The sequence below is a fragment of the Electrophorus electricus genome, chromosome 1 (assembly GCF_013358815.1).
Source record: "Electrophorus electricus isolate fEleEle1 chromosome 1, fEleEle1.pri, whole genome shotgun sequence".
Lineage (NCBI taxonomy): Eukaryota > Metazoa > Chordata > Actinopteri > Gymnotiformes > Gymnotidae > Electrophorus > Electrophorus electricus.
Window position 1 is genome coordinate 27,638,406 of NC_049535.1, and position 144,179 is coordinate 27,782,584.

The following is a 144,179-nucleotide window of genomic DNA, read 5'->3' on the forward strand; positions in this document are numbered from 1 at the left end:
GGGGTTTGAATTTTTACTTTTACATTTTTTTTTTAAATAGTGAACATCTTATTGGAATATGGGTAGGTATTCAATGTAGAACAAACCAAAGCTCTAGGTTATCCATGATCAGGGGAAATCCCATTTTCCTGCCAGATAGAATATGAAGGTTGTTACTACTTCTGATGTTGTAACATGTTATGTAGCCAGTGAGGTCACCAACCTGACGATGCGTCAGTTGACATCAACATCAAAGCAAAACACTATGGACCATTCTGAGCCAGAGATGTAAGAAGACATTTACAGCTGACACAGCACTGTCTAACAGGGCAAGCTAAAAGATGTGTGGACTGCTACTGCTAAAACCTCACTGTTGGATTGGATATAAATCATATATGGAACAATCAAGCCAGAGCAGGTGTGCAACGGCTGGTAATACAGCCTGGCCGAGGGATGTGCGACAAGAGGCGTTAATAAAATAAAACTTACTAAGGGTTTCAGTGAATTAAACCAGTGTCTTAAAATACACTGACAGCTAGAAATGTAGTATAATGCCATTTGGGTTGGTTTTGTACTCATAATGAGAGAAAAAGAGACATCATGAGGGACTCTTTTATACTGCGGAAGGTGAGAGCAGAATATGTGGAACAATTCCTCAGGATTTCTGTGATATTTATTTGTCTCCATTTTTATGTTACAATTCTGATATATGGTTTGATCCCCTGACCTTTAAGCCTCAGCTAAGAGCATGGTGGTGGTTTGTATGAGGAAGCTGCTTCACATATTGCTGTGCATATAAGAAAGAAAAGTGAAAGGTAAAAGATAATGTATCTCAGTAGCTCAGCCTTTAACTAAAGCATGGGTCAACAGAATTCAAAAGAGTAGAATAGAATAGAATAGAAGAGAATAGAATAGAAGATTTGCACACAGAGCAAAGGACATTTACAACTGCTGTGGTGACCCTGGGAGATAGATTGTCATAAATAATGCATGGCTGATGGCAGTGCCGCAACCACACTATACCCTGCCTGAGAGTTATGTTCTGCCCAGAGCTATTTGCAGTAAGTCAATTATTTTTATGCATGGCCCCCAAAAGCTGGAGAAATGATCAATGCAAGCATTTAAAAAAATACTCGTTGAACTTATGGGCTAGGCATGAAAAGGCAGAGCAATAGTTCAGGGGCTCAATGGCAGAGAGCTGCATCAAGCAGGCTGAGTTGTCGGATTCAGCATTATTTCGTCTTTTATCCCTGTGTAGGAACAGTCTACCTGCTGAGGACTAACTTAAGCTAAAGAATGTGTGTTTGTCAGTGTAGGATGAAGTGAGGGATTTATAGCCAGTTTCACTGGAAATGCTGCAGCCTTCTGAGAAGGCAATTCTATTGCACTATTCAAATCACTTACTACCCAGGGTGCAGGAGTGTCAGTGCTTTTATTATTGGTGATGCTTGTATGGTACACTTAATTTCAATCTGATACAGTAGCAGTCTAATCCTCAGTGAGGTAGTGTTAACATGTCTGTGGACAACCAAAGATGAGCCATTGTCAGCATTTGTGAGAGTGAAAATGTCACCCTCATTCTCATATCGCAGCCTTGTCACAGAGCATGGCAACACTATTCTTCAAATGTTAATCAATTCCAAATAGCTTTTGAAAGAGCACAATGCATCCTGGTTGAAGAGGAGTGGATGAACATCATATGAAATTTAAAGACTACAAAACACGTCACTGAGTACCCAATCAGAGGTAAATGATCTCATCCCTTCTACAAAATGAAAACTTCATTTGAATGTTAAATGACTCATACAATATAAAACAACAAAAAGAAAGATAATATTATAATCATCATTATGACCTCCAACAATGATAAATCCTTAATGAAAGGCCTCTCATAATATTAGATGCTAACCTGAAAATAAAAGAAACTTTTAACGGCACTGACCTACATCAAACAATGGTGCTGTGGTTTATCCAATTTTCATAAGAGAGCAATAGTCATAAATTATAGCCACAGAAGGCAAAAGAAGCATAATGTGGCATATGTTTTAAAGAAGTATTTTTTTGGCTTTGTTTTCTCATCTGGCTCATGAAGAAGCCGCTTGTCGATGCAGGACGGTGCAAGTGTGCATGGTGCTATTACATATCCTCATGCCTAAATACCTACAATTAATATACTTCTTGAAGGCCCTTAATTTAATTACCAAAAATCACAGAATTATTTTAGTGCCATCATCTACTGACACCACTGCAAATACATGAAGATGTTAATGATTAGGAATTGGAAGCAAATTATGAAAGAATGAGGTAAACAGTTCTCGCTGACAAACAGTAATAAAGTTTCCTTTTGAGAGCAGTCCATGGGAGTTATTTGTATATTTGTATATTTGTACACTGCCTTAAAGGGATATTCTATTTTTCCTTCACTCTAATTTGGAACAACTCCTGTACCATTTGAACAGCTTTTGTATTCTTATTTTGGTCATATATACTTCACAGAGAAGTAATACCGCATATGGGAACAATGCTACAAATATTTTACTATTCCTCTAAAACTACTGTAAGTACAGAGGGTCCACCAAGAGAAGGGGCCAAAAAGATATCAAAATGAGCATCAAATATTCAGATATTCATGTGTAGTTTTTTCATCTTGTGTACATGACCCAAGACATGACAAAGTTGACGTAGGTGAGAGAAATCACCTCCATTATTACAAATAATCAACACTTAAATACATACTTAAATACATATGTACATTTAATACTTAAATACATATATATACAAATGTATACAAGGAAACACATGTATTACAAGGAAAGTACAAGGAAACACTGCTTTAATTTGACTACCTTAGTGCTTTTTAAGATATTCATAACATAAATAGTAGATTTGTAAGCCATATACAGAGGTCTTTGAAACGTATGGAGACAATCCAAGGTAGAGTAATATCAGGTTAGTTCTAAGATATACCAACATGGGGTATGTCTACACTATTTTGTTTTTGCCAAGAATCTTTTTATTAAGATGTAAAGTATTTAATTTCAAACTGAAGTGTTGGCATAATCCAAATGAAAGTAAGTCAGATAAGAGAGATAACATAACACTTGATATATTTCTGGAAGGATATAATTTAAAGAAAAAACACAAAATAAATAAATACAAGTAAATACAAATAAGTACAAAATTAAAACAAATAAATACAAATAAGTACAAGAGTAAACACACTGTTGTACACACAAGATACAGGAATAAAAACACTGTACATATAGCACTGTACACTCCTAGCATCCCTCTTTCCATGGTTTTCCTGTCTCGTGTCTTTGTTTTGCTTTACTACCTTGTTGTGGTTCCTTAGTTTCATTTTCTGAGCCCGCTCATGAGTTGCACCTGTGTCTAGTGCTCATTAGCCCATGGATTTAATCCCTGTGTTTGCAAAGTCTTGTTACTGGTCATTGTTAATCCAAGCCTCCGTGTGTGAATCCTCGCCTTTGTTAGTAATTCCTAGTTGTTCGTGATTCCTAGTGGGTTAATTCTAGCCTTTGTTTATCCTAGCCTCTATGTTATAGCTAACTAGTTTTGTTTCATTTAATTAGTCATGTATTCCTGGACTCTAAGTGTTGGATCTATGACCCTGGACTGTTCAAACGATTACGACTCTGGATTTGCCCATAATAAATCTCGTTCTTCTGCACACATGCGTCCGCCTCCTATCCACTCATCATTACATATAGATAGACTTATACTGAGAACCCTGATATAGAGGCTAAGTCATGCTCAGATGACTGTGCCAAAATTTGCAAACAGAACTGCGAATTTACCACAGTAGTGCAGATATACAGAAATATCATAGGTGCAGTGACACTTGTGCTGTAACAGGCAGAAGGAATACTATTCTTAGCTCAAAAACACTGTATTAAGACAGACAGTAGAAAGGAGGGTGTTGGACAGTCTTCTGGGAGGAAAGACCAGGGAAAGTACTACCTCCTCCTGTACTGAGGCAGGAGAAGCCTGGCTACTGTCCACTGGGCATTGAGGCTATGTGCAGCACCGAGCCTGCCTTCCTGATGACCTTATTGAGTCTTGATGTGTCCTTCACAGCACACAGCCACCAAGAAAAGAAGCCACCTTGTAAATGTCTGTAGTGAAATGCCACAAACACCAAAAGATGTCCTTTGATGTGTATCAAGTGCCTCTGCATAAACAATAGGTATAAACTGCATGGTTATGCATGTATATCTTAGATCTGTATGCCAAGTATGTGCTGCAAGCCCAGGCTGAGACCTATAAAATAATCAGAATCAGAATTACAATCAGGCATTGTTGGCCAAGTACATTTGCACATGCAAGAAATTTGTCTAGGTTACATGTATTTCTATTCTTCTCTATTCACATGGGAATGCAAACATCCTTGTCTACATCCATGTATACATTCAAATATATACATTTATATATACATATTTATAATGTAACATAAGTATAGAAAATATGTGTATGCAAATAAAATTGAAAAGGCTGCTGAATAACAGAGCCAGATAAGAAACAGATGAGGAATTAAAAATAGCAGTACAGATAAGCAGTATCATAAAAACGTATTATTTTTTCATGAGTTTAATGGCACAAGGGAAGAAAGGTTTCTGTAATCTAGTAGTTTTGACCCTCCAGAGAGAAATTGGAAAAGGTGATGTCCCTGGTGTTTGGATTTTCTCTGCTTACTTTCTAGTTCTATGAACTCATAAAGGCTGAAGCTAGTTTGGTAAACAGGTCATAAAGACTGGGCTAGTTTGCATCTATAATCTTTTCTGCAGTTCCAATGCTGCACTGTATGTTGTGTAGTTCATGACTTGTGGCAGAGCTGTACAAGACTGTTATGGAGGTGGTGATGACTGACTGTATGAACACTGTGTATAATTGGACCATCATCTAGGAGGAGGATGAACTTTTTATGTTGAATTAAGTACATCCTCTGCTGGAATTTTTCCTCAGTGGAGTGAAGAGTGATGAAATATTACTGTTTTCAGAGCACTCAGGACAAGCGGGTTAACTGCCTGCTGTTATGCAGACTCATCCTCATTTAGGATGAGACCAGTAACTGTAGTGTCATCTGCAAACATCAGGACTTTGACCATTGGATGCAGTTGTTATTGTAGAGCAGAGGAAAAGGACACAAACTTGGAGATCATCTGTGGTGTCCTACCTGTAAAGAAGTAATCCACTGGCAGGTGGACAGATGGGCACTGAGATTAGCAAGTTTATTTTAGAACATTTCTTGGGTTGCTGTTTAGTGTTCTTTGCTGGGCATTTATCAACTCATGGAGCAGGTGGGAGCAGTTGCTCATGATGACTGACAACTTGGCAAGCATTCTCTATCAACCAGCATCTCTGATATTTTAAGGCCATTTGCATTTGCTCATAGCGAAAAATATGACAACATGCCAACAAGAACAGCTGCTGGTTCACCACGAGGCATACCTAGCCATCCCAAAAAAGTGCCTACAAGCCTTTCTGTAAGCCTTCATGCCAAACAGACTTCGCACTGCAGCCCCCACCACTTTGAGACAAATGCTAATTTCTGTTGTTATCACAACTATTCTGTGTGGAGGTAAGTGATAAGGAACCAGTTCTTAGTAGACCACACTGAGAGCAGTGAGACTATAAGCAAATAATGCCCACTTCTAAGATTGAATTGCCAGCAGTGTGGAAAAAAGAGACACAGAATACAATACTACTGAGAGCCATTCCATGAGGGGCTTTGATGTGAGTGAAGCAGTCCCTTGCAAACCTACTTGCACTCTGCTTGAACCAACTTTTATTGTGGGCAGCCTGGGTTACTCATGCAGCCTTCACCTCTTCCACTGAAGGGGATTATTATGAAGCACCAAGGCTGTGGGAGGTAGGGGTGTGGAGGGTGGAAGAGCACCCTCTAACGGATGGTATAGGACCTTCATGTCCACACCTATACATTTGAAAATTCCCCACAGCACCCCCTACTTGAAATATGTTCCCACAGCTATTTGAAGCACTCTTGGAACCCAGGCCTGTCATTTCCTTCATTCAAGTGCAGCTGCATGGCAATGATTGTCGAGCATTAAGAGGAGTCAGCGAGACCATTCAGCTGTAAGAAAGCAATTATTAAGGACACTGTATGAAACTTAGACCCCACAGCCACTGAGTTTTGTACTTGGATGATCTATTTGTACACCTTGACAGAAGACACCTTCTAATATGTAGGTTTCCATCTGTATCTTGGCATATTTATCAGACATATTGTCATGTATGCCTGAAGCTGAATCCAAGCAAGATTGAGCTGCTATAAATCCTGGTGTCACGCCACCTGCTACACCCTCCAATACACTCCACCAATCAGCCTCACTCACAGTCAGCTTCTCTATTAGCAACTGGCCACAATCCTGTCATTGTACACCTGTGGACTATTATCACAAATTTCACACACTCTTTAAAGCTACAATCACAAACACCTCTATACCAAGTCTCTTGAGCTGTTGCTGAGATTCTAAGCAAGCCCACTGTTAGTTATTACCTGTTTGTTATATTTTCTTATTTTTAGATCTTGATTTTTGCTTGTCCTTTTTGCTCCTGTTCTGCCTGGTAACTTTAGACTATTCAACTCTGCCTTTGGATTTGTAACTCTGAGTGACAAGAGGCAGGAGGCTTCTTCAATCTCTTGTCATGTCCATACTACAACTTACCTCTGGCAGGTCTTGCAATGCATGTCATCAGGTCCTTGCAACTGATCCTGCAGTTGCAGCAGGGCAGGTGTTCACCATATTCCCAAATCCACTACTGCGTTCACTTGACTGGCTTCCTGTAGCTGCCTGTATCAGATTTACAACTTACTCTTGCCACTTTTCCATCAACAAAGTTGCTTGAGCTGGTAATGGTTCCTGTGATCAAGCAAATCTATTAAACATGGATTTCCATTGGTTTGAGAGCCCAACGATTGTGTGCCTGGATGTAGGCATTCCATAATCCAGTAATAAAAATCATATAAATATGCTCCTCTTTTGCAAATTTTGCTTCTTTCTTTTAGGGCATATCTTACCATCCAAGACCATCTTTTTCAGATTTTTCAGAACCACTGTTGATTCATTGCTGTTTTTGCCGTGGTTCTTGTGCTTTTAGTTGTAAATGGCAGAAAAGCAGGTAAACAGCTTTACATGGTGATGCCATGGCCCAGCCGTTCTACTGCTTGCATCATATGTTCATTGTTTTCAGTCCAACAGGATCCTGGGACAAGAATGGCAACAATTTTGCTGGTCAAGATCCCTTGTTTTGCGGTGGAAATGTGCAGAAGCATTTGAGATTTTGGCACCAGCACCATGCCAGTGGAAAAGTGCTATCTACTGAACCAACATTTGACCCATTAACCTTGAAGTTGATGCCTGCAGTATTACATCATACACAGAGAAGATCAGCAATGTATGTGACTAGCCCACATTTCAGAGTATGGGTGTCAGTTGTTTACCAAGACAAAAGGACACCTACATTGAGCCCCTTAAGCTCAGACTACTTTGACTAGCCATCCTTCAAGATTCATGGAAAGCCAGCATCAGAACTTCTCTTCTTTCCTCTTCACCAAACCAAACTACCAGGCTAGTCAAAACAGCCTTCCAGCAGCTGTCTTCCATTACTGACTTAAGACTCATCTGTTTAGGTTTCTTCCAAGTAGTTTTCAATCATGCACTTATAGAATGATTTTATATTTGCACTGGAACTGCCTTGTTTTCGCAATTGCACTTTTACTGTCTCATTTTTATAGAATTGAATTATATTGTATTATATGTCTCAATCTCAATCGCCAGACTATGGTTTCTGGTGATATCTTGAGTTAAGGGTATTTTTGGACTGGTATTTTTGGATTTTTGTACAAGCTATCTATTTCTTTTCTGAATAGACAACTTAACATTTTTGTAAGTCTTTCTGGATAAGAGATTTTGCTAAATCTAAATGTAAAATAACAGTGTGTGAGGGGCCACCATCAGACTTACTGGAATAAAGCTGAGCCAAACCAAATGAAGATTCCAATGGCAACTAAAGCTCCTAAGGCATGTAGCTGGCACCTACAGCATTGCAACACACCTGGAGAAGATCAGCATGTGACTTGCCTGCTTTGCAGAGTGTAGGTCACCTACAGAGTTTTATGCATCTAGCTTCATACAATTGACCTCTTCACCCCCTGACCAGCAAAAGAGCAGAGTGACAATGGTTTCCTGAGTGCGATGAAGCCTTCCAGCAGTGAAACAAAGCCCTCATCATTGCTCCTGTGCTGGGCTCTGTGATTCAGCATTGTCATTCACTTCAAAAACTGATGCCAGAGAGGACTTTTTTCTAGCCTTCTGTATTTATGGATTGTAAATATACAGTGGTGTGAAAAGGTGTTTGCCCCCTTCCTGATATCTTTTTTTTTTGCATGTTTGTCACACTTAAATGTTTCAGATCATCAAGCAAATGAAAATATTAGATAAAGATAGCACAAGTAAACACAAAATGCAGTTTTTAAATTAAGGTTTTTATTATTAAGGGAAAAAATCCAAACCTACATGGCCCTGTGTGAAAAAGTGATTGCCCCTTAAACCTAATAACTGGTTGGGCCACACTTAGCAGCAACAACTACAATCAAGCATTTGCAATAACTGGTAATGAGTCTTTTACAGCACTGTGGAGGAATTTTGGCCCACCCATCTTTGCAGAATTGTTGTAATTCGGCCACATTGGAGGGTTATCCGCTTTTTCACACCACTGTATATTATCGCATACCTCTATATATCACAGAGATGTTACTTGTCAGTCCAGCTGTTGCAGGACATTTTACACAATGAGTTATAGATGATAACTTGCTTCTCAACTGCTTTGCTTGCTGGGTAACAATTTACATTACATTGGTAATATTTCAGTGTAACTATGCAGTGTAACTATAATATTGCAGTGTAATATACTGAGCAAAAATGTTTAAAAATACACTGATACTCTGCACTTATAGAATGGGGAAAAAAAGAGTATTAGTGTGCAAAAAATACAGTGGGTGTACAGAGTATCATACTGTTGTTACACAGTGTTAATCAGTATACTATACTGCAGTTAATAGCATAGTTACACTGTACCAATGGATATGTAATGTAATACTAAATTAGTCAGGCGTGTGAGTGTGTGATAAAGCATCCTTGAATTTGAGAAAGGCGCTTAATAAATGTAACTAATAATAATAATAATAATAATAATAATAATAATAATAATAATACCTTTTGGTGTTTTATGTACTGTATTTTTAGATAACATGCTAGTCATTTTTTGCACACATATACTGTAAGATAATACAGAATTATGTCCAAGGTCTTTGGAAAATGATGACAACTCAGTGAGGATTCATGAAAAATCCCTAAATGACTCCACACTGTAATTTATCCAAATATACAGAAACCCAGTTAGCAACATCTTAAACTGTCTGATTTACAGTACATTTAAAAATATGTACATATAGGACAGGTTAAGGGCTTTGCTGGTTGTTATACAGTATAACTGAATGTATCTAAAATAACAGATAGTTTAAAAGATTATTTGGAATCTCATTTCCATTTTTACCTTACAATGAGATGAAGAAATAACTGTGTCTCTCCAAAGTGCTTAACACAGTAGTTGTAATAATCAATTAATGCTTGTGATTAATATTTGTGTCTAACTACAGTTTAACTACAGTTGATGCAACATGGAGTTCTCACTTGTTTGATTGTCTGCGTAATGCAAATGTTCTCTCTCAGTGTCTACTTAAAAGAAGAACAGCAGTGACATTTGGGGGTGTAAAAATTGATAGAATGACTGTAGTGGGAAGTAGTGTGAAAGTGATTTTGTACATGATGTGACAATGAAAGTTTGTTTGGCAGCTAAAGCTTTTTAATGAACCAAGTAGTGTATCTTACACAGTGAGTTACCTCAGGTGTGGTTTCCAAACTTTACCATATGTCCTGGTCCTGAAGGACATTGTTGTTACTGTGTTGTTCTATAATGTATCTGTCATGGCACTGCCCCCGTCTCCTCGACTCCTCCCCATGTCCGAGCATCTTGTTGGTGTTTGTGTGTTAGCATGTGTATGTACAGTGTGTACTGTTTTTCAGCTGCCATGCTGTGTTTAGAGTTTATTATTCGCTTATCACATTTTGTCTTGTTTTTGCTCAGTGTTGTACTTTGTGTTTTTCTTTTGTTTCTGTAATGTGTCAAAATAAACATCTGTTTCTGTTTGAATGAGAGTTTGCTTCTGCATCCTGCCTCACCTCCTAACCTCACAGTAGCTGTACTTTCTAGTTTCAAGTCATACTGAATTTTAGTATTTATTCAATGTGTAATCACCACTAGTGAACCAAGATTTACAGAAAACCTTCTCACAAAACATTTAAAACATTTAGAGGTAGATTGAGCATTCTGCACAAACAATATATTTATAATCAAACCATCAAATATTTTTATACATTTGACTGCCCCCCCCCCCCCGAAGCAGTAATAATTATAAACTGTACAAAAAGATCTTGCTGAGTGTTATTTTAATGACTAAATATCTCAGAGAAATAAACTGAACTCAAGAATGCAACATATACAAGACATCAGACACAGACTTGAAAGTAATACATTTTATCTTTTAGTGTCAGAATGTACAGTAGGACATGAACTATAGGATGGCCATGAAACAGATGAGTCTATAATGTCCATGGCCTTCCAAATGAATTGAGAGTGGACTGAATCTTTCATTTCCTGATTGGTGAGATTTTTCCTGCTCTGTTAAGAGCATGGTTCCTATGAGCAATGAGCAAGAAGATGGGAAGGAATATTCACAGCTGATGGCAGCACACTGCACTTCTGCACATTGTCCATTAAACTTGTCAGCCATAGCATACATTGTAAGATCAAGGACAAGCTTTCCTTTGAAAATGTACTACACTGCCAGTTTCCTTTTCTGATTAAACTGTAGGCGATATATTTCTGCCATCTCAGGAACCTAATCTGGTCATTCTGCATTCAGTAATGATATTGAAGAAAAAAAATGCAAGAGAAAAGTTTTTGAATTTGATTTTGATTTTGTTTTGATTTTTTTTTGTTTTTATTTGCCTTTATGCTCTTTGATTTGACCTTTTTGTATTCCATATTTTTTCGAGGTATCTATAACCTTAATACTTTCATAATTTGTTGAGAAAGATCTTTACACAAAATGCAAAGTGTGAATGTAGAGAAGGCAGGGAGTAGTGTGATGGAGACCATGTTCTGGCTGGTGCTTTGTTCTGGTGGTCAGCGTTCACATTGTCACCAGGAAGACTGGAGTTTGAAGCCAGGTATGGTAACTACCATCTGAAGAAAAAATAGTAAAGAAGTTTTTGTCTGCCTTAGTTATAGTGAGATAATACTAAACGAATTGCACAACTGTGACTGTCAAACTTATTCAAACAAGTGCAACTTACTACACACATGTGAAATGTGAGTTGAACAAGCTTGCTCCGCATTAAAGTGTAAAGTGAGCACATTCATGTAGTGCATGTACAGTGGCAGGACCTTGGGATTCTAAGTTGGATGGCTGTTCAAGTTTTAAACCCAGGCTTTTTGCCATTTTCTGCCTGAGAGTACATGAATTGAGGAGATCACATTTTAAGCTTCCAATGACCATGACTGCAAACATGTCCTGTAGCAATTCATTCACCAAGTGCTATTTCCTCAGATAATGCTCAATTCAGGGTTAAACAGAAAGTCTAGGCTTCATTTCTGTCTAAGAGATCAAGAGATCTGTCTAAGAGGCTCCTGGATGCAAGAGCTGTAAGTTTGGACACTCAGCAAACTGGCTTCACTTAAATACTTTATAAATTAAAGGTTTTCAGGAGTCACAGAATACAAATCACAGATAATGATTATTTGCAGAAATTAGAATATCACTCTTGACTCATAAGCATTGTAACTAGAGTATATTTATTGAATAAACGGAAATAGGAGAACATGCATAAAAACAATAAATTAAAATTCTATTAATAACCAGAAGTACTAAAATCACTATAGTGTAACATATGTAGCAGACAAAGTAACCTAACAAATTAACACAAACTAGATTCGTGGATGGCCAAAGTAGGTACCTAATAAAAGAAAGGAAAGAATGAAAGGAAAACTGTTTAAATGACCTGTGAGAACGATTAATGGTCAGTCTACTTATCGAACCAAATAACAAAGAAAACTTATTAACCAAATGAGATTAGATGTGAGATGTGAGAAGGCATGACAAAAAGCATAACAGGAAAACTTAGGAAAGAAGGAGAAACTTGTGAAACAGCGGGAGGGAGAACTAATTATAGGATTGAGGAGGCTGCATCGCAGACAGCAGGAAAGAATTACAATTCTAAGTTATAAACAGTAGCATTACTATTGATACCAACTGGTAATGTAAAAGGGCAAATGCCTGTCCTTACGGCATGTGGGGCTCAATCATGTCAAACTGTCTAAGGGTACTGAGGGAGAGTGTTTCCCATCAAACCATCTGGGTGGCAGAGAGAGAGTGTCCATTTTCCATCACATTGCTAGCTTGACCTGGCACGATTGATGTAGGGTGATGACGATAAGATGACTAGGCTTCTTGATCTGCGGGATTGGATTTTCAGAGCTGGCTCGGTTAGAGAGTCCTAGGCATTTGCAGGTAGACCCTTCCGAAGTAGGAATTTTGGGTACTGGTGGTCAAGCGTCCCATCCTTGCATTTAATGACGATTCTGAAATGGTTTATCGGTGGCCGTGCAATGAAACTTCAGTCTCAACCAACATAGCAAGGTGAGTTTGCTTGATATAAGCTGTGATGAACGAATTCCAATGAACATGAACTAAAATCTAAGAAATTAAGCAGAATCAACAAATGAGAAAATATAATTGATAATAAAATAGGGTAACATGATATTCAAGTCTTTTGTAACTGCTTAGCGACAAGCTATTGTCTTAGTTTTTAAAAAAATCTTATCTTCTTTGCTAAAAAAATAAAAACAAAAATGGGGGAGGGGGGCGGGGCGGGCATGTCTTCTGCACCTTCCTACTTCACACTCAGACTGCATAGGGGGTCAAACTTTCCAGGTGTATGTTGGGGAAAGGACATGCCTTGGTTTGTGCATATTCAATAGCCTTGGTTTTCACAATGGGGGAAGCAAATGGATAGTCAATTTAATTCCTTTCTTATTTTCTTGAAGTTACAAACTAGACTTTAATATAATTTGTCTAATTGATTCATATAAGATTTATAGTAAACACAGTTAGTAGTAGTTAACAATTTGTTTACAATAAACATGAGGAAAGCAACATACAAATGAGTTGATCAGGATGAATAATGCAAATTAATCCAAAACAAGTAATTAAATAATGAAACAATGGACACTTATCAAATGATAGAAGCAAACATCACAAAATAGCCATGCATTACTAGCTGATTACCATTTGACATCATAGTAGTAGTGCTAAAAGGCTATATGAATCTGTAGGAAAGCATATGTATCTGTGAATATATCTCTGTTGGATGAGACAGAGATATGCCTTCCCTGTTTAGACAAACTAAAATCTTGGTAGCAGTAAATTACACCCTTCTGCTGTCAGTAAGACATCATCAGATTTACAATGCACTGCTGCAATTCTAGAAAGGCAGTTTCATAGGAGAATAACATACCAGTGGATTTGTTCACCATAAAAAGATCTAACCAGGAAACAGTAAGGACAGTGGTGACATTTACAACTGTCACAGCCTTGTTAGGTTTCACCATGCCTATGCATACAGGCTTTCTCCCTCTGCATGCTGTTCACTGTGTGTAATGACTGCCACTTATATCTTGTTGCTGTGTGTGTGTGTGTGTGTGTGTGTGTGTGTGTGTGTGTGTGTGTGTGTGTGTGTGTGTGTGTGTGTGTTACGTAACATGGGTCAGTCGACAAGGCCAACTGGAATGTGACACCCACACATAATACATATAAGGGAAGAATATATTTATTGATATATAGAAAGCATTCATTGAAGAGATTTAATGTTAGGAAGACATTTTCCTCAATCAAGCAAGTATAGACGTCTTCTCAAAAATAACAGGCCTGGAAACTGGAGACTAGGATTTGACCTGTGGCTTGTTCAGAGAATGAAACCAATGAACCGCATGCCAGGTTTCCAGCCATCAGACAGAGATAAATCTAAAACAGGAGATTTTGATTGATGAGCTGTGTCAGACTTCTACATGTGCATCACATCATATGTCAAAAGAAAACAAAAGTTAAATCTTTTTTAAGTTTCAGGTGACTGCAAGATTACCCAGACAGCATGATAGTGGATTCACTGCCACAGACACTAAGCTGCTAACACAAAATGATACTGTCACTGTTAATAATAAAATCCCATAATATCTCAAATTATATCAACTTTCCTTTAAATAACTTGTTAAAACCAGGTATCAGCAAATGCTAATCATGTCCTGAGTGTCCAATATATGCTAACATTAAATAATGTTAAACAAATCCAAATCCAAAATCCTTTGTGAAGGTAACCTAGAATGTGCTCAGGAGAGGGACGTGAAGACAGGTTAACTTTTCTGAGCAAGTAAGGTAAGTTACATTGTTGACATCTGCAGCTACAGATTCTCAGTAAGGTGCTTTCACAATAAACTTGCATTTTTGCTATGATCATGAGGGATTTTATTGAGAAATCTACAAAATATCTAGCATGTAATAATTACTCACAATTGCTTTGATGGTCAACATCACCGAGTGAAAAATTAAGCTCTGAGGTGAATCTTAACTGGCAGCAGTGTCACATGGCTGAACACTAAAGGTTCTTAACTGGCCTTCAGTGAAGGCTCACAGCGCTTAATAAAACATCTAAACTGCTTCTACAGCCTGTGTTGGCTTGTTTTTGGACAGTGACTCGATTTGTTGTTTTTGACTTCACATTTGTTTGCCAGTCCTTTGCAATCTGTGATTGCCTGAAGTCTTTGAAACCGGTATGCTCTGTATCTTCCAATGTGATGCTCCAACGAATTATTTACCACTGCAGGTGCCCTTTAACGCTGATCTGAAACTAAATTACAAACCCAAAATCAAACTTTAATAACTGTAAGAGAAATTGGCCTCAGCTCTGAATAATGGACAGACTGAGGCCTTTAAGCTTTTTCTCAGACTATTGCCTATTGACATGACCAGTCAGAGAATTATTTCCTCTCAGATTGGATATCAAGCCCTTGGCTTCCCACTGGGCCTTGCATGATGGCAAGGTCTAGGTATTCTGGACTAACTATTTCCCTATTTAAAAATATTAATTCATGAAGCATATGTGCCCTGTAAAATGCCTTGTAAAACAGATGCCGTTTTGCCTATATGGAATTCAGCACTGCACAGTGTTGGCATTCTAATACATGGAAATAATTCTGCATTCAGCAATGCATGCTCCTATCTCCAGTGTCTTTTGAATATGTATAAACATTTAAAGTTTTTTGTCAAAGGAATGTGATCTACATAGATCGAAGGTCCCGTCCGCTTATTCTCTTCTTATTCCTCCTATAAGTAAGTCCTCTTATTTTCTTCCCATTGTTTTTGCGCCCTCATCAGCTCTCCTCCTAATTTAAAGGAGATTTTGCCTGATAGCCTCTAAGCATGCAGAGCATTGAACAAAATCATTGGCTTGCAATAATAGTTTGGAAATATCAGTCTGTAATACATGGGGAACAGCACAAAGACAATGCATGTGGGTGTGGGATAGAAACTGTGTGTGTGAGAAAGAGAGAGAGAGAGTCCTAGCCTACATTAGAATGGTGACTTGTCTAATCTGCCTCACAGTTAATGGATTTAAACCAATATGGGTCAACTGTTTCACGTTATTAGAGTAGCAACAACATGGCCCTGGTCAATGATAGAATGTGGAGACAGGATTACACACCAGCTGGTTGCCCTATAGACATCAACCATGACAGAGAGTATGTTTCCAGAAAACCTTAGAGAATGGCAGCATATCAGGTAATGAAAAAGAAGAGCCCCAAAATAGTGCTATCCCATATCCCTGGCCTGTCTGAAATGGTTACTATACACCGTGGCATTCAGAAGTTAAGCTTTATCACAACTAATGTGATAAAGGCTTTTTTGCATCTACTCTCAGGTGAGTCTGAATAATTAATAGTAAAGTTGAAAGATCAGATGTATATAACAGTTTCATAGTCCCAAAATGCAGAGTGTGAGATAATTCTAATGATGAAATAATTAGCCTTTATTAGAGCCTTCGCAATACTGATGTTTTAGTGTCACCTTAGCTAAGAACATCACGGGAGTCACAGTCCATAGGAAACACTGAATACAGTGCCAGTGGCTCTGCTGCTGTTTTTTTTTTTTTTTTTACACTGGTTTATAGTAATGGTGTACTGCTCTCCATTTCTGGCTTTAGAGAACTGGGAACACATTCCTCCTATTAGATGCAAGTCTTTTTTTAAGTGACTTTCTAACAACCATTTTCAGGACTGCATTCAATGCATTGGCCTGCAGAGCATTGCAACAATCCTTCACAAGATAATTATTAAACTATTGTAATTAAAAAATTTAATATCTGCAAGACTCTGGGCTATACATTTTATACAAAATTGACACTAATTGCAGGTGTTTCTAAGTTCTTCAATTGGCCAAAATACAAATTTACCCCCATTATGCCTTACTGACAGTTTGAACTGATCGTTCAACTGGATTGTTCAACCTGGATTGTTCCAACCTCAGACAGGTGCTAAGTTAGTTTTGTTTGTGAAGCGTTCCCAGGTTACAGTAAAAAAAAATCCTTTAGAATTGATTTATGCAACAATGAATAAATAACCATTAATGGAAAGAAGATTGGGTATTCCTAAAACAATTATATCTTTATTTAAAAGCCTGATCATGAAAATTCTATCTCAACAGAATTATTTATTAAATGGAAATCACATATTACCAAGGTCAACGATATATTATTGTTGTTGCTATGCTGGCATATAAAGCTGATACCAACAGGTAAAACTAGGTAAGACATCCTTGATATGAGAGCAGTAGTAATACAATAACAATTTATTAAGTGACTGAGCAAGAAAAAATCTAACAAAAAGGCAAAATGACCAGACAAAAGACATAGAGAAATTATCTAAGGAAGCTGAGCTCAGTAAAAGACAACAGAGTAAGCAATAAACTAGTTAGCAGGCTAATGTAAAGTGCTAAAAAAATTAATGAACCTATGGGTGACAGGTATATGTGATGAGTGGTAAGCAATATTGTGGGAAAGGCGAGTGGTGAAGTGTTCATGAGGTGTGTTGTGAACTGTGGCTGTGATTGATGCTGGCATGGGAGTGTTGACACTGCCATATATCTGGCTGGGAGGAGGCAGTAGCTATCGTACACTTGCCATTAGCTATAGCTTGTGTTAGCTTGTTAACAAATATTAGCATCAGGAATATGTAAATATACAACGAAAAAATAAATGATCACCTGCCTCATTACAAAATACACATGCATCATTCACAAAAATACCAATAGAGATAAACACTGAGAAGGGATGACCATCTTTGCTAGCTAACTAGAAGCATGCTAGTTACTCCTTGAGTGCAGTTAATCCAGCTAATCCACTAGCACCACACTGGGTAGAGGACTTGGTCCTCTGTGCTCCTATAAGGATGATGTCAGAGGGGACAGATGTGTTGGGGGGCGGGGGGACTGGATGTGTCTTTACATTGGCATGACTCTCTTTGTTCATGCTCTGGGGCAGTGGTAGCCTATTACATAGGACCTTGGGCTAACAATTGTAAGGCTGTGGGTTTGAATCTTGTCTCTTCCATGCATCCACTCTTGGCCCATAGCCTTCTGGCTTCGTATAATGGCTGACCTTGCGCTCAACCTCCAAAGTAGCTTGGTTATGTGAAAAAAAAGCACAATTGTAAGGGACATGTATATGACAAATAAAGGCATTCCATCTGGCCTAGATCATCTTCTCAAAACTCAAATGCGTAGCCTTAGAGACAATAAAATGTCTTCATCCAGACGTCAGTGGAACACTGGAGGAAACACTAGAAGCCAACTCAAAGACCATTACCCAGGCCACCATAGTGTGGTATAAACCAAGGAGATACACTGTCATCAATCCTGTTCTGTATAGTCCTAAACCTCTCAGCCAGATCATCAACATGAGTGGGTGTAGGTACAGATTCAGGAGTGGAACTACTGTCAGCTACCTCTTGTACCTAGATGACATTAAGCTGTACACCAAGTTGGAAAATGTTCCATCTGACTGGGATCTATAACAAAGATATATAAGGAATAAAGAATGTCATTCCCCCCCCCCCCCCCCCCCCCCGACCAGAGTAAGGCAAATCCTTAAGAATCAGTTGAATAGGAACAATAAGGTCAAATCCATAAATACATAACCCCTGCCAGTCATCAGATACCCAGCAGGCACAATAAGATGGCCAAGAGATGCAACGGAAGAGGAAGGAGGCTACAAAGTGTAAAATCTACTCTCTACTCTCCAGAATAAGATCAAAACACATCTGAAGATGTGCTTCAGTCAGATGGGAGAAGTAGTCATAAGCCCCTCCATGGAATGTACCACTGACAGATGGCAAAAGGTGGCTGATAAGTCAATTGCTGGAAAAAGCAAGACTGAAGGACAGCACAGAGTTTCTAGTCATGGCAGCACAAGATCAAGCACTATGCTCTAAGCTGATTGAAGCATGGGTGTATCACACCAGAGAGGACCCAAGATGCAGATTGTACAAAGGAAGTCTCTGAGAGAATCCAGTAGCTAGTGGCAGAATGTAAGATCCTGGCATGAAAAGCATATGCTGAGACACACAACCAAGTAGCAGGGATCATATGTAAAGCATCTGAGCTGGACACCCCAAAGTCAAAATGGGAGAAACCACAAAAAGTGGTGGAAAACCACAAGGTTAAGATCCTGTGGGACCATCAGAGCCAGACAGATAAACAAATAGTGGTGAACCAAACAAACATGTTGATATTGGACAAGATGCACAAAACAGCAGTGGAGATAGATGTAGCAGACACAATTGGTGGAAACTTTCAAAGGAAGGATTATGAAATGTTGGAAAAATATAAGGGACTGAAAGAAAGAAATAGTGAGACTGTGGAAGGTTAACACCAAGGTTGTCCCAGTGGTGATAGGGGCACTTGTAAACTAGAGGAATGATATCAATCTCAGTCCAGAAGAGTCAAATCCTAGGAATAGCAAAATCTTTGCTCATGCCTTTGTTCATGCTCTCATCGCCATCACTCTGAGTTTGTTACGGTATACAGTTGTCAACCTCACCAGAATGGTGATTCTGAGACAATCTAGCCCCAGCATGTCATTGGTCACTGATTGTCCTGTCGATACCTATTGTGTGTGTTTGTATTTATATGCCTCCTCTTCAAATAGTTCCCTACAGTATCTGAGATCAAATTTCATTATGATCGTGAAACTCTGCTCACTATACAATCTGCTATGGATGTATATGAATGGTGGAGAGCATTTTTTTTCATCCCCAGTTTTCCATGGTGACATCAGTGTGTATTCTCTGCATTTCCTCCTGCCTCATGCAAAAAGAGGAGCACCAGAGAAAATGAGGAAAGTGAGCCGGAATGAGAGTGAAGATGCACCATTTTTCATATGCACAAAACCACGCTTTCATATATGAAAGGTAGAAATGCCAGGCACTTACCCTGGAAAATAGATGGCAGCAGCAGTGAGGAGACTAGCAGGATACCAAGAGGTGAGATATGTGTGACGTGGGTCCTGGCAAATTCTCTGATAATGAGTGCTTCTGTTATAGCAGATTTTCTTAGGTTCCTTTTATAGAAATTCAGGGTTTGAATATAGGATTCCTGGAATGAAACAAGGAGCATATGTTTCTTTTCTGTTTCTAGTTAGTCAGTTCTTATAGACATTTTAAAAATTAAAATACAATTATATACTTATTAATGTATTAAAATAAATCTATTTTAATAAGCCTAACCTTAAGAGATTCCATGATATGGAATAACTAGATAAGTAGGCTCAATATAGTTTGCATGCTAAATATAGTATGCTTTTCCCCCCCTCCATCTCAATTTATAATTATAAATCTTAAGCATTTTTTAACTCCAGATATACAGGAATGAGATTAAACACATTCAACACATTTAGAACTGTGATGTGACCATGTGGATCATTCATTTGTACATGCTGTGCACTTATGGTACTTATGGTACGAATTAGGCACAAGTTCCCAGCATCACTTCACTCAAATCCTCTTGAGAATTACACACACAAAGAATCCTAGCCTCTGTCCTCAAGCTCAGGAACAGAAGGTCGCACACTATACAAACAGTGCCCTTGGTCTAAGATAGAAGTCTGGAGATTCCACTGTGGAAGGACATAGAGAGTGATTGAAGAGGGCCATTGGCTTTTTTCAACATTCTTCTCATTCAGCAATTCTTACATGCTTCAGGGATGTGAATCTGAATGTCCAGGAATGACATGAAATGCATCACAAGGATTAAGCATGTTGTCACCCTAAAGTGGGATCAAGGGGCTTTCCAATCAATATTTATATCTTTTAAAAAATAGATAAATCAATCATTAACCCTTTCAGGTCTGTACAGAAGATGTTAGAAACTGATAGGGTTGTGCGGGCTTGCATACAATTAATTAAATACAAAAAAGAAAAATATATAATTTCTTATGTACCTACCCCTTGTTTTCAAGTGTCCTCTTTCCCCATAGAACTTAGTTACAGGGGATAGTGGTTGGAATCTTCCCCTACAAGAAGGGACAATGCTTCCAGAACCAATACGTCTCCACTAGTCCTCAATGGCTTTTACATAAACAAACTCAACATGTTTTGCCAGACATTTCCAATATGCAGTCATCAGCTGTGGTGATCTCTGTTGCCTGGGCTATAGACATCCTTTTGCGGTTGTCTGCAGTTGTCGTTCACAACTTCAATTTCATGCATCAATAGTTCACCAAATAAAAAAGAACACTTATTCATTAGCAGGCTACTAGTGGTGCTCTGTAGGCAACCCTGCCAGTCTGCATTGATTAGCAGAGTAGTAAAGTTCAGCAACAAGAAAATATGTCAGAACAAAATGTGTGGATTGTCATGGACAAATCAGCTATAACGATGTTTAAAAAAAAAGCAAGCAATAACAATGTAAGGATACTATTAGTGAATTTTTGTGCTTGTTATGAAGAAAATGACTATAATACTTTGAAACTACTTTAGACTAAGATAATATAATGATCATTGTAACTTTTATATTTTTATGAACTTAAAAATACTTACATTTGTGGGTTTCTTAGGTCTCTTGCACATCCATTTTGCTGGTGAGTCCCAAGGCATTTTGAGAAATTTCTCACAGCATTCAGAGGCGTGTGCCTCTGAAAAACCCTAACATTTTACCCTACTCTTGTATCCCCACAAAAATTGGGACACCTTTAGGCTTGAACGCACAAAACAGAGGGGTAAGGTTAGCGGAAAGGTGAAGGGGTGAAATGTGATTGGGCCTAATTAAAAAGTAAGCATATATATATATATATATATATATATATATATATATATATATATATATATATATATATATATATATAGCGCCTATGAGAGAGAGAGAGAGAGAGAGAGAGAGAGAGAGAGAGAGAGAGAGAGTGTCCCTGCCGCCACATGCACCAGTACACAAGATTTCCAAAGAAAAACATTTTGGACAGAAATCCTTCATCAGGTCCGTCTGAAGACCTAGGAGGTGAATTGCTTTAGATCCATAAACACGATGTTACAAAGCAAAACTCTTGGAAGGTCCTTAGGCTGCTTACTTGCTGAAATGCAGTTTAATGAAATGGAGTGTACTTCGTCAGTGTTACTAATATGTCATACTGTGTATGAACAACACTTGTTCCTTTTTTCATGCTTACAGTGAACCTCGTACGCAGAGCCGGGCGTACGAAAGCGTAAAACAAACATAATTTGATGTGTCTGCTCAACATTTTTCCGTTAGCGCTGGAAGAAAAGTATGTTTGTGCTCCAAGAAACACGGCTTCACTTTTGCTGCGGTATTAATAAGATCACTCCGTGTGACACATATCGCACGGTGCCTTTGCGCCAAGAATAGGCAAACAAATCGCATGGCTCGAAAGCCAAAGGGGCGCAGACCAAGTGCCAATCATAGTGAGCTGCACCGGATAAGAGAACTACAATTCTGCAATAAATCTAAGATATTAAACAAACGTGCTGTGTGGATGATATTTAGCCATCGAGAAGGTTAATTCCTCATATCTGAAATAGTGTTGTAACTCGTTTTTCAAAAAGAAAATAAGATAAGAAAATAAGATAACGTTTTGTTGATCTGCGTGCGATTGCATTGTACTGTAACTCGTGGTTACAGAAGCGGAATATAGAACGGCGCGTAAATCTGCTCAGTGTAGTTGTAGCCGGAGTGCGCAAGACAGTTTAACCGATTGGTCTAGGAAGCCGGCGCACATACAGTTAGACCGCACTGCTGCACTTTATTTCCTAGTGGAAGTTCTTTACTTCATTTTTATCCCTCATTTTGTCGTATCTCAGTTTGCCATGGCCTGCGACATTTATCCCTGCAGTGACGCGTCGCTAATCAAGTACATATTAATGAAATGCATGCTCTTCTAATTCAGGAGACTGACGCTGCACAAAGAAGTCTGTACCTGAAGAACACGCAGAGGCGAGTAGCCAGAAGCTTGTTATGCCAACAAATAATTGGATGAAGAGAGCCTGAATAGTGGTTATACAAGACGTGGTCTACTAAAAGTTCTATCCGCAGGGTGTAAGGAGCAGGTCAAAAACACCTATCGCTTATCATTCCTTTGTGGGGGACCAGCGGGAGCAGGACACCTTCGGAAGGACAGAGCTTGGTCCAGTACAAGCCAGTCTCCGGAGACCTGGCGGAATTAAGATATCACTTACCTACTACGGATTTTAATTGCTGAAGGCTTCTCAAAACCAGGAATTAACAGTACGCGATTTCAGCATAGCAAGATGTAAGATAACTACCTCACAGGCTGGGTCAACTACTTGAGGGGCACAAGATGAACGCTCTTTTTTAACTGCCACTCCACTTCACTTTTTCCGCGTAGAGAGGAAAATGTGGAACTGACTAGGTGGCCAAAGGTGAGGAGAAATCTCCTGTCCTTTTGGGATAGTTTGCTACCCAGGCTACTCTCAAAAGCGTTGCGGATCCACACTGCCGAAGTGTCGCTGCTAGTGGCGTGACAGCAGTGCGATTAAGACTCTTTAGAGTTCGGATATTTCTGCAGAACAAGCTGTGCGACAATGTATCGCATTCTGCATCCTCAAGTAAGTTTGAATTTCAGATACATTTATTTTTAAGTATTTTTTCAGAACAATGTCACAAACTTTCATCGCAACTTTATAAATCGCATATATGTATAATTCATCGGAAGGTCATGAACGATATTATCAATTAATTAATCAGTTGAGCTTCTATCAAAATTTACCAGAGAAATGTCTTCGATCACTGAATAATTCACACGTTAAACGTTACGGCAGGCATGTTTTGCTCCATCTACTTTACAACATTTCTGGTGTTTAGCCAATTGTAAACTAATATTATGTTTTGCTAATATAAAACATGAAATACAGTTTACCTTAAAACCAGATCGAAGCCCACCTTGTTTTTAAATGAGCCAACTAGTGCACTAACGGAGTAGTATGTTATAGGGATTCTTGAAAAATCGAATTTGGCGATGGAATATGACGGAAAGTGTCAGTGGTAATTACTTAACGATTATCGTGAGGGGGTGGGGGAATTGCCAATGACTCAGCAGCGTGTGGGTGTGCAATTGAATTCTCATGACGATACATAGGCAGAAACTGGACTCAACCCACCGGTGTTTATCATGCCCTGCGCTTATTATAGCGCCTTGGCACTTCCATACAAACAACATTTCATAGACCAAAGGCGATGATTGTCATCATTTAGTACTTGAAACACATAATAGAAGAACCGTGATTGCTTGACAATATGAGGACACTGAACGAATCACTGCAGGCTAATTAAGTTATAAGACTTCAAATCACGAACAAGATAAACTTTTTATGAGGTTGATCAGAACAGCATCATCAGATTAGTGCTGAATAATAGTGGACTAATGGCTTGCTAAAAATATGCCAAAATATAACAGAACAAAATATTATGCTGCACAGCATCCTTCAAATTATTATTTTTAATCAATTTTATGAACTTATAAACACATTAACCAGACAGGGCATTACAGTAAATCTAAAGCAAATTATGTCTGTCCATCCTCTATTTGTTATCCTGTAACATACAAGATCATTTCTCAATTTTGAAAGAGTTAAAGGATTTCATAAAACTTCAGAGAGAGAGAGAGAGAGAGAGAGAGAAAGAGAGAGAGAGAGAGAGAGAGAGAGAGAGAGAGAGAGAGAGAGAGAGAGAGAGAGAGCAGTAGAGAGTCATTAGCTACTTCACTCTTTTCCTTCTTAACTGGGAATAAGACCTATGCATAACTAGCACTCTGTCATGACAACATGTCTATCACAGGGATGGGATATTGGCAGAGAGCTAGATGTTATCTTTCTCATTTGTGAAAAAGATGATGTTTTCCTCTGTCCCTCCTCTCAAATTAGACCATTATTTGCTCTTGTGTTGTAAAACTATGCTGTAAATACAATGTAGGTCTTGGTAAACTCCTAATAATGGAGGGCCGTCATCAGTCCTAGTTCCTTGGCTAGGATTTCAGGGAAACTGGCCCTAAGAATTGTTCCTGGTTTGGATGACCTTGGCGCAGGTCCAAGCCTTGTCAACTTAGAGCAGGCTCTTTTGTGTGTTTCTGATGGGTGCAAACGTGTTTTTGCCACACTGTTCCACACCTGTCCAGATGACATGGACCTATCTCAACCCCACTCCTCAGTCTGCCAAGCATCTGACAGGTCCTGTGCAATTAAAGTCAATCCATCACCGCTCGGTGAGTGCACTGATCTCATTAACTAATCACAGAGCACTCAGGTACAGGGGCATCTCACTGGATCTCTACAGGCTCAACACACTAGGGATGCTAATAGGGCTGACGGGTAGAGAGGGCTGCTTTGTAGGGGAGCATCTGCAAGGCAGCAGCTTGCTAGCTAGCAGTAGATTGTAAGCACACTCAAAACCCCCACAGGAAGTTGGAAAAGAGAATATGAGCTTTTTGCTGATATCTATCCAGGTATGTATTTGATTTTATTTTTGTTCTTTAGGTAGTCATCTGAGGCATCAGAACATTACTTTTACTTTAGTTTTAAACATTTGAATATTTTTCCATATATACAATTAATTTATATATGACATATATAAGTATATATACTACTTTATTCTTAATATATTTTTCTTTTCTTTTTCATATTTAAGTGGTTGCAGTAGCACCCCCATAACGTCAACAGTTTTTATCCAGTCCTCAACATTAATGATTAATGATTTAATGATTGATCCATCTATTTTTTAAAGAAGTGAATATTGATTGGAAAGATCATTGCTCCCATTAAATATAATTTTTTAAAAAAATGAAAAATTGCAATAAAATATAACCCTTCATCAAACAGTTTTATTCAGAACTTTAGTCCCTAAAAGTGCTCAGCATATATGAGAATTTCTTCAAGACTCATAGAAAAGCATCATAGGCAGCTTTGTCATGAAAGAATATTATGAATATTATGGTGGTGTTTACACTTTATGGTGTTTACACTTTATCTCTTTGGAGGGTCTTTTGTAAACCCAGCCAAAGATTTAGGCAGCCCATGTGTGTAGTTGGTATTATACTATAAAATGGTTCTTCATATCCCTGTGGCCAGGTGGTGAGAGGACTAAGCTGTTAATTATTAGAACATTACTCAATGTCATTTCCTCACAAGTAGTCAAATATGCTCCATCTGTCAAACCATAGATGTGGAAAGCATAAATGATGCCTTTTCCTTGAGCTCTACTGTCACATGAGGTATTCAGTACTGGTCACAACCTATTCCAAAGGAATCAAATAAGACTATTATAGAACCTTCTTGTTCTGTAATTGGCCAATTTATTCAAACTAGAGGTTTTTCTGAAGTGATATTCTGAAGACTTGAAAGCTTGGCATAAATGGTCTGCTCTAAAGTTAGACCTGCTACAGAGACACAGAAATGAGCAAACAGAAGTCAAAGTCACTGGAAAGATGGAGCACAGGGTTTCACTGACAGCATAACCATGCTTCTGGGGGCTCTGTAATGAGACCCCAGTATAGTGCAGGGTTCCCCTGAGTTGCCACTGTTGAAACATGCTTCCACTAACCACTGTAAAGTGGTTTTCATTCAGTGAATGTTCCATCAGTCCAGTCCAACATTAGGTTTGATACATGGTACAAATGCAGTGCAAATAGAAAAATAAATAATTGCTGGATAAAATACTTTCCATCATGGGATTTATTGCTGTAATTCAGTCAGATTATAGGTATATATGTCATATATTTCATAATATTTCTGGTAGTTATTCTTGAGGTATAAAGCAATGGAAGTTTTACTTGTTGTCACTGTGGCCAGATTGGTTTCCACACAATAAGAATAAAAATATAAATTTCTCTTCCCAACTTAGAGTGAGTCCAGTTTTCTCTGCTCTTTACTCCACCATATATATAGAAAACTGGTATCTTGAAGGTTGGAAAGAAGGAGTATGAAAAGTATTTCTACATGTTGTACACAGATAAAGAGAGGGAAAAAAGGCTGGAGCTGCCAGTAGACATTCCACTGTTTGGAGACAAAGGCAGTTAGCCCTGCAAGGTGGAAAGAAGCGCAAGATGTTCATGCACATGGTTCTTATGCACTGGGGACTAGTGAGGTCCCTTTCAACTCTATAAAAGTGCACCTGACATCCTAAAGTTGATTGTTCATTGTAGTAGTGTGGATGAAAGGATTTATCCTAAAGGGGTGGTCAAGAACAGGGGGAATTCTAATGCCAAAAAGAAAGATGCAGTGAGTACAGTTTAGACTAATAAGCCCTATTAATGTGGAGGGGAAGATCTTTTTAGTGTGGTTGTGCAGAGGCTGACTGAATACTTGAAAGCTAATAGTGTAATCAACACATCAGTGCAAAAGTCAGGGATCCTAGGCTTTTCAGGATGTTTATAACATAGTAGTGTGATCTAGCATCAGAATCAGTGAGCAAAGAAGGAGGGCAGGGATCTACATGTAGTATTTTTGGATCTTGCTAATGCCTTTGACTCAGTACCACAAAGTCCCGTGGAAGGCATTTGAGTTTTTCAGGTGCCAGATAGTACTACTAGGCTGGTCGGAGCCTGTTTTAAAGATATTTGGTTTTGCTTTAATACAGATAAATATACTACATTTGATATGCACCAAATATACAGCATCTGGAAGTGGGCATAATTACAGGGTGTGCAATTTCACCATTGGCATTTACAATGGCATTGGAAGTGATAATCATAGCTTCCAAGTGCGTTGGTGGAGAGATGTTGCAGGATGGCACTCAATGCCCTCCTATTAGAGAATTTACTGTTAATATGACAACACTTTTGACTACTCTTCCATGTGATCAAAGGTTGCTTGACAAGTTGAATGATAATCTTAAGTGGAAAAGGTTAAAGGTTAAACTTTATCAATCCAAAAGTCTATCTACTGTTAGGGGAATGCTCATGCAAGAAAACCTTTTTTACTAATGGTACTCGAGAAGCCTGTGCAACAATTTGATAGATGCTATAATGCCACTCTTAATGATATAGAGCAAGTTGTGGTCCTGAGAAAATATATGGTGAAGGATATTAATAATATCAATGAGTTCCTTTTGCCAGGTAAGATAAAACTTTTTGTGTCTCCAATCTGTATTATTTCTTCAGATGTGGTGACGTCTGACAGCCTATGAAGGTGCTGTAAGACAAGTGGAGAAATAAAAAAAGATTATGCATAAGACCATAAGGAAGTGGTAAGGTATGCCTCTTGTCTAATTAGTGTAGGTTGGTACAGAAAAGGGATGCTAGAGCTGCCAATGTTTAGTAGAGAAATTTAAATGTGCTAAAATAAGTCTCGAGATTACTTAGTTGAGTTCTAAAGAGGTGGCAGGCTCCTGTTGTTAAAACAGGAAGGAAGTGGGATTCACAAGAGGCAGTCCAGTAAGCTCAGAGAGCTCTGGAAGACAGAAATGTCATACAGCATGTACAAAATGAAAGAGCAGTGTTTGGGTTAGGTGATTCATGGAAGGCATTCAAAAAGACAGCACTACCAGAGAGGAGGTGGATGATTACTAACTTTATTCAAGAGCAGGAAGAGGAGGGCAGGCATGCAGCAGCAGTCAATCAAGGAAAACAGAGTCAGTGGCTAAAGTGGGAATATGTTGAGAGACGAAAGATAGGTTGGTGAGCTTATGGGCTATGAGTCCAAGTCGCATCAAATGAATCCTTGCAGCTGTCCTGATATCCTTCTAACCCAAAACCTTGGTCGGTGTACGGGAAGACATGCACTGTAAACTATGTTTAAGTTAATTCTATGAGGCACATTTTATCAGGTAGCAAAGTTAGTCTTTCACATGGAGATTATACTTCAGATGCTTAAATACCTGGCATGTTTATTGGACGGTAAGCACATAGATGTTAATTCTTATTTAGGCAGCAATTCTTATCTGGAAACAGCTTTATTAAGTTTTGAAGGAAGGGCAGAGTGTCAGTGGTCAGACACAAGTTAGAAAAGAGTTTTCAGAAGTGGTTGAAAAGGCTAGTCAGTGGCTGTGGTTCAGAAGGCTCACTAAGATGTCAGTGGGGTTTAATACAGCCTTAGTCACAGGATAGGGCACAATAGTCAATCAGTTGTTGAAAAATGTTATTACAAAATGGGCTTGGAAGGGGGTGAGTCTGGGATAACAGGTCTCATTGTTTAGCCATTTGGAGGTGCTGTAGGCTTAATTCAATGAGACACTGGAGAAAGGGGATGCCTACTTGACAGACCTAATGAAAAACCTGTCATTTGATGGCCTCGAAGGTGGTTTATCCATTGTTGGGCAATTACAGTAAATGGGAGGGGGAAGTTGAACTAGGCCTTTATATAATCCCTAATGTCTTGGCATATGTAAAGAACATCTTAACATGTGTATAATTGTATTAGACAAATGGAGCCTTGTGTGACTCATTTCACAGTATTGTAATTATATAATACAACACATGGCTAACTGACTTGGCACAGATGCTGTACAATAGCTGTACATGCCACAAGTCCCAGTGGCCCGTAGTTTTTTTGCAAAATACAAATAGCTGGTACCTGGGTGCTGAGAAGCTCAGGCAGAAGAACTACAGCCACCGTTACTCTGTGTGTTTCTGACTCGTCATCAGCATTGTTCTCACGTGTCTCTCCTCATGCACAACTTGCATGTGAACCATTTCTGCATCCTGCTTAGAACAAACATGTACATCAACGGTCTTATCAGTTCCTAGGAGATGTTTCTTCCTCTGGATTTGTTTTGACTGAGCTGCTCTGTAGCTGCAGCTGTTTATTTCTGTTTATTTGAATTGTAATTTGGATATTGACAAATTCTATGAGATGCAGCTACAAAGCAAATCATAATCACAAAAATTAGCAAAGGAGGTTCCCTTTTTCTCTGATTCAAGCAGGAGATTCCCCTTTTCTACAGGAAGGCAACATTTTTACTATGCTAATATTTTACATTATTATGAATGCAAAGCTAATGTTGTAATAATCAATGCAACAGAAATGCTGGCTAAAAGTTTCACTCCAATGAACAGATTTGGAAATAAATGTACATTGTATTTCTCTCTCCCTGTCTCTCTCTTTTCCTTCTCTGGCACCGAGTTCAATTTTATAATGCCTTTTCCCTTGCCTCCCTGATGCATGAACAAAATATTAAACAGAGGACAGAATAAAACAATATTCTAAATCAGGATCAGCACTTTGCATTTGAGATATTTTAAATGGGCAAGTGCATTGTTTTACTGTACATTAGGGCTTACCACAAACAGACAGAAATCCAGTGCTGAATGTGTATGGAGGTAAAGTACTCCATGAGTGCCAGTGTAAAGGGTGCCTGTAGCGTCCACATAAACAATCTCTGCCCTCCCAAGCCATAAACACAAGCCAGCTGCCAAATAGAGGCGTATTTACAAGAGCAAATTTTTCATCACTGGTCAAGCAAGAGGCACTAATGGGTTGTAGTCAAGTGGTGGCACTTGACCCCATTTTGTTGCTACAGCAGGTCTAAGGAGGGAAGTTTGTTATGTCCAGGGTGGATCATGCCAATCTCACGGAAAGAGTCATTAACAAGGACACCGACATTCCCGAAGGATTCTGCTATGGGAAATGTGCTCTTTTTCTAGAATCCTAGAAACTTGTGTGTGTGTCATATAGTTGTGGTATGACAAAAGGTTTATGAACCCTAGATATCTGGATATCTGATTATCTAGACTTATCTAGATATCCAGCTTAGTTTTTGTTTTCTTTTTCTTTAATCATAATAGTTAAGGACAGTCATATTTAACAAAAAACTCACATTTAATATTGCCAAGTCTTTAATGCTCAAAATCATAGCTTACATTCAGTAATTGTACCTGATTTGCAGTAACCTCAACTAAATACTTTCTCTTGATGCTGACTAGCCCCAGCACAGTGACTATGAAGTGTTTTGCCCATTCATTAATACTAATCTGTTTGATTTCAGCAGACATGTTTGAGATGTTTTGCTTGGATGGCCCGCTTCAGATCACACTTCAGCTTCCTATCAAATCCTTCTCAGATCTATCCCAGGGTCCCACTGTTATGCACAGTTTAATGCTTCCTCTGTATAAGAATAAACTCACACAATCAAATACATATCAATACCTTCATAAGATGAGAAGGGTAAGCACTAGAGTGGACTGGTTGGATTATGGAAAAGATCTATTTAGCCAGCCTTGTGATATACTGTTATTACTAGACAGTATTGATGTGCCTCCATTAACCAAAGATCTTACTTAAAACTATTATTACTCTAATGGAATATGTTCATATTTAATGGCATTTTAACTAATATAAAATGTATTAATTAATCACAAGATTTACAAATCCATCAGTATTGCCACAGTACAATGAATGACAATAACATGATTTTCTGTCAACAAATGAAATCTTTCTGAGAAATAAGTAATAATATGTTTTATATTTGTGAAAGATACAGTGAGATAGATAGATACAGTGATAGCTCTGGGTTTGTGGTTCTGTCTCTTAAAGCCTATGTGTGCAGACCACAAGATGAACACCAGGCTAGCATCCTGCACTTTTAGTCATAATAACACCGTCACAGGGGGCAGAGTTGAATGTCTTTTTTCTTACCCTAAATTTAAGTTCAATACTAGATGGATACTGTACATTCTTTAATTTTGTCTTCATGTTGCCATTTGTCACAGTTCAATAGCCTGGCGAACATGGCTGTTATGTAAGGCTTATTAGTAAATGGATTGAAAAAGTAATTGTATTTAGTTTTTAATGCATTATGTATCTAGGGTAATGTAAATTGGTACTAATTCCTGATATATAATTTCTTCACAATATGTGTATAGATTCACACATACTCACACTTAGAGTGCAGTAAGATTAAAAACACATTGAGGGACAAGCCCTCTATTACTCTGTTACTCCCACACCAAGTATTGCTTAATCCATCCTCCCACACACATATACACAAACATCCATATCATCCACAAATTTACTCAGAATCCTTATTAATTATCTCTGCTGAACTCTGCTGCAAGTCCTAACATAAAATATATCGACTTCCTGCGCTACCTTTACAGCTCGTGTCATCCCCATTTATCACAATTATCAACCCCACAGCTAAAACGTGTACGTGGAAGCACAAGCTCAAGGTTAAGTTTGCAGTGGTGAGCTCAAAGACCACAAACGTCAAGCTAAACAGGACTTATTTAAAGCTGTTTTACACATCACAAAACATAGAATGTATGTGCATGTGTTAAGCATGAACCTACCTTGACGAAACATGGCACCATTTCAGATTCCATTTATAAACTCACCAACAGATTTCCTCTTTCTTTATGTTAGCTCACACACACTGCAACTATACCTCCTGCACTCAGTGGCCCCATGCTGCCTACTTGTACACACAAGTTTTTGCATCCTACAGCTGTATCACTTTTCTGACCTACTCATTTCTTCACACGGATGGAAATTTACACATTACAGCAGCACCAAAAGTTATTTTAAAATGGAAAAAAAAAACTTAAAAGCAAATAAACAGCTAATAAACAGTATAAACAATTAGTATGCGTTGTAAAAAAAAATATATAAAGAATGTAGTCTTTTACATGCATTGTAAAAAATAAATATTGAGATATATAAACAGAATAACTATGCAAATGAGGACAAAGTCTAAAGAGTAATATGAAAATGAAGGATATGAGTAACTGTATTAGGGTATATTGTCAACATCCACAGAATAATCATAAGAATGAAAGTAGAATGTCTTGTGAGGTGGATATAAATACAGGGCTAGAGTGGCTAGAGTGGACATAAAGTGTCTCAGCACACTGTAAATTATCCTTATACAATGCACACATTTAAGGCAATGTTGAACAAGTAGAATTGTAAAGGACAGTGCATGTGGATATGAGTAGACCCAGTGAGAATCACTGAGCCTGTTCAGTGAGAAGCTCAGTGCACAATAATTGTCTGGTACAGTGAAGAACTGTTGTACAATGTGATTGGAACAAATGAACTCCTGTAATGTTCCTTGCCACAGCAGTGCTGAATGAGACTGTTAATAAAGGTGCTCCACTGTTTGGTCAGTAGGTTGTGTTGGGGTTGTGAGGTACTGCCCAAAATAGGGCAGTGGTAGCTCAGTGGTTAAGGTACTAGTAACCAGAAGGTTTCCAGTTCAATTCCCACCACTGCCAAGTTACCATTGTTGGGCCTCTGTGCAAGACCCTTAACCCTCAAATGCATTCAGTCATAAATGTAAGTCAGCTACATGCTGTAAGTTTAAGTGTCCTCCTTTCCACCACCATATTAAAACCATTCAGAGAGCAGCCCACAACCAAGCCAACCTTGATATGTTTGTTGAACCTACTTGCATCTATAGTCCTGATGCTGCCTCTCCAGCAAACTACTTCAAAGAGTGCAACACTTGCAACAGCAGACTGGTAAAAGATCTCCAACATTTCAGAGAGACAAGGCAATCAAGCCTCTGCATATGGCCACTCCTAGAGGAAGCACATTATTAAAATTTATTAAAAATGTGAAATAAGTGGGTGGAGGACTGTAGTCTGAACACATCTCTCATTAATTTCCCTCTGTTTCTCATCTCTTTTTCCCTGTTTCTCATCTCAGTTACCATGGCATCCCTGCTACCAGGCCACTGTCCAACATTAGTCACCAGCAGAGATTGGCATGATAAGAGATCAAGCTGATCAAGTTTTTAAGTGTGCCATGTTACAGGTCCTGTTACATGGAGTACATAGACTCTGACCCCAATCCTATGTTCAAGTTCTCCCACAGCAAGCTATAGCCACTATACCAGCTGTATACTCAGGACCCTCTTGTATATATCAGCTGTAAACTCAGGACCCTCTTGCCCTCTGCATAACCACAGAGCCCTAAGCAGGCAACTGGGTACGAAAATGCCAGGGTTCAGATTTCAAATGCCATGAACGGGTAAACCCGTGCCATAGGTACGGGTCCACCCTCAGGGATCAGCCTTCAAGCTGAGGACAGAGTGACCTACGTATCAGGGGCTTCAGATCCTTGTGTACAGTACACAGTGTTTTAGAAGCAGAAGAGACTGCTTGCGCCAGATGGTTTCCCAGCATGGCCTCTGAACCTTGCGAGAGGTGCACTCATTGTTACTCCCTAGCTTGCTCCAGGTCGCGACTGAGCACTACGCTACAAGTCTGGAGGCACACTGCAGGACACATGTTATTCGCTGCTATTCTACAATGCAAATCTCTTATGCTATCCCTTAATTCACTCTCTGTTTGTGTTGTGCTAGGAACAGAATGAGCCAGAATGAAGACAAAACCTCATCCCTACCATGACAGACCCAGGGGACTGAAAGTCAGATTTAATGACTCTACACACTAGCTGTATTATTTTCTCCTTAATTTATGGGGCTTTCTTTTATTTTCTGATTCTCCCAGAACCTCATTCTTGTGAGTTCGTTAACTCTGATGAAAGCCTAACCTGTGTTCAACTCTGGAAAGTATTTTAATACTCACATGCAGCATGGTTGTTGCATAGGGCCTTTTTGGCCTGAGGTCCTGTTGCCTGGCTGGCTTTATTAAGTTAGAGTGGCCACAAAGGAGCCCCAGAGGAATGTGTTTACCTCTCAGAGGTTGCTTAAGGTTGGATTAAATGTGGTTGTGTGCTGGTTGTACAAACTCCAATGTCAGTCTGGACAAAGAGTACAGCTATTGAAACCTGTAGGGACACAAGGGGACACAAACCTGTGCTTTCTCACATACCCACCAAAGCCCAATAGCCGTTGCTACAGAGTGCACAACAGCTACTGCCATGCTTATAAGCTGTTTAATGGGGAAAGGAGCAAACATTTACCCTTAGTTCATAGGTCAACCCTTTATTGATTACTCAACCCTATTTATTGCTAGTGTTAAACCCAGAAAAAGAGCTGATAAGCAGGACTGGAGAGCCCTTTTTAGAAGAAATGATGAAATGAACACACATAGTCTTGCATTGGCCAAGGAATAACACACTACTCACCCTGAATCTGCCCAAGTCCTCTCATAATGTGAAATTACTTTTGACTCCCATTTCTTTGAACTTTCAGAAACAATTTGAGGGCAGTTAAAAATTGATCCCCTGTCTGTCAACACCTTGTTCCAAATTAAGGTGCTGGGGCCAAGGAAAAGTTTCCAGGAGTGTATGGAGCATTCACTTCTGGTACCTCATTCCCCCATGAGGTCACCTTTCTGTTCTCCCTGGCCATTAAGTTGCCTCTGGTCAAATAATCAACTCTTTCTATGCACTGCCACTGGACAGAGTGAGATGAAGAAAGCAGAAATACAGAGCAGAAGTGGTGTCTTGCTGGATGGCTCATGTCAACCCCACATCGGCTGGGCAGACTATCATACTCCAGGGCCGGATGGCTCATGTCAACGCCACATTAGCTGGGCAGGTTTTTGTACTCTGGGGCCGGATAGCTCGCATCAACCCCACTTTGGCTTTACAGGCCTTCGTACTCCTTGATTAGCGTACCCAGTGGCTAAATCTGGACAAGCCTGCTCCCTGCTGATAACTGAGCTCAGGAGAGTAGAGCTGAACAGCAGTTCCTGCAGTGCCTTGCTCCCAGGCCTTCTTCTCATCTGCCCTAAGCTGGGTTTCAGCTAATATTAACACCCAGTGGACCTTTCATATAACAGCTCAGTGCTATTTTGGTCCCGCTCTTATGCTGCCAATATATTTTTACTTTATGAGTATCAGCAATTCAAGGGTAACCCTGCGGCTGACCACCTGCGATATATGAGCTACCACACTGACTTGAGTGAAACCAGGTGAACCAATTTGCCATAAATGGTTTTCCCGTTAAAACCAAGTGAACACACAAGAAATTATACACATACATCTAGTCAAACCTTCACAATTATTAAAAGAAAAAATTTCTATTGATTAATAATTTGTCAAGGCTAGGCACATCACTAAATTGATTCATTAATTTGCTTGATGTTGGGAAAGTTTAATCTGTCCCCACTGAGAGATCATTTATTTCTGCTGCTGGTGATGTTGGGGAGGATGATGAATCTGAGCACCCTGGTGCACCCTTTAACAGATTCACACAGCATGTGCATGTGCATGTGAGCAAGAGCAGTCTTTAAAAACAAATATGCATGTGCTTTGCACACAAATTGCCATATATGCGTATGCACATGCACGCAGAAACATAAATACTAATGCACATATACAAATGCATATACTCTTGTACACATGCACTCACACACACACACACACAGGCACATTTACAAATGCACACAGCATACATACTTACATACATATGGACACTCTAGAAATATAATATAGAAATAACTATATATTTAGGCATTACAGATGAATATTGTGTTAAAAATCATTCAGACCAGAAAAGAATGTCCTCACAAAGTCAGAAGGATTTCATCATGGAAAGATATTTTTGTGGAAGAGTAGTGTCTCACTCATGATTAATTCTAGACCAAAGACAAGAGGAAGCATGTATTGCACAGCTAACATTAGGAAGTAAGCATTTACCATTATTTACTGCCGAGATGACAGATAGGTTTTCTAACAGCTTCATTTCATGTGTTTGAGTGGCTTTGCTTGAAGTATTGTATCTAATTAGCTAGGTTATATGAAAGAACTGGTGCATGGAAGTGTTTGTAGCTATACTGCCTGTATTTATCTCTGCCATTATGCTATTTATCTAATATTGCTATATATTAGTAAGTGTGTGTTCTTCTCTTACCCATAGCTATGTCTAGATGAGGGTGGACCAAAGCAAAACAAAACCACATGGAGAAAATTGCCATTGATTAACAAAGATCCCTGGTATCGCTAACTGTTTTCAAGCTAATGTTATTTAAGTTGAAATGTTGTTGTTTAGATTCTTTGTGTATGTGACTCAGTCAGTCAGCATGCAAAAAAAGGCCTCTTCTAGGCAAAGCTTGACAGCGGAGTTTGACGAACACATTCATGCCACAGTACATATTCGCACCACTTCCCTTTGCAATGATATGTCAAGCAAGGACACACAAACACATGATAACATAACTTTAGCTAACTGAACATTCCCTCCCATCTATGCTGTGGACACCTTTGATTGCTTTATGGCGGGTTGCACTCCTTGCAAATGCATGTTTCAACAAAGTGTGTCAGACAGCAATTATGCCTCTTCTAGGCTGGCTCTTCTAGGTGGTCTGGCAAAAAAAAAAGTATTTAGACAAAGGTTTTTAGGCAAAAAAAAAGGTTTTTAGGCAAAATCTTTAGAAGAAACACTAGATTAAATTCTACAATATATGTTTCATTATAATGCTCCAGTCTCTTTTTGTGTGGCTATTGGAAGTAGGTACATTGATGGTACATATACTGGTACAAATACTAGTATAGTATCTCATTTGCTGACAATCTATGCCACTGACTCTGTGACACATTGATATACCACAACATATTTATGCCATACCAACACTGCATGTAATAAATAATAATAATAATAATAATGAAAATATCATAAAAATTGATACGTAGAGCAATTGTTTCCTACCATTATCTTTGTAAACACAGTCTGGCAGTTGTTTTGTTATATTAGTACTCACATTCATTTTCAGAAATGCTTTAGAGAGAAAATTGGAGAGTTTTAGAGAGTTATTGAGAGACAAATAACTTAATTATGCCACATTTGCATTTGAAAGGCACTTTGAAGACCCACAGGGAACATTTGTTTAACTGTAGAGCCTCTCTTCTATTTTTAGATGACTTGGATCATTTTTAGCCATTTTAATAAGGGAGGCCTGGCACTAGGATGGCTGCCACTGACAACCTTTGATGTTGCTACACGAAGCTTTGAGGTAGTGGTTAAAAAAAAGGTTTCTAGTCATTATCACTCCTTCATTTTATCCAATAATCAGAAGTAATGCAATTAAGTAATTACTTTTTCCTTGGCTGCAGGTTGTATCGCGCATTAATTAATGTCGCTATAAGTAAATGGGGTTACTGTGCACCATATTAAATTTGGCAGCTGATATTAATAATGCATTAAGAAGGTGACTTTGGTGGTAGGCAAACTGAAATCGAGCTGGGACATATAGAATAGAAATGTACACATTCCCACACACAGATAAAGAGGGATGGGGAGGAAGGAGGGAGAGAGAGAGAGAAAGAGTAATTAAATGACTAGTGGATATCAGTGACTAGACTTCACATACTTTCACATCATTGGAGAAGGTGGTGATAACACACACACACACACACACTCAGCTACCATCTCCACCAACTAAGAAAAGTATAAAGACAGCTCTTTACAGCATGAGTTACACAGTCAGGATTATGGCTCATGGAGACAGCCCGATGTATCATTTTCACCATGTGGGGAAAAGGATGCAGACTTCCCTCAGTCTATGGGGGCTGCTTAAATCAGCCTCTGTTAGATGGTTATGTGGTCTTTTTCCTTTAAAAAAAAAGAAAAAAAAAAAAGCCTGACTAATCAATAAGGGTTCAGTGGAGTGGATACAAAGCAGAGAGGAAGATCCTATGGCCTCTGTTGACGTCGCCACACTTCCACATTTAACCTGTCCTATACATGCCCAGTGATTATCACTGACAATGACAGATTTTTGGGGTCATTTACTGAGGGGAGGCAGATGGCAGTCATCAGGCCAACTCCAACATGCAGGCATGAAAATGAGACAGTCAGTACTGTTTGCTCCCTTCTAGGTTAGTGTGGAAACACATTTAAACAAGGGCCATGTCTCTTTTGCTGCAAGGCTGTGGGAAGTGTTCAGCCATGACATGTTTCTTGTGCTTATGGTTTATTTAATATTGAAGGCACTGATAAACATACTAATCCAGTTCAATTGCTGCTGGAAACAAGGAGGCAGGACCATAAAACCTCAAAGTTGCACTTAACAACAACTGAGTCTCTCTGTTTTTTTGTAGGCAATATCACTCTTTTCACTTCTTTCTTCTTCTCTTTCTTTCCGCCTCTTTCCAATCCCTACTCCCTCTGATTAGGCTGAGAAGGGGCAAGTAGCCAAGAATTCTTAGGAGATGAAGGTGGATGCATGCACAATCCAGACTAAGGCCGCTACCACTCAGTGCTGTCAGATGGACAGGAGCAGCTGCTTCCTGGTCCTGACAGCTTAGTGGAGCTGGGCTCAGAGGAGAGGAGCATGTGAGCCATGCTTAGACAGCTCACACAGCTCTAACCAGCAATTTACAGGTCATTAAACATCCCTTGTGCATGTTAGAAGCGTACAACCAATGCTAATAAAATGAAATAGCATCAACAATAAAACAATGTGGCGCATTGTTATACAGAATACCTTATTAATTTAGATTAATTTCCTTTGCAGCTGTTTTCTTTGACTCAGGCCTGATAGATTCTTCCCTTACCTACACATCCTTGAGGCACTCCAAGCTTGAGATGTATCTCTCTGGTCCCGCAAGTTACAAGACAAGGCTCCTGTTACTAAGGAGGGTATAAGAGAGATCCAGTCCTTTTCTGGGTGTTCTACCTGGGAAAAGAAATACGGGGCAGTGTCAAGTCAGGTTAGCTTTATTGTCATCTCAGACCCATATACAAAGTAAACATAGGACATACACCAACTTACTACAGATCCTTGCCACCTTACAGCTGCACGTATTCATATATAATTCACAGGGGTGAAGAGTGAAGAAAATGCCAAATTACAGTGTACCTCAGCTGCTGTACTTTATCAGCCTTGCTTTTCATTGGGCATCCACAGTGTGGATCTGTAGTGCAGCCACTCTGTGCAGGCAAAATCATGCTAAGAACCTTTTGAGTATTAGGTGCCCATGGGACCAGTACTGTCACTACTTGTGTATAGTTCTTCTCACCACTGATCTCAATCAGCTTCCAGACCATACCACACATTATGAAACACAGCAAGGTTCAGTTCCATCCACACAGTGACTGCAATTACCCCCCCCCCCCCCACTGAATTAGTACCCACAAATAGCTGAACTGAAACATAATTTGCCTCAACACAAGCGAAGTGTACATAATTTATCATGTGCAGCCCCCACTGTCTGGTGCATAGTCTTTCCCTAACCAAAATAAATGAATGCTGATCTGGAAGAGAGCTGTGACAAGCTGCTCTAGCTGGTCCCAGCTGCAGAGGGAGAAGTAGCACAGGCCTGGGGAAGCAGCTGCCAATCACAGGCTCTTCTTCTCTGTGTGTTTGTACACCCATCCATGTCTCTGCAGTCTGACACACTGGGCATGGTGATAAGCAGCATCGATTTGTTCCTCATGTCCCTCAGCTATCTGCTGATTGCTTCTGTATATAGATATCTGTGTAGAGCACATACACAGCCTTTTTAGCAAACATGGACTTTAAGACTGCTGTAATAAAAAAAATTATTATGATAAAATGGGTTAAATGCATGTTGAAAAATGTGAGCTTTTGGTACTAACCCTGAAACACTAGGTTTGGATAGAATGTAAATGACCTAACCATTCACATGGCTCTTTGGTAGGGCCCTCAGCCCAGCAATTGGAATTGTCAGAAGACTCAAAGTGATCATGGCAGCTTTATGCATCTTGTGGTCATCAGCTCACACCAACAAGATGGAGCTGATCCCTGAGATTTCTGCTGCTTGGGGTTTGTTTGCGAGGTAACAGAGGGCATGGGCCTGCTCTAGTGGGTTATTGCATTAGACCCAGGAGGCTGCGCTTCTTGCCAGTCAGGCTTGCTTCTCCAGGGGCAGGCTAAGCTAGCAGAGGGAGTCAAGCCCTGGGCGTGTTCAGGCTCTTCTTGCATGTTAGGGCCTATTGTTAGGGCAGGATTACCCATTTTCCAGTCTGCACAGCTGCCGGCTGCATCAGTCTGTCCATGCCACTGCAGAAACTGACCACACACCATCTCTCTTCACCCCCTTCCAACAAATTCTGTATTAGTATTAATATTTATAATTTTGTATCAATAGGGGATGATATATAAAGTATTTTTGTCCTTTAATCTATAACATATAAATTCAATTGAATTTCATTATAATTATCCAGCTGTTTTATCTGTTTCATTAGTTAACAATTTTATGACACCATCATTTAATCAATGGTCATTTGGTGGTGATAGAAATAGCTAAAAAATTATTCCAGTGATTTTAATTTGTAACATTTGTTCAACAATGAACCCAAAAGAAGCTTCTTTTAATGGTTCCTTCATGGCTGCATGGAATGATGAGAAATGGAGACCATAAGGGCTAAAGCTGCTCTACCAAAGCCCTCTAGACTAGTGGCACAAGCCAATCTCTCCACAGCACTGCGCTTATTGTCTGATGGGTTTAAAAAAATAATAAAAAACTTTGAAGGCTCCCAGAGGGATTGAATAAAAAAAAAGGCATGGAGAGAGGACAGGAGACAAGTGGAAGGGGGATAATATAAAAGAAGAGTAGGATTGAGAATGAGAGAAAGCAAGCAAAATTGAGATAAAGAAAATGATAGAGAGACAGAAAAAAGAATGAGGGAGAAAGAAGGGAGAGATCTAATTTTCAACACAGTTTCACCACCTGGGCAGGGGGATTAGCTTTCTGATTATCTTCATAGTATAGACCTGTTTGGGGGAAAAAAAACTGCACTCATTTGCAAAATCACACAAAAAACTACCTGTACAGAAGCGGTGCCTGAAGTATCTGACGTGATGCTGATACAACAATATATTTACAGTCAGAGAGAGATGCAGAAAGGATCACTGTAAGAGATCTGAATTGTAGGTAATCTCCTTTATGCAATTTTTATAGGCTACTACTGTTTATACATAGGCTTTTCCGGAGGCAGACAGAACAAGCAAGCTATGGGAGGGGTCTCAGGAGCTCAGTATCTTAGCTCAAGGTCAAAGTTCAGAGATCAGCCAGAAGTTGACAGCTCCCTACATATAAAGAAGCTGTGCTGTACTATTAACTCAAAGGAAACTTTCATTCACAATACATCTTTTCACATATGCCCATAACTTTCATCAATTATCATGATTTTGCTTTGCCAGCAGAGTTGTGATAAGTTATTAATAAATGCAACCTAAACAGTCAAGGACATAAGCTTTGCGCATGTCCTCCATCATTCATTTATTCCTCATAAATACTTCATATAGAGTACTCCACCAGAAGTTAATATTAACACGTGCTTTGCCAAGTGTTAAATACTGTTAAATATTGCACCTCCAAGCATGCCAGTAGCCAGTGAAGCCTTAGTATGTTTCACACGTAACCTTTAATAACCAAAAATGTGCTGGAAATGCTGGAAATTATTGTCTCACTTCCTCCTCACTTGTGTAGGCAAATGGAACAGGCTGTGCACCTTTCAGATATACAGTATTTCCCCATTTGTCCAGCAGTTTTAATAATTTGCCAGGCTCAGGTGTTTATCAGCCTCATACCTTATCTAACCGCTAAAGCTTCCTTGACTGAAGCTGTCACTCCCTATTGTACTTGCACAAAGCATTTTACCTTTATTTTAAACCTTTCATGTCAGCCATTATACCTTCGGGGAGGAAACCCAGGGGAGCTGGATTACGACTGAGCTGTCAACCTGTGCATGTTGTTTGCAGCCACCTCCTCTCCTGCGCTGTTTTGGGATGCTTTTTGTGGTGAGAATCGCCTCAGGGGCACTCAGAGGAGGGTGGAGGTCTTCCACACTGAGCAGCGGGAGGGCCAGTGTGGTGTGTGGTTCTGGCTTTGCTCCTGGTTCTTAATGCAGTCAGGGAATTAGCTGCCACTCGTGCTTATCAGGTAGGTAAGTGCGTGGAGTTTAGTAACCCCACTGCTCTTTTCTATATGAGATTCCGTTCTCATCTCATCTTGATGAAATTGAGAAGAACTTGACCTTCTGAGCAAACCATACTTTTTATTTCTGTTCATACACATATATGCGATCACATACACACACACACACACACACACACACACACACACACACACACACACAATTTGCCTTAGTAACAAGAGGACTGCCATATACACTAATAGCATCCAGTAAAGACAACTGCAAAATAAATTTGCACAATAATGGAATTTGAACAGAGATCCCATAGGACTACATTTTTCTCAGTAAACCCAAGTACTTTCTTGGAGGATTCTTAATAGCTTAGATGCTATAAGCTATCTTAATAGCTTAGATGCTGAGGGGAACAACTGCTGAGAGACATGGAGCAAAGCATCTATCAACTGTGTGGAATTGATAGTACAAACACACAGATCAACATTGTCACATCAGTAAAACACACATGCCAGTGTATGAAGGACTACAGCAGTAGTTTGTCAGTTTGAGTGTTAACTCAAATACCACGTTAACTCAAATACCAGTATCACACATTTTTTGTTGTTTGACACATCAAGACGATTATAATTTCTTTATATAATAATTATGATGGTTATGGTGATGGTCCACATTACAAATGAAAAATGAACAAATAAAAATAACATCTTAAATTACATTTGAAAGAGCAAAGAAAGAAACAACAGGAAGATGAGAAAAGAAATGACAGTGCAAGGAGAAGATTGACATGGCTAGGGTAGCAACTGAAAGATGATGAGTCATTATGAAGTTTCTGGGAAAACCTCAGGCAGAGGCTAACCAAGGCAGATGTATTTCATACAGAAGTAACTGACAAGACATATTTTCCTATACTCAGCTTGGAAAACCCTCAGGGCTGTTTTTGGTGCTATCTTCTCTCCCTCTCACTGTCTCCACCCCAAGCTCTGAGGTAGGGGTGGGTTGCAGCAGCTGCTGGCATGTGGCTATGAAAACCCATCTGTGCTCATAGGAGGATTGAGAGATTGCATTCTCACGTCGCATGTCACTCCTTGCGATTAGATCACTGCAGCGGAGATTCCAGTCACCTTCCTCACTTCTAGTAAAATCATCATCAACCAGCAACCAACTGCAGCCATTCCAAAGTACATCCACATTCTGAACTACTGATATGTATAACATACTGATGCTTCTACTGTTTCTTCAGGAGTGCTTCAGCATGAGGGACAGTGTAGCAAAACTGGGTGATATTAGATTACCCAGGAGCTCTAAAGGCACTGATGGGTCAATTCATCATGTCATGTTTGCCCTTGCAGAGCGAAGTATAAGACTTTGGACATATGGACGTTTTATTACATTAAGAGCATATTGGTAGGTTTCATGAGAAACCTATAAAAGTGTTCTTTACTATAAGATGGTAATATCCTGGAGAGATGTATTAAATCACAGAATACAGGTACTGTCAATGTACACATATCCATGCAGTCTAAAATGCATGTCATTTTCCCCCTCATCAACGTTTCCCTACACGTGGTAATGTGTCTTTGTTTTTGTCTTCCATCACGTTGAACTCCATGTGCTATGCTGTAATCCCTGTTGCCAGTCCTCAATTTGTGTTGGTCCCTCCATGTCATGTATATTTAAACCCTATGTTCCCCAGCCATGATTGTTGGTTCTCTTTGTTGTTGCCCTTGACACGGAACGTTCCTCCCCCCATGAGTCACGTGGCACGGCCCGCCGCGTGCAAGGGGACTCACAGTTGTGTTATTGTAACCACGCCCACCTAGGATAGCACACATCTGTGCTGGGTTGAATGTTACATGTTTGTTGGTCTATTTAAACCCCTGTCAGTGTATGCCCTGTGTTGGTCATTGTCGCTACTTTACATCAATCTCTATATACATCACAGTAGTAGTAACGTGGATTTGTGTTTGTCACTCATTTATGTGTACGTGTTCATTGTTTAGTGTTAAATGTTTAATTATGTTCTCCGTAGATGTTATATGTGAGTGCCACTATTGTTGACCACGTTTTATGTTAATAAACATCTTCCACAGACAAGGGGGTCTGTGTATCCTGCTCTGCGCCCATTGGCACATTGGCAGACGTCATTACTTTTACCTGCTGTTATTATTGTTGTTGTTCTGGTGATCATATCTGTCTTCGTCAACCTTGTCAATCTCCGTTATATTCCCACGTTCAAGTTACGACTTTGTTCAATAAAAAACACAGCCTGCCCCTGAATCCCATCTCAGCAGTTCGCTTTCCACAGCCTTACACTGCATTAACAGGGAAGCATCACACCAGAACAAAGTGACTGTGTCCTATACTGCCAAGCTTCTCCAATTAAACATCTATTGTTTAAAAAAGGGCTACTTTCTTCATCTCTTCTTTCTAAAGAAAATGTGAACTGGTGTTCTTAAAGCCTACTATAAATACCTTGATAATATGAATCATTTTAGCATCAAGCAAAGTCTGTAAATACTAGATCAAATGTATCTAATATTCTGGAATGCTGATCACAATGATGCATTAAATTCAAAGAATAATACACACAGAGACACATACAAGAACACAGAAAGATTATGACGTAGACATTCTGAGTTAGTATTCTGAGGCTCATTCATGTTTGTAATAGTTGGTAATAGCCCAGTTCACTGAGCCTCAAGACAGGTTAATCGTCTGGTGTTCAAGTGCCTTGTTATTGGCAAGACTGTGCAGGAGCTGAATGAATGATTAAATCATGCCTTCTATCTTTAACTGTGTATATTCATCCACTTAACAGTATTTGCTGTTCTGCAGCATAAAGAAATAGCTCAGCGTGTTGGAAGAATGTACTATGCCTACTGTAGCAGACAGAACCCTATACCCTCAGTGATTTAAATAGCTTTGGTCCAGTAAAATGTAGATTTCTTTTGAACTTTTCAGACAGATGTGCATTACATAAAACTTACATCGAGGGCTAAGCAGCTGCAGCTATTGTATATGCTGTGCAATTATTTGTGTCCTTTGTGGATTACAGATGTTTACACACCAACACTGGAAGCACGTCAATCAAAAATTCATTTGGGGATTGTTCATGTTTGAGGCAGTAACAAATGATTGCTCTTTATGCTTAAAGTCGAGCTTAATATCCCATCTCCTGCCTTGACATGCTGTGATGTCTGGAGCGGTACACACAGTACACAGTTGACTGAGCTCAAATTGCTACTGCTAAGCGCCAAAAACGAGTGAAGCACAACACGTGACTAATGTGTTTACCACCACGTTCACGCTTCAGCATCATGTTCAGATGTGTTTGTGGTCTATCTGCTGCATATCACACACCTGTGCTCTGCTCCCACATCAGTATCCTCACATGCACTGGCATTAAATATGAAACATATGCTATCTTCTTACCACTTGCCTAACAGGAAATTTCACTGTACACTTTTCTTTCCCTTTTTTTGGTAACACAACACTGCCCCCCATCCCCCACCTGAATGTCTCTTTCACAGTCCTTCTTTCCCTGCATGCAGGTGTTCTCCATCTGGGTTACACTCATCTCCGGGGCCACGGCTGAGCTGACATGTGATGCGCTTCTGCTGCTCTCCACCAACCTCACTGGTGAGTGTGCACTCTTGTGTTGGTGAAACCATAACTGGGTCAGCAGTCTTCTTTCTTTTACGTTTAATGGTTATAATACATTCCAAGATACTTATATGAAAATATGCTCATATGTAAAGTATAGCAGAAAGCATTGATATTTATTAGTTTGGAAAAATAATTCCTGTTGTGTTTTTTCCTACAAGATTTCTGAAAATTGCATGAGATTCCCAAAGAGATTCATGGGAAATATGGCTCAGTTTTTGCCCTTGCTTTCATACTTCTTTAAACTGTACTGATCCATCATTAAAAAGCACATGATGTTACACGTAATACTATATGGAATCAAAAATAATAAAAGGACAAGTTAAGAGTTAAGGAAGAGAAGATTAGAGGAGATTTGGTGTGATTGGTGATGTGAGGGAGACCATCACTTAGGAAGGTTAAATTGGTGCGCTGACTGCTGTGCCAGAGAGCTAGATCTTTGGTCTGTTGGTCAGAGTTCATGTTTACCTTCTGTCAGCCCTGCGTTTGAGTCCTGGATAGGGTGGATTCCTTATGCCTTCATTACACATGGTGTCAGAGATGGGATGGCTGTGAGGCCATTGGGAGTGTGCCCCAGGTAGATGAACCCTGCTGTGAAAGGATGGTGTAGCCCAGTGTGAGGACCCCTGATGAGGGGCATGAGTGTAGCCCCTCTCTCTCTTATACACCCCTCTTGCTGGTGTTGTGACCTCTTGCTTGCTTTTAAAAAAAAGCTTCTAATCGGTCAAAGAGCATAAATAGAAAGCTGATGAGATACTTTCTCTTTCTGTACATTGCCTCTTTCTGTACACATAACTATTTCAATTTTATGTAATTATGTTATAGCCTATACTCTCCAAAACCCCTAAATTTAAATGAATAAAAAGTATTGTTCATTTTCTGTAGTATCCTTGCATTTTAAACAAATACCAATAGAATGCCAAATAAATTTTAAAAAAAACTATTAAAAAACATGAGTGAAATCACGTACATATAACTGAATTGTTCTTTCTTCTTCATATGGAAATATATGGATATATATATATTGTATGTTTAATGTTATCAGAAGTGCCACCAGGCCTGCACTTTGCTCTGATGGCCCCAGCCAAAATATGAGACAATTACATAAGGCCAGAAAAATTAGAGAATAATTTACTGCACAGCTGTGTGAACACACATTACTACAAGGCAGCATCAGTTCCCGAATGGTGGTGGTGTTGACATCATATCCTGCCATCCCTCCTCTTCTGGCCATCCCTAAACAGACAACAAAGCATCCACATTTTATTTGTTTGTTTTTGTTTTGTATGCACTTTGCATATATCTTGTAAAACACTTACCAAGCAAATTGTAAATCAGAGGAAAGAGGATGTAGCTGATAGAAGACAAGGACACCTGATGTAAATGCATGAAATTATTTTACTGGCATATGGCTGTGCAGGGAACGTTAACAATAACATGCTCTGATTGTCTTTGTACTTTCTTCCTGTGGTCAATAATGTCCCATAAACATCATTATGTGAACATTAGCAGGAGAACGGGAGTGCACGCATACGGGATTAGCGCATAGTACTCTGCGAAAAGATTCTGCACTTAGAATATGACTACTAAATTATTACTTATTTTTATTATTATTTATATTATTTATGAATAAATAATATATAAAAATACATAAATAAAATTATATGCATATCATTTTTATTTATTTATACATGAATTTATTTATTTAGCAATGAGTGCATGGTTCTTTTCTTAGGTATGTTTAACCAGTAACCTGTAATGGTAACCCGTAATGTGCTGTTATTTTTAAAAATATGAATGGCAGCTCTGCTTCATGAATATACAGCAGGTGTCAACTGTACAGAGTTGCCATTTATCAACTCTGAATAAGCAAAAAAAAAGGTGTTTCAATTGCTCTCCTGATGCCATGTATACCGAATAGGTAAATAATATCCAATATGTTAATGTCACCTCAGTCTCAGTATCTCTTTTTACCTTTTTACCTGTTCTTACACACACAAAAAAAAACTAGAAAAGCACATGTGTGAGCAGACAGTTGCAGAGCTCATAGTAACACCAGACTGGTAGCAACCCATATAAGCTACAGTCAATCACAGTGTTTCCCACTCTCATAACCTTGGCAAAAAACAAAAAACAACAGTTTTGACAGAATGAAAAAGAAAACAGCCTCTGCTAACCAAACATAACTTTCTAGCAAGGCAACCAAGCTTAAATGTTAAACAGTAACTTTGTACACTAATCACACGGCACATGTAGGCCATCAGTGTGTTGGTCATCTGGTAGCCTCAGATCCAGGTTCATCTCATGTTAATGTGAGAACTGTCTCCAGCTGGCTAGGATACACAGCATAGCCCACACCAGACAGCCTTAGATGGCACAGATCCAAATAATTCACAGGGATCCAAATGATTCACAGTGGCTTTTCAACACTGGAAATTAGAGACAATCAGGAATATAGTTGTATATATATATGATGTTAATATGAGGCTAATGTGAGTTTTAAGGTCTGCAGTGTCACCATCATAAACCTAAACTTTCTGAAAGACAATAACTCATGACAGTTTAGTCAGCTGTGTTGAATCCCATCTGCAGCTGCCTAAGTAGAGTTATTGCTGCAGAATTTTACATTTTAAAACCCAGTGAAATCACATTTTCACCCTGCAGAGATAAGCCCACTTTCCTTTGCCATGATTGCAACACACTGACATTAACAGGTTCAAGAGGTCATGTGTTGCTTAACAGAATGGTAGTAGACAATAACGGATGTCTTCACATCATGGACATTGCATCGCTCTGCAGCAGTACGGTCACTAAGGAAACAAACACGTGCCTCTTGCAGAATATGCACAAACCTGCAATTAGCAGCGAGCATTAGTGCCATTGGCACTAAACGTGATTAGCATCCATTCACTCTCTGACACTGCTATCATCACTGTTATGAATATATTGTTTATTGTGATGAACAGAATAAATCTATTCAGATTGCTTTATTTTTATATTTTTTATTAATTTTTTTATTTGTCTGCAAGTTACTGAATATAGCCATAAGAGGACTATGTCACAAAACCTAAAATGTATTTATGTGTGCTTTTTAAATGTTAAAGCCTCTCTTTTATGTAAAATATTTTGTTTACAATTGACATTGCAATTGATACAGGTATATGCCAGATTTTACTGCATGCTAAAAAATATTTACATTGCAAAGGACCTTATTATGTATTATGTATTCTGTCAACTTCAAAACTCTGTTAAATCTAGGAACCTTAACAATTTTTGCCATAAAATAAAGAACATTTTGCCAGTCAATATATGTGTCAGTCCAAATATAAATGTGTGTGTGTGTGTGTGTGTGTGTGTGTGTGTGTGTGTGTGTATTTTGCATAATATCAAATGATAGAACATGAACAGTACAAAGTATTATTTTCTCCTCTCAGTCAAAAGGAGTTTGTGTGGCTAACCCACTGCAGAACCTCACTGGAAGCTACACTGGTAGAGCTCCTGGACTCTCCCTAAGGCAGTTTAGCTCAGGTAGCAGCTATTATAGCATAAGAAATCTGCTTTTATGGCAAGACATCAGCACTTAAAATGAACTTGCCAATAGAAGTGGCCTATACCCAGGCAATTTATGAGACTACTGTACATATAAAGACCTTGTCAATAGCTTTAACTGTTCCTTTGTTACTGATAACTCCCTCTTCTAACAAGATGAGGGCTAATGAGGTTCATTTTAAAGTAATTGCCAGACACTAGAACTATATAGTACCACTGTGGATAAGCATCTCTACACATAAACCATACTGATGGTTCTTGCTCTTGCTTTATTTTTTTTAATTTATCAAAAAACCTAAATGAGCCAGGCTTCATGTGGAGCTTCCACCTGCATTCCCTCTCTTACTACTGATCCTTAGCTGACTGGTCTGTGGTGCAGGCACCTTCATCCTGATCCCCTCACTATATCAGTGCTCAGTCATCTGCACTATAACCATCTGTTCCACGGATCCACAATCCAAGGCCCAAACAGCATGATTCAGGGGTAGAGCCTGCATGTCATATTTTTGTCGCCAATAGATGTTGCGCAATGCTCACCCATCTTTTTCATTCATGATCTCCTGTAAAAGATGTCTTTTTTTGTAATTGAGCTCATAGAATATGTTACACTGGTTAACAAAAATTTCATCACATTCAAAAATATATGTATTTTATGTATTTTTGCACACTGAATCCAAATATATTTTCAGAATTTCTCTATTGCTAATAGTTTTTTTGTTTGTTTGTTTATTTCAGTACACTAGTATATCATTATGTATTGTATAGAAAAGTGGTACCAATCCCCTCTATATTGGCAAGCCATTGCTGGACTAGGAGGGATGTTCCTGAGGGCAAATAGCAGGGAAATATCTGTACATGTTAGAAAGACGTTTGTGCATATTTTTAAATGTAATAACAGCCTTACTGATAAATATGTAATATATGTTTATTGTCAAATTTAATTGCTCTGTCACTTAAAAACCATGCATATCAAATTAAATAATTAAAAACAGATTCAAATTAAGCATAAATATGTGGGACAAAAAAAAGTTCACATTTTGTTTGTCTAGTGTTATCAGACTGTCTAGTGTTATCAGATTGTCATGTTTCCTCAGCTTTATGTGAGGCTTGTTATGTGCCACCGTAGTAATACCAGTGATTGTCAGAACTCAGTGCCTCTATGAATACACCAAGAGGCTGTCAGGGATCAGTCATAGATGCACTCTTCTAAAAGCACTTATCCCTCAGATTTCCCATACCATAAATCAACTGTGTCAGGCCTGACAGAATGTCAGTACTGGTAAATGTGGCAGAGCATATGGGTCTCCATGAAATTGGTTCACTTAATCTACTTCCAGCCTGAGAACTGAAATCTGTGCTATGGGAATGCTCTGCATGGGTCAGAGAAGAACTGATCCCCAAGTGCCAGACCCATGTGGCCTGGACTACAGTTCCTTTCCAATGTGCAGTAGCTCTTTCAAGACTCAAGGGAAATAAATGTGTTTATCCCCTGAGAACCAGGCTGTCCCCATAAAGCCCCTAAATCTAAACACCAAAATAGTCATCAAATCAAATATGAGCTTATCTGGATAGCAGCCCATTGATCAGTTTTGTGAATGTCAGACAAAAAAGCAAACATGATTGGTCTTATTATTTAAGACCCTTTGGTAGTATCCACTTGCATGGGGGTGACATAGGCAGTGTCAACAACCTCATTTCACAGAACCTCGTAGCATCTCTTTTGTGCAGCATATGATCACATCAACTGGCCCGTTTTGTTTGGGTTAGCACCAGGATACAGGTGGCACACTCAAACCACTGCAGCAGGTCAGACTCCAAAGCCTGGCCAGCACAAACCACCACAGTAAATCCTGCTGAGAACATGGCCCAATGGCACAGCATAACCAAAGTCACACCATTGGCCTGCATTAGCCATGAGGTTGCTGTCATTTCTAAAAATAATAGTGCAACATGGCTTCATGCAGTGAGGCACAAAAATAAATGAATATGTGAATAATAAACCAATATTACCCATTTGTCTTATTCTACTAAAATCAGAAATTCACACAGTCACTTAAATGATTTGCCCAGTTACCAAAATGGCTTTTGACTGTGCTGTTCAGCAGAACCATCCGCAGATAGCGTCACTGTAGTGGCACTTATCTAATACAAAGGGATGAGTCAATAAACAGCGAATATCAATCCAAAAGCACACTGAATTCTGTGACTGCTCATGGCCCTGCCTTTGGGACTTATTTTCTCTACTTCAACTGATCCCAAATGATGATCTTTAAAAAAAAAAGAAAGGTCACAACAACTTATGGGAAATTACATTTGCTAGTATATGATCAACATTAATTAAAAGCAGCCACAAACCATTAAAAGGCAGCCTTCCAGTTAAGTTGCACAGACTTACATTTTTAAGCATGAGGTAGCTTTGATTTCCACCCTCTCTGAACATTTTACACATCTGGCAAACACTCTTATCCACAGCAACTTATAATTTTAAGCTTATTACAGACATAGACAAAGCTAGATGTTAAGAGCCTTGCCAAGGACTCTTATTGGTACTTGCTCAGATGGGGTTTCAAGCCCTGACCCCAACAGGAGAGGCAGCATTGTTACCCACTACACCATACCAACCACATTGTATTACAGTGTACAATGTTTGGTTTGTTGTTTCTTATAATGACTGTTGTTTGCAGCTGAGAGTTCAGGATAGATGACAAATCACATATTGGATATGATTTCACTGTTCCACTGTTTTGTTGAAGACCTCTTATAATGCCAAGGATAACAAGATGCACCATTGCAAGTTCTCTGATGTCTGCTTTTGGCTATTACACCATCCGTACACACAAAACTACAAAGTACGGGTTCTGACACAGTTTTCAATATGATACACGTCATAGATTTTATCCTAGCCACCCCCCTCAGCATCCCCTGGGGCTCCACAAGCCACAGTTTCTATCAAAGCCAACAAGGGAACTTAAAGGACGACACTGCAGTCATACATACAGGAGAAGAGAACAGAGAATGTATGGTGCAAGCAAGCACACTGCAACGGCAAGTCCACCGCATCACCTTGGGCAGAGATTTAGAATATCACTGTACTGTTGTTTTCTGGCCTGATGCACCAGAGCAGATTAGAGCACTACTTAGGAGGCCTGTGTTTTTTCTGCTCATGCACACTTGGCGCAGCTCGATAATTACTGTTGAGAATTACTGTTAAGTGCATTGCAGTAGAAAGGTCAGAACAGAGATTGGAAACAACCAGGTCATAGAAGGAACATAGGGCTTTGACCATAACATTTTTTGCACTGATTGAAAAAAAAAAACATTTATTTGTTTACAGGACAGCTGTAATGTTCCATTTCATTTTGTTCTTTTTCCAGCTCGCACTTTGTTACTGTGGAACCAGACATCCAGCTCAAGTAATAACACAGGTGAGGTCATTCTCCATCTCCTAACTTTGTTCACCTATATACATACTAAATTAACAGTGTTCTACAGTGTTTTTAGAAGTCAAGCTGGGCCCAGATCGATGTTGCATGAGTTCATTCAACCAGTATGTGAATGTTCAATTTCAGTTTCTAAAAACAGCCAAAGTTCTCACAGCTGATATAAAAATGTACCATTTCTACAGTCAAGCTTATTGCACAATTCCCTCGATAATGAATAGCTTGGCTCAGTTTAGATGTGGAGATATTTTTGAATCACATTTTGCAGCTTCAAGTGTCATAACTCCTACGCTGCATCACTGTAAAGCCAGCTGCTGAAATGTATAGCTCTTTAATGAAAGAATGCTTCCACATTAAAGGTTCCCTTATCTAACATTCTATATAGTATTCATTTCGATAACCACCATGAATTTCAACATTAATGAACCATTAGTAAATAATGAGGTTGAATTAATTGACATTTTCCAAATGTAATGGACACCAAATATTTTTGATTTAGATACTGATTTCTTTTCTTTTCAAAATGTTTAAGCATGTAATCGTAACCTGTTTGCCCATGGCCAACACTTAAATCTGTAAATGCAGGTGGTAATTAATTTGTTAGTATTATGTATGGGTAAAGTTCATGGCATGTTAATATTACATAATGCTGTAAATAATGTTATTTAGGAACACCTTAAAATACTATACTCAGGATAAAATTTTCAAACTACATATAATCCAAAATAAATATAATCCCAGAATCAACTTGCATTGTAGATTTCATCTCACAACCACTAAAAATCTCTTGTGCTTAAAATACTCTTATCAAGAAGACTGTGGCACAACTGTGGTGTGCATTTTTGTAAATCTCATACTTGTGGTCACATTTAACCAGAACACTGAGACTTTTTTACCCACTGTTAATCAAACACCTCCAGCGTTAAGAAGAGTTTCTTTATGTCTGTGTATCGTTTAATCTACTGTGTATTACTGTATTATTTCTTAAAGAACATTTGACTGTTTTGACATTTGAAATGCTAGTTTGTTTATGGGAATTCCAGAACATAGTCTTTCAGTAACTCTTACTTGTAACACGGTGGCCCGAGTGCCGCAGGGCATGTAGCAGGACGCACAGACTTCCCCGACATGGACAAACATTTAATTGAAACATAAAGACAACGGCACTCACATGTATTACAAACAATGAACGCAACATGGTTAACAGTGAACAAACACGATGAACATGGATACATTTAACAATGATAAGAAGAACATTTAACATTCACATTAACACGCTACATTAACACATTACGTCAACAATAACCAACAACACTGCACACAATGACAAAAGTTTAAATACACAAAGATTAACACAATACAGGTGTGTGCAGGTGTGGCTACAAACAGGATCCTCCCATTGCACGTGGCGGGCCAAACCACGTGACTCGAGGGAGGCGAGTGTTCCGTAACATTACTTCTTGGTTAATAAATAAGAATTGAAGTTTTTCTACTTCTTTTTCTTTCTTTGATCAGTGCGAGTAGGACTTTAAAGCCTAGTTCTGTTTCAGGCTATATGAGCTGCCTGCTCTGATTCTTGCCTCATTAATTAGTCTAGACTTCTTCCAGACTCACTGCAATGGAAGAGTAGCTAAACCAATGTTATTCTGAAAAAGTAACTTGCTTCATTAACAACATTGGAGTAAAGGTACAAGTGATCAAGGGATTAAAATATACTACAAATTATATTAAGGGAGAGGAGAAGTTCTAACAGTTTGTCAGGTTTCATGCTGTTCATCTCATTTTGGTGTACTGATTACACATAGCACTGTTTAACTGTGAGTCTGCATCACACCATTCTGTATGCTCAAATCTTTAAGATTAATGCATCTAAATCTTTGTGGATCCCTGTTCCTTCACTCATACACACACACACACACACACACACACACACACACACACACACACACACACACACACACACACACACACACACACACACACATATACTCTTCCTGTGTGTGTTTTCCATCACTATTTATTAAACCTTTTAATGGGACAAACAATACATAAATAGCAGTCTTTAAAAATGGGCTAAGATTACCATTACTCACTGCCAGGTGCAGGCCATTGGCAGAGGTAATTAGATGGTGTAGGTTAGCACTCCACATTTCACATGGCCTATTCCCATCCATGCTAAGCCCCTACTAAGAGTCCAGACCACAATAAAGTGTAAAAATCAATCAGGACACTTAACAACCATGTCAAGACAAACACAGAAAGATTCCACAGCCACCATATGACTATTGTCTCATATTGCAAAGGACCACTAAACCAATCTTCACAAACATGTATATGCAGCAATTTCAAGTTAACAATGTATTTATCCTTGAGATTCTTTTTGTTGATGTTGTTTTTGTTTGGTTTATTTTCTTTCCAGTTACCATATTGAAGTTTGTCTTTGGCATTTTTCAATACAGACCAGGAAGACCCTCCTCTTTCATATTCTAAAGACACTGAATTGGGGTGGATGGGCAAAGACTACAACTAACACTGCCTGCATCTTACTTGAATCGTACAACTCTTTATTTTCAAGACCATGGTTAAGATTCATTGCTTCTCCACACACCAAGGAGAAGTCTGAACCACTCCATACGTTCACCTCATTGTGTGCCCATGCTAAAGTAGGGAAGGAGAGAGGCGTCATGTGGTCTATATCTTCTCAGATGCTGCAGCAGCACATCCCTTCAATACTGTCAGTACTACTGGCAACACTAAGATGGATTAACAAACCCTCATGATACTTGGGAAACAGCACCAAGAGAAAGGGCATTTCATACTCTGTGGGGGCATGTTGAACACTATGGTTTCAGGGGCAAGATGAAAGTGAAATGGGGTGTGGTTTCAGGGGTGGATTAGGAGAGTTAAATGACACTGAGATTCCTTTGCCTACAGAGACTACTATGGATGATAAAATGTGATTTGGTGATTCATTCAGTATTTGCAAATATGTGTACTTTAAGCAGAAAACAAAAGCAGAAAACAAAAATGTACATGCATACACACACACAGAAAAGAATGTGCACACAGGTGGACACATACATACCCATACACTCGCAAAGGATTGGATAAAGAGAAATAAATCTGGAGTATCTTTATGAAATTGTTGTCTCTCTGGGTCATTACTTTTAGCGTGCTCAATTTTTTGTTTGCATAAGGTTTATTAGCCAAGGATATGAAGATTCATAAATATAAAATGTATGGGTGTGCAAATAATATTTTATAGAGTTCAGAATACAGCAACCAGATACAGGATACACGGTAACAGATACAGGATTAAAAATTAGTTTGCATTGTATATTAGTTTGCTGTGAAATAAAGATAAATTACACTTGTGCTTACAAAAATAGCATTTACAAAGCATAGATAGTAATGTGACTTCAGCAAGAGTTAATGGCATGAAAATCTTCCCTTAGCTGTGGGCCTAAATAATGCCCAAAATCTCTCTCTCTTTCTCTTTCTCTCTCTCTCTCACTCACTCGCTCTTCCTCTCTCCTCTCTCTCTTCTCTGCAGGCTTATTCTGTAATATATCGATAGATGGCATTGGGACATGCTGGCCCAAGAGCAGTGCGGGTGAGATCGTATCGCGGCCCTGCCCGGAGAGCTTCCTGGGTGTCCGCTACAACACCACCAGTGAGTCCAACATCACTCATCTACACTGATGAATAAATAAAACAAAGGAAGCTATATGACAGGACTATCAAAAAGGGAGGGATTTAATGGGAAGGTTTAATATTACATCCGTTCAGAGGTGTGCACTGATCCTCCATGCAATGAAAAAGAAGACTAGAAAGAGAATGGATCCAATTGCAAGAGGTTGTATTGAAGTGTTGGAACAGGCTGGGGAGAAACCAGTATTTGAAGTCAGTCCAGTCTGGTCGGTAACCAGAGGCAGAATCCAGGTGGTGTTTGAGGGTCAGGCAGATGGCTGGGTCTGAAAGGCAGGCAGAGTTTGGTAACTAGAAAAACTAGCAGACAAAAGGACAGCTCGATACACAACATGACAGTGTCAATATTTCGCAAAATGGTTAGGAAAGGAAGGAATATAAATAGGAAGCCCTGAGTAGGAGAGGAAATGGGTGCCTCATCTGTGCCTCATTAGCATTGGGGTGAACCTGATTGAATGTGATGGTAGAGAGAGGAGGTGGGCATGGCAGAACTGCTGGTGTGAGTGGAACAAATGACATTCCATTAAAATACAGAAGAAAAAGAATTTACAGCTCAAGTGCTTTGAAATGAATTCTAACTATATAGTTTATAATTAGAATATTTGAAATATAATAATATCTCATAATAGTATATAGTTACAGGGTACATTTTTACAACTTCTTTGAAATTTGAGTACATCTACAATACCAGTACTGTTCAAAGCAACCCAATACATACAGGCACACTGACTATGCCAGACTATGTCAGACTATGCCATGCAGCAGTGACAAACACCTCAACATGTCTGATGGGGAACCCTAACTGTCTCAATTGTAATTTGATCAGAAACCAAATAGCAGTATAAGTTCTTGCTTGGCCTGGCCTCTGCGCAGTTACACACAGCATTGTGGATTCCTGTGTCCCTGGCACTGGGAGATAAGAGCTGAAACAATAAAGGCTATGTCTGCAACCCAAGTACACACTGTGTGTGTGTGTGTGTGTGTGTGTGTGTGTGTGTGTGTGTGTGTGTGTGTGTGTGTGTGTTTTTCTCACTGCAGAAACCAGTATATGTTTTAAAACATGAAAAGGGCATTGATTATAGAAACACTGAGATAATGCAGGTTATTCCCATGACACAGAGGTTAGGAAACCTTAGTCCCTGTGGATCAATGTGTAGGTTTACTAAATGAGTTTGTTGTATTTCTGTGGTGGTTGTTGTCCTACCTCTGACTCTCTCCCTTCCCTGTCTCAGCCAGAAGGACCTCTGCACTGAGGCTTACATGACCAATGCTGTTCAACACAGCTTTTGTGTCTTTAGACTGTATCTGCAGGTTTTCCCCAAAAGTCCTCTCTCCCGTCTCTCTGTTGTAAATCAAAGCTTTTTGTAGCTTTTAACAGTGTTGTCATGGAAGGCAGGGGTAGGATAGTTTGGAAGTACAACTGACATATTCTGGTATCTTATGTCAATAATGGTGTGGCAAATAATAGGCAAAATGCTCCAGTTCAATCCAAAAACAAGAACGGGAAAGCAAATATTAGTGAGGAAATATGTCACTCTCTCCCAGTCACAGTAAAAATGCATTAATTTACTCTTTTTTGTTCAAATCCTAAGCAGACCACAAAAGCTGAAAATCTAATTCTGCATAGGTACAAAAGACACTCATACAAATATATGCACACATACCCTCTGACAAAGAAAGCAACATTTGCATCTATTAGTGTCTACTTAAATAGAGCTGAAGCCCTGATTGATTATACAATTCCACCTTAAGCATCTTACCCTATACCCCCAAGCTATTTACTTGATACTTCCAAGGATTAAGTACACCCAGTCAAGTCCAAAAAAATGTAATAAGAATCCTGTCCTCTCCATAGCAGTTTAATGTGTGTGTCTGTGTGTGTGTGTGTGTGTGTGTGTGTGTGTGTGTGTGTGTGTGTGTGTGTGTGTGTGTGTGTTTGTGTTGTGTGAGAAGAAAGACCGGTGTATAGGTGTGTTTAAACAGCAGAGAAAAGGCTGTTGATAAATGTGTTGTGAATGTACTGTGAAGTATGGAAGTAGGGAAGAGTGAGATGACACTGAATTCCTCATATAATCAAAATGATAATATTTTCCATTCACGGTGAGAAAGTAGCAAGAAATCTTCAAAAATTAATTGTAGTCATAAAAAGGATCTGTGTCATTTCTTAGTTGTAAAGTTCATTGTGTCATTGCACTGAAGACTAGGTCTGCTCAGAACTACATGGGTTTTTCTTTTTTCTACTGAGAATATGTTTACACTGCTACACTAATTAAGTTTAAATATGTTACAATTCTCAGGTCTCAACCCATAAATTGGTTCTGAATTGTATTGTTAAGATGCTCCTTTACACTGAGCAGCATCATGGAGGGGGTAAAGGAGGTCAGTCTTGTATCCATCTAGAATTACTCCTTGATGACTCCTCAATGACACCCTCATTATGATCATTATGGTTATTATGATCGTTCAGAAATACACTGTGAATAAGCAGTGCGCTATAACTCACCACCAATGAAAACAAAAGGGAAAGAGCCTCATTTGTCTATGAACCAGTAAACCCATGTTTGTTTTTGTTAAAAGTTGTTTTTGACTTAGGCGATCTACACAAACTTGTGCTCCAACAAGGAAGAAATGTATATTTCCTGCACCCTCTCCACTCCCTTCATATGAGTCCGTCTCGCCTTGCTGTAGTTGTTTATTACCTCCTCTGTGCTTGGCGTGCGGTCGGACAGCACTGCACTTGCCTGATGTGTTCAGGCTGCAGGTAAAGAGCAGCTCAGCATGTACACATCTCCATGATTGTTTCTACCTCCATGGGTCAGCACACATTGCTGCTCCCACCCACAGTGCTTCGCTTGCAGAAGTTAGGTAGTTCTTCCTCCTGCTGTCCCGATGTCTCTTTATCTTCTCATGCCATCCTGCTGTACATCTGTGTCTCACTGCAGGACAACAGTTTGCACCCCAGCAAAGCCTGTAGTGGTGGGCGACAGTAAATGTGGTAAATATGGGGGTATTTACTACTGCTAATGATTCAGTTCTCACCAGTTACATATACAGGCACTACTGTGGTGTCTTTAGCTTCACTAATAAACAGGGAGTCAGTCCTAGGGAGCCTACAGTTTTGGCAGTTGCTGACTAGAACAAGAATCAATTAGTAGCCCAGTTTCCCAGCACGTCATGGCCGTAGGACTGTTGTGAGCCTTCTGCAGTGCATCAGAAGGGCTCTGGTCTATGTAATGTCCACACATTTTATGTTATTGCCCCCCACAATGTTTATGTTCCAACACATCATATTTACTATAAAATAAATGAATAAAACTGGGGGGAAAAGTCTCACAGCATAGTAACTGTACTAACGCAATACTGTTTTAAATATAGTAGGAGCAGAGAGAGAGGGAGAAAGAGACAGGAAGAGAGATATATGATCTCGTCTTCTAATTCCTCAGGATTCTCTTGCTGGAAATGTAATGAAGCAGACAAAAGAAACTCTGGCTTTACTGGTGAGAAACAGTGACACTGATGATTCTCATTTTCACACATGCAGAGTCCAGCAGCAAAAACAACCTGATGAGTGCAGAATGCCCAGTAACCTCGCACAAGCAATCGATTTCTGAGCCCCTTCCAGGGTTGCCTCTCTGGTTTTCACCAAGACAGCCAATTTTTAGGCTATATATCCAGGCGTTCACTTTTGACTTCCATTTATCCTTTTTTTGTGACTGACACAGGACTGACTCCCTCCTGAACTGTTGGGGATGATGATGAAACAATACAATAATATTGGTCAGGTTGTTTGTCACAACACCTCACTTTCCCTTCCAACTGTCAATTTTAGGCCAATCAAAAGGTGGAAGACAAATTAGTGGTGAGTCTAATGGAATAGGAGTGTCCGGTTTTGGTCTGTTGAAAAGGTGAGAAGCTTAGTCTTGTGTCAGAACCTTATCGTAATCAAGGTCTAGCTCTCCTTCACTTTTGAAGATTATGTCCTAGCTTCACTCTTCCGAGAACTGGGGTGAGGCTAGTGCCTCGTACTGACAAGTATTTCTTTGTTCCTGTCAACACACAAGTCATCTCCATGGAAACCCAGATACGCACACAAAAGACAGATATAGAAGATGGTGAATCTTTCCTGGAATGTGGGTTGATGATTAGCGGCATGCGGTGGTTGAATGTTAATATGCATTCAATTTAAAATGTAGAACAATGTGGTCAAATAGGGATGTATTGTCAGAGGACAAACATATCATGAGGTCTAATACTGGTCGTGGCTAAACAGTATGAGCGGATATTTGATGGAGCATGGATTCATAAGTCTAAATAATGCCATAGTAACAAGGTACTTTCTTAGGTGAAACTGTCAGTGGGTTAGAATTGAGCATTACCCCAGGACAACAGATCCTGTACCCAGAGAAGAAATACAGGTATAAGATAATAAAGAAACTACTTGGTAGTTAATGAGAGTCCATTTCAGCTATTGTCTTAACCCTTATCCCCCTATGTCATCTCTGTGTAGTTAAAAGATATTATATTGGTCTGTGATGATGGTCAGTAGTCATGATGTTATTTCTTGCTGTTATACAGTAATCCAATTGTGAATGGATGTACCTACATGGGCTAACTAAGGCCCACACTTCTTTCAAAGGGAAACACCTACCACACCACTGTGGGAGTTTCAACAGCACAACCCAGTTTTAGATCAAGACCTTAAGTAAGCAGCTAGAACAAGGAGCATCATTTACTTGATCAGGTTCTTTTATTTTAAATAGAAATACAATTGATGTAGTTTTTCACTGCTTAAAGGATTAAAATAGTGTTATTTTAAGTTGTAATTACACAAGGAACCCAGACGAAGTGCAAAAGCTTTACATTTATTTGAATTTAGGATTCCAGTCTTAAAATTGTAAAAGCCAAAATACCTTTAAATATTTTATCTAAAACCATAGAAAAGTCACAAGCCCAGAGAGCAAGCTAGTAGGTTTACCCCTCTATGCTACTCTCCACATATGTGCTCGTGTCCCACACATCCATCTTTCTCTCTCTCTCTCTCTCTCTCTCTCTCTCTCTCTCTCTCTCTCTCTCTCTCTCTCCTCACACACACACACACACACACACACACACACACACACACACACACACACAGAAAGAGGGAGTGTAAGATCCAAATAAAATGACAGGACAAACACATACAAATGGAGTAGGTCTAGTTCCATACCCACTTGAAATTTTCCACCACCACCAAAACATGGAAGAAATATGTACAAATGGCATTGTCAGAGTAACATCGCCCCCCCCCCCCCAAAAAACCCAACATAACCTTCTTTCATAACCATTTCAATAAATGATAAAAGAAACTACAACGCCGCCTCCTCAGATCTCCCAAGACAAAGAATGTGCTGTTAACAAGGTTCCTGTAACCTCAGCATATGCACAGGCTACTGCACCCAGTTGTCCAATTTTCATTGCTTGCTCAATCACTGCAAGAAGCAAAGGAGGACTGTGCATCAGTAGCCTACTCTGCCTGGGATGAGAATGCTTAACCAGTAGAGAAAGCACTGCAGCAAGCACTAAAACTTACTCAGTATAACCAAAGGACAGTATAACCCAAAGGCTTTCTGAAGGCTATTTAAAAGGATATACAACATGGAAGTAGCAGTAGTTATTATGAGGACACTCATAGTAACATTGCCTTAAAAGTAACCAGTTACACATTGTTGCTGTCATCTGGCAATGTCTAATTACAGGAATTTTTCCCTTCTGTGATTTTCCAGATAATGTCTATAGAGAATGCCTCGCCAATGGAACTTGGGCAAAGAAGGGGAACTACTCGCAGTGTCAGGAAATACTCAATGAAGAGGTATGAGTGTGCACAGCTTGCCATTCTCCACAATGTGTGTTACACACTACAGCCAAGATGTGGGGGTTTAGTGCAACCTAAAGTGTGCTCCGCGGCATACTTGAATTTGGTATCACAATTGCTCATAATGCAGTTAAATTACCACTGACTCTCAGAGGAAAAGCAAATACACTCTTAAGCAAGTGAAGTGCTGTTCTCAGTTGCTTTGGAATGTGAATATGATACAGCTGGTCACTCTCAAGCACAAAAGTGTTTTATGTATCCCTGCCCTGGTACAGACAATATGTACCATAAGTCTGAAACTCTTATTTCTTAACCCAAATATGTGAAAGTTACAAACCCTTACAAACCAAGCATTTTCATTCTTGCTTTGTGAATGTCTTGCTCATGAGTAAAACATTGATTGTGATGTAGACTATGAATACAGTTTTGAGTGCTTCTTCATACTGTGTTCGTACAGCTACATTGTGAGAGCCAAGATCATGTTCAGATTGTTTTATAAATGCATGCATTTGTCGGGATGATAAGTATCCAGCTGTAGCTGAACATTACTTCAAAGGACCAGTGTGCATTAATCCCTCCAGTTTAAACTGTTTTAGAAAGACAAGTACACTGTTCAGTCAAAGATACAACACTGATCTTGAGCTGCAAGATTTATCATCTGCCCTCTAAGGTGGATTGGAGTAGAGGGGCTGGAAAATAAATAATGTATAGGATCATTATCAGCTTTCATATTGAGCATTTACCCATTCATAGTGGGGGTTTTCAGAGTGAGGCTCTCCAAATGAGAACCCATTCACTTGCAATGGGATCAGCCTGGTAGAAAAGGTTAGCCATTCAGTACTCAAGCTATCATTCACAGCGCAGTTTGCCATTACATTGAAATATTACCATAAGCACTGTAAAGGTCTTCTTGTTTATAGAACAGATGGTGGTTGTTTGAACATTTTGTGTTCTTCAGTAATCCTACCTATAACTGTGGATCAAGGAAAGTTCTGTGGAGAATGACAGCAACCTCCTGCTTCAAATGAGGTTTGCAGTAACACTGCCACCAGAGTCCACAGAGCCTGGCCCCTCCTGCACAGCCATATGTACACTCTTAGTTATTCAGCCAGCATCTGGATCTCAGGCATTATCATAAATGTAACTTCTCGCAACACATCAATGCTATACAATTAAAGCAAACTGTCCATTTAAGTCCCATCTTATTTTTTACCTCTTGGACAATGGACATTAATAATGTGGTTAGCAAACATTATTGCAGACAGCTGATACCTGAATGCTGGACTAGGGCCAGTTTCATGATGCAATATTGCAGATTGTGGTTGCAGTTTTGGCTGACCTGGGCATGGTGGTCAGAAGAACTTGGCTAGGAGTGCACAAAGCATTCTTGATCGGCCACAGTCATGCTCAGTTTGGTGTTTACCCTTACATGTGACACACTAGAAACAAATCACCAATTTCCAGGCCAGGCCTTCCATAAGGATATTAAGAGAGTTACATCAGGGACAATTCAAGGCCAGGAGGTTGTTTTAGAGTTAGGGTGTAAATTTGTGAGACTGGTTTCTTTTTCCATCTGCTAAACTGGGACTAAAAAGTGTCCAAGATATTATTACAAGTAAAGAGTCATCCTCAATCTATGTGTCTGACAATATGGAAAACAGAATATGTGAACAAAAGTGACATGAGAAAACACAGACCAGGATGCTGTCATTAATACAATTACTACTAGTAGTAATAATACTAATACTAATAATACATGTGAGTTATATAGCATTTTTCAAGCACCCAAAAATGCTTACAGTTACAGATAAACCCTTTCGTCAACGGGTGAGCACAAAGTGAGGCGAGGGGTCGGATGCAAGTGCAGATGGAATTTATTAACAGACAAACACAAACAAACACTAACCAAGGATGAACTAAGATAACAAAGATAACAAAGGCTAGGGCACAAAACAGTAAGAACCATACATACTGAATGAACCGAAGGACCAGACCAAACAGACATGATCACCAAAATAACCGACAACCAGAATAACAAATCGCTGGGAGCAAGAACAAACTGGGTAGCTTCTTCCATGCCATGAATGGAAACTGGCAGGGCTTCAGGAAGTGCAGCAGCTATTATGGACTGACCTGTGGATGCAGCTGCTGCAGACGAGAGGTCCGGAAGCACAGCTGCTGCTGACAACGGGTCAGGAGGCTGGTCATTGTGTTCCTCTCTGGGGTCTGGAGGCTGGCTGGCACATTCCTCTACGGGGTCCGGGGCTGTGTTATAGGAGAATACACAGAAAGAACAGCCCTGGCGTGCTCCCTCACGTCCATAGTCCCCCCCTACCACACGTTCTATGGGCAGGTCTGATGAGTCTTGAGAGCCTGACACAGTTGCATAGAGCTTCCCCCCAAAAAATACTTGGATGCCAGTACAATGAAGGCTAGGGATGTGGGCTGATAGACTAGAACATACTTTTGGGGTCGGTTATTCTGTAACGTCAAGGGATGATCTTGATGTTAGGGGTCAGACACAAGTGCAGAGGGAATTTATTAACAGACAAACATAAACATAAACACTAACAAAGTATGAACTAGGATAACAAAGCTAACAAAGGCTAGGGCACAAAACAGCAAGACCCATAAATACTGAACGAACCGAAGGGCCAAACCAAACAGACATGATCACCAAAATAACTTCACTGACAACTTCAAGAGAATGGTGAAAGATCAAACTTCCAACAGACAATAAAAAGTGACAACCAGAGTAACAAAACACAGGGCTTAAATACCGAGACTGATGTAGACTAACAAGACACAGATAAACATAATTGCAGGAAAGGATACAAGCAAGGGGGCGCAACAGAATAAAACCAAGACAAAGAAGCACAGGGAAACAGAACCAGGAATGAAACAAAACAGCATTGCCATGGAAACCATGATGCCAGGGAGGGACAAAGGTGACACAGTTAAAATGATTACAATTATAGATAAACTCTTAGTGTGTGTCATATTATAATGTCTATTATGTTTTTTATTGCCTCTTGTTACAATGGAAGAGGCACCAGGAAGCACAATATACATAATCATACCTGGATAACAGCAATGAATAAAATTTGGAAAGATCACAGTGGAAAATGGGTAGGTTAAGCCTGAGGAAGGTCATAGACTAGAGAAAAAATTATGTTTTAAGGTTGGATTTAGATATGGAAAGAGAAGTAGATTGCCAGATATACAAGGGGAGAGAGTTCCAAAAGCATGCAGTACATCTGGAAATTGCTCGGTCACCGAAACTGTGAAGGAGACCATCAGAAGAAGACCTGAGAGAGCGAGTGGGTTTGTAGTGAAGAAGATGGTAGATAAGGTAGAGTTAAATTTTTGAGAGCTTTATATATGAGTATAACGTTTTTGAACTGCATGCAATACTTAACAGAAAGCTAGTGAAGATCCTGTAGAATGACTGTAATGTGCTGGTGTGACTTAGTGAGAATGAGAGGATGAGCAGCAGAGTTCTGAACTATTTGAAGCTTGTGAAGGAGAGATGAGCTGATGCCAGCAAGGCGAGAGTTGCAGTAGTTCAGGCAGATAGAGATCAAAGCATGAATGAGAGATTCAGCAGCAGATAGAGAGCAGCATGGTTGCATTTTTGAAATAATGCATAATTGAAAGAAGGAAGTTTTAACAGTAGTGCAGATATGGGCATCAAATGCAACCGTTGCATCAAGGATAACAGCCCAGATTTTTAACTGGGGCTGGGGCAGACAGAGATATAGCATCAATACGTAGAGGGAGAGAACCAAGAGGGTTAATTTTGAACCTATGAGGATGAGCTCAGTTTTGTTGCTATTTAACATAGGGAAGTTTTGTTTCATCCAGAGTTTATTTTCTGAAAGGCCTTCTTCTAAATTTTTGTAGTGGAGAATATTTAATTGATTTATTCCTGAGATAGATCTGTGGGTGTCATCCACATAGCAATAAAAGTCCAAGTTGAAACTACATATAATATATCTGAGGGGGAGTATATAGATGATAAACAAGGAAGGTCCCTCACCTGAGCCATGTAGGACCCTTTGAATGACAGCATAGGTGGAGGAGGTGTGTCCAGAGAGTGATAAATTGCTTTCTGTCAGTTAGGTAAAAGGTGAATTAGTCCAGAGCAGATTCATCAATGCCTAGTTCATAGATCCTTGACAGGAGGATGGAATGGCATAAATGTCAAAGGTGGCACTTAGGTTGAGCACAATAAGGATACTAAGTGCACCCTCATTGGCAGACAGAAGAATGTTGCTAATGACCTTAATCCAGGGCAGTTTCTATACTATGGAAAGGATGGAATTCAGACTGAATGGTTAAAAAAGATTGTTAGTTTGCAGGTAGCCTTGGAGTTGGCAATGGTTTGTTCAAGGATTCTGGACAAAAATGGAAGATTAGAAATGGGGCTGTAGTTGTTAAGATCAGGTCAAGGCCAGGCTTTTTAAGTATATGGCTAATTGCAGCCATCTTGTAGGCAGAGGAAACTTGGCCAAGAAGTAGTGATTTACTGATGATAGCTGGAAAATGAGGGACCAGGGTGGGAAGAGAAGCTTTGGTAAGGTAGAGAGGGGAACAAGAGAGCAGTTGGTAGTTTTAGAGTAATGATGTCAGCACTGAAAGAAGAATCAACAGTTTTGAAAACAAGAAGTTGGAAGGAGAGCGAGTTGCTGGCTAAAGGAAAGGGAAGTAAAAGAAGAAACATCTGTGGGGGTAGAACTCAAGGAGTTGTTGATGTTAGAAAGTTTTGTCATTAAAGAAGTGTAGGAAAAAGTTAGAGTTCAGAAGAAGCAACAACAATACATTAGAATGGAAAGGGCTAAAGATTTGGCAGTACAAAAGTGACACGAATGTAGAACCAATGAGTGCATGCATGCCTTAAACCACCCGATAAAATATTCTTCAGCATTCAGCTTGTGTTGCTAACCAGGATGAACACGGTGTATTAGTACTCCATGCAGAACTGTGTACATGCTGCTAGAATAGTCACACTGTTTGCTTATAACCAAATTGGGTCTAGAGTTATTTTTGTCATTGAGATTAATATGTCATTTGCTGCATATAATGCAATATATTATCTTCTATTCAACTGCTATGCTATTACAATTAACATTTTACACTTTAATGCAGAATATATTATTAACCTGATAGCCAGCAATGCTATCGGAAGTGCAGTGATATTTGATTTGGTAGATTAACAGCAGAACTGAGGAGAGAGTCTGTTGGATTGCAATCACCTTATGTGAGGGATGAAAGCAGCCATTCCTACCTTGTGAGCCCAACTGTACTTTTTTGTTTCAGCAAAGAGAAAAAAAAAGGCTGGCTCCTACTTCAATGCTTCCCTCACTCAAATCAGAGCTGATTCCACAGCTGTGTCTCTGCCTGTCAAGGTGATACCATCACCTTCATATCAAAGCTACTTTGTTGAATATGACTGTCAGGAGATTTTTGCTGAAGAACATAAACTTGTCTGTGGCACAGTAGAAATATTATAAGCTGAAGGATTTGGAAGAATAAACTGTTAAAACAATGTGCACTGGAAGTACTAAATCAGGGAAATCTGCTGTTTTCCTGGCTGAATAATAAATATTATTATATACATTAATAAACTGACCAGTGTGCAGGTATTACCTCAGAATAGACTTCCACAATAATGCACAGCCACTACTTTTAATATAACTATAAAGCAAGTCATCTACATCATTATGGTTAAGTTTTGGGTTTTCTGTTACAAGCTATAAAACCATCCTTTTTACCATCCTTTTTAGATATGGTATAAGTAATACCCATGAAAACATGCATCACTCTAATCACACTGAGAATTCTTCAGACCTGTTCTAATGGAATCCTGTGGTAATATATAAATGCAAATTCAGACCTGCTCTAATCAAACACTATGGTAATCAAGCCAGATGTAATGCATTTATTCATATATACGTGTACAATACAATGAAATGCAGTCTTCACATATCCCAGCTTCTTTGTGCGCTATGGTCAGAGCAGAGGGTCAACCATCGTACAGTTGCCCTGAAGCCAAGAGGTTAAGGGCCTTGCTCAAGGGCCCAACAGTGGCTGCATAGCAGAGTTAGGATTCGGACCCACAAATTTTCACTAGCTCAAATTCTTACCCACTAGGTTTGTAGAGATTTTTAAAATTATGTTTTCACAAGAATTGTAATTGTTTTATGGGTTTTTTTGTTTGTTTGTTTGTTTAAAACTTGTTATTTTGTTGCTGTCAGTTTCATTTGAAACAGTCTGTAAATTTTTTTGTTGTTGTTGTTTGTGCCTGTAACATCCAAATTCATGACAGCTAATAGCTATAACTTACTGGTTGGTCAATATCGCAGAGCATGCAGTACAACTTAGCTTGTCAAACACTTACAACACTGATCATGCAACTGGCAAAAAGAGGCACAAGGTTGCTCAAAGCCCCTCACTTGTCTAAAGTGCACAGACACACACAAACACACACACACACACACACACACACACACACAAACACACACGCACACACATACACACACGCACACACACACGCACTCATGCATGCACACACACACAAGCATGCACACACACAGATGGACACAAAGCCAGGCAGACAGGTGCTAGCTACCAGTTATCTCTGCCATCTGCTTCCTGCAGGACTATAGATTTAATAATTAATAAGTTAGCTCACAGAGAGGCACATGTGGTGGCACCAGACTGCTCACTCTTTAGGCAAATGTAGGAACTGCCCCAGTGGGAGACACAAGCTCTGCCCAGGGGCATGATATTCCAGGTACATCGGCACTAGCTGGGGGGAAGTACAGCAACAGTAAACAGGCAGATATATAGTTGCTCCAGAGGCCTCTCAGCCTATACCACTCTGAATTTCATTCTATAATTATTGCAGTTTCATATTTTACAACACTGTTTATTGTCTAATAGTTTAGAGGAAATAATGATTAATGCCATAGATTAGCCTATAGACCATGTTCGCCTGGAAATACAATTTGTTAGGTTATTTTTTATATAGTGCCATAATTAAGTAGTCTTGTAGAAAAACATCTGGATCATGCAAATGCTTTTGAAAATGGTCATCCATGCTAGATTGTAGGACTTGCTCATGAGCTTTCTGCAGGAAGTATAATCAGTCTTTCTACAATGTAAGTATCCAGAGGGAAAGAGTGGGTCAGCAAATTCTGCACACTTAAAGATTTACTACTACAAAGTAGCAAATATTTATAAATGGCATCTGCAGTGTAAGGGCTTCACGTTTTGTCTTCAAGTCCTCTTAAGACACTTTACAGGAGTAGCCATCAGGATCCCCACTATTTCCTATTATCTCAATGTGAATGTTCTCAAAAATGCCATTTAATTGCTATTTAAATGTGTGATAACTGGCATAACACCTGCTGATCTAATGTTATTATACACTCATCACACTCATACGATTTTCATTTGAGTGATTTTCAATTGAGTGATCATCACATTCATATCATGGATTAGCAGTTTCCTTCAGCTGACTGGGCATTTCTGCGTTCGCCTTCATGAGAGAAAAATGGTTCTCTCTTCTTTCCATTGGTAGAAATAGTTTTGTCTTACATTTAACCTCCTTTCAGTAACACAACTGAGAAATTATTGATGTGTTTTCAGATCTAATCTTCAGAATAGCCCCACTGATAGTTAATGCAGATATATTATAGTATAATAATAATGTCATGAGATGTTTAGACATGTCACCCTTACCTTCTAGGATTATGTTGGGACAAATACAGGCAGCTGTCCAGGTGATATTTCTGATTATATAAAATTCTTCACACATTTATTCTTTTATACTTCTTTTTTTCTGCTTTCAATTTTCTCAGGTCATGGAGGCATAAATTCATTTTGCTAATCCCATGAGCTCTCCAAACACAAAAAAGCACTTTCATAGATCTGGCAAAGTTGATGCTCTTGTTTGGAAGGAGTGAGGAGACAGCGATTGCCAGTGGAGCCACTGCAGTACAGGAGCTCACTACAGACGAGGACAGGTAGACAAGGTGTTAACTGTTATGGGCCAGGCAAAATCAGACGCTTGCGGATAAAAAACAGGGATTTATTGTAGTAACAGGTAGTGGAAATGGTCACAAAAAAAAAGGAGTAACTTGAAAGTAGGTTGTCCTGGAGCAGCTGGCCACTCTTAAGAGACCTGTCCAGAACAGCCCCATTAGCCCTGACGGGCAGTAGGGCAAGCTGGAGACGGAATTGCACAGCAAAGAATACTGCACCATTTTCCCATGGATTCAATATTTGTTTTTACTGTGATATGCATTGAGAATTAAGGGGAATCTTAGGTACAATGCAGTTCTTATACCACAGCATATGCCTTTCATTTAAAGATATAAAGATAACTAGAAATGCACAGGGAATAATAAAGGGAGGGAGATTTTGCACATACAATAAGGGAATTGCACAAGATAAACAAGTATGCCAGAAAACAAGTAACAATATATGTAGAAATTGCACCAACCAGTACAGGTGGCTGGCAGGGAGCATATATGTATATGCTTATTATTATGAAGATATCTGCTGCTGTTACTAAAATAACTGCAAAATCCCACACAGTACTAATGCCACCAACAGCAATAATGATAAGCATTTTTTCTTGTGCTGTAAAACCGCAAACAGAAAAATGCTTTATTTAAAAAAAAAAAACACCTTTCAAAAGAATCAATTATGTTTCAGGTTTTAAGATGCTGATGTCAAAGAACAGGTGACATTATAACTGGATGACTGGAGTTAGGAAAGAAAAAAGGAAAATAACACAGGGGTGGCTGCATGTGAGTGTGGCCAGTCCCAGTGCCACTCTGCTGGTCCCAGTGCCACATGGCCATTGGGGAGGGAAGACAGTGGAAAGTAGGGCGAGTGCATCGCCAGTGTGTCAGGCATTCACAGTGACTAGATCACGTGGAGCTGCCTTTGAAGAGCCCCCATGTTAGGGTTTAGCTTTGTGTCGAAAGCCATGCAGACTACAACACACATCAATCAACATCATTATGTATGGAATGATGTAAATGACCCAGATTTAGCCAAATGTCTAATTTTCTTCTGTTGTCCCTGGGCAGGTTGATGTTGAAAAATACAAATGCTTACAATTCCACACAAACACAAATGAGGGAACAAATGAGGGAACACAAATTAGAGTACAAGTTGAATAAAACAGACATATACAAAACACACGGAACAGAAGCAACAAACATGATTAAATGTTGGCACTTTTAGCTTTGCAATAACCATATTCTTAATGACTAAAATAAATTAATAATTTTCAAATGTCTTAAATCAGAGGGGAGACAAATCCAGTCATGTGATACTCTAAATTTGGTCAAATGCTGATTGACCAAAAGCATTTTTCCTTAATGATACTACATAGTCACCTTTCTTGATGTCCCTGGTTGATCTATTTGTAAGTTTATGTACAAACTGTCCTAGCACTAATGTGCAAGACCATTTACGAATTTAAGAACTAATATTATATTTGAAAATTTTACCAGATTTTCAAAGCTTAAGAAATTATACTTAGGTAAAATATTAAAGTGATGATAGCAATATAATTGATTGGTACTGGACGAGGACAGCACAGAGAGGATACTACTCCTAGCCATGAATTTTTTGTTTTGGTTTGAGTCTGTCACAAATCGCTCACCTCACACAAGTTACATGGTTTGGCCTGCCATGTGAATTGGGAGAATATTTGTTTGTGGCCACACCTGCGCACACCTGCACTTTGTCTTGTCTTTATGTATATAAACCCATGTCAAAGTGTGCACTATGTTGGTCATTGTTGGTGTAGCATGATGATGTTATGGTTAGTCTCGCCATTGTTAAATGTATTCGTGTTCATGTTCATCGTTCATGTTATATGTGAGTGCTGCAATGTTGGGTGTAATAAATGTTCGTCCAAGTTGACAGAGTCTGTGCGTCCTGCTCCACACCTTTTGGTACTCAGGCAGCTCCGTTACACGGTCCCTGTTAGTCCCCTTATATTGATTTTTCCAGCCTTGGATTGGTTTCACCTTTGTCTAGTTCATATTCATTAGGCTGCGTATAAATACCCCTGATTGCTGTGTCTTGGTATATGACTTGAATGATAGTATGTAGTAATGTGAATTTTCCTGTTTTCCATTAAGAACCTTAATGGGTTTTATCCTATTTTGGTATCATTAATTTTCCCTTTCAGATTCCTGTCTGGCCTGTGTGTATTTATTTTTATTTTTTTGTGTGTGTTGTTGGTTTTTGTATTTGTGTCTATTCTTTTTGCCAGTTGCCATAATAAATATCCTTCAACTGCGTGCTTGTGTCCAGCTCTGCCAGCTGCCACGTCACTCTGAGCCTGCCTCATTTTATGCCGATGAACACCTGTGTTCATTGTCTTTGAATCTGTATAAAATATGACTACAGCAATCAAAATTTATTTTAAATCATCTTATTTCACTTATTCCTTCCTACAAGCCTGCAGTCATGCAAGTCTGATTTGCCCTTGAGCTGTTGTCAATATGACCAAATGACATACTCATTAGGAGAATACTTAGGGTTGCTGATTGACTCATATCTCATTATTTTTTTACATGTTTCCATTCATTAAATCAGTGGAACATTGTCATTTCTTGCTAAACATCTTGCTCTACTAATCTTTTATAGAAATGGCAAGTTGCATGAGGCTACAATCCAAGAATGAATCACAAGGCTCTATTATAAATTTGTACAGATATTTCTGTGAAATCAATGCACAGTGTTCTCTTTGAAAGCCAGCAAAACTCTATCATGAGCAGTGAAAGGAGGCTCAAACACACTTGCAGGGGCCAAAGGACATCAGTGACAGATTTGTGAATCACAGGAGTGCACAGCCTGGAGGCACAGGGAGGGGGTATCGGCCCCTGCGATCACTGAGCACCTGATATCGCCAAACACCCGCATGCATACGTGCATGCAGACACACAAAGCTAATCATTACGTGATCAACATATGCTCCCTGGAACCCAATTGTGCCATTTGTATAGTGCAAAGGGACAGGCAGCAAGGAAGGTAATTTCCCTTTGAACAGAGAACACAAACATTTCAAGCTACAAAACCTCATGTGTCAGAGACCATTTGGCATCAAAATCCAACTGCACAAATAATGAGATGGGGTCAATGTTATGGTTGTTTATTATGGTTATTTATTTACTACTAACTATTTAATATTTGGAAATTCATTAGCAACATTGTTACTGTCAGGCAGGACTGTGTAAAATGATCTATGGTTTATCATACTGCGTGGAGACTGTTCTTTTTGTAAATATCCTTGCCTCCCATCCCAGCATACAGTTCTAATCTAGTCTTACTGTTTCAGTCTGATCCTGAAAATCAACAGATTGTAGAAAAGGCAGCTGAAAGCATATCTATCCAACATGCATTGAATGGCCACTTTATTAGAGACTCCCATATAATAGCACGTTGTACCTCCTTTGGTCTTCAGAACCACAACAATGTATCCTGGCTTAGATTCCAGTAAGTGTTGAAATAGTTCTGCAGGAATCTTGGCCCATGCAGACAGGATAGTTTCTCTCATTTGCCACAGGCTCTCTCAGGTTCTGGCAGGCTCTGAACAGCCCGTTTTACCCTGTCCCAGAGGTGCTTTATAGGATTAAGATCTGGAGACTATGAAGGCCATAAAGCAAGGAAGACACACTTTCAAGTTCCTGGAACCAATCCATGACTATACAACCTTTGTTGCATGGTACATTGTCCTGATTGAAGTGTCCTTCTGCCATTTGATAAAGAGCACACTCTAAATGGTCTTCTGCTGTTACAAGTTATGCAATCAGACACATTAGTTTGTGCACCAGCATTGTATTTGGCTACAATTTGCTTGACTGTGCACTGCTGGTCGTCAGAGAATTCTTGACATTCTCCTCTGACTCCTTTCATCGACGTGTTGTTTACATCCACAGGATTCCCTTTAGCTGGATGTTTTTCCTCGATTACATTTTTTGGTATACTCTCAACACCACTGCAACCCCCCCCCCCCCCCCCCCCCCCCAACAAGATTGGCAGTTTTTTAAATAATGACTCTGGCCAATCTAGCACCAATGACAATGCCTCATTCAAAGTCTCTCAAAGCCCGCATTTTTCCAATTCTAATGTGGATTCACACTGAAGCTTATCCATGAAAAACTTGCTCATCTGATTTTATGCTGCACGCCAGGATCCTGTGTCTGATTTCCATACAGGGATGCTCCAATCATGAAAGTATCTCTAATAAAGTGGCCATTCAGTGTATTTTAGTCATTACAACTATTTAAATTGTAATAACCGAGTAAATATCAGTAAACACCTTTTAGTAATAGTTTGCATGACCTTTATACTAAAATGAATTTATTAGTCATGCCAGTATCTGGAATATTATCTGGCTGAATGCCTTGTAAAGTCCACTGACATAAAAGAGCTGTTGTATTTTTCTCCAATACTTCATCAGATGAAACTAGGGACTTGTTTCCCATCACTGGCCCACTAAAGGGTTTCCAGCAAGTCCTCACAAAAGCATTTAGGAGCTCACTCATGTTTTGCTTTTATATGTTTTATGACTTGGGAAGCTTTGCAATGCTATTAGATGTCTATATTTGTAAATGTAAGGCCCAAAAGTCAGCATTGTTCCTGATGAGTCTTTTTGTGTCCTCTTCTGTGTTCTTTCAGAAAAAGAGCAAGTTGCACTACCATATTGCAGTTATTATAAACTACCTGGGCCACTGCATTTCTCTGGGAGCTCTGCTGGTCGCCTTCATCCTCTTCATGAGGCTCAGGTCAGTTGTCTAGTTCAATTGGCCTTTTTTCATAGCCTGAATTATATCAAGATTTCTATAAAATATGTCCATTCATGATTGAAAGCTTCTTTAGACAATGGAAATGATCAATGGGTGTTTCTTGAGAAATTTCAATAGACTTTAATATAGAAATTACATAACGTAACAAGCTGAGGCAAGGTGCAGATGTGTAAGTGAAAAGCATTTCTATTAAGGGAAGAGCATAGTTCCAAGAGCATAGTTGTAGTCTCATAGTCTTTGGTTGGTAAGCCTGTACAATGGAATAACAGGACTAAAACATTTGGATCCAAGAACCCACAAGCAAAGACAGGCTAAATAAGTAATGACTGAAACAAAAACATCAAGACAAGAGGTATAAATTCACAGGTAAATAGGGGGAAATGAAACAGGTAAAAACAATGAAAGGCAAGGAAGACAAAACATAAAACTAGATGAAACCAGAAGAAAAAAGCCATAGGAACCATGACTACAGAGGGGGGAAAACCGTTACACATTACAAGTAGTAGCACATTACTTTGGACACTCGACATAACTACAAGAGTTAAAACACTTGATGTCTTCAATATTATTTTCCATTAAATACATTAATATACAGCATGATATACAAGCATTTTGCCATGTGAAACAAAGGACAACCTGATCAGGTCTTAGCTTCTACTCTGAGGTTCTTATACTATGGAGAACTTTAATTAAAATTAGTAATGGCATGTCATAGACATACACAATGTTTACAGTGTTATTTTAGCTCCACAGCAGTTTATCTTAACACTTTGTTTAATTTCATTTTTTTGCGCTTTATATATTTTATTTATTATATTTATTTGTATTAATTTTTTTCTATTTATTACATTTTTCATCTTTAAATTAACTTTATATTTCCATTTAAACTATATTTAACTTAATTGTTTTTAAATTGTGTTTAAAAAGTTGTTGGTTTTTTTTGGCAAAAATTATCCTGAGGTGATAGATGTAATAAAATTTATTGTAACGGTGAGCGGTAACGAGGCGGACGCATGTGCGGAGAAGAGCGAGATTTATTAGGGGCAAATCCAAAATCCAAAGTCGATGTAGCAGTCCAGGGTCATTGAGCCAATACGGAGATTACGGGGATACATTACAAACAAACACACGAAGGCAACCGGGGAAGCAGGCTATAACATAGGCCAGGAAACACGAAGGCTAGGATAACAATACAGGCTAACAAACGAAGACTTGGAAACAGACAGGCTTTCAAACTTCGCGACATTAAACCAAACACAATGAACCTAACACAAACGCAACCATCAAATATTTTTTTTTTAATTAATAAAACGAGAAAACCGAATTATGGCATGGAACTAAAATACACATGGCAGGTTAAACACGGAACACGGAAGCTGGGAGGGACTAATCGTGACATTTATGATCTCTATCATAAGATGTAATAAACTTTATGTCTATATGAAGCACTTTGAATTGCTACTGTATATGAAAAGTGCTATACAAATAAGCTTGCCTTGCATTGCCTTGCATTGCCTTGCATTGCCTTGCATTGCCTTGCATTGCCTTGCATTGCCTTGCATTGCCTTGCATTGCCTTGCATTGCCTTGCATTTCAACCTGTAAGCCAAGCAACTGCTGAAAAGGACAATGCTTGAAATAGCTGATGGAATACAGAAACCTAAGGATATGAGCCAGGGCACCACAAATGCTACCTTCCTTATCAAGACTGTGCCACTTTCCTTCTAAGACATCAGAAAGCATGCTCTGGATCCTCACCTCCAAGGCTAGCTTGTCTAGATAAACTCTCAGCTTGTCAAAAAATCATCCTACTGCAGGTCAGTGAAAAACACATCTTCAATGACATCTTTAGAGCAATGTCAAAACTCTCAAGAGCATGCCACTAACACTTCAGAAAAGCAATGCTATCCAATTTTATACACCATAACAGCTGCACATAGAATAATGTTTAAGATTACAGTCTGTTATTGGTTAGTTTGAACCTACACTCAAAATTCAACCCCTGGAACAGATGTTTGAGTGTATCTTCAATCTTTTATGTTTGTTTTATGGCAGATTAACATTTGTGAGGAGACCAATACAGCTTTGTGTTATCCAGGCCAGATTTACTCTGCATTAGACTATCTTTATTAATTTGACCAAGATAACCCATTCCAGGTATAAGACTTTTAATTAAAGTATCTGATTCAGAGCCACAAAATTGAATTTTCTGGGTTATGTCTCTTCGTAGCTGTTTCTGAGAAACATAGTGGACACAGGGACATCCACCATGCCTGTCGCCATTGCAATTTCTCCATGTCATTGTGTCATTGAGAGACTAAGTGCCTATGTGGCTTAAACGGAAAACAGAGGTCATAAAGTTGCAGTCTGCTTGGTGCTGGTCTTCTCACTGAGCTGCAGTGTAATGAAATAATTATCAGGAACAGATGCCTTGGCTTCACACTGCAGTGCTTCAGACCTCCATTCCATATCTGTCTCTGGCCTAAGGGACTTCATGTGGGGCTGTGGAGGTGGTCTTTTAAATGGGCAAATCCAGGGATATTTATCTGTGTTTCCTGAAAGATCCCCTTTGGATCCCTTCACCATTTCTGGACTCTCGCAGAGCTGAAGCAGCAGCAAAGGTTTGCCAGCTTAGAGTGTTTTGTGTAAGGACTAAAATATCACCAGCAAGTAATTTCTTGGATTACATAGTGTTGTCTAGTCCAATTGTGATCTAAATATGCAGAATCCCAAAATAGCAACCTCGAATAGCTAAACTGAATATTACATGTAGTGAGATTAAGTGCAGCCTTAAAAATTGCCTTCATTCTCACAGTCTCAGCAGTCAGGGGGAGCTTGAAATGTTCCTCTATGTATGAAGCAAGTGATTCTAGGACTCAGTAAGTGCCAACATTCACTGTCACTCAGGCATTCAAGTGTATAAAACAGAGAGCGAAGCCCAGTGAGCAACTCTGTGAAGGCTAACCTCACTGCACCACAGTAACAAGGCTCTGTCCACATACAATCGTATGTCTCATATCGTATTTCATGACAAGTAGCTTGGTTGGTTTGGAGTCAGACTGCAACTGTCTTTCTTTGCTGTGCTATATGAAATGCTTCTGAAATATGCTCTAGAGCAGCTGTGGTGGACAGTAAGGAAAATTAAGGACATGCAAATACATTTCTTTGCATTACGTCACAGTATGAAATGCTGTAAACAAAGCACTCCAGGGCATGCTTTTGGCAGTCCAAAACCAAGAACTCTCCAAACAGCTCCTGAGAAGGTTTCAGCCAAGTGAACAGCATGGTCAAGGTTTGAGCTGTTTCAGCTGTGTTTGCTCATTCACTCTAGTGTTACCATAAAAGAAACATGCTAGAACATGTTCTCCAGCATTAAGTTCATCTTCCATTATTGCAAGCAATCAAAGTTAAATGCTCATACCTTTTGTCCAACCTGTCATCAGTGATTAAACAATGGAGGCTTTCACATGCTTGTTTGTGTTCACAGTATCACGTTTTCTAAAATAGTTCCTGCTTCAATGAGTTTTACCAGAAACTCAATTAAAGCAGTGAAGGGTTATAATGTAACATAGATTACATTAAGAGCATTAATGATAATGTTTTTAATGAAACATATCTTAATGCTTGGGAATGGTTTAAGTAAATTAAATTAGAGAACATCTCAGTTGTTAAATCTTAATTGTCTTCCATAATCACCACTTCTCAGAAGACACAATAAAGGATAATATACTCAATTTGCAAATGTCTGTGTTTTGTATAAGGAGGACCTCTACGCTGCTATTTGTGTCTATGCTGACGTAGGAGAAAGCAGCAGGGTTAGATAGTCAGCAGACCTCAGAGCACATGGCCCCTGCATGAAGCGCTGGCCCTCTGCCAGACCCCTGCAGCGACCTGCCTGCATTCAGGCCAGGCCCCAGTGTGGGGTGTTACCGGTACATCTGCACGCCATTTGGGTTATGAGACGCTCCAGGAGGCCCTTCCGTAAGCACTCTGAAGCCATAGGAACTGAGCAAAGCAGGCATGGCTATCTAATGTAGGACCCTGGCAGAGAGAGCGGAACCAGAGGGTGTACACGTTTCTCTCCTGCCTCTACACTTTACTCTTGTTTATCCTTTATATGGCCAGGGTAGCATAGAAGCCTCTGGTGTTGAGCCTCTAGAGGCCTTTAACTGGCCAGGCACATCACTCCAGATTATTCAAGAAAAGGAACAGCACAAATGGAGAAAAGCCTGGTACACTGTATCCATGGCACCTATGTATTAGTGGGCAGGTCTTCAACAAACTGCAGTAAACATAGCACTCAGTTAGTGATAAGCACTGAGGAAGGCTGTTTAACTCTTCATAGTATCAGAAAATAGGAGGTCACAGGCTCAGTTACAGTGATTTAATGTTTATTGCATGCCTTATATGTTTTAAACATAATGTAAACTACCCCACCTCTATCACTAATCTGATGTGTTGAATACGTTACTGTAATATTATGTAGCACTGTCCCATATAAGATGTAGCAAGAGTCTGATCCATATAAAATGCGGTTTCCCTCAATGGCAGCATCAAGATTTCAACAGCTAGACTTCCAGACACCATTGATATACAGCAAAGTCAGACTTGCTTCATCTAGCAAAGTCCATTTGTTTTCATATGCCAAAGCCTACTGTTTGATAGCAGTGATAAAGAACAGGAAATAATTACTTAAGGGGTGAATCTTACAGAGCATGGCAAAGAAAAAGATAATTGCAGTATCAGTAGTTGCAAAACAAGGCTGATCTTATGCAAAGTATACCATTTTGGTTAGCTGTCACTAAAGTCACGTAGTGTTTTATGCAATATTGAATTTGGTTAATTACCATTGCACTGGAAGACGTCTGTCTCCTTATAGTAAGACCCTTTCCTGCATTAGAGTCAGTTTTTATTAGATTGGTATTAATAATATTAATGGTTCCTTTCTTAATTACTCCAGTAGGCAAACAGCCATGTTTCCACTGGGGAGAGCTTATGTTGGAGTTTAATATGTTCTCCAATTCTTGCCAGTGTGGTCAGTTATGCCACCATCAGGATTGTGACCATGGAGATGGTTGGCACGGAGATAATCACTATTGCTCTGTTTGTGATCAGTAAACACCTAGTAAGGGACATTTTGTACACATACCAACATGGAAACATCAGAGGCTTTAATGAATATGCTTGGTTGAAGACTTGTCAAAAACAGTTTAATTTATACATATGTTTAAGATGTACATGAGCTTGAGTAAATATCTTAAAGATATGTCAGAAAATATCTATATATACGCCCATATTCTGAATTTTAAAGAGTTGTAAGATACAAAGGCATTGTTTCAGAGAACACTTCATTCATTCATCCATAACAATTTAAAAAGGTCTCCCTTTTTTAATCATGACATCAAAACCTACTTTAAAAGGAACTGTATAGCTGTGGCTGCTCAGCTCTGTCCTGTCCCACCCATCCTCAGCCACTCTAGCAGAGTACCAATAATTACAAATTCTGAATTTTCATGCATACCCACCCACTGTGTTCATTTGCTTACCTAATTACTTTTATTTATTTATTTATTTATTTATTTGAAAGCCCTGAGAGCTCCAAATATTTATTTATTTGGAAGCCCTCAAAATAACTTATTTGTTTAGTTTTTGTCAAGGTCAGATGAGAACATGGCTGTGATAAGTGAGAGATTGGGTGACACTTAACTAGGGTCCACACATAGAGCATTTTCCCTTAGGCCGCACGTCCTGGTGTTCCTGTGCTTTTAACCTTGAATTGAGAGGAGACTGCATTAACACCATACACAGGTTTTCATGGTGCTGGGCCAGTATCTCACACTCATGTGCTGTTATGCTCAGCTGTCTTGTTAATCTGCAAAAGTACTGGAACCCAGCCAACCAGAGGAAAGAGCCCACAGAAAGCTGGTCACTGCTAAACTTGGTGCTTTGCTTATTCTAAGCAGTGAAAATGTGCCTGACTATGAAAAAGTACATCTAACTGATATTGTAATAATTTCTTTCATTTTACCTTGCAAAGTGATGCTCACAGATGGCTGTGATTATTTGCTCAGTTACTCCAAGCTTTGTATAAATGACTCATTAAAAATAATACTGGAATTGAACCAAAACAAATGCCCACACACAGACACACAGATCTCTATGCTAAAAGTCCACTTTTTAAATCTTACATTCATCATTAGAATTGATTGTGGTTATATGCATCCCAAATAGGGTTAGGATTGGATTAAATTATATTAGGCTAGTTCTTTTAAAAACCTTTAACAATTTAGTGCTGTTGTGAGCCTAAATCTGCCATTCATATTTTGAACCTTTAACACTGTGACAAAGGGCTCATGTTGATTCCTGATCTCAAGCAAAACACTTCTACCCTTCTCTCCCCATCAAAGCTACAATTACAAAGCTGCAGTTAACCAAAGTATCCTCTTGTCTCTTATCATTACATATTTTATATATCTATTGATCTGAACCTGTTTGCATCCTTTATCCATCTCTCCACAGAGATTTAAAATGGATCTTCCATGACTTGAACAATATACACAGACCCTTATGCTGTGGTAGTGAGTAAAGCAATTTCTAATTCCCACATAATGGGGATGAAGGACTGAGGCATACGCTGGGTGGTAAACATGCCACAAGGGGTTCAGCTGCAAGGCTAAAGTTGAGATATGCATGAGAGATCATGCATCATGCATGAGAGATCATGCATCATGAGAGAGTTGACAGGGTCCAGTCAGGAACCAGCAGAGTTAAGAGGGTGTACACATGCAAAATTGTAGTAGATAAGTAGAAAAGATAGTAGATAAAAGCAGTTGTGTCCAGATGTTTCTCAAATACCACACACACATACACGCTCACACACACACACATGCACGTACACACATACAGAAAGGACCACTGAAGTTAGAATTGGAAACTGCAGCTAGCAATCTGACAGCACATACACTCCATAATTAAGCCTATTCTTTTGAGTTATTTTTGTATTTTACTTCTTTGTATTGATCAATGAGATTATGAACATACTGGCTGAATAAAGAACAGTTTGAAGGACATACAAGCTCTTTCTAATTATGGCAAAGTGTCAGTAGTAATGGTGATCTGGGGCCATGGCCTCTGCAGGCCATGCAACACAGTACACCAGTCACTGATCCAAGGCTTTGTAAGGCTGGATAGGAAATCAGTTAGTACAAGTTTAAGGCACTCTTTTAAAAAAAAAGAGCTGTCAGCAATTTGCCACCTTTGTCCTTCACAGTCACCAGTCATAAGCCATAATGACAAGGCTGATGGGGTCTGAATCCAGACGTCAGCTCCCATTCTTCAGACCCATTATGCAAAATCTGCGGTATTCCTGATTGCGGTCCAGGAGACACCTGGGTTCACCAGCCACCACTAGGGTAAATTGCTTTGTCGATTCTCACAGCACACTTGGCAGATGGATCTCTCCTTGCTGTGTTTAGCACGTGCTACAAAGCTGGGGGAAACGGGCAGAGGTTTTATTTATAGCATAAAATAAGCCAGCAGCCGTGCGAGTGTCACCGTCAGGTTGCGTGACTGCTGCATGCTGAAGAGCCTGTTGAGTCTTCCGTGGTCTGAAAAGCTAATACGCTTGCCTGCAAGTGTGCAGGTGTAATAGCCTGCTGCTGTCACTCCATGGCACAGATAGAGCAGCAGGAGGATATAAACTGGGCAAGCCAAAAGGGTTTCAAAATGCAAGTGTGATTAATAAAAAGATAAATAAAAATAAAAAGGACATGAAGGCATCAATGCTGCATACCACTACCTTCGTCCGTCCCCCACCCCTCTGCTATGATTCTTCTTATCAAACTCCCCCAAATATTCCTTCTTAATTGTCTTAATTGGACTTGGCAGATATTTCAAGGTTTATAATCAGTGTGATTGTGTTCAGTCTTGGAGCAAATTTGCCCTAATGATACATAGTTGTAATATTAGTTTAATGAGAGTTGTAATATGTGTCATGCATTTCTGGCTTAATGATCTTGCTTTTTTTTTTTTTTTACTCTGCCCTTCTCCTCTTAAAGAAAGATCTTTACCTCCATGTCAATCCCAGCAATGTGACTCATCCTTACCCCTTATCCTTACATACTCACTATCTATCTATATCTCTCTATCTCTCTCTCTCTCTCTCTCTCTTTCTCTCTCTCTTTCTCTCTGTCTATCTTTCTATCTCACATGCAGAGGTTCTTATAGGGGTGCAACCAATTACTAAAGAGTTATTACTCTCATTAAAGTGCATATTTGGGACATTAAATTAGTAATGTCCACCTGATCTTTATCCTTTTTTATCTGTTCATTCCCCTATTCCCCCCTTTCCCTCTCTGGCTCTAACATAAAGTCTCACACACACACACACATACACACACACACACACACACACACACACACATTCTTTTTTTCACAGCTCTGCTACGAAAGAATCACATGTTAACCTGTGAAATGCAGTGATGAAGAAAACAAAGAAGCCGTTTGATGCTACCATGGTGAAAACAGCACTGACCAACTAGCGCTACTAATGATGTCACGAATGTCATCCAATGGCCTGGTGCCGTTTGACAGCCAGTAGTTGGGGGGGTGGGGGGGGGGGTCAGTGTGTCCCTAGTATAAAACATGTGCCCTCCTATCTGTCTCTTGTTCTTTAAAGACAGAATATACAAACTTTTATGGAGCCATAGCATTAACAAAAAGCCTCCATCTGCTGCATTTAAATGCTCTGAGCTGTCCTCCTATACACAACAAGCCCATCCACACATTGACTCCTGAACAGGCACATCATTTCATTTCATACATTTTTCAGTGGAATGAAGGGTGCTGTGACATTTGAATGAGTATAAATGTGTTTATTGGATAGTTGCTGTAATTTATGACAGCAGTATAAGAAAAGAAAGCAGGTGGACATGAATAGTTATATGATGGAAAGAAGGGGGAGTATCTTACTAACATTAAGATATGTGTTAGTGTGCTGTTGAATCGGCCCAGCTGGATATTTTCTTCTTGCTCTGGTCTTCTATTTCTGTGTTTCAACAGAAGTGTTGGTGTGTGTGTGTGTGTGTGTGTGTGTGTGTGTGTGTGTGTGTGTGTGTGTGTGTGTGTGTGTGTGTGTGTGCCTGCAGTCAACATAAAAGACAGAAGAGCAGATATGCAACATAGAAAAAACAAACAGAAGCTCCACTGAGAGCTATCCATTTATATCAGCATAGAATTAATTTAAATATTCTAAGAGCTGTGGGAATAGACAATGGTAGAGAAACAGAGAAAGGAGACAGAACACAAATCCATATGTGTTGTAACAGAGACAGTAGAGAAAGATGGTGAATATAAAAAGGATGAAGTGCAGAAAAAGTAAATGCTGCTGATAAGCAGTAGATGATGGAGTCACCCTGATTATAAATTTTACTCAGGCTCATCAGAAGAACATTACATTTCTTTAAGTAGATTTTTCTGGGCACCACATTAATAAGATGCGTTTGGTGTTTTGTGAGTCCACTGGGAAAGGAGAAAAGTGTGTGGCAGCATCTGCATCTGAATCCCACTGGCTCCATAACATCTTTTCTTCTCTTATTAACCCTCCCCCTGCTTCACCATCTTCCCTCACTGCTTAAGATTTTGTCACCTTCGTTAATGAAAAGATTAAGAAAATCTGTCAATCCTTTCCTCCTACCTCTGCTTCTAAATTACAGTATCAGTCACCCCCTTCTACTTCCTTTTACTGTCTTTTTCACAGAAGAAATTCAATAACTTTTTTTGTCCAGTAACCCTACCACCTGACCTTTAGATCCCATTGCTTCCACATTGCTCCAGTACATTTCACAAGACCTGCTACCCTTCTTCACGTCCGTTGTGAATGATTCCCTGTTATCCGGTAAAGTACCGAGTGCCTTAAAAACAGCAAGCGTCATACCCATCCTGAAGAAACCCCCACTTAGCACTTTAGCCATCTGCAACTATCAACCAGTATCACTTCTTTACTTTCCAAAGTTCTTGAATTGTCTGTCTACAATTGACTGACTGTCTGTCTTACAAAGAATGAATTACAGAATCCTAACCAGTCTACATTTAAAGAAATAGCACTTGTAGTTGTTACTGAGAACAACTGGTCTTCTACTGAGAATCACTGGTCTTGAAACTTCTTGATCTCTCAGCAGCCTTTGACACAGATCCTTCTGTCCATCCTCACAATCCTTGGTATTACTGGCACAGCAAGGCGATGGTTTGCTTCATATCTTGAGGACTGGTCATATCAGGTGACATGGAGGGGATCCACATCTGTTCCATGCAGACTCTCCACTGGTGTCCCACAAGTGCTTGGTTCTCTCCTGTTCTCCATATATACCCACACACTTAGTAAGGTTATTCTCCTTTCCACTCATATTTCTTCTCATATCTTGCCATGCCTAGTCTACATCTCTTCATGGATGGTAGCTCATCATGGATAGCAGCTATATATCCCTGGAGACCCTACAACTCATCCAGAATGCAGCTGCATGGCTTCCATATGGGTTCTCCCATATCTGCACCTAAACATATTTAGGTTACAGTTTATATAGACATGTATAAAGAATACAATAGTTTATACAGAAAAGTTGAAAACATTAAATGTCCACAAAACAAGTTTATTTAAATGAATTTACATATTCAACCAATGTTTTTATCTGCTAATTGACAGTTAACTTTGAACTAGGTCTGGGTATCAAAGATGAATACCGACCAGTACAGAGCTGTGAAAAAAGCATGCAAAGGGAATCACTGTCAATTAAGTAGGGTTCAGTTATGCCATTCAGCCCCAGCTTTTGTCAAATGTTCTTTAACATGGAAAAACAAAGTTTCCTTGCTTTTTAAAATTAAATGATCTATAAATGAGCATGAAGACATATATGTAGATAACGTTTTTATCCTTTCATTCATCCCTCTGTCCTCCCATAGGAATCCATTGATTTAATAACTACCTTAATTTTTAAGTTATAGCCATCAAACCTGGTGAAAGGTCTCAACAGCTAACCACAAGCACCAAACTGTATTTAATGCTGATTGCATTCATCTATCTACCAATTCTATCTTAGGAACCAATTGATTTTATAATTTCTTCAGCTGTAAAAACAGAACAACTAAATTTGCTGTACTACTGGTCCCCACTGGGAACTACTATACTGATTTTCAGGTAACAGAGCCATAAATTTCATGCTGTTACAACAAACTTTGGCAAGCTAAATCAAAGTTTATTCATAAACTGTACTTTCTAGTTAATACATTAAAATGAATTATTTTATTGGAGTATGCTTCAGTATGTAAAGAAATACCTTCCTTGAGTTGTACTTCCTAAGTTGTACTAAAGAATACTTTAAAAGTCCATTTTTAAATAATATGCTTAAACTGACATGAAAATTAAATAAACTTTCATTTAAGTATATTTAGTATATATATAAGTATATTTCCTTATAGCTTACTAAAGTATAACTTAAAATGTGTTACTTTAAAATATACTTTTTAGATAGTTTATTTGAAAAAAAACAATAAAGAATACTTTTGTACAAGCATGTTTTAGTTTGTTCAGATATATATTTATTAAAATGCATTCCCTTGCAGCATACTAAAATACACCTTAAAATGTATTACTTCAAAGTACATTTTTTGAAAATACAGAAAAGTATATTTGTGTATTTTTAAGAAGTACATAATGTACTCTTAGCATTCTTTGAACACTTCAAATATACCATTAATGTGCTTATTTTTCATAAGGGATAAGAGGATCTGTATTTGATAGAGACTACAAAACATTGCTGTAAGTCACTCTGACAAATGCTGTAAGTGTGTGTGTGTGTGTGTGTGTGTGTGTGTGTGTGAGAGAGAGAGAGAGAGAGAGAGAGAGAGAGAGAGAGAGAGAGAGAGAGAGAGAGAGAGAGAGAGAGAGAGAGAGAGAGAGAGAGAGAGAGAGAGTGGATTGTTTTTAAATATATGATTGAATTATTGAATGAAGTACTTTCCGTTGTTTTTTTAGTTAGGTTTTTGTTTTGTTTTTTTTTAATAAAAAAAACAAATTTTAAAATGACCTCACACAGCAGACAGCTTTATTCACATTTTTGGAGAAAGCAGCACCTCAGATTAAATATATGTGTGAATATGTAAATAAAAGGAAAGCTTTTATGGATCACCAGAAGAGCTTCTTGAACATCCAAAAATAACCATTTCAAGGTCCTCCTGCATCTCTGGCTGGATATTTGCAGATTTCTTTTTCAGGTGTTTTTGTGAACTACCATTTATAGACCAAGGGTTAGTTTTTGAGACAAATCTTGCCGGTCTAAAGTCGCAGTTCTCATTTTTTTTATCTGAATGTGTGGGACTGGTATATAATATCCTGAATTTTGGCTCAATATCAGATACTGCATTGATTTTGATGTAATCAAGGTATCACATGTAAATCAGATGATTTTGCAACACTACAATCACATTAACCAGTTTAGTGACTGTTTGCAGATTGTTTCTGACAGCATGACTTAACAAAGGGGCCAGGCTGAAGAATTTTACAGTGAGTTAGCTGGCCTGCCTTCAAGACCAAGATTTACCTTGAAGCTTCAGAAATTGAGTCAAAGCACATGACAATAAATACTAATCCTTCATATTCAGGTCAAGGGGAAAAGATAAACATTACTTCAAAGTAACCACAAGTGTGGAAGTAGTGTGCTTGTCTGGAAGTTGTTCTTGTGAGTATGTTGCTGTTGATGATGATGATAATGTGTGTGCGCTCACTCACCATGTCAGAACTGCCACTGTAGGATAATTACCTTGTCTGTTGCTAAGATACCTAAATCTAAGTTTATAAAGTTCCACTAATTGCCTTATCTGTTGCTAAGTTACCTAAATCTAAGTTTATAAAGTTCCACCATACCAAATAAACTGGTTCCCTGGTGGGATGGTAACCAGATATGTTATACCAGATACCTTTCAGACAATACCAGATACTTTTGACACATTTAATGACACCTAAATACACAATGCACATACAGTGATAATAGCTGTTTAGAGATAACCTAGAAACAACTTCAATACCAGTGTAACAGTAACTGTGTATCCATGAAATGTAGTAGAAAAAACAGCTAAAGTTGTTCTACTGAAAAGTTGGAGGGGGTATTGTTGATTGAAGTTGTGGTGTGTCTGAGGCATGGTAAAATAATAAGATTGTCTTGAGTACAAGTGCTTAACCAAAGGTACAAAAACATTAAATGGTTTTAAATGTCATAAGAGCAGTCATCTGTCATTAATGTGCTGAATGGGGTTTAAACAGGCTTGTATATAAATCACTACAAAGACAATGTAATAGAATTACATTAGAATTAGTAAAACATTAATCAATCAATGACTATTATCACAGTTTAGGTGCTTGTTTCTGGGTGGCAGGCTGCTCTCATTCCAGTTGTGATATTGCCTTGTGTAAAATCCCATAAACACTTTTTAGTCTGCTACACTCATACCAGCACAACACCCACTACCATGTCACCACGGTGTTCATGCAATTACTTTGCTGAGAATAGATGGTCTATCACCTAAATAATATCCAGCAGCCCTGGAGAAAGAGAGTGATGAGTGATTACCTGGGAGGAGCGTGTTTAGACAGATTGTGTGTGCTATCATGTATTGAATTGTTCAGTAAATGTAGTATGTGAGTGTAGTATGCTACTCTTCCTACTCTCATCTTCACCTCTTTCACTGGCACTGGGCAGGAGTATTCGTTGCTTGAGGAACATCATTCACTGGAACCTGATTACAGCATTCATCCTTCGCAACGCTACCTGGTTCGTAGTGCAGCTTACTATGAACCCCAAGGTGCATGAAAGCAATGTGGTGAGTGATAGGACATGCATGGCTGCACACACATACACTGCATGCACAGATATACTCGCATGGTGCACACACTGTCCACACACACACACACTGTGCACATACACACTCTGGCCACACAAACTATGTGCACACATACACACATGCTGTGCACACACACACACACACACAAACACATGCTGTCATCCATACCATATAAGTTTGGACTATAAAAATAGTAAAAAATGGAAATTATAAACACAGAATTGGGTTAATGCCATACAGTACTTTCTGTTCTCAGCTCTCAGTTACATTATGTATCTGGTGTGTTCTTTAATATGCAAAAACGCAGTTAACGACAAAATCTGCAATAGGGAATACAAAGAAATGAATCTTTCCACATAAACAGAGCTCCTCAGAAAATCCCAAGTGCCGAATTAACACCAAAAGTTTTCATTTAGGTCAAAACGGACTCAAATTAACTGGAAAATATACTTGAAATTCTACACTAGGGATGTGGCTAATGTATAACTCTCACAGTCTCTCACACGCTCTCCTTTTTCGCTCAGTAAACTCATACCCTATAGCTTCTGCCTATATACCCCTCACAAGCAGACACACACACACACACACACACACAGTCTCTGTATTAATATTAATTGGATTGTAAGCATGCCTTTGCTGTTTGGTGCTGTGTCTTTGTGGCCTCTCTCAGTCTCAGTAGGTGTAATACAAGCAATACCAATGTGATACCAGTAATACTATAATAATAATGTGTAATACCAGTGTGTGTGTGTGTGGGGGGGGGGGTGTGCGTGTGTGTGTGTGGACATACGCACATCAGTAAACAGTCCAATCTCTGAGGAGTTTTCTGATGTGCTAGTCAATTACCCCCCACTTCTGGGTGCTTCATTAATTACAATATTACCCTGTCAATAACAAGCCCACAGGATCCTTTCAAATACATATCAACAGAATTCAATGTACACTGTCACGACCACCTCATGGTTTGAAACTGCTGCTTAGATGCAGGGGTATAACAAGTAATCTTAGAATGCATTTGTGTTTTCACAAAAAAAGGATGCCTGCATTTGTATTGCTTCATCACATCATGATTGTCTACAGATTAAACATATATACTAAGGTTAACGGCACTTGCCCGTCTTTTTATTGCTCACTTTATCTCTTCTTTTCTTTCTGAAAAGATCAGCCTTATTGATAGCTTCCTGTAAACTGTGAAAGATCAATCTCTTCAAAGCAGTTTTCCTGTTGTGCTGTGAAATGCAAATTTAGCCATATACATCTTTAACTGGAGTGTTCCTTAACAGCGTGGGGTCTGCCTGCATGTCCAGCAATGTTCATGGTGACAGCACTATTGGAAACATCCTGTCTAGTGCCTAAGCATCTGACAGAAGCCTCTACATTTCACTCTTCTAATAGAGCATTCATGCCCAGAAAATCTGAGACTGTGAGACCAAAAGAATCCACGCATACGTGGAGACGAGTGAGATTTATAATGGGCAAATCCAGAATCGTAATCATCAGAGTAGTCCAGGGTCATAGAGTCAATACGCAGAGTATAACAATACATGTTTAACAAAAGGAACAAAACACACAATGACAAAAGGGGTAGCAGGCTATAACAAAGATAAAAGCAAATAAAAGAAAAAACAACTAACATTAGCAAGAACAAGAGCTAGATATCATGAACAACAGGCAGAGAATAACACGAGGTAAGATGTCACGATCAGTCCCTCCCGGTTTCCGTGTTTTCCCTGTCTTGTGTTTTTTAGTTCCGTTCCATAGTTTAGTTTTTTTCCGCCCCTCGTTTGATTTTCTACACCTGTTCCTCGTTCAGTTGATTGTATTTAAACCCTGCCTTGTGGCCTTAGGTTTCGCTGTTCATTTGAATTTGTGAATGTGTTTCGTTGTGGTTGCTTCTTGAGTCTGTGTTCCAAATTCTTCATTTATGTTAGCCTGTCTTGTTTAGCCCCGAGTGTTTTCCTAACCTTAGTTATAGCCTGCTTTCCCGTTTGCCTTCGTGTGTGTTTATTTTGTTTACTCATGTATCCCTGTGCTCTCCGTGTTGGCTCTTTGACCCTGGACGGCTTTAACGATTCTGGATTTGCCCCTATTAAATCTCACTCTTCTTTGCACATGCGTCCGCCTCCTTACCGCTCAATGTTACATAAGAATTACAAACAGAGGCTAGGATTAACACAATGACCAGCAAAGCAGACAAGGTTTAAAGACACTTACCAATAAGAATTAACAAGACACAGGTGCTATAAATGATGGGCGGAGAAAACAAAACATGGAAGCAACACAAATACACACTAGGGAGTGGCCATCATGACAGGCTTTAATAGCATTTAGAACTTTAAAAATTATTAGCCTTTTTACGCAAATTAAGATTCGGCTGGAGCATGCTTTTGGTGCAGCTGATTTTTCAAATCTGAATTCACCTTCAACTGAAACCCTAAAAACAGTAATCGTATATCTCGGTAATATATAATCATATAACTGTGTAAAAACTAGATTAGTAGAAAACAGTGATAGTAAATCGAGCAGTCATGCCAATTTCAGGGTGTCTATCTAAACCTGAATCTTGCTCACATTTTATAGAGGAGAGAGTCATAACAAAGAGTAGAACAAGATTAGGTGAAAATAGTTAAATATTGTTAATAAGTAGAAAGTGATGCCATGAAACTTCTCAATAGTGCACTGCCTTTAAAAACTTTATTTATTATTCAATATATCTATAAAGCAAATAGTACATAAGCTTGATCAGTGGACTGTTACCAGGCATAGACAAAGTTACTACAATGCATGTGATTTCCCATTGTAACAGTTTGTGATAAATTGCTGTTGAGGCTTTTGCATCATAGCAGACGTTTTATGAACAGTTAAAATCCTCTACTTCTTGGTAATTTAAACAATTTCATTTGCTTTTAAACAATTTAGTGATCTTCTAATTTAAGTCAGGAGGCAGGCAATGTGGAAGTATAGTGTCTCTAACCCCCTTGGCCTGACTCAGTTTGGAACAAAATAAGGTTAATTCAAGCTGAGTTTAGAATTCAGTCCATTATGCTTGGAGCATCATTTTATTCATTTATTTAAGGCCTGTTTTTGAACTTTTTTTAAAGCCTCCACTGTCCTGTAGGTGTCCCATAATGTGTTGAAGAACAGACCTTTTCCTTCCCATACACACACCTGCAGCAAAACGTGCACAGATCCCTAAGGGTCTTTGATTTCAGTACACATATTTGTCAGCATATTGTCATAATGACATCCTCTGTTTTCAGTTTTATTGGTAGGTGGATCAACTCAGAGTCATCAAATTGCTAAAACATTTGTTTACCGTTCAGTACCTAATCAAAATAATTAGCTATCAAAAACCTTACATACTCACATCACATACAAACACATAAATGTGTTTTAGTGTAATAAAGGCGAAGTTCATCTATACAAGGCTAACTCCATAAAGAGCATGCAGTACTAGGATTCACGTGTAGGCAGTAAGTGCATTTATTGTACACTACTTTAGTTTTTGTATTATTAAAAAGGTAAGCCATACTTCATTTTTTTCATTTTTCACAAGTTGTAATGTGTTTTGATAGCATAATTAATTGTATAAAAGAGTAATGTCTTTGCCATGAAATGCTATCATTATCTTCAGTGAATAATCTTCAAAGAAAGTTTTATATCACCTCTTTCTGTGTCTGTGTCTCTTTCTCCCATCCCCAGATCTGGTGCAGGTTGGTCACAGCAGCGTATAATTATTTCCATGTGACCAACTTTTTCTGGATGTTTGGTGAGGGTTGCTACCTCCACACAGCCATAGTTCTGACCTACTCCACTGATAAGCTAAGGAAGTGGATGTTCATTTGCATCGGCTGGTGTGAGTTGCCGTTGATCATAACTCCAACTAACCATAAATGGGAACCAGAGTTTTTACAGTCCTGTACTCAGGCAGTTACAATTCTGTAATGACATGTCATTTGAAAAGGGGAGGAAAGAAAAATAGTTTCTGTTTTTACTATTTTTATTGTTTTTACAAAAAATAATCTTTATAGAGTCTGTCACTCTGAACTCAACATGTGAGACACAGATTAAACTTGACATTCAACAATGACATTCTTATCAGATTTCCTACTTAACAGTCTGCCACTGGATGCCATATATATGAACTGTGTAGATAATTAGTGCTTGTAGCAGCACTTTCATTGTACTAATTGTATTGTTTTTGTTTAACATCGAAAGTGATGTCAGTACAGTGGCATTTGATTTGTTTTTCTACTCTCAGGTATCCCCTTTCCTATTATTGTTGCGTGGGCCATCGGTAAGCTGTACTACGACAATGAAAAGTAAGTACCTTTCATGCTTGAGTTCTCTTGGTCTCTACATTTTTCTCCCGCACATGCATGCACTCATGCATACACACACACACACACACACCAAATCTACAATAAAATAAATATTTTTATTATCCTGCAGGATATTATAAATTTAAAGACAATTTGTTAGACAGTTATGTATTTTTCTATTTCAGTCTTGAACTTTTTATTGCACATCTTAGTTCTATTTTTTCATAAACAGCTCTTTATCCCAAAAGTATTAAATGATACATCAGCCATCAAAGCCTTTGAACATTTTTCTTCTGCATCTTCTTTCTAATACCTCACAGAACAAACAGTAGTTATCTCATAGATGCTGATGCATTTGTGCCTTTTACTCTAATGTTAGGCCAATATTTAGCAAATAGCAGCTTCAGTGTAACTACTGTGGGATAGTTTGTACTTCCTGGTCCATGCCATGCTAAAGAGACACACAGGTTCATTTCCCATAAAGGCTGTGAAATTAAGTTAGTGCTTAAAACTGGTCTTTAATTCAGCTAGATAGTCATTGTGCATGGCCATTCAGTCTTTATTTCATTGCCAGGCAATTGTTTTATCGACTGCATGCTGGGGCCTGACCCACAACTACACACACCTGAAAAAGTCGAACAGGCATATGGTCTTGTTTAGTCTGTAACTGGATGAACCTGTGAATCTTGTCCTTCCCAGACCATGAAAATCACTCCGACAAATAATACTAGACTGCACAAAACTTCTCTGCTTATTTTTCTCTCTTCCTCTCATACACACATACACACGCACACTCATGCACCCACACACACACTCATACACCCACACATTTTTGCGCATACACACACAGAGGTACGCACACAGGGGCTTGATCCTGCCACCTGCCGAGAAGAGTGTAGGATCTGCAGTATCTGCCCAAGGGACAGCTTCCTTTATCTGCTGCTTTACTTTTTCCTTCAGAAAGGCTTTTCTGTTTTGCTTTTAGGTGATCTTTATTATGTAATATTTTTGTCTTTTTTGGTCTTCATTTATTTATGTCATACCTTCTTTATCTTAACCTCTATTCTAAGCCTGTTTTATACTGAACCACTCAGACTGCCTAGGGAAATGACACACACATTGTTAGAACCTCTTGAATGCAGTCACAAAATGAAAAAGATCGTTGCGTGAACAGGGTAGTCCAGTCATTTGGCCAATTGCTGATTTTAGCTGCAATACCTATCAAGAAATTCACTAGCTTTCTTCTGTGGTCTGCAACTGCAGGTGCTGGTTTGGGAAACGGGCCGGTGTTTACACTGACTACATCTACCAGGGCCCCATGATTCTGGTTCTTCTGGTGAGGCAGAGCACAAACAGAAAGTATCCATGAACATCCTAACTTCAAACTCCAAAAATGAGCCATTACTATAAACTTAGCACAAGAGCAAAATGGTCTGTAATTCCATTTAGTCTAATCGCCACTACAGCTATACAACATTCATAACACTATTCTGTCTACCAGCTTTCTGTAGTACCTAACTGTGCTTCTCTTTCACTTTCTCCTTCCTGCAGATCAACTTTATTTTCCTTTTCAATATTGTGAGAATCCTCATGACGAAGCTGAGGGCCTCTACCACCTCAGAGACCATTCAGTACAGGTGAGGCCATCTCAGAGACCATATAGTACAGGTGAGACCACTTCACAAACCTTTCAGTGCAGGTGAGACCACCTCAGAGACCATTCAGTATAGCTGAGACCACCTCAGTGATCAATTAGTACAGGTGAAACCACCTCAGAGACAATTCAGTACAGGTGAGGTATGCCAAGCAGCAAACACCAGCTGAACTCAGCACATAGTGCAAAAACATGAACTGATCTGTAGTGACCTGAACTACATAAGCAAAAGATTGTAGAAGGTATAATGGGAAACCATGCACCAGCATTGGCAATATCTTTGTCTATTCTTAAGGGTGACTGTGGATTATAATCTTGTTGCTGACCATTACATAAACATAAACACCATCAAGGTGTATGTGTGCTTTGTTTGTTTGTTTGTTTTTTCCTATATCTACATTGCCTTTTCTATATCTGTCATTCTGTTTGTCCTTTAAAATACGATACAATACAACTTTATGGTCAGCCTTTTCTGAAATTTTCATTGTGTCCTTGTGTCAAAAACACATAATTACAACAACAGCATGCATAATGATACGCATAATACTCAGTGATAAATGTTCTTGACAGGCACATTCATGCAGTTACCCCAGGCAAAAGAAAACAAAAGGTTAATGCTATATTTACATTTACATTTTCATTTATGGCATTTAGCAGACGCTCTTATCCAGAGCAACTTACAAAGGTGCTTTGTCATTTACATTTACATCCTAGCCAGTAAAGTAGGTTAGAGTCCAATATACCAATGATCTAGAATACTGCAGAAATACAAGGGTCACTGCTATATTATCACTATGCCAGTGTTTTTATCATGCAGTATGATATTCAGTATAATATCACTGGTCAAGAACATTAAATCAATTCTTGTCATGTCCTACTCACACTGAATGTTGAGATTAATTCTGTGTAATTTGATCAGATCATTCATAAATGATTTTGCAATCGTTACGAAGCTAACATTGCAGCATTTCCCCTATTGATTGACCCTGTTGACCCTGTTGATTTTTTCCTTTTATTAATGGATGATTGATTATAGTCTGGTTGTCTTGCTAATTGAAATATCCAATGATGTGCCTAAGTTATATAAATTAATATTAATATTACTGTACATTAAATACTACATTCCATGACAACCTCCATGTTTAGGTTTATAACAGTTTACAGCAAATGAATTTACAAATCCAAGAGCAAAGGTGGGATCAGTTGCTCCAGTCTCAAGCCTCATGCAACCCCAAATATGAATACATCTCCACAACTCCACCACAATTTGGAAGCAGATGAAGCACTACCCGGCCCACCCACTACGTCCTGCCCCAAACATCCCTCCCCATCATTCTGTCTCGAGTGTCCTGCTCCAAACACCACTCCCCCAACATTCTGCCCCGAAAGTCCCTCCACCAGAGTCCTGATGCCATTTGAATGGCATCTCTGCACTGTAGTGGCACATAAGATTCAGGGCGTGCCTGTGCCAGTGTGGCTCATATTCGGAACAAAATGACAGACTTCCTTTGCCTTGCTCTCCACCGTGGGCTGACACCAGCAGGCTGATACACTACAACACCTCTACCTTGTCTGATTTTAGTTCGTGTTCAGGAAGCTAATATGGCAATATTAGCCAACTCATACATCCTATGGAACAGGTTTTTTCATAACCAGATTAAAGCATAAGATTCACTACTGGAACTGCATTTTAACTGAAGACTAAGTATATTATGTGTGAACAAAATCAGCACTATTAAGTTATTAGAATCTGGGGAGAAAACAAATTGTTCAGATTGGCAGGACAGAATACTATGAAACTTATCTAAAGACACATGACCATATATGAGCTTTGCCCTAAAAGTAACTGAAGTTGGAGTCTGAATATCTCAGCCTGAACTGGAGTGTGATGTTTTTTTAATGAAATCTCTTCCCCCTACAGGAAAGCAGTGAAGGCTACTCTTGTTCTGCTGCCGCTCCTGGGAATCACCTACATGCTGTTCTTCGTCAACCCTGGAGAGGATGAGATCTCCCAGATCGTTTTCATCTATTTTAATTCATTCCTCGAGTCTTTTCAGGTAGGCGACAGGCTTGTGCAGGTCCTATTTCTAGCTGTAAGGGGATTTGCAGTACTCTGGTGAACAGGATCAGAGGTTTGCATGGTTGAAAGACAAAAAATAGTTTTCCAGACAGATTTTGTATGGGTGAAAAGCTGATTTACATATGTACTGGTAGTGTAATTCAGTCTGTAATATAATTGGTGTATATATAATAAAACCAGACTGAACCGAAGGTTTGTCTTAAAATCACTTTCAATAGTGAAATGTTTATATCGTCATCACCATTGTTACAGTCAGGTTCATCCTGGAAACTCATACTGTATTAATGCTGGCTGGATAGTACACTAAGTGTTTGGAATGCAGAAATGAATTTAGAATTGCTTGCATCTTATAATTTAGCCAAATGCCTCCCAGCCTCCCCTTTGAAGTCATTTATACTAATTTTTAGATGTGAAACACCTCATGGAACTGGATTGTATCTCACTCACATATTCACTCATTCACTCACAGTTAGCAAACAAGAAATTCTGTGTGACAGTGGTGCTTTGCATCAATGACACTGTGTGTAAATATTTATTTTTGAAGTACTGAGAAAATAATTTAAATGTTACTGTTATAATTGCTTGTGTGTAGTTTTCTATTTCTTTTTCTTTTTTTACATATCTTGATTTTTTTATACCTGTCTGTGTCACATTTGGTCCCCGCTCACTTTGATGTTTTCCCTGTGTATTTTAGTTCCATTCTTTTCTCCACTCCTCGTTTGATTGCTCACACCTGTCCCTCGTTTCTACCTTGTTAAGTTAATGTATTTAAGCCCTGTCTGATGCACTGTGTGGTGGCTGTTCATTGTGTTCATACTGATTGTTTGGATGTTTGAAAGTCTGTAGGTCTGCATGGGTTTTGTGAATGTATCTAAGTAGGTTCATTGTTTGTCCAAGTCAAACCGCTGTGTGTATTCCATGTATGTAGTAGAGTTGTGTTATTTTCTTAGCCTGTATGTTTATTCTAGCTTTTGTTTACTCAACTTTTCTCCCTTATTCTGTCTCCTCTCACTCTCTCTAAAGTTAAAAGGCTATTGGGAAGTAAAGTTGCTATGGACTATGACTTCAAACCTATCAGGAAAGCATTATATAAGACCCCAGTGACCAAGTCATTGAGGCATTATAGTACAGGGCATTCTAGGATTAATTTCTAAATTAATGGCATTTTTCAACCACAGTGGCACTTCTATAACACAGAACAATTGTTACTAAAACATTTACAGTTTAGCAAACCCTTTAAACATGATATAATTTATATGAAACACAGACTGTACTGAATGCATAATGAATGCTTACACTGTGCAATAAAGGCATGTCAAAATTATAAAATGTTTTTTTTCTCCATCTTTCACTTCAGGGCTTTTTCGTGTCTGTGTTTTATTGCTTCCTGAACAGTGAAGTAAGTAAACTCTCTTTGTCTCTCTTCCTCTCTTCTTCTTTTCTGTAAGCACCTGCACTCTCTATACAACAGGAGATGCATGTCCTCCCCTGCATGCCCTGGGGAGGAGCATGCTCAAAATGAACTGGAAGTCGACTTTCCGAAGTGCAGTGCAAGCAACCCAGAGGAATTTGATCAGCGTTCATTCCATCTGAGAGACCTGGCCAATCAATATGATCGCTCTGGGTTAGCTGCACCACGCCCAACCAACTCAATGATAGTCAATAGTGTAACAATTACTACCAAGAAAAACTGAATGTTCACAAGGGCAAAATCTGGTTTGAGTTATATAGTCTAAGGCATTTTGATCTCTCTCAACATCCTGCTTTATAATGGAAATGCCCAGACTGCAAATGCACCAAAGTTACAATTACAGAGAGGATCTATACTTTCATTCCTTACTAGATCATGTGGTTTGTTAACTGATCCAATCAGATGAACAAATCAATGAGAAAAAAGATGGCATGCATTTGATCAGAGGTCACCATGAAACATAAATCGTAATACAAAATCAAACAAAAACATGCGAATTACATATGTCCTCACCCACACTGTGACATCACTGACCTGTTCCAATAACCTTCAACAAAGCAGTACAGTCTGAAATTCAAGCTATTCTCATTTACTCTGCCAACAATATTATAATAAAACATCCTTGAGTCAAGATGACAAAGCACAAAATGTGATCTACTTTCCAGTTCACTGGCCCATTTGTAACACCATGTCTACACAATTAGAAAGAGCTCAATAACAATATTATTGTTATAATGAATAACCAGGGAATCATGTAACTGTAACACCGATATTGAAATGAAGCATGTAAAACTAATCATTATCTAACTCTATACAATTGCCAGTAAATTATTTATGTCTTAAGGCATCATGCACACAGCTTAATGGAGTTACAGAATAACAAGTTTTGGAGAAAGACTGCACCTGAAAACAGCTTAATGGAGTTACAGAATAACTGAAGTTTTGGAGAAAGACTGCACCTGAAACTCTGCCCTTATTTCCTCTTTATTTATACTCCCATGCTTCCACATTTTTTTTCTGTGATGAATCTCATAACCTTCCTCCCTGACTCCACCCTGGTTCCCCTGGTTCTCTCCCTCATTCTAACTCTCCATCTTCAATAATGGGAGCTGGTTTCTCCCACCCAGGGAGTCCACCCAGAACTCCACTCCAAAGGTTTCTCAGTTGGTCTCTCTATTATAGTCTCTCTAGTCTCTCTATTATCTCTACTTCAACCTGTATAGAAGGCATGATCTGCACTTGCAAACAGTATATTATAACCATGCTTTAAAGAAACCCTGGTTAACGTGTTCAAAAAACATTTATCTAAATCATGTTGCCCTCATGTACCTTTAACTATTTCACAATGAGAAATTATCATGATCATGCACCAGGATTTTTATATATTTTATATGTTGCACTGAGTTGAAAACATTCTCTTCCAGAACAAAAACACAATTTTCTTCAGCTGTTCAGTTACGTAAATTATATACTGATTTCTGGCAGAGAAAGCCCCTTTAGATCATACATTCTGGATCTAAATTGCACATGCTTGCAATATACCCACTTGTGCCCTCTGCCAGAGGATCATGAAGGAAAACATCATCTTGATCAACGAATCCCTACAGTGGCATATTACCATTCTTCAACTCCCAGCAGAAGCTCATTATCCGTGCCCCACCAAAACTCTGCTGCTGATAAACAGCCCATATTAAAAACCATTCCCTCTCCTGAATCTGCTAAAATCAAACATTTAACCACCACAAGAGAATCTATGAATCTTATCTTGGCTTATTTTATTGAGCAAATTCTTCCAAGGCCAATGTAAAATACTCCTGATGAACTGTTGACTTCATTGACTTTCTCTGAGATTAACTACAAGTGCTTGTTGATAGGGAAGGAATAGTTCATTCCAACAGCACATAGAGACTGGCTCATCTAGTCTTTTTATGGTAATTGATGATAAGTCATTCTAAATCTGAATGCTTATGTAAGCCATGGCACCTGTTCTGCTCCTGCCATATTTGGCTGTAATATACTGCTGCCATTTGCTTCTGTGATGCTGACTCAGAAAACCTAGAATTTTGAGCAGAAAGATTGTGTCAGACCTGTAGCAAGGGTGCTGCTGCCTGCTTCTGACCTGCCTTCAAGCCTACCACCAAGGCGAGGTTAAGAGTTTCAAGTTGCATTCCAGTGACTGACAGGGGACATTACTTGGAGGACTCTCGCAAAGACAACTACCAACCCCCCACCCTTGGGAAGCATGCTGAGCTGAGATGAAGGCAAAGAGGCAGGTTGATATTTATTACAATGACATCCTTGTCATTGATTTACTGAGATGGAGCCTTTTCAGAGGGCTGGAACACTTCTTTTTAAATGGCTTTTTTAACTCACTGATTAAAGAGCAACACCAACAGCATTTTTGCACCGCCTCCATGGTCGATGTAACCAGTAACTAAGATCAGATAGTTGTGACTCACTACAACAGTGTCCTTGGTCCTGTAAACAGGCTAGATTTTTTGGCACCTTTGATACAGTTAACTTTAGGAACCATGAGAAAAGCTTAGCAAGCTAATCTTCTTAAGTACATTCACTTGTCTTATAAAGGGTTTGATAATTCTCCGTTGAATTAAATAAGGTGTAATAAAGCAGCGAAAAGACAAATGTATTCAAAGCACTGGTCCCTTAATTCAAACATCCTCAGCTAGATGGCTATGTTAGTATTTCGTCCAAGACCAATAAAACCTAAAATCTTGGCAAGCGAGATTGTTGCCCTACAAATAATTTAGGGTGTTTTTCACACATGCACTTTTTAGTCTGGATAAATTGGACTGTAGTTTGCTTTCACCCTTGGTGCAATTTGTTTAGGCAGGTGTGAATACCCTGATTGTACTTGGATTTGGACCAAAACAACTGTACTGAGACCCTAGAGAAGGTGGTCTCGGCTCGGTCCCAAACAAACTCTGGAGCAGTTCATTTGTGGTGAGAAAGTGATCTGATCTCAATCTGACCAATCTAAGTTTGAGCTAAAGAGCTCCCATTGCCATGTTTAACCTGGTATATTGCCCAGATAATTACTACAACTATGAACAAATGTCATCACTGCCATTGTTCACTCTAAGTTTACCGCAAGAAAATGCTCCAAATATATAAGCTCATTAACTAGAACAAACAAACTATAGGTGTGAAAATATACATATGTAAGCTGTGCCTCTTGGTTTTGCTTATGTCATGGCACATGACTTTAACCCAAAGCAATGCAGAGGCTTCTCTTCAGAGATTTACTGACAGAGACAATCATCTACTACATTACAATGTTACCTTTTTTTGTAGTTTCATTGGTATTGCCCTTTAATTAAAACAACCAAATCATTTGAATGGCTAGAGCACAAAGTGACACTTCCCTCAAGCACATTTAAACTGAACTGTATACAGACATTGAATTAAACAACTTCCTATACTCCATTTTCCAGAAACAATTTTATTAACCACAGCTTTTACCAATATAAACTTTTCAATGTCTGTGTGTGATACTACTAAATGTTACTGATTCTGCTGTCAGGAGTAAACATAGTTACAATGCTAGCTTCTTGCTTAACACCAGAAGGTATCAGATATCTAAATTATATCTAAATATTAATTTTGTGGACCTTTGTGCATGTGACGTACATCATGCCATGGTATCAATGGTTCAAATGTTAATGACTTGACTCTTAACTATAAGATCGGCTCATGGCAATAGTTGGCTTTCTGCCTGCTTAATAAACATTAGCGCTTAATCTTAAACCTCCCAAGAAAAAGTGTCCAGATTGGTCACAAATCATAGCAAAAGGGCATCATTTACCAGCAGAAGTAGATTGTGTCCATTTGTCTGCATACATCTCTCTTCACAATTAAGAACAGGCTTTACAGATCACATACAACTTCAAGAGCTGAGGACACATTTAAAGGTCACATGGAAATTAAGATGACATTTTCCTCAACTCCATATAGGAAACTAATGCAATCCAAAAAGCATACCCTGAAACTTAATTAGTGCATTTTGCCTTCACTTCATACCCTTGATAATTTTAATTATTGATTCAGATATGGGCTTGAAATTTCATGTAGTTTCTTTTTTAAATCATGGGTGTCACGGCACGTCCCCCTCCTCCTAGACTCCTCCCTGTGTGTGTGTGTGTGTGTGTGTGTGTGTGTCTCTATCACCTTGCCCCTACCTTGTTAGTTGGTCATGTGTTACTCCTGTCCTCAAATATGTTCCTTGTTAGTATGTATTTAAAGTATGTGTTAATATTTAAAGCCCTGTTTTACTGTTGTTTTTCATCTGTGTTTGACCCTGTGCGTTGTACTGACACATTGTACTCAGTTTCCAGTCTTACTGTTTGCTACATCAGTTCAGTTTAGTGTGTATTGTTCTTGTTCTTCGTATTTTGTTTTGTTTCATTTTTGTTTTTGTTGATAATAAATAAGCTTTTCATGGAGACTTGCACACCTCAGGAGGGACACTGCCAGTTTGGTTGATGCAAGGCTGGCCTGCCTCAGTATGGACATGGATAGGCTCATCCAAGAGGCAGATGAATCCCAGTCAGACGTTCCTCATAGTGACCCAAAGCCTCCCGCAAGCACCTCCCTCAATAGCCCTAAGTGGGATGGACTCGACTCTCCTCTCCCTTCAAAAAAGAAAAAAGAAGGGAAAGAAGAGGAACAGAACCCGCCCTGACCTTGTCGTTGTAGTGAAGGCCATCTTCCAAAGTGTTTAATTCCGTCCCTGCCTGGAGGAGAAGCCTGTACTCCAAATTGGCTCACTCCATCCCTGCCTGGAGGAAGAGTCTCCTGAGAGGTTAAGGGAGGATCCTGGGGATTCTGGGTCTGATGCTATGGTGGTCGATCTGTCTTCCATGGACCATTATTATGAAAGCAATGCTGAGGGGCAGGAAGACTACTGCAACCCTCAGTCGGATGCGGGATCTGACTGCTCGGTTGCTTCTCATCTGGACAGAGAGAAGCTTTGCTTGGAGTCAGTTTCTGATGTAGAGTTAGAGCGATCTGCAGACTCCTGCATGGAGGTTGAAGCCTCAAATGCACCTGAGTCTGTGAAAGGTGCACGCCGCTCCAGAGCCCGTGCGCTCCTTTGTAAGAGCTCCAAGAAAGTACATGTGTCATCCAGCGCACACTGCTCCATAGTCTGGGCGTCTCCTCACAGGTATGCTTGGAAATTGGAGCTCTCTACAGTGCACAAGCTCATGGCGGGTGGTTCATCTGGCATGCTCCCTCATCATGTGCTCCCTAGCACATCCGCCAGGAATGCAGAGGTGTCATCACTGCCCAAGCGAGCAACAGGCACCCCCTGCTGGACTTGTAGAACTTCACACCAGCCAGCACCAGGAGGGTCGGCTAATGTCCCCTTCTGTCCAGTCACTGGACCCCCGCCTACCCTTCCCTTAGGGCCCGTTAGTCACATTCCTGTTCCTGTTACTGTTACTGTGCCAGTCCCTTTACCTCCCTTTGTGTCTGTTCTCCTTCCTGTTAGTGTGCCTGTCCCTATGTCTGTTATCATCATGGTCCCTGTTGTCCTCCCTTCTGTCCTGTCTGCGCAAGCCCATGTCAGGTCACTCAGTACTCTGACCATGCCATTTGGTGTTGGTCTGAGGGCCGGGGCACAATGGTCTGGCGCGCCTGGAGTTGCACTGTCGGGGGGGGCAGGGGGTTTTTCACGACATGGGCTCCTAGACTCCTCCTAGACTCCTCCCCATGTTCATGTGTGTGTGTTTGTATGTATGTTTCTCTCAACATGCCCCTACCTTTTTAGTTGGTCATGTGACACACCTGTCCCTAATTATGCTCCTTGTTAGTATGTGAATTTAAAACCCTGGTGTTTGACGCCATTGTACGGCATGTACTCACATTCCACACGTTGGTTTAATGTGGCGGGGGGGGAGGTGTACGGGTTTTGGGGGCGGGGGGTTGTTCTTGTTAATAAATAAAAGAGACATGCCTCAGCATCCCACTTCATCGTCATGCCTCGTGACAACAGGTAGACATGTATTAGGTTAACCTAAATTAATAAATGTGTTAGCACCTTTGCTTTTGTATGATGAACAGGATCAGGTTGCTGTGCTTAAACCAGTCTCTCATTTTGCAGTCACTGCTTTCCCTCTAACTGCAGTCAGTGCCTTCCCTTTAGTTCAGACTCTTCAGTGGTATGCTAGTGGGATTTAATCAATCAAAAACATTGCAGTTAAATCCTAATACACATCAATAGAAAAGTATATACAGAGTTATACAGAGGTATAACAAAAATGAAGTAAATTACTTGGAATTTATTCCCACAGGAATTTAAACAGCTCACAAAGAATTAAATTTGTCCTCAGGACTTCAAAATATTCCCTCAGAACTTTATCCGGCTCAGCAGGAATAATATATATCTGGTGCTCACTTGGTGATTATTAGAATTCAGGATTTTATGAGGCAAACAGTCAATCACTTTAGATATTTAATCAGAACAGTTACTCCCAGTCATAATACCTCCATGAATGTTATCCCCCCTCCAGATTTAATCACTCATTAGTGATTTGCATTCTTGTGTGATATAATTAAAGTGCACAGTTTTTGTGTCATTGTAAGCAGCATGTGTTTATTTCATGTAAGTCACAATATGTCTGGAAAGTCTAAGCATTTAGACCCTAATGATCTGGATGCACCCAAACCCCTAAATCACCCTAGGATCCCTTAGCAGGATTGAGTCCTCACTGTCTCTGTCTGTCTGAGCTGGGGGGATTTTGTTTAATTCAGCTGGTTTTGTTTATTACATCCAAAGCCCAAAGAAGAAAAAATCACAATGTGTTCTCTCTTTACAAGCTACCTAATTCAATAGAGCTGGCTTCCTTCTTTTAGTTTCCAAGTATATGTGGCACTCTGACAAGGTTAATTGGTTTTAGAATTCTGAGTCACTCCATGTAGGATGTTTGAGACAAAATCATAAATTTTTAAAGTTTCAGGAACAGAAAAGTTGAACATATGTAGTAAAAGAAATGAAGTTAGAAGAAAAGCTAAAAACTCAAGAATAACTCAAGTTTCAAGAATATTCTGTTGGACAGAGGTTTTTGCTTTCTTCCTCATTCTTCATTTATGGCTCTTTACCTTTTGATTATGTGTAATCATGCTTTCATTTGGTCCCTGCCTTGTTCCATACTTGTTCCCAAAAGAGATGCAAATGTTGATGACTTAGACTGTGTTGTGAATCATTTGGTGCAGTACTTTAATACTGATGTAGTATACTAGGAACCAACTATTCTTTGTGTCTCACCATAGGTGCGTTCAGCCGTTCGGAAGCGCTGGCATCGCTGGCAAGACAAGCACTCCATCCGAGCACGGGTGGCACGTGCCATGTCAATCCCCACCTCCCCCACCCGAGTCAGCTTCCACAGCATCAAACAGTCGTCCGCTGTCTGACTTCAGCTGATCCCGACCCCAGAACTTTACACAGAACTCACCTCCTCCCCTCCACTCCCAGCCTCAACACCAGCTCCTCTCTCTAACTTCAGCTAACCCTCAGCTCCCACAGCAAAGCTAGGGTATGAGGGCCAAACAGGGTATGAGGCCTTTGACTGAAGAACACCCTGAGATGGGGCACCTACCCGAGGTAAAGACTCGCCTTCAAGAGAACAGGGGAGGAGCAAACTGTAAAGAGGTCAGACTCAATCAGCCAATCTGAGGCAGATAACAGGAGGCCAGGCTCTAAGGAAAACACTACAGTGGAGTCTGCCAAGTAGAAAATGATCAAAGTTTAATTGGGTTTCTTCATTTCCCCTGGTCAGCCCTTCCATCTGTGTGATGCCCTCACTGGGACACGGCTTTCCAGGCAGAGCCTTTGGAGTACAAGGGCAGGAGCTCAGAGGAGGAACATGTATAATCTTCCTGAAGGTTTCATATGAAGGTACTTGTCAAACTTGGACAGTTGCTTCCCATCAGTCTGCACATGTGACGATAAATGGTAGGTGATAAATCACCAAGCTTTTGCTGATTTTCCTTTTGGGGGTGAATTTGCTGTTTCTGGAGCACTTCTGAAGCAAGGTGTGTCACAATGGATATGTGTGCAATGGATACACAAACCGTCTTTTGAATACAAAACTACCACAGATCTTTCAAACTACTGCCTTTTAATATTTTGATTGAGTTCACATTTGTAGACAAACAAATGCACCCATCTAATTGAGCCTCGTTGTCAACCTAGGCTCAGAGACTGAGTCAGTCATCAGAGAGATAGGGCATGGAAGTTTACTAAACTTCCAAATTTCTTCATGTCACATCATCTTATGAAGTTCTCAAAGTTCCCAACTTTAAATATTTCAGTTTGGCAACTTTATCTGAGGCAAAAACATGCCAATGCACAAACATTCATATTGTTTATTTAATGTTTAAAAAAGGTGTTTTAGAAACAAGTGTCAGTTAAAGTCAAGTGGACATTCTATATCACCATTGTGTATTTTGGTTACAAACATGCAATCAGTCCTTTCACTTACAGCTGACTTATAATTAAGGTAAACTCATCACATTTTTAACATTATTTTATGTTTTATAATCAAGAAGGGGCCCCTGTTCAGAACATGCAATACAACAATTTAAGTCTTATAAAAGAAGAGACCAGATATATTCTAATCCTATGAATAAAGTATACATATTGTCGTAGTACTAAATGGAGGAAGTGTTTATTTTTTAAACTGTCAAGTTCAGGCCTTCCTGGTGAATGTTGTTTTAAACTAGCTCTAGCCAACTCCTTTCTCCTTCATTCAGGCTGGGAGTAGAACTTCATGTCCTTAGAGAAGTCCCCAGAGACAAGAACAGACTCAAGTTTTAACATCAATGAAATGCTTCCCTGCCTGGTTAGGCAGAGCCACATCTGAAACCAAAAAAAAATTGCTTGCAGAAGCTCATACTAACAAAGGGCTTATCTTATTAAACAAAAATGTGAAGCACCACATTGTGGAGCACCGTAAAAACCTCACACTAACACTCAACTGAACATATTAAATTGTCATCCAGATCACTATTTAGAGCCACTTCTATTATCCAGATTCAAAATCACCTGCGGCCTAGCAGCCTTAGAAACAAGTCATTGTGGATGTGAGGACAACGCTTTTCTAAAAGAATGATGATTAAGAGATGTGAGTGGGTTTTGTCTTAGTGTGAAACCATGCCACTGTGTATAGAAACGAAAACACAGGTTGATATCTGTCACTCACGGTATTTGTGCAGGTAAATGACACAAATGTCAATTACTGTGGACAGGGGCAGTCATGATGTTAATTAAGTACAATGTTTTTGGGTCACCCTCTCCAGTTTTGTTGTTTTTTTCTGTGTTTTTTGAGTGTGTGTGCGTGTGTGTGTGATAAAAATACACCAGACTGGCAATGGCCTCCTGCAGTGAGCTATAACCCTTAAGCATTTTTGTTCTCAACGAGGCTAACTTTTGCAAACACCATTTGAATGTATATGCATTCTCTCACAAAGGCACTCTTCTTCAAACCCTGAATCACAACCCAGCTTTAATATGCTAAAAGAGATTCTTTTTTTCTTTTTTTGCTGTGAATATTTAATCAGTCAAGGCATGTTATTGTGTTATAAATGAACACACTTTAAACAGAGATTGTTAAACAATGCCATTGTGACTCATTTGTGAACTAATAGGTTATTACATTTACAAAAGTAACTAAATCTGGTGCAGCTGAAACCCCAAAGCAGCCTATTATGTTTCCTTCGATGATCCAACATATCTGGTGCCCCTAAGTCTTACTAGAATTAGGCTATGTGCAGGCATTTTCAGAAAAAAATAACGACTAATATTGTGAGTAAAAGCACAGACATTGTCCACAAAGCCAAAAGTTTCACCCCAGAATTATCTTGGCCCATCTATCTCTTTGGCTCCAATTGGCTGGATGAAGCAATGGAGAAACAAAAGAAAAGTATCTTTTCTCAGTGTTGTGGCTGCTGTCCTAGTCAGGTCTGTACCTCACTGTTCCTCAAACATCTGAATGTAAAAGTATGCAGAGCTCACTGCAGAGAAAATCTGCACACTTAAACTTTCTTGAGGAAAAATAGGTTTTGGATTAAGATAGAGGGGAGGGAGTGAATTAAGCGAATTAAGCAAATTAAGCAAGGAGAATCAAGTTTGAATGAGCAGAATCAGCTTAAACTAGCAATATGATGCCAGTTTCCCACTTATATTAAGATGAATAGATGCAGTGGAGCATTTTCTGCATTCTCTGAATCTGATATCCACTAACATCGTCACATCCTGCCACATTACAGCAACCCCAGCAGGGCCATAAAATGGTACACAGAGTTCTTTCAGCACTATTTCAAACTTTTCTAATGCTATTGCTGTGATGCTCTCGGGAAATGCAACCAGACCGCAACTACAAAAACAAGGCCAACCCATTTGTCCCATTAAGTCATATGTCCACACACTTTATTTTTACAGGGCCTTTGACAAATAGCAACTGATTATTATTATTATTATTATTATTATTATTATTATTATTATTATTATTATTATTATTATTTTGGCTACTTTTCATTCTACTTGGAGGCAGATCACATTGAAAATTGAAAAAATTGCAAAATATGTATCCACTGTTAAAAGACATGAAAAACCCCAGCAGTCACGCCATCAGTTCACTTTCGGGATTTACCACTTCCATGCCAGAGTCTAGGTCTGAGAGTACAGAGGCCAGGTTTGGAGGACCAACACAACTGACAGGACATAAAAGCCATAACACACCTCCCCTGTTTTGTCAAGTAAAGTCTGTGACATCTTCCTGCTGACAGCACTATGAGAGCAAGTTCTCATTCAGGCTCACCCTGTTTCAAGAGCAGTCCTGTTCAAATGCTCAGGATACATAGCTGTGCTTCTATCCCCACCTTCCCCAAGCCACCCTCCGTCCTAGCATCAGGGTTAAAGAATAGGTCCACTGTTCTTCAATCCACACGTTATTAAATCTGTAGCTTTTGATCATTTATAATTATGTGCATCACAATATCACTCGTAGCTTTAGTGTTGATAAATGTAACACTCTTCTGCAGTTTCTCACTGGGTACAAATTTAGTCTATTCAGCCTTCAAAATTAAAGAAGGGGAAACATGAAAAAAATATAAAGATAATATATTGAAGAAACAATTCACAACACTTTTCAAGTTTGTCTTTATTTATGCATAAATTTACAATAGCTCAAATCTACTTTGACTTTGCTTTTTTGTGATCATGATGATTCATCTATAAAAGCCAGCCAGTTTATTGGCATTTGAAATGAATCACCTTTCTACTAATGACACATCCATTTCAGTCTGGTTGGAGTTCCAGAATATGTGCTTTAAGATATTATTTGCTGCCTTTTATTGTCACCAAAATCATCCCAAATGGCAGAGAGGGGAAAAAAATAAAAATACAAATACAAATGTTAAAATATGTCCAAAACAATTATCTTGTTTGTCAGCTGGCATTCCAAACCGTTTGTCAGCTTAACCAAAATGTGTCTATATGGTAGAACATAATTGACAGTAAAGTTGTAATGCATTCTTGTGCTCTTTCATTGAGCTGGTCTTCATTGAGCTTACTCTGGTTGAGCTCCACTGGCATTGATAAAATAGGAGGCAGGCGGAGATGCTTGAGCTATTGTTTGTTTGTCAAATGGCTCGCCAGTGAATGGGAAAGAGGCTGGAGGGCATATGAGCATCTCATTCAGCAGCACAGCCTGAGGACTCCCATGGCAGTCCTCATCTCAACCCAGGCACACCTCAACACAGCCTTCTCTTTACTCATCCCACTTTAATGGAATGTTTGAAAGTGGTTCAAATAGCCCCACAAATTCAAAAGGAATGGCTATATTCCAGCAATTTGAAAGGCTGTTTAATCTCAATCAAGGATAATAACCTTCTACAACACCAATTATATATTTGCATGATTGTATCTCTCATCACCAGAAGCTTGCACTATATCCAAAACATTCTTTCAACTACATTTAAACCAATGTCTTATTTAAGAGATATTATAAGATTGTTCCAGTGTTTATTCTAACAATTAGTATCATTAAATCTCATTACTGTATGTATATATGTATAATTACTGTCTCATTATTATCAAATGATGCCAAATCTTTCAAGCTGTGTGTTGCTGGATTTTCCATGTGCATGCATGTGTATGAATGACTGTGTTCATGCATGTGGGTATGTATGGATGTATTTATGTGTATATGTGTATGTGTGTGTGTACTTAGAATGTTTCTAAGAAGAATGTGTGCAGACACAATCATTAGACAGCTATCATTCCAAAGCAATCTGCTATAATTAGTGCTCTCAATACCATCTGTACTATCCTATCATATAGTGCCCTCCACAAGTATTGTCACCCTTGGTAAAGATGAGCCAAAAAAAAAAAAACTTCTCAAAACCACATATGTTTTACATAATTGTTGGCACCACTAGAAATTGTTATGAACAAAAAATGACGACTATACATATACTTAATTTTGTTTTTGCTGCTGAATACTCTTTTACATGCTTGGATATTAGATTTCTTTATACACATTTTTGAAACATTTTCAGTGCAAGATCAAGTCAACAAACAACACAGCTATTTCTCATCACGCTCTCGGGTCATTTTTTCCACATATGCCAGTAATACTGGAGGTACTGTATGGCTTGTTCAGTGTGCTTGGCAAAAAAATGCTTTACCAGTAGCTCAAATGCTTCTTAGACAGACAAGAATACACAGGATAGAAAATCTGGATAGATGCCCTCAGCTAAATGGTAAATCTGTCCATGCTATAGCCACCAATACATAAAAATACAAATCTATATTTATGTTTTGTAGTCCAGTAGAACTATTGTTTACATATAGGGTCAGTGTGAGTATCAGACTTGTCAGCTGTAGTCCTGTAGACTGTACTTTGGCAGAACTGCCTTGATTTCTTTCTAAATCAGTATAATTTTTGTCACTGTAGTGTCTGTTCAGTTCACTTATGAGGTATTTTTATGATCACTGCTTTGTGCTCATGTGTTTGTTTCCACAGCTGCTTTCTCTATTTTCCAATGCATTTACTTCTTCTCAGCAGACATGAGCTATTGAAGTCTAAACTGATCTCAGTGATCAGCAGGTTTGATTTATTTGAAAGTTTCAGTCTTTGTGTTCATTTAAATTGTGAAGATGTACATATGAAATATTTATTTAAATGTATATGGCAAAGAAATCTATATTTATCACATTATTTAAATATGATCAGTACACAGGCTGTGACAGAACTAATAACATATAAATTGAGGTCCAAAGTGCGTGGAATATGAGAATATGTGAAACCAATGAAATATGTAATTTTGATTTCATGGTTCAGTAGAACCAAATCTCAAACATTTCATCTTCTGCAGTAGTTAACAAACATTCTGTTTATGGCATTTGTTTATCTGTTATATCCATTGTATAACTTTGATGTTTGACAGAATTGAAAAAAAAAGATATAATTTGCACAAACTCTACTTCCTACCTTGAAGGCCTCAAGATATATGTAGTGCTTATAGAATTGTGCATTAAACTTTGTTTTATATATCTTCAATTGGTGTGGTGTTTTCACACTGTGTTCACGCTAAATATCTATGAACACATTTTCTATATGTCTAATTTTTTTTAATATTGTTGCTTTATAAATTTAGAAAAATAGAATTTATATATTTAGAAAAAATAGAAAAATATTAGCTTTTGAATCTATTTGCAATGCATAAATAAAGAAACTTGTTTCTCTACAGCAAACATTTGAGTCATATGGGAATTTAAAAAATACAGATATTGGAAATTACATTCAGAGGTTAAAAGAAAAATAAAGCTTTTCTCAAAAAAAAAAAAAAAAAAAAAAAGATTAACACACAAAACCAGCTAAGCACAGGTCTCCTCATAGCACAGCAGCATTAACATACAAGACCAGCCATGTACAGGTCTACTTACAGCGCAGCTGCCTTAACACCCAGGTTTACTAGTAATTACAGGTACTAACTGGTCTCGATCAGTCAAATGATTGCAAGAACCACTCGATTTGCTTTACAGAATCACATTTAAGACTAACCAAACAGCCTCAGTTCAAGTCATTTCCTTTTAACAACCCTGATTATGAAGAACTGCTGAAATCATTTTTTAAATATTCTTTTGCTGTTCTTGTTATGGAAAAACAATAAAGTAAATGGATGCATCATTCAGTTTACATATGGTATCAAAAGTAGAAAGAGAATGTTAAAATTTTCATACACCTAAACAGTGGACAAACCCTGGTTGTTGCTATGACTACAGAGTATATTTCTTGGTAGTTGGTGAATAGCATTACATATACTACATACGATACCACCTCCAACCTCCTAGAATCTTACTTAAGATGAAACAGTAGACCCAGCTGCCAGCCACCTTTCAGAAGAGCAGAAAATCACAGCTTCCATTAGCACCATCCTGTGGGGCACTTGTGGCTAATGTAGGCTGTTAAGTACATGAATGGGTTGTTCTCATAAGAGGAATAAAGGATAAATAAACCCTGGCCTGACCACAGTTCTATACACTATAATGAGCTCAAAGGAAGCATCAGGGAAGGCACAGACTCTGTTTAACAGTGTTTAAAGTATCCACAGTTTGAGAAGAGAAAGGAGAAACAGGGGGAAAGGCAAAGCTTTATATTTGTTCTGATAAGCCTGTCCTTAAAACCTAAAAAAGGAAGATATTTTATCCTGCAGGTCTTTAGAGTGTTTGTGAGTATGTTTCATCTTAGGGGCATTGTGGCTGGCTTTCCATCATCTGTTTCTCTTTCCTTTTTGTTCTGTAAATCACAGTTTGATCTTTGCAGAAACATGTCTTGTTTTACGCTTTGCTTTGTGAGATGCTGAAAAAAACATTTAATGGGTGGCAACAGTCAGCAGACATCCCAAAATTAATCTTCCTGTAATGTACAAGGTTTAAGATTAAATAAGAACAGTTACAAATAACAAATCACTTGGACCAATCTTGTTGCCCCAGAAGTTTTTTTACACTCCTGAAATGTAAAAAACTAAACATTCACTTCACTTACCAGGCTGGTTTTAATACATCAGCCCTTAGAAATGTCTGTGAACACTGGAGCTCAGTAACCAGGGAGAACATCACACTGTAACACTCCTGTAAAAAGCACTGGTTTGTGAAATTTCAACATTTCATCATTCTGTCACCTTAAGGGAGGATAAGCATGATTATTTGTGTTAGAAGAAAATTACTGACACACTAAGAGTTACACACAAACCACAAAGCACTGTGAGGATTGGCATGGAGGAGCCATGGACATTTTTCTTGTGGGTCGGTAGTGTAATAAGTTACCGCATCTTTCCAGGATGACCTGGTGTGGCCATAAAAAAAGTATTTACAATAATTTGGGCTAAAGCTATTGACCTTGGAAAAAGGAAAGATACCAGCATGCACACACATGGACAGCAGGGAAAATATTATACTTTCTCCTCTCTAACACATTTCCTTTCCATGCTGTCCTTGTTCACTCAGCTCATGATTCAACACAGAAAGACATTTGTCTCTCAACATTAAGCAAAAGATGGAATATAGCTGTAATGTAGTTGTGAATTCATGTAAATCTCACTTTTGTCAATTGAATAGAAATGAAAAACACATTTACATTCAACCAAAATACTTAGAAGTGCCGGGTGCCATGCCTTAAAGTTTATGTAATAGATTCTGAAGCACTTAACATCTTCTCTGCCTTTAATCCTGCACATTCCACCCAAATCTTTCTCCAAAGCCCCAAAGACATGTACACTTAGCACTTTACCTACCCTTCTATGTGCTACATACACATGCAATAAGCACAGATGCCCTCCTCATGTAACAGAAGTTTCCTGATTGACTATTACAGTTGAAGTATCTTGAAATTTTTAGTTGCTGATTGGATGCTGGTAGTCACAGAGGCATTTTTCCTTCTCAGAGCATATGTGTATAATAATGATGGCTATCAGGATGTTAAAACAGTTCAAGCCAAATAGTAAAATAGTAAATTATAGTAAATAAAATTGCTTACATCATCTTTTTACTACTCTGTGGCCAGTGGGTGCTTATGTAATGTACTAAACAGCTTTACACTACTAACAGCTGCAAAAGCATCATCTATCTATGATTCTTGCCATTTTTAATGTTAAATGATTGCTTATTCATCCAGCTCTTCCATTCAACAAGACCACCAAAGACATTGTGACGATACTAGATCATATTTGTTCTTGGCATAACAGACTCATACTGCCAATTTTACTAAGTCCAAAGTTGTTCTTCAGTATCAATGTTCAGCAGTTAGCAAAGATATATGATCAAAGTAAAACTGAATTTCTTAATAAGGATTTAATTAATAATGATTTTTAATTAGATACTAGAATTTCAGTGTAATAATAATAATAATACTGTTGTGCAGTACCAACCGGAGAGAACACTTGAACGGATGTCACAAAACTTGCATCCGTGTATTGAAGTACCTGCCACAGAGTACTGTCTAGTAAGAGAGAATTCACTGAGAGAATTCAAACTAGTCATACCGTTACACAATGTGCCTAGCTTATTGTGATGTAGGCAGCACAGAGGAAGCGAGATGCGAAGTCGAACGAATATGTTCTTTATTTTCCATGGTCTTGTAACAAAGCAATGACGAGCCTAGGTAATCTCCTGGGTCGGAGCAGCGTTGCACCAACAGACGCTTTGGTCCTGTCCGCTAATACGTAGCGCTGTCCGAACCTGTAAGAATATAACTAGTGTGAGGTGTTAATGAGCAGCAGGTGTCTCCTGTCAGTAGACAGGTGATTGTGAGTGGGGGAGGCAAGTGGTACGGTCCTGGTCTGGAGGGGGCGTGTCCCTCCCGGTAGGGGACTGGCCTACCATGACACTTATGCCTCACTGAGTAGAATAGAGGGGTCCTGCTTGTCCTTTCTTTCCCATGTTAACACTGAACTGCTTTTTCGATGTATTCATTGAGGTTCCCTTACTGCAAGCACAACAGGCAAAGCTAGGCAATTAAACCCAAGATATATGGCTCACATTTGTGCTGTTAAGCTATGTGTTTACTGCCTGCTTTGATCTGAGCATCTCAGCTCATTTGCATGATGAGTGGTCCACTGCACCCACACATAGCCTCTTAGGTCATTACAAGAGAAAAGATGCTTTATGAAAAATATTCATTTGGATTAATGGCAGAATTCACCTTCATTAAAAGTTAAAGAACTGAACGGATCTACAAATGTTATCAGGCATTAATTGCGAGTGTTGAGCAGTGTGGGCTCAATGATAAAAAAAATAATAATAATGTATTTAGTAAGTACGCATTTACATAGGAAAAAGCAACTTGTCATTATCCCTGAGAGCAGATGACCATGCCCCTCTTTTCTGTGTTGCTATATGATGCACTGGCCAATGAGGTCACACAATGGACAAGAGTACAGATACCATAATGTACATTAACCCATCATGCGGATGCTATTGTTTTATTGGCAGTGCACAAAAATCTTAAACCTTTTGAAAATACAAGAGGACAAGGCTTGGTAGATAGTAGTGCTGGGTGATCATTTCTGAAGTTCCATGTGCAGCGACATCACTATCATACAGTAAACTGAAAAAAAATGGTTTTGTGCATAAAAAAGTGCTTTGATAAATAGGATTAATTTTCCACTTCTGCTGGTGAAAGAGACATTCATTGCTGTTACAGGAAGCTCGAGAATAATCTTCGTATATTACAAGGGCAAGAAATCTGAGCACTTACGATAATTTACCAGCAAATAACCTACAGCTTTGCTGAAGTGATTGAATTTTTCTACAGCTTGCATGTGCCAGCTGCAATAGCTCACTAGGTTAAAGTGATGGAATGCCAGAAAGTGATGAGTTGGAGAATTTATGGCTGGACCTTCACTCAAAGCAATTTCATATCCAGTTCCCAATGAAGGAATGTTGAGGAAATAGCCTGCATGTTAACAGGACATTCACAGCCATTAAATACGCTTCAAAGGCATTAGAATTATGGCACATGTTTCACATAAATCAGCTTAACAGACAGAGTTAATGAAGGCTTAAGGAAGTTCCAGTGCACATTTGTGACTTCTTTACCCATTTTAACATGACAGCAATGCATTCAAGGCTCCTCTGCAGGCCAGCATGACCACCATCATGACTTTGCACAAGGCCTTCTCTTACTATGCTGGTTTGAGCTAGTTTGAGTCACTCACAATAGATTTCAAAATCAGTAAAAGACAAAGATTTAATGAAGGAGTTAAGGATTTAAGGATTTAACACCTTCAAACCAGTACAATGGTTCGACGGCACACCTCTGAATTATGTTCATGATTGTAGTCCTGACTTTAGAAAAAAACAACAGCTACTGCTTTACTCTTTGGCTGCTGCTATTCACTTTGCACTAAATGTGTCTTACACAGTGTGGCAAGAGTTAATAGCTACTGTAAGATGAATAACGTAGTAAACAAACTTCTCCACTGAGGGTCACCTTTACCTCTGGTATTTCAGGGTTTCCCTGACCTAAACCAAAATAGGTACATTATTTATAGTCACCCCCACCCCTACTGGTCCTATATTTACTGCTGCCCTCACAAGCTCAGTAAACAAAGGCAAGAAGATTGATCTCCAGCTGCCTGCCAATGACCTTGGCTGTTGGTCATGAACTGTGTGTGTTGGAAATCCAAACCCCTTCCCACAGCATACCACACAACAGCCCTTCTGTAAAGTCCACTGAGCAAATGCCTGGCCCTGTATTTACCTCCACTTTAGCCTCCAGGGACCTCCACTCTGATAAAGGAACAAGTGGTTGTAGTGGCAGATTTGGATCCTGAGCTGTCCAGCTGGCTTTCCAGTGTGTACTGTAAATCAATGGCTCTTTTGACTACCAGGCTTTCCAGTATATGAGGTTTATTTTAGTTGCAATAATGGCAAAGTAGCTTTAAGATTTGAATGTGGTCTTTGTTTACAGTGCCATAGAGGGACAGGATAATGACAACTTATGGAATATAATGAGATAATCTAATGAGGTTTAATAAAAGCTGGTCACTGGAATAATAGTACCCACACTATACATCAAGGCAATAATGTCATGTCAATTACAGAGTGAATGATTCCTAAAGGGACAAAGTAATTAACTAAATTAATGCCTATATTCAAGCATGCTGGGGTTCTGAATTCTACACATGCACATGTGTATGCATTAGCACATACATGCATGCAAGTCACCATTCATTTGTTCATGGTAATTTGTTTGCTTGAATGTGTGCACATGTGTATTTTATAGTCTGTATGTGTGTCTGACAGCATTTCTCAAAACACATTATTTAGATGAGGCCAGCAGTGCACAAAGTTCCATACCCACCACTGAGAAATAAACTCTCCATTTCCTTCTATTCGAGATCTTTTCATCCCATCCCTGAGCAAATGAATGGTGAGAGCAGCAGTTCTCTCTCTCTCCACTATGGCTGTATGGCCAGAGCTTGCTGTTTGTTTTTGTGTCTGTATACAAAGGGCATCCTTGTTTGGAAATGGGCTATGGGTTGAAGGACAGCAATAAGTGGTCAAAAATACACTGATGTGAAAGTAACTAAATATAGATCTTACTGTCTTCAAAAAGAAGAGTGGCCTATAATATGCAAATATATCAATCCTCAAGTCAATTGATATATTTCAAAACAATCACCCAAATGGTAGACCTAGTTTGACACTACCAACAATATAGGCTAAAAGGGAAATGAATCTCTTCCCAGTGTGCTGCATCTTCTAAGCTGAAATAGTGGCACAGCAACTTTACTAGAATATCTATGAATTTCACTATATTTCTGCAGTGTGATATCTGCAACTATGAGACACACAGGCTGACTGAACACAGCATGTAGGTGAAATAGCTAGCAAGTAACTATGCTGCCAGTGCCAATGTAGGCTAATCTTCCAGTTAAACAAATTTCATATCACATATTGTGAGTCCAATAGGGGAAAAAAGACAAGTAAAATCATAATAAACTGCCTCACAGTTATGAGGAATGCCACCTGGTCATCTTTCTTTTCTTCCTGAAAACAAATAATGAACAAAAGCACATAAAAGCACACTATTTGTGTTTTGCTGAATATGTATTTGGATTCGGCTCCACCCCTACTCTCCATTCGTAAGGTGCCGATATGGCTCCACCCAGGAAGCAGCTGTTATTAGTCTGATGACCTAAGTGTACACTGCAGGATACAAGAGGGTATACACTGCACCACAGATCATAACTGTAGTTGCCTGTGTTAGTGGACAGAGATAATCCAGCATGCAAGTGAGCCAGTACCTGAAAAAGCCCATTTGGTGTTTTTAAAAGCAAAAGAACTATGTAAATCCATTTTTTACTTGTAGCCTTTAAAGTGACTTTTTGTACATTGTCATTAATTAATTTATCACTCTGCACTTATCACTTTAATATTCATATTAATTTCTATTAATATTTCTTGTCACAGAACGCTCGCCTCTCGCAGCCACGTGGTGTGGCCCACCACGTGCAGTGGGAGGGTTGTTTGTAACCACATCTGCACCTTGTCTAAATGTATATAAACACGTGTCAAAGTGTGCAGAGTGTTGGTCATGGTGGAGGTAATGTGGTTGTAGCATGTTGATGTTAATGGTAACGTTAAATGTTATTCTCGTCATTGTTCGATGTATCCGTGTTTATCGTGTTTGTTTAATGTTAACCGTTTCATGTTCATGTTCCTCGTTTGTAATACGCGTGATTGCCGTTGTCTTTATGTGTTAATAAATATTCGTCCCCGTCGCTGGAGCCTGTGCGTCCTGCACCTCGCCCTTCGGCACTCGGGCCAAACACGTTACATTTCTGTTGCATTTAGTGGCAAAGGAAGGTGACAATCTAAAAAAACAAATGTTAACTCATATTTAGAGTTCCTATTTAGAGGCAAGAATTTTGAAGAACAGTGCATTGTGGTGCCTAAATTCCTTGATTAATTTTAATGGTTAAAAAAATTGTTTTCAGTCAGCAACACAGTCTCATAAGTGCACTTGAAGAAATCTACATTTCCTCTACATCTGAGCATCTGGATGAATCTCTCCCTCTCAGGGAATTAATAACATAATTCTTGAGTATCTTATGCAATGTTATGCACTAGTGCAATTTTGAGGCCTCTCCCAAAGCTGCCACAGCACTGAAGTATCTGTAAGGCAAATCAGTGGCCACAAACACTCCAATAGTTCTGAGAACAGATTACTCAGACATCTATAAATAATGCAGATGTGTATTATATAAAATATATATTTTTTTTAATTGTGTATCTGTGCATACATGGGTCTGAATTTATTTTTTATTGGAAAATTTTATTAATTAAAATATACACACAGAAGAACACTAACGTCCATAAATGCATAAATACAATTCTATGCAAACATATCGAAAAAAAAAAAAAAAAAACATAGGCACCATTTACTATGATCAGGAAACTGCTAAACAGAACCTTAAAATGCAGCATGTGAGGAATACATAGCTGTTAACCATGCTTTTGTCAAAGCACTCAGGTCTTTGCCATTTTCTAAAACATCTTTATGAGACATTCAAAAATGTAGAGGTTTGCCATTAGCTGTACCTTATTCATTAATGGCAACACATGAATTACACTGCCAGATCATTAGCATCCTTGCAAATGGGTAATGCTGAAAGCTCACAGAGCACTGGAAATGCAGCAAACTCTATAACCATAGAATAAATAAATAAATCACAAAAGTTCAGTCTGTAACTAATAGTGTAGGATCAACTGCTAGAACTTGGCTTCTGACATGCAGAAGTTAAGTGCAGACTGTTTTTTTAATGTTGTTTTAAAATGCAATCACTCCTGTTGAGAAACATACTGTTAAACAACATGCCAAGACAGAAAATGTCATTTGTCTTTAGAGTTAATAGTTACTCTTTGGTATCTACATAGCAAGCTTTCATGGTGGCTTTCCAGTCATAATAACAGGCTTTTAATAAACAGGTTAAAGCCTCAAAAAAGCAAAATGAAAGGCAAACAAATACATAAATTCTGTCTGGAATATAAATAATTCTGTATTCACATTATTTGATACAATCCTGCAATACTACTGAGGGGGCCGTCACCATTGAGCCCAGGGTCATATCAGGGAGTTAGAATGTGCACTGTGATTAATTAACTCTTAATAAATATTATTATAATTTATATAGTTAACTCATTTATCATTTGAAACTCTTCTGGAATATACATTTTTAAAATACCACTTGAAACTATCAGTCATTAGTACAAGGTTTGAAGTTAAAGGGAGTAAGAGCCACAGACGTTTATCAGTGTTCCAGCCTTTCTCTAGAGCCCTAATGCCCCATCTTACTCACAGGATCTACAAAAACCTACAAAAACTTAAAAACTAGCCAACATCTGCTTTAGATATGTAATACCAAAATTGGTCAGTCAAAACTCATTAATGGAGGAAAATTGCAATGTAGGATTTACCAACAGTATTTTCACCTGTTTGATTCATGTGTAATGCCCAGACATCGCAGACCTGAGCGCTGTCTGAAATATTTTTCATTCAGTGTATCACCTCTGAAGGCATAATACATGAAATTTGGTTGAAATTCCATCTAATGAATCAATAATGAATCACATGAAAATGTTTTATTTGGTTTATTATTTTTAATGGTTTATTTCATAAGAGCATCTGCTTTTGTTTACCGAATGCCAAGAAGGGTTTAATGTGCATAACTTAGCTTTGAAGATTCCACGACTTTGGATAGGGACATGAAAGAGATTTCACACTGGATTAAGATTACAGTCTATTATGAAACAGACATAAGATCTCTTGATGCTGGTCAGACAATGCAAGAACACAAAGGCTTATTTTATTAACCAGTACAGGAGGCCTAATAGTTATGCTATTATGCATCTAACCTATAGGCTTTACTTAATCTTGAATTATTTAGTCAAATCATGGTGACTTGTCATGTGAGATGCTGTTGTAAATCAGTCATTCTTGGAGCCATAAAATCCTCACTGACACCATGGGTGGAACAGTACATTCTTAATTCAAGGTAGCAGGCCACAGTGACAGCAGGGGCAGATTGTTTGTGCCTGGCTTTTTAAAGACCAAACAATGTACACAGAAAGGTCAAAATTCTCAATCACCAGTTGTTCTTTAAGCCTACAGACAAGCAGTGTACTTCTCTAGTTCATGCACCTATTGGTAGAGTGTTATATAAGTCTAATTTAGGCACAATGTAGAAGAGATTTTAGCCCAAAACGTTTAGGAGACCAGTGCTCACTGGCCAGGGGACAGTTGTTGTCACGTATGCACAGTTTTGTGATCACCTCTGGAAAAGGTTTTTGTGAGAGATATTGTATTGATGGCTCAAATTAATTATTAAGTAATAAGTAACCCAGGCTACATATTATGCTAAAGTAAGAGCAATTATAATCCACAGTGTACAGTATAAGTTAAAGCTATGTATGGCACAAATAGAATGAGTGCACTTAATATTCACAACCAGCTTCCTCTTAGCAGTGCTATTGCTGGTCGCATTTATCTCAATGTCAGGAGGAGAGGCAGAGAGCAGGCTGCCACAGGCATTCCAGCATGCTGCAGTATGAACAGCCTGCCAGGCCATTAACCCACCCATATCGTATCCAGTGTGTTTGCGCCCTGAAAAAGCAGAAGAGAGCAATTAGTCCTCCAATGCTGTGTGTCTCACTGGCCCATTAGTAGTTAAGGGAGAAAATTGTGGGTTTTGGGGACAACTTATTAAAGTGAATCTTGGTAGCCCTGAAGTCATATGCAGCTGGCATCTGAGGGGGCAGCTTCTTCCAAAGTGAGCATAATGAGATGAGTCACATTTCTCTTTGTACTCAAAAAAAAACAAAAAAAAACAACTTGTCAAAAGTAGATCGGTTTAAAAAAAAAACTAGACAAAATCATATGGTAGAACAGGCAATTAGGCAAAAAAAAAACTCCAATCACCACCAGCCTTTATTAAAAATGTTTACTTTTTTTTAGAAACACCTTGCAGGAGTACAGTTATAGACTATAATCCATCTGTTGCCCGATTCAGTTTGTCTTAAACATCTTCCAACTCTATCACTGTTAACTGTCTGACCATTGAATCAGCTGGATATTTGCAGGTGGCAGACCACTCCCAACCCAGCAGTCACACTGATGTGTAAAAACATCAGCAAGTCTGATCTGCCTGATATACTAATGCAACTTCCACTACTAAGCCACTGACATGTCGCTGACACGGATGTTTTGAGAATGGTCCTTCATTCAATTAATATCCCAGTCAGCAGTGGTACTGAGGCCTTAAACCGGTGGTGTAGATTTCATTTCAACTTTGTGAGGGACACACCCCCTAACCTAACACATTATATGAGTAGTAGAATTATTGGGGGGGGGGGGACACCAAGCATTTATTCTTTGTGTATGACTTTCTGCTTGTCTGTACTGTTTGGATTTCCCTCTGTATTTGGTTAGCATGTGTTTATTGAAGCCCTACTGGTTTTTGGTTTTTGGATATTGTATTCTGACTATGGCTCATACATCTCTTCAGCTTACCGATGTTTTATTCAGTGGTTACAACCCTGCTTGTACTCTTACAGATAGGCTTAATATTTGTATTAAGACCACTAAACGTATTCTGTAAGTGTCTGTCAGCTCATGAGTCTATAAGACACATAGCTAAAGCAGCTAATGAGCAAGTAGGGCTAAAGTAGGTTTTGCTAGCGAATAAGGTACCTGGGAAGTGTAGATAAAATCCTGTTAAATAGGGCATACATTTTTCCTTGTGTACATCTGCATATATATATATATATATATATATATATATATATATATATATATATATATATATATATATATATATATATATATATATAACCTAATGTGCTTTCAAGATACTTCTCACAAAAATAAAATTTCAACTTTACGGCTATTCACTTACTTGGGTTACATATTGAAGCATTCATCTTTCATTAAGATTCATTATAGATTTCATTATAGAAGGGTAAAAGCTTACAGGTTATGTGATAGGCCCAGGCAATCCTTCTAGCCACACACCCTTTCTAGTGTTTTCCCTTTATTACAGATGCACTTTCTTTCACCTAATTTTCTCATCCTCCTTAATCACATCGAGTTTGCTGGCTAAGCCATTAGAAAAGAAATTAAATTATATAAGTCCAAAGATAAAACTTTGGGAAAATGACAGGAGTCCTTTCTGATTGATGATGGCTACTTTCAGTGTTTTTTCAGTGAACCCATTGGTCATGGGCTGAAAAAGGCTTCACATCCAGACCATCGCTGGAGTAGGAGAGGAGCCAGCAGTCTCAGTATAACAAAAACAATGCCATCTGTTTAGCTTTTGTACATATGAGAAACTTCCCTGAACAGTGCTATGTTATGACAAATATGTGCTTTATTACAAAAAAAAAGGTCTTTAAACATTGCTGAATAAGGCTTGCAATGTCTTCCATAAAATTGCACTGAAGGTGAATCAGTATTATCCAGTACAATTTTAACTGCACTTGGAAATCAATGCCCTGTTTGTGTCCTGGTGCGCTGTGCACCCAGAGGACAGGACATGCCCACTGACGCACACACACAGCTTACCTTCCACACTCCCAAACTCCTGATCAATAATCACATGTACCTGTGCCTTGTCTGGTTTCCTTTCTTTTCTTCCCTATTTAAGCCTATCTCCAGTGCTGCACATTGCTCAATCATACAACTCCTGAAACGATGCTATGAGTTCATCTTAATCTTCGGCCACAAGTGTCTTGAGTATTTACTGCCAGCATATTTTGTTTGCCTTTTTTTTTTGGCTTTTAAGTTCTCTGCTGTGCTTTTTCCTTTTTGTCTTTATTCATAATGGAAAATAAAGACACTACTTGTTCACTGTAGCATCTCGCTCCCTGCCTGCCACAGTCACAGTTTGTAACAATCTTTTTATGAAAGAAAGGATTAAAGATAATCTAGTTCCCTCAAGATGTCTCACAGGTAACCAATACTTAGGCACAATTATATCAATTTATTATCATTTAAATAAATGTATATTAATTTTGTAAGAATGAGTCTGGTGTGTCTAATAAAATACCAGCAGCCATTTAGAAACATTAGTTTAAGACTATATGAAAACTAAGGAAACCGAATCTGAAGGTATGTGAGGGTCAGTGCCAGACATGCTCTACTCACTTGTCTTCTGAAAAATGTTCATTATGGATCATGAATTTCTTCCTGATACCACAAACATGCAGTTGCCAATAATAAAATAGGTGGCAGGATTTAATGTGTACCATCACTGTGGAACAACCCTCTACCTGCTCCCTATACCTTGTGTAATAAATTACTAACCTCCAGGCTCAGAAACCTGTTTTGTACATTTGCCAATGACCATCACTCCATATTGTACAGACCTCTCTAGCCCATACAGCTGGCTGTTCTCTCATTGGGTGAGAAGGATGACAGTTTCTTTATTGGTTTAGAGAGATGCCAGCCAATTATGACTGTTTGGCTACATTTATAAAATTGTACATTAGTTCTTTCCTCCAAGTACCTTCAGCAATCCTATGGTCTATCGTGACCAGCAACTAGAAAAAAGCTATGTGTTGCAAAGCTATATGTGTTGCAAAAAAAACTGTACCCCTACTGGTAGCTATCACAAAATAGTAGAGCACTAGACCTGGGGTGTGGAAATAATCAATATATATTCAGTAGAATATGCCAAAAAACTCCAGCACCGTACTGGACGTGTGTAGGTCTAAGGACATTCTTGCAATTTTCAGTCTTTTCCACAATAAAACAGCAGAACTGTTTATGCTTTTTGAAGAAACTGAATGTTTCTACAGACTCCACAAATCAATCCTTTTATGGTAGCTGGAAATAAATGCATTTCCAGTGGTTTGCTTTCTGCAGTGAAGAGCTACAATGGCAGCAGGATTCATTTCAACCAGGGGCTCAACTGCATTTTACATAATTCATTTTAAAGCAGAGCCATCTCCAGGAAAATGTACTTGTCCTTAATTTGCCAAGAGTCAGTTAGACAAGATTTTCTGTGGATCTGACTACTAACTAAGCTTAATGTAAAGCATTGGGTGGGGTCATTTGGTGTTCAGTATTTACCATTATGTATTTCACTTTAGAGCTAAGCAGTACTATGCAAAGATGAAAACATTATAATAACTATTTAAAGGCATCCTGAGATTAACATTAGGAAACACACCGTGTCACTGTCACTGACCAAGTGTTTGCTTTTCTCCTGTAATTTACATGAAAACGGAGGGCTGTGGGCAGATCGTGGGTGGATTGTGCTTATGTGTTGTAGTTGTCAGTCTCAAGTGGTTCCCTATGGTCACGGATTTACCTATGTTAATTTGTCAGCCACAGACAGAAGAGCTTGATCAACAGCTTGATCACCTAGAATTTATCAGAAGCCAAAAGTGTCCACAAAGACTACCAATTGTCAGGAATCTATTTGTGAAGCAGAAAGGCAGTAAGGTCTTCATTGCACTGGTATCATGGGTATCTAAAAGCCACAGAATCCATTTAAAATGCTAGATGTCAACATAGCTAAGAATAAATTTTATGCAAGAGAAAACCACAGAAACATTAATAAAAATATTGTTTTACCAAAAACATACATGGGTGTAGTGTTACACAACTGGTCCAAAACACCTGGCATTCAGATCCTGAAGGCCAAGCTGAGAAACAGCACTGGCTTTCCTGAAATGTGGTTGGAACCTTGACCCCTACCGAACTTTAGCAAGTGCTATTTTGTTGAAGAGTTAAATAGGTTTTCCAATACTCACAAAGAATCAATGAATGCATGGCATCTAAAAGGTGATGCAGAAGCATTTTCAGGGATTAGAATGCTAGTGACTCACTGGTGGAAATCACTGGTGGACAGTTTCACCACTGGTTTATTAAACATATTAAACATAATTTTAGAGCCAAGCTGATGCATTCTGAAACAGCTCTCAGATCACAGAGGAATCTACAACATTCTGTATCAGATTACACAATGCAAAAAAATAAATAAATAAATAAAATAAAAATGGATAGACTGCATCAACATTGTTGCTGCTGAGTAAAAAATAAATTTCTCTGTAATCTATTTTAGTAATAGTGATCAATAAATACACTCCCAGTAAAAGGGTTGGACACACCTGGCTCAATGTATTTTTCATAGTCCTAAAGGTATTTTATTGTAGTAGTTTATGCTTAAGTTTGTTTCTAAGACAATATAATTTGTGAATATGAATAGCCTATATATTAATTGATTTTCAAAACACATGCACATATGAAAAAAGTAATAATAATTTTTTAAAAATGTTCCTTTTAAATGCCCCCTCGGATGCTTAGATTCAGAACTTTTAGTCTTTCACACTATAAGTAGTCGGACTATGTGAGAATTTCTTCAAGACTACTTCATGAAGCTGTGAAAGAAGACGGGCTACTGTGAAGAATCTAAAATCTTAGACAATGAATGTTATTTCATTGTTGTGATACATTCACTGTTTTTTTTACAATTAGAAAACAGTAGAAATAATCAAAAGACTAGGTGTGTCCAAACCTTTGACTGGTAGCATAGATGACAAAGATAAAGGTCCCTGTGACTATTCTGGGCTCTGTAACCAGCAAAAAGGTTAAGTTTTTCCACCCTGTGCAGCTACACTAACCAATCAGGAGGAGATTTTTATTTAATTGTCATGGTAGGCCGGTCATTCAGGAGGAGGGACACGCCCACTCTTCACTCACACACACACACACACACACACACACACACACACACACACACACACACACACTGCACCTGCCACAGTCCTAATCACTTACCTATTAGTTAGCGCACACCTGTTTCTCATTTCTCCTGTGTTTGTTTTCTCCTATATAAGCCCACAGGTTCCACCCATTGGTGCTGCATGTTGCCTGCCAGTCAACAGCAAGCAGCCTTTTATTATGCTGTTCTCTCCTTATCTTTAGTTTGTTTACTGCTGTCTTGCAGCCTGCTTATTTTGTGTTGTTGCTCATGTCATGGAAAATAAAGAGGAGACTCTTTCAATTTTTCCTCGTTTCTTGTTCTCTCTGTGCCACCACTGTCACAATAATGAAATCAGACCCCATTTCTTACCTTAAAACTAAACAGATTTGTCAATGGTAACAGATTTCAAGACTGGCACTGCAACTTAGTCCAAGACTAGTAACTAGTATAGCTCATGTAAAATGCCTATAACTCTGGATCACAAGCTAAATTTGATCGAGTACTATGACTTAGGTGGCACAGAGGAAGAAAGAGGCGAAGATGAACGAATATGTTCTTTATTTTCCATGGTCTTGTAATAAAGCAATGATGAGCCTAGGTAATCTCCTGGGTCGGAGCAGCGTTGCACCAACAGACACTTTTGGTCCTGTCTGCTAATGCACAGTGCTGTCCCTCCAAACCTGTAGGAATATAACTAGTGTGAGGTGTTAATGAGCAGCAGGTGTCTCCTGTCAGTAGACAGGTGATTGTGAGTGGGGGAGGCAAGTGGTACGGTCCTGGTCTGGAGGGGGCGTGTCCCTCCCGGTAGGGGACCAAGTACTATATAAAGATGATAGTCCAATTATAGTCATTAACAGACCTAGGTACCAAAACAGATTTTATTTAAGGTAAATAAATTACTTATAAAACAATTGATGGCACTAATGTTTTATATATATATATATATATATATATATATATATATATATATATATATATATATATATATATATATATATATTAGTGTGTGTGTGTGTGTGTGTGTGTATGGGTCAAAAAAAAGGTCACACTCTAATATTTCGTTAGACCGCTTTTAGCTTTGATTATGGCATGCATTCACTGTGACATCATTTCCACAAGCTTCTGCAACAACATTCTGTCACAACATTTATTTCTGTCCAAAGTTGCATTAATTTTTCCCCAAGATCTTGTATTGATAATGGTAGATTTGGACCACTGTGCAGCACATCCCAAAGATTCTCAGTGGGGTACAGGTCTGGATGCTGTAGTGGCCAATCCATGTGTAAAAATGATGTCTCATGCTCACTGAACCACTCTTTCACAATTTGAGCCTGATGAATACTGGTATTGTCATCTTGGAATATGCCCGTGCCATCAGGGAAGAAAAAATCAATTGATGGAATAACCTGGTCATTCAGTATATTCAGGTATTCAGCTGATCTCATTCTTTGGGCACATAATGTTGCTGCACCTAGACCTGACCAACTGCAGCAACCCCAGATCATAGCACTGCCCCCACAGGCTTGTACAGAAGGCACTAGGCATGATGGGTGTATCACTTCACCCGCCTATCTTCTTACCCTGATGCGCCCATTCACTCTGGAACAGGGTAAATCTGGACTCATCAGACCACCTTCTTCCATTGCTCCAGAGTCCAAGCTTTATACTACCTAGCAAATTGAAGCCGTTTTTGCCGGTTAGCCTCACTGACAAATGGTTTTCTTAAGGCTACACAGCTGTTTAGTCCCAATCCCTTGAGTTCCTTTCGCATTGTGCATGTGGAAATGCTCTTATTTTCACTATTAAACATATCCCTGAGTTCTGTTGTTTTTCTACGATGTGCTGTTGTTTTTCTACGATTTGATTTCTCCACACTTTTAAGTGATCGCCGATCACGATCATTCAAGATTTTTTGCCAACCACATTCCTTCCTTGAAGATGTTTCCCCACTGTCCTTCTACTTTTTAATAATGCGTTGGACAGTTCTTAACCCGATTTTAGATGTTTTCTCTGCTTGATGCATGCCAATAATTTTACCCTTCTAAAACAGATTAACATCTTTTCCACAACCATAGGATGTGTCTTTCAGTATGGTTGTTTAACAAATGAGAAGCTACTCACTGCAAATAACTTGTTGCCAGCTGAAGCATAATCACCCATGCAGTAATTATCCAATTATCTTACCTATTTGCTAAGTTAAATCCAGGTGGTGACCTTTTTTTTTGGCCAGGCAGTGTGTATATATATATATATATATATATATATATATATATATATATATATATATATATATATATATATATACACACACACACACACACACACACACACACACACACACACACATACACACAGATGTAAAATAGCCCTTACAGTAAAATAAAGTGAGTGAGGAGGTCCTGTGAAATTGTGATTCTTCCAATGCACAACCACATACTTTTTACATGAAAGTGGTCACCTCTTATACAGTTTTTCATTTTAAAACATTTGAAGTAAGTGGTACTAAAGACAATCACTATGCCCTGCAGAAAAGAAGAAAACATTTTCAAGTGGTGGTCAGTCAGTTTTGAGTCCTGCTGGGTTTTCGCTTGCATGACTGTGTTATATGTGTATAAGGGAATATGTGTAAACTGGATGTTTTTATATTTATTGGATTATAATCATTGTATAAGGGGAGACATAAGACAACATTTTCAGCCTTAGTTAAACAATGTCCTACACTATTCTACTCAAGATAACACTGATTCTTTTTTTAAAACTTACAGTAACAGTATTGTCTGCAAAGTCAGTCCAGTGCATTTTACCAGCTCTCTCTTTATATTATGCTAAATATGATCTGATGACAACTTCTTAACCGAACCGACCCTTACTTACTTTTACCTCTGGGTAAAAGATTACATGAAGCAGAAGCAACTGACTGCTTTGATTGTTTCAAGTAGATGAGAAACAAGTGTTTTATTTAAAGCAGACTTCACAATATATCTGAGGCAACCCTGTATCTCTCAGTGAAACCATTTCCTTACCACTAAAGATCATTAGAGGGCTCCGGCTAGGGGGCCTTTGGTTTTTATCCATGGGCCTTTAGATCATCTTGTACAATTGTCCACAAATGTAACTGCACATCATATGGTATTACCTACTGGTATCATTCCTGCTTCCTTCCACATGTACTTTAACATGTGTGTTAACCCAGTTGAAGATTTGGAACCATAGGGCGTTTTCTACCAATGCCTTTCACAGTGCTGAAATATATATATATATATATATATATATATATATATATATATATATATATATATATATATAAGAGAAAGCATCTCAGCAAGCCACAATTCGACCACTAATGGATAGCCTGTCTGAAAGATTTAGTACAGCCAAATATCTGAAACACTTCACTGTTCTTATTTGAAAACAAATCAATAGTCTGAGATGCATCTGTGCCCCGAATTTATCACATTGATGTAAGCAGATACCTGGAAGAGGGGTATTGTTTGTCTCTGTTTGTTTTACAGTAAATGCACTTACATTCATGCAATACCTTTAATAACAGTTGAAATACCTAAATTTTGGATGATGTTTCTGTGGTTTATCATGCAATGGGCATTAGTACTTACAATTGGCACAACAGTCTTACAATTGGCACAACAACAGACTATAACACTTAGTCATAAATATTAAAACACTTAAGAATCATTCTGCATAACTGTATAACAAAATTATCAGTGATAATTGATTGAATTAACTTTATTGGTCAACCGAAGATGGACATTTTTCTCTGATCTCATCTCAATTTTACTCTGTACATATAACTAAATAGAGAGCTCTTAGCAAGTTCTGGATTTTAACAGGATGATTATGCTCCACTTCTATGAAGGTCACTCCTCAGACAGGAAGTGAAAATGAACTCAATTTTATTTAGGTTGATATCACTGTAAATGACACTAATATTTATCATTACAGACAATTCCTTATAATCTGACAAATGTTTAAATGCCATCATAAGACAATTATAAGCATTGACTTTTAACTAAATTAAATGCCAGTTTCTGACATTTAAATAGCAGGACCAGCAATGACAAATCTTGACTCAACTTCTACCAAACAGCCATTGTTCTGTTCCACACAGCCTTAAATCTAGATTCCACAATTCATACACATCTGGTGTTCTTCTTCCCTGGAGGTTTTTTCCCTCCCTAAATGATCAATGCTAAAAAAATCAATTCTATTGATTGAGGCATAACATATTTCCCCTCATCCTTGTGGTCAAGGCTGAAATTGTCATTTTTAATAAGTGGAATCTGTCACTTGTCTGCAACTGGTTTTGGTCTATCCAATGTAAATGATAGACAGCTATGCCTGTATATATCATAAATGTCATTAGCTTTGAACAAATCACACAAAGTATAAATTGTTTTCTTTTTTACTAGACATTGATTACTTTATTCTTATAGCACTGAAGTGACGATCAAATAGGCACACAAAATTGTAATAAAGTACACAGAGTTTCCAGAGAAACAGAACGTTCCTTCATCAACTGTGCAAGATGTGTGTGTGTGCGACGCTGAGGAGTTATAGCAGGATGCAGGGACGAGTCACGTAAAACTGAAACATGCGTTTATTACGACAACTGAACACAACAAAGACGTAGCACACAGGCTATCGGTTCAACATCGACAATATTCACATTTAGACAAAAGACTTATATATACACACACACTAATGATACGCAACAAGCAGCAGGTGTGAAACACAAGGAAGGCATGAGCATACAGATGAACACACACATACGCACAAACGGGGAGACGTTTCGGAGAAGGGGCCTTATCGTGACAGAGCCCCTCCCCAACAGTGCGACTCCTGGAGTACCAGCTTATCGGGCTACGGCCTCGAAACCCACGCTGAATGGAGAGGCCAGAGGGCCGAGCGACCCGACATGGGCCAGTGTGAGCAGGACAGAGGGGAGAAGGACAGGGACCAAGACAACAACAGACATGTGGAGGGACACACTGACAGGCACAGGCACTAACACAAAGGGGGATAAAGCAACTGGGACAGACAACATGATGGGGACAGACACGGTGACGGGTACAAAACTACATAAAGGACTGTTATAGAGTCCTGAGAAGCTGGCAAGAGCCCCAGTATGGCCCCCAGTCTTCAGCTGGGCTGGAGTCCCACCCGCCTGTGGGGGAGCGCCCCTTACCAATTTGGGGGGTGGTGACTTCCGCATATCCATTTCAGGAAACGTAGTGCACAGGCTAGTGGTTAAACATAGACAATATTCACAAAAGACTTATATATACACACACACACACTAATGATACACAACGAGGAGCAGGTGTAAAACACAAGGAGGGCATGGCCATAGAGACGAACACACACACACACACACGCACACACAGGGTGAAGTTTGGAAGGAGGGGCCATACCGTGACATACCGTGGAATATATATATATATATATATATATATATATATATATATATATATATTCCAAGACCTTCCAAGACTTTGGATAGTGTATGAAAACTCTATGGACTTTATTTAAGAGCTTGTTATTTAAACATTTTCATATCCAGTTTTACCTGAAGCACTGATTACTGGGATGAATCAATAGGAAAGACCAGAAGTCTTTCTTATAATATAGTATAACTTGAGGCATCATGCCAAAAGGCATTCTACAGTAGCATTCTTGATTAAAGAAGCCTGTCTTTAAAGTACACACACACACACACACACACACAAACAATATCCAGACCCCTGACTTGCACTTTACTTAAAGAATACAATAATATTAATTGAGGTCTGGACCTTAAGCTATCCAGGTATCTGGGGCTGCTCTGCGCTGCTCTGTCTGCAGGCCTATGCATTAATTTTTCCCCAAGATCTTGTATTGATAATGGTAGATTTGGACCACTGTGCAGCACATCCCAAAGATTCTCAGTGGGGTACAGGTCTGGACACTGTGGTGGCCAATCCATGTGTAAAAATGACGTCTGCAGGCCTATGCACAAGTTTAAAGTGGAATGTGTGACATAAGGTAGGTGTAAGTGTAAGGTCATGAGATGCAGAGTGAAATACAGGATACCACCTAGAACATTAGTGGTGTCCCAAACCTGGTTCTCTAAAGCTCTTTCATTCCTTTGGTATGCCAACACAATGTTAGCTACTTTTCAGGTGTTCACTGGTGGTTATTTGACAGGTCACTGCAAACAAATTCATTCCTCTGTGGTTAGGAAAAATCAGGTACATATTAGATTTACACGTGTGCCCCGTGACTCCTCTCAATAGAGCATTTAAACTCTCTTATTAAAGAGACAGCAACCTCCAAAATGGGCTACACCCTCCTGCAGCTCAAGTGAAAAGTCAGTACCTTTCCCTGTTCTACTAGTGTATCCTAACACATGCACACATACATTCTAGAAAGAGAACTATCTTACCAGCAACTAGTCAGATCTTACACCCTCAACAAAGCCCCCTGAATATATCAGACATCAAAAAAAGAGACTGAAGCTTGTATTTGTACCCTTTTTGAGGTAAAAGGTCACTCCTTTCATCTCAAAGTTGTTGGGTTTTTTGTTTCCTAAGAGATACTGCTGTGCAGACAAACTGTTACTTCACAGGAGAACTAAATCTGATATAACTGATAAAACATTAGCATTTGGGATCCAAAAAGAGAGGGAGCACAATGTTCTCAGCAGACTTCAATATTATTTCTCCTAAGGTAAGAAAGTGCGAGAAAAACATGAAGTGATGAGATCATAAGACCTTATGTCTTGGAGTAATATGAACCAAAGATTTAGACATATGCGTGACATGACTAATAGCCATCAAGCTAACAGCAAATTTGTTGATGTGGAAAAAATAAACCAAAAGCTTTTTAAATTCATATCTATTGTTATCACAACATTATCAATTTAACCATCACTTCATCCAAGGTGAATGACTACAAATATTAAATACATTAATGCAATCTATTGCTATGTAGATTCTCAGGGCAGAGAAAATTACTTTTTGAATATGATTCAAAAAGGCAACTAGAGTATGCTGTGCTCTGCCTGCTTATGCTATTCTCTGTTATGGCCAGGAAGAAATGCTCCTTTGCATGTCAACTCTTGTTTAAGATGGCTGTTGATTACAGACACAGATGGTCACTAGTAAACATAAGTTAGTTAAAAACAGTAAATGAGAAATATGGTATAAAAAATACAGAGGGGGGACTCCCCAAATTCAGTGTTATAATATGTTTCATTGATTTAAAATGTATAAAGCCCATTGCATTAATGCTTGCAATTAGTGAGTAAAATGATGTTTTCTTATTAAAGCACCCTAACTTAGACTGCATCCTAGTAAGAGTATCACTTCCCCCACTTGTCTTTAACCCTTTCTTAGAAGCATAGTCTGATAAGACCACTCTACAGCACTCCTGATTTCTAAAGATGGCAGTGGAGGCATTCATAACTGCCTTCTTCAGATGTTGACCAAAAATTTTGCATTTGAATAACAATTGCAATACATCTCAGCATGATACACTGGTGGTCAATAAGCAGAAACAGTGTTTTAAAATAAACAGATTTTTTTTTTAAATTCAGGTAATTACAATTTCTCAAAGAAGTAGGGCAGAAAACAGAAGCAAGGCTCTGCTCCAGTGTTCTGACTTCATTTTAGTTTATTGTTCTTTATAGGGATGGGTGGCAGACTTTAAAATAGTACTTCTCCCCATCAGGTGTCCCCATCAGCCAAGAGGTGGTTTATCAAGCTGACTGCACAAGCCCCCTTATCTCCATTTATGCTTCCCTCAAGTAGAGCAAGTCAAACAATTCATCCCCGTCCCCACACACATTTGCACACGCATGCATATGTACATGTACACGCATTCACTATGCACACACAGGTGCACTTTCTCATATTTATGGCTGATTATATTATTATTTGATTATTATTATTATTATTAAGTTTGTTACAGTATTCTAAATTTCCTCACATTAGGAGGACCTCAGATTTGGGGAGTCTGTAAAACCTTTAGGAGGACCTCAGATTTAGGGAGTCTGTAAAACCTTTTCCTTCTAGAAGAAAGCCTGATCAGGTGCTCGCAGTTTTAAAGGGGACCCTGTCCTAAATCCATCGCAAACCCTGTCTATACTACATTTAAAATAGCAAACTCATCCTGAATACCCTTTTAATTTTCTTGTAAACACAGGAGCTGGTGCAAATGTTAACCAATATTGGCTTGGGCACATCTTTGCTCAGCAACATTGCGGGCAGGCTGCAATGGAAGCAATTTAATTGGTCAATGAGAGAGATGTGATACACATCAGTAGAGTGGAGGCGAATTTTGCCACCATCATTACCCAGTAATGAGCCCCTGAAGGCTGACCTTTTGGATGTATGCAGGGGGAGCTTAATTCATATGTCAGGAGAGAATGTGAGGGAGCCTTATGAAGACCCAGCCAGGATTATCAAGCCTTGTGTAATACCTCACATGTTGTAATGCCTACCGATGAGTCACATTTTACTGGATTAAATGCAACAGCATGTTTATTGTAACGCAAGTAGTACACAAGTACATAAAATCTATTTATTAGACACTCTTATTGTTAAACGTAACCTTGTTTAGACTATGTATAGTTCCATGTAGGTACACATACAGGTATCTACCGTATGCATCATCTATGACTATTTAAATGGAGCAATTTATCCTCCTACTGTAGGCACCTTTACTAACACTATGTGTATTTGCACTACATTATTTCCTCTGTCTACACATAGATGAGAGATACTGAAGCTTTAAGTTTAAATATTTGTATCTGTTACAATTTCACTGTGGAACTGAATGGACAAGAATCTCATCTTTGAAAGGCAAAATAAGTCCACCTTCCTTTTTAGCAACACACAAATGTCTAATATATTATATTATAACTAAGGCCACTGACAATAATGTTTGAGTTGGAGTTGCAAGGTTTTGCAATGTTCGGGCAAGATGTCAATTGGGAATAATGTATGAGCAATATACTTTTTAACCAGTGGAGTGCAGCTGGCAGTTCAGTGGTGGGGCTTACCTACTACCCTACCAGATAGACTTCACGACTGTGTGTATTCCAGCACAAATACACACTGTCCCATCCCTGAAAGTTGACCTACACAGCTGCAGTCATAGATCCCTTCTTGTCTGCCCATGCTATTAAGCTTCTCATTCTTCTAAGCATCAGAGCCACATAGCTATTATCTGTCAATTTTAATCACACACAAAGACCATGGGGGGTCAATGTAATTAACATGTTCACAGTGTGTTGAATGATGGAAAGCATCACTATGAGATCTGCCAAGACCATGAGACAAACACAATGAGACAAACACTCAGTGGACACAGAGGTTACATCTGAGCGCCAACAGCACATAGGACTTTTGGATCATGGCTGAGCACACTCTGTTCTGTGTTTGTCTTAGACCCTTTTCCATTCTTATTATCCAGATGGCTTTAATTGCTAGACCATTGTTTATATACTTTCAAAGACATGTATGTTTCAAGTTTCAAGTTTGGTTTATTTGTCACATACATAGTCATACATAATATAACTCACAGTGAAATGGTTGAGAGTGCTCTGTCCAAACTGAGGAACAAGAAAACAGGGGTGCATAGAGAAATATATATATATATATATATATATATATATATATATATATATATATATATATATATATATATATATATATATATATATTTATTTATTTATTCTATATATGTACAAAAAGATATTAACAATGTATGTACAATATATGTATATTATGTTTATATACACAATGTACAATGTATATGGCTGTGTATATATGTACACAATGTACAGAATGTACAGATCTATTTGTAAAATGACATATTTAAAGTTTTTATGTTACATGGTGGTAATTGAACATATTTGCAGTTATGTTACATGGTGGTGGTGGTCCCCACAGTTTATCAGTTTCCCTGATTCAGGGCCCGAATGGCCTGTGGGAAGAATTTCCTCTTCAGTCTCTCTGTCTTGGTCTTCAGGGAGCGAAAGTGCTTCCCTGACCTCAACAGAGAGAAGAGCCTATTGTTGGGATGGGTGGGGTCCTTCACATTCCTCCTGGCCTTGGTCTAGCACCGCTTGTAGTAGATGGTCTGCAGGTCAGGAAGTTCCGTGTGAGTGATATGCTCTGCTGAACACACTACCCTTTGGAGTGCTTGTCTGTCCTGCTTGGTGCTATTCCCAAACCAGACTGTGATGTTCCCCATGAGGATGCTCTCAATACTGCAGGTGTAGAAGTTCCGCAATACCTTGGAGGGCGTCTGAGGTGGTAAAGATGCTGATGAGCCTTCTTTGCCAGGGAATTGGTATGGCGGGACCAGGACAGGTCCTGCGAGATGTGAACACCAAGGTACCTGAAACTATCTACTCTCTCCACCATGGTTCCACTGATCCTCAAAGGTTGGTAGTGCCGCGCCTGCTTCTTGCTGCAATCCACGATCAGCTCCTTTGTTTTACTGACGTTCAGGAGGAGATTATTTTCCTGGCACCAGTTTTCCAGGTGTTTAATCTCCTCCAGGTAGGCCCTCTCATCATTGTCTGAGATCAGGCCCATGACAACGGTGTCGTCAGCAAACTTGACAATGATGGTGGAGCTGGAAGTGGCTGTTGTAGGTGTACAGTGAGTAGAGCAGGGGGCTTAGGACACAACCCTGAGGAGCTCCAGTGCTGAGGGTGAGGGTGGAGGAGGCGCAGTTGCCCACTCGTACTGATTGTGGTCTGTCTGTTAAGAAGTTGGAGATCCAGTCACACAGATCCTAGATCCTCCAACCTAGTACTGAGTAGGGAGGGGATGATAGTGTTAAATGCTGAACTGTAGTCGACAAACAGCATTTTAACATAATTACCCCTCCCTTTGTCCAGGTGGGTCAGTGTGGTGTGGAGCAGATGTGCAATTGCATCATCAGTGGAGCGGTTGTGGTGGTATGCAAACTGCAGTGGGTCCATGGAGGCTGGCAGTGAAGATGTGTGCATGCACATTATATATTTTATACACACTTCAATCACCCATAACATTAAACCAGTTAAGACCAGTTAATGCATGGACTCTATAAAACCTCTGAACGTGTCGAGTTGTATCTGGCACCAAGACATTAGCAGCAGAGCCTTTAAATCCTGTAAGTTGTGAGGTGGAACCCTCTTGAATCTGACTTGTTTTTTCATCACATGTCACAGGTACATGATTGGACTGAGATCTGGGGAATTTGGGGGCAAAGTCAACATATTTATTTTAGTCATGTTTATAAAACCATTCCTGAACAACTTTCAGGGCAGGGCGCATTATCCTCATAAAACAGGCCATTGCTATTATGGAATAACATTGTCATATACTTTCAAGTTGTGTATACTTTGTCTGCAACAATGTTTAAGTAGGTAGTACATGAAAGTGTACATCCACATAATACATTAGACTTGTAAGCACTTTCAAGATAAATATGCTTACAAAATGACTGAATCGCAAAATAAACAAAGCCAACAAAACATAACAAGGGGATAGAAAACAGTTTGGGTACAGGGCAAGAACATAGCAACAGAACAAATAGTGTAAATGAACTGAGGAACAAGACAGTGAAGTGAAAGAAACCAATTAGGCGTGGACCAGGTTGTATACAAGAGAAAAAAATGGATTAGTATTGGGATTGGATTTAAATTTAGAAAGGGATCCAAATAATCTGATTTGGGGAGGAAGGGACTTCTATAGACACAGAGCAATTCTAGAGAAGGCTCGATCACCAAAAGAGTGAAGTTTAGAGGACAGCACAGCTCACATTCTAGCCAAGGAGAACCACGGAGCACGTGTGGGTGTAAGGGATAAAGAGATTAGAGAAATGAGAGAGCGCAAGATTGTTAAGAGCTTTGAATGTGAGGAGGAGGATTTTGCAATGAATGCAATATTTAACTGGAAGCCAATGGAGATTGTATAAAATGGTTGTGATGTGCCTGAGATACGTGGGTGTGAGTTAAAAGATGGACAGCAGAACCATTTGAAGTTTAAGGAGAAGTTAATACTGAGGAGAAGAGTTTAAATAAGATGGCTGGAGACTGACATGAACAAGACTGTCAGCAGCAGACTGACAGGGGGAATGATGTAATCTTTGCAATCTTGCACAAGTGGGGAAAAAAAATGTTTTAACAACAGCATTAACATGAGTTTCAAAAGAAAGAATTGAATCATGGATGACACCGAGATTTCAGACCAGGTTGGAAAAGAAAACACTTGCATTGTCAATGGAAAGCGTTATCAAGAGTTCTCAAACCATCTAAGAGTTGATTTAGAGCCAATGAGAATGAGCTCTGTCTTATCACTGTTTTACATAATAAAATTATGTTTCATCCAAATTGATTTGTGATGGACAGGATTCCAGTTGTCTGAGAGGTCTGTTGGTAATGGATTTTGTCCTTATGTAAATCCGTCATCTACATATAAATTCAGTTTGAAGTGATGTAGAATATATGTAAGTGGAAAATATCTAAATAATAAATAGCAAGGTTTCTAAGGAGAGAATCTGCAGGGACCCCCTGAGAGAGAACAAATGTAGAAGAGGTATGATGTGAGAGGGTAATGAATTGTTTCCTAGATCAGGGTGTTTTTTGTTTGTTTTTGTTTTGTTTTTTTTAAAGAATGCCAGGACCCATCAGGGTTTACAGGCTTGTCACCAACAACATGAAGCAATACGACCACCATGTGCTAAATTTCAACTTCAGTAACTAAGAAATGCAAACATGTACTGTCCAGGGTGCGTCTGTCAAATTTTCATAGACAGTACGACAGTTTAAATTAATTACGTGACTAACAGGCATTAATACAGAATGCCATATTTTGTGAATAAATTGTAAATGTATCTACTGCAAAACTGCAACTATTGGCAAAACACTTCATGGTTGTCATGTAAGCCCTACCTACAATGAAAAACATCTCCCCAGGGGATTATGTGCCCTTCTATACAGAAGACCATCTTCCAATCAAATCTAATGTAGAGCTCACTGAAGAAGGTTTAGTGGCCCTCATTCATAGTACCACTAGTTACAGTTTGGATCACCAGCATTCAGTTATAGTTTAAAAAGCAAAGCTTAATCCTCTTTTCCACTTTAAAGTAGTTAAATAATAAAGGAGCGAGAGTTGCACCTTTCTGGCATTTTGTATCTGCTTTTTTAAGGCAGCACCTCAACTTAATCTGTTTGAGTGCAACTTTTGCTTCTAGGATTTCTAAGAGATCCATATCAATTCAAATAATGTCTCTCCCTGGGGCTCTCCAATACACTACAGTTCTGTTGAAAAAAAGACACATGAACAAAAGCTGAACTAAGTTATATTTTGGATATTTTTTTCAATCCGAGAGGACAAGAGGAACAGACAAGAATGTACAATTAGGGTTTTATACAATGTCAACTGAAGTGATACAAAACATCTTTGTCCACATCTAAGCACACAAAAATGTCAACCCAAAGAATTTTGCTTAGTTGTGTCACGGTGCGCCAGGCACCCAGCCAAAAGGACACTCCCACTGATACACACAAGGAACCATATGTAGTATGTAGTAAACTCATATGTAGTACAACTCCACATAATCCACTTATAGGAAAATAATTTATGTAGAGGAGAATTCATCTGGGTTTCTCACAAGACAAATAATGCAGCAAAAATGGCAGTGACACAATCATATATAAACAGCTTCATGGCATCTTGTCTGCTAGTCCTCTGGTTCAGAGTTTACAGAGGTCTTTAACATTGTAGTTAAAAATTATACTAATGAAATTAAACTGAACAGCAGGCAGGAAAATGAACCTATTTAAAATTCATTTCACTCCCCTTTTATAATTCTTATTTTTCATAACTAGAGACAGAAGATTCAATCAAGGGCCTACATATTGACATGATGAAGGACCACCTCTGCAAACTGATACCACATTTTGCACATCTGCTGTGAAATACATATTTAATTAAGAAAATAATTAAAACATTACAACAAATCTAATGTAAAATACATTCAGTTGCATAGCTCTGTATTTTCACGATAAAATTGATCTTCATTCGGTCTTGGTTCACCGCTATATTTCAAATAAATTTGGGAACTGGTGCAACCATCCCTGAAGTCCCATATTCAAGCATAAGACTTAAGAATGGCATACTTCTCACTCTCATTCATCTTTAATTTCCTTCTCATCAGGACTGAGTGCAAGTTTTTAATGTGTAACTAATGTGACAGATAAATGCTAGTCTTCTGAACACTGCAGTTTCAATGGTAAGAATCATAACAGTAATGTTACTTTATTAATACCACACAGGAAAGTTTTTAATAAAGCAGTGTTATTACTACTATTACTACTAATGAAGTTATGCAATAACTGAATTTTGGGAGAAAGTTCAAAACTCCATCCCAGCTGTAATGTTGGCCCGAGTGCCACAGGGTGCGGAACAGGACGCACAGACTCCTTCAATTTAGTCAAACGTTTAATGACATAGAACATTGATGTCTGTTACGACCCTGTCTAGGCGGTGAGGTCGCAACAGAATTGGGGGCTCGTCCTCTGTTTTATTCCTTCCCTCTTTTTGTTTGGGGGCTGGGGTTTTGCTGTTCTCTGTCTTTGGTTTGGTTGGTTTGGTCTTTGTTTGGCTGTTGTTTTTTTCCCCCTTTTTTTTGGGTGGGGCACCTTGTGATTTTGTGACTGTGGGCCATGTCTACTTTTGACCTGGCTGAGTTTGCTGTTTGTCCCACTATTGAGCAGTTTGATAAATTGCGCAGGTTGACGTGCTTATCATAGCTGACTTCTATGATGTGGTTGTGCCTCGTTCCACTCCTAAGAGGGAAATCAAGTTGATGTTGGAGGCACGCTTAGTCAATGATGGGGTCCTTCTGCGTAGAGGCAGTTCTCCAGGTGTTGCTGCTGACTCAGCCCAGAGCGCAGAAACAGTGGAGGCTGAGATTGGCTCTGCAGGTGGGTTGGCCATGGACTCTGGTAGGTATCCGTCTCCTGGGAGGGATCCTATGTTGGAAATAAGATTAAAAGAACTTGAGGTGGAAATCAAACTACAGGAGCATGAGACGGAACTACTCCGAGCGCGGGGGGTTCAGGTGGAGGCTGAAAAAGAGATTGCCTTAATGAGGATGAGTATAGGCTTGGAAAAGCCTGTGTATCTTCCTCAGGAAGTGGTCTCACCAGCACCAGTTTCTGCCATGTGTGCAAGAGGTCTGGTTTCTGAACCTCGCTCCTCCAGTGAAATGGCTCGTCCAGCTATTCCTGTTCCAGAAAATGCAATGTTTGATGCAAGTCGGCATATCAGGTTGGTGCCTATTTAGGGAACATGAAGTTGATGCACATTTCCCTATTTTTAAATGCATTGCTACCACATTGAACTGGCCACCTAGCATTTGGTCTTTGCTTTTACAATGCAAACTTACAGGTAAAGCACAGGAAGTATGCTCTTCTTTGACTGTGGAGCAGAGTTTAGATTATGACTTGGTAAAGTCTACTATTTTGAAAGCTTATTAATTGGTGCCAGAAGCCTATCGCCAGAAGTTCAGAAACACAAAAAAAAAACAACAAAAAAAAAACACCCAGCCAAACTTATGTGGAATTTGCCAGATAGAAGTTTGTGTTGTTTGAGAAATGGTGTGCAGTGAGTGGAGTGACTACTTTTGAACAGCTTAAAGAGCTGATTATGTTGGAAGAATTTAAACACTGTCTTCCAGATAAAATGGTGTTTTTTTAATGAGAAAAAGGTAGATAATTTGTTTGCTGCAGCCACATTTGCAGATGAATTTGTGTTAACACACAAAACCATCTTTTACTCAATTCCATGTAGCGAGACCACAATGTCTAGTAAACCAATCTGGCAAAGCCACTATTGGTTCAGAGCCACCACCACCGCATGAGACCATTGGTTTGGATACCCATGAGTGTTTCTATTGTCATGACCAGGGGCACCTTATTGCCATGTGTCCTGTTTTGAAATGCAAAAACGCTCATAAGAGCACATCTGTGAAAAAGGTAAATGCATATTACAAGGTGACTATAGACCCTGGGAATTGTGAAGTACCTACTGCTGAGGTTGAGCAAGTCTTTAAGCCTTTTGTTTTCTCAGGTACTGTTGCATTGACAGAAGGTGAGCAGAGCAAGTCCATAACTATCCTTTATTGTTGGATCCTTCTCAGTACTGAAAGGGCAGCTGTAAATGGGGTAAGACAAGATAAGCAGAATGGATTGCGGGCTAGACTAAGGCTAAACCTTCACCGACCCACAATGTTTAGCACCTTCCTTTCATTGGGCGGCCTCTGACAAACAAGATGGACAAACCATATCTTTAGATTACACAGAAAATGCTCTGAGAGTGCAATGTTATGATTCTCATAGAAACTTGTCTCAATGGTAACATTCCAAACACAACAGAGCAGGGATGCCCTAGTCTGGTCCTAGAGA

The 144,179-nt window shown here is 39.0% G+C and overlaps 1 protein-coding gene across 1 annotated transcript; it reads left to right on the top strand.

Moving 5' to 3' along the window:
• The first annotated feature begins 22,264 nt into the window (after positions 1–22,264).
• On the top strand, positions 22,265–109,632 carry crhr1 (corticotropin releasing hormone receptor 1). Its single transcript, XM_027030045.2, has 14 exons — positions 22,265–23,319; positions 46,000–46,087; positions 53,035–53,085; positions 56,654–56,773; positions 62,571–62,656; positions 75,374–75,480; positions 89,249–89,369; positions 93,093–93,246; positions 93,652–93,712; positions 94,976–95,048; positions 95,264–95,349; positions 97,288–97,423; positions 98,804–98,845; positions 106,208–109,632. The coding sequence occupies exons 1-14, from the start codon at positions 23,296–23,298 to the stop codon at positions 106,346–106,348; spliced, it is 1,290 nt and encodes a 429-aa protein (XP_026885846.1). The 5' UTR covers positions 22,265–23,295; the 3' UTR covers positions 106,349–109,632.
• Positions 109,633–144,179: the final 34,547 nt, after the last annotated feature.

What these genes read in the sequence shown, in the direction of transcription:
- crhr1 (XM_027030045.2), top strand. Translation starts at nt 23,296, where the DNA reads ATGTATCGCATTCTGCATCCTCAA. An exon ending in GCTCTCCACCAACCTCACTG is followed by an intron (nt 46,088 to 53,034) that starts GTGAGTGTGCAC and finishes TTCTTTTTCCAG; the next exon opens with CTCGCACTTTGTTACTGTGG. An exon ending in GTTCATTTGCATCGGCTGGT is followed by an intron (nt 93,247 to 93,651) that starts GTGAGTTGCCGT and finishes TTCTACTCTCAG; the next exon opens with GTATCCCCTTTCCTATTATT.